Raw genomic sequence first — 144179 nt, 5'->3', positions numbered from 1 at the left:
AGGCAAGGATTGTAAACCTCAGAGAGGTCAAGTCACTCACCCAAGACACACAGCTGGTAAGTGATGGAATCAGATTTGCAGCCTGATGTGTTTGCCTCTAGGGTTCAAACTCTTCTATGCCCATAGTTCATCGTTTTGTTTTTTTGTTTTATTCTGGGTGTGAGGACACCTGACTTCATAGGGTCTTAAATGCCATATAGTAAGTTTTTGTCTGTTTGGTTTTTTAGGGCAAAAAAACAAAAACACCTTTATTTGGCATATTTGAATTCACCCATTTGTAGTGTACAATTCCCACATTTTTGGTAAATTTACCAAGTTGGGCATCCACCCCTCTAAAGCAGTTTTAGAATATCTTTATCATTGCAATATGATACTTCCCGTGCACGCACTTTTAAGCCCTCTCCTGTTGCTACTCCCTTTCCTAGCAACTGCTAATCTACTTTCTGTTTTCATGACTTTCCTGGACATTTCCTATAAATGGAATTATATAATATAATAATATGTAGTGTTTGTGTCAGACTTCTTTCACAGAACATGTTTTCAAGATTTACCGGTATTATGACATGCATTCATAGTTAATACCCTTTTTTTAATTGCTGAATATTATTTTACTATAAGGATACACCACATTTTGCACATCATTCACCAGCCAATGGACACATAGATTGTTTTCAATTTTTGGTTATTATAAATAATGCCAATAAGAACATTCCTGTCCAAGTCTTTGTGGGAACATATGTTTTCATTTCTCTTGGATATATACATAGTAGTGGAATTGCTAGGTTTTCGGGTTATGTTAGCATTTTGAGGAGCTTCTTCTAAACAGTTTTCCAAAGTGACTGTATCATTTTACATTGCTACTAGCAGTGTCTTAGGGTTCCAATTTCTCCACATCTTTGCAATACCTGTTATTGACTCTCTTTTTTATTATAGCTTTTCCAGTGAGTGTAAAATCACATCTACTTTTGGTTTCTATTTGTATTTTTCTTATGAGTCATGATGTTGAGCAACATTTCATGTGCTTTATTAGACCACCTTGTGTATCTTCTTTGGTGGGATGTCTCTATAAATCCTTGGCTCACTTTTATTTTATTTATTTATTTGAAGATTTTACTTATTTATTTGACAGACAGAGATCACAAGTAGGCAGAGAGGCAGGCAGAGAGAGAGAGAGAGGAGGAAGCAGGCTCCCCACCGAGCAGAGAGCCTGGTGTGGGGTTCGATCCCAGGACCCTGAGATCATGACCTGAGCCGAAGGCAGAGGCTTTAACCCACTGAGCCACCGAGGTACCCTCTTTGGCTCACTTTTAATTGGATTGTTTGTCTTATTGTTGAGATGTAGGAGTTCTTCGCATGTTCTGAATTCAAGTACTCTGTCAGATATGTGTTTTGCAAATATTTTATCCCAGTCTGTTGCTCATCTTTTGATGTTCTTAATGATGCTTCTAGAAGTATAAACATATTGAATTTTGATGAAGTCCAGTTTGTCAACTTTTTTGATACATCTTTGAAGGTCTTGAAGATTTTTCTGTTTTCTTTTAAAAGTTGTGTTTTTTACCTCTTCTTTTTAAGTCTGTGATATATTTTCAGTTAATTTTTGCATATGCTCTGAGGTAAGGGTCTATTTTCTTCTTCTTCTTTTTTTTTTTTTTTTTTTTGCATGTAGATCGTGTATTGTACCAGTATCATTTGTTTAAAAGGCTATTATTCCTTCAGTGAATTTCCTTCGGGTAGGTTTTGAATATCAATTGACCATAAATATAGGGATTTGTTTCTGATCCCAGCTGTGCTCTGCTGACCTCCATGTCTATATTTATGCCAATACCACATTGTCTTAATTCCTGTGGCTTTATAGTAAATTTTGAAATCGGGAAGAGAAAGTTCTCCAACTTTGTTCTTTTCCAAAATTGCTTTGGCTATTCTAGATGTTTTCCATTTCCAATAGGTTTTAGAATCAGCTTGTTGATTTTTGAAAAACAAGACCAAAAATAGTCTGATGGAAATTCGAGAGAGATTGCATTGAATCCATTGGTCAGTTTGAAGATAATTCCTATCTTAACAATATTGAGTATTCCGGTCCATGAACATGCAACATCTTTCCATTTATTTAGATCTTCTTCAGCAATGTTTTGTAATTTTCCATGTATGACTCTGGACATTTTTTAATCAAAGTTCTTCCTAAGGATTTTATGTGTTTATGTTTGACGTTACTGTGAAAGTATAATTCTGTTTTGGGTTGTTAAAGAAATAGAGTCGATGTTTTTATATTAATCTTAAATCCTTTGACCTTCCTATTACTTGTTAGTTTTAGTGTGTGTGTGTGTGTGTGTGTGTGTGTGTGTGTGTGTGTATTCCTTAAGATTCTTTACATACAGGACATGGCATCTGCAAATACAGAGTTTTTCTTCTTCTTCCTGATCTAGATGGCTTTTATTTCTTTTTCTTGACTGATTGTATGGGCAAGCACTTGCAGAACAACATTGAAAAGTGGCAAGAAGGCATTTGCACCTTGTTCCTAATCTTAGGGCACCTCCTTCAGTCAAGTAGGATATTCATTGTGGGTTTCTCATAGATGCCTTTTATCATGATAAGGAAATTCCCTTCTATTCTAAATTTTTCTGAATCAACTGGGGCAATTTAAGAAAAAGCAATTTTTCTTTTAGAATGTTCAACATTGAGGGGCGGCTGGGTGGCTCAGTCATTAAGTGTCTAACTTCAGCTCAGATCATGATCCCAGGGTCCTGGGATCAAGACCCCCATGGGGCTCCCTGCTCAGCGGGAAGCCTGTTTCTCCCTCTCTCACTCCCCCCTGCTTGTGTTCTCGCTCTCGCTGTGTCTTTCTCTGTTAAATAAATAAAATCTTAAAAAAAAAAAAAAAAGAATGTTCAACATTGAATACTTGCCTTGAAAAAAAAGTTTAGATAATTCTAAATCATTGTGATCCATAGTTTTATGCAATAAACATCTTAGATTTTCTCTTCTTTCACCTCCAGGGAAAGAGAATATTGGAAATGGGTATGGCTAGAAATGATTGCATTTCAGTGATACTATTTGCATTAGTTGACCTCTGAAACTAGCTTTCTCTTCTAAATGAGTTCTGTTCAACACAAACATAAGGCAAGCTTCAAACATGAACTATATACATAATCTAAAATTTTTTAGTAGTTACATTGAAGAGGTAAAAAAGGTAAAATTATTTTTAATAATATATTTTATTGGGGCGCCTGGGTGGCTCAGTGGGTTAAAGCCTCTGCCTTCGGCTCGGGTCATGATCCCAGGGTCCTGGGATCGAGCCCCGCATCGGGCTCTCTGCTTGGCAGAGAGCCTGCTTCCTCCTCTCTCTCTGCCTGCCTTTCTGCCTGCTTGTGATCTCTCTCTGTCAAATAAATAAATAAAATCTTTAAAAAAATATATTTTATTTAAAGTATATTTGTATATCTAAAATATCATTTCAACATGTAATCAAGATAAAATTCCCTTTTTAAAAATTTGTTTGTTTTTAGTTTTTGAAATCCAGTATGTATTTACCACGTATAGCCTATCTCTATTTGGAATAGCCACCTTCTAATTGCTCAGTAGTAATATGTGGCTAGGGGTTACCATACTGGACAGAGCAGTTCTATATACATGCATATTCAATTGTAGTTAGCTAACAAACATTAAATAAGCAGATCAAGGGAAACATACATGGCTTGTTATTTGCCTCATAGTAACAGGTATAGAATATATATAGTCAATGATTTTTGCATTTAAATAACACGAGCAGAATTCAAGCATCTTCTAATAGATGATCTTTTTGCAGAACGTTCTAAGTGAAAATAAAGACCATGCTTTAATGTTATATGTTTCAAATTACAACTGCGTCTATATTTTCGCCGCCTTTGGACATGGTCAGCAATATATTTTGGACAGTACAAATTTAGCAAGATGCTAGAGAGAACCATGAGAACATGGTGACCGAGAGACTGAACTGAGAAAAACATGGTCAGTGTACTTTCAAGCTTCCTCTTAGGAAACTCTGGAATTTCTCCTAGTGGGAGATCTCTATCTCTTGGATATTTGGTTAATGAAATGCATCAGCTTTCTTGCCAGCATAAAGCATGTTACCGGAGCAAATGGGCATCAGAGAGCCAGATGAACATCAGCACCGACTGCATTGTGAAACTCTAGCTGTTAAATCTTTCATGGTAATGGGCTTCCCTGGAGATGGCTACACTGATAGGCTTCGTGCTGGAAGGAGCCTGTGGTCACTGCAGGTGCTGCTAATGTCATCACTGCATTTGAAGGATCGTTTGAACAGCTTATAAGGAGAGTAGCTAAATCTATTGATTTTGGATTATATCCGAATGTGAAAAAGACGATGATTTTGAATCACAGAGAGCCACCCTCACAGGGAACCGCTGTCCCAGAAATAGGTTTTTGGTTTTTTTTTTTTGGAAAGATTTTATCTATTTATTTGACAGACAGAGATCACAAGCAGGCAGAGAGGCAGGCAGAGAGAGAGGGGGAAGCAGGCTTCCCGCTGAGCAGAGAGCCCAATTCGGGGCCCGATCCCAGGACCCTGAGATCACTACCTGAGCCGAAGGCAGAGGCTTAACCCACTGAGCCACCCAGGCGCCCCCCAGAAATAGTTTTAAGAATGAAAAACACAGCATTGTGTCTGTGCTCAAAATGCACTCAGCGAAAGGCTCATATATTCGGAATCCAAGGGCAAAGAATCATCTGCTCATGCTTTCCTAGTCCTCTCGGAGTATCTTGATTAGAGCATTGGTTACCAGGCTTGAAGGGTTCAAGGGCATAGGTTCAGTGATCATCCAGACTAGCGAACTTCAATATTTCTGGGTCACAGATCCCCTCCTTCCTCCAGCTGCTATCTTAAATGAGTGTGTGGTTGATCCCAAGGGAATTACGGGAAAGAGGGGTGGCCGATATGGACCATCCATAACCCCTATTGGCAAAACAAGTCATAACCTATGGAACGCGTGTCAGAGGTGGCACCTTTTAAAGAAAAACAGCGAAACAGCACACGGAGCTTGCACCATCAGTAAGAGTCCTATGCTTATAATAAATTGGATCACAGTGAGTTTTCAATGAAAGCCTGCCTTGGCGCTACAGCTGAGAATGGATGCAAAGCCGGTAAACAAAGCAGTGGAAGAGATTAGCTCTTTGAAATAGGGGCTATCAGCAGATCCTAAAAGAATGCAAAGCAAAACAAAACCAAACAAACAAACAAAAGCCCAGGCTGGTGAGATCAATGAGGGCAGATAAGAACTCTGTTAGACTTAGCATTGGTAGCCAACATCAGCACCAACGTTTCCATATCAATACTTACTTATGGCCCCTCTTTATGATGTTAGGTTTACTTAGGAGTGTTCTCAATAGACAGTAACATTTCTGCTTGTCCATCAACTTATTAGCATATTTCTTATTTATTCCGCTTACCCTGAGTTTTCATTTCCGGTTCTATTCTAAAGGGGGTTGTTGATTATATTTTACCAAGAAGCAATAGGTTACATGTGGGACTCACGCTAGTGTTCTTGCTGATGCTTGGTTCAAATTCTCCAGCTGTTGTCTGTGTTTGCTGGTTTCTATCCAGTTCAATAGCTGTGTATTTATCCCTAGCTGTGCTGGAACCACTTCTGCTCCAAAGAAATCTCACAGCAACAACGTGAAGGCGTCAAGGTCTCTGTCCTGAAAGAGCTCAGAATCTAGCTAGGGAGAAAGGCTCATTAAACAACTAAAATATGGGGGGCCTGGGTGTCTCAGTGGGTCAAAGCCTCTGCCTTCGGCTTGAGTCATGGTCTCGGGGTCCTGGGATCAAGCCCTGTATCGGGCTCTCTGCTCAGCAGGGAGCCTGCTTCCTCCTCTCTCACTGCCTGCCTCTCTGCATACTTGTGATCTCTGTCAAAAAAAAAAAATAATATCTTCAAAAAAATTATTAAAAAAACAACTAAAATATAAAAGGAAAATTGCTATCATGAAAAGTGGTTTTACACACATGTGTTTAATGTCACAGATCTAGGAGAGTAAAGAAGTTTGGATAAACTTTTGGTTTTGCTTATATTGCTACCTATGAATAATCTTTAAGGGCACAAATCCTTCTCCGTTTTTAAGATGGAAAACATCAGTCGAAGAAGCTTAAAATAAACATAAGTATCAAATACACTCTGAAGCCATCGAGTGAAGGCTATTCAGCCACAGCTCACAGGATATCAAAAAAGCATATGAGTTTTTATACAAGGAGAATTTGTGGCTTATACTTCAAAACTTCATGGATTTAGGAAAATGTTTGTATTTCATATTCGGTACGATTTAGGGAAATATTTCTTTAACATCTCTTTTTCATATTGTGCAATTCACGTGCGAGTCATGCCTATGAAATATTTACACATGACTTTTATGTGAAAAGGAGTAGCTGGTTGTTGCAGGAAGTCTTCACGGCGAAGATTCCTTGCTCTCAAAAGAAAATTGAAGCTAAATAAAAAGATTTCAAGGAGAGTTTAGAGAGGTCTTTTCTTTTTTTTCTTGCAAGAGGTAATTGATTTGCTCTCCGAAAGGGTCTTTCTAGAACTCTGCGTAGACAATGCTCTAACCTTGTCAGAAGAGGATAATAAATTTAAAGTTAGACTGGCTTGGAAGGAAAGACTTAGAATGAACTACATTTTATAGGAACAGAGCACCGAGGGTCTGTTGTTAGTTTATAGGGCCTTGATTAGATAGGTTATTGATTTTGGCTGCTGGTGATATGGTTCATGTTCAGAAGGTATCAAACTCATGCTGAATAAAATAGAAGCAAACGCTTAAAAAAAAAAAATCCCCAGAAAGTAGCAAGACACTGGCTAGTAGTCTAGTTGTAGTTCTTCAAATGGAATGGGCAGCTGTGCCTTATTGCCTCTAGCCCTCTGGAAGCAGTTATGTGTATTAAATACTGGAATAACTTGATATTTTAAAAGCTTATATGCTCATCCAAGTAAAATGGTTTTAGAAGACTACCGGGAGTTTCATGATTTTATAGTTAAATCAATACCCAGATTTATGCCTTTTGGACAGAGAAACTTGAATTTAATTGAGAAAATGGATCTAATGAGGATAGACATATTTTGTGCAGATGTAGGAGAGTTTTTTCCCCCTTATTATCTGAAAAGCGAAACAGGTACTTTTGGTATGAAGATGAATATAGCTTTACAGGAAAAATGACAAATGTTCAGAAACCTTAAAAGAAGATTTGTGATTTTATGTAGAGGTTCCTGAATGTCTGGAATCTGGCGGAATAATTTTTTGTCTCTTTTAAATTCTTCAACTCAAGATTCATTAATTATACAGAAAAGCACATAATATTTTACGTTATACTGCACAATTAATGGCCATATGGTATTAAATTGGCAACCAGACTTTCAAGAATAACAATTTTAAGCAGAATCACTTGCTGTGTAGATTTTCCTTTTCCTCATTTTACATTTATGGTGCTTTTCATAGACATTTGTATTTTAGTCACCAGCTAAACAGAGACAACATTTTTTTTTTTAAAGGAAATTGTAAAGGCCATTGTCAATTTTTTTCAGAGATAGCTACACATAATAATTCTCTTAACATTACGTTGTGTTCTCACAAGTCTTCTTGGAGTTTCCTAAGTGGATGGAGAAAACTTGTAGGAAAAATTAGCAAAGTAAAGAGACGTTTTGGTGATCTGCAGTTTATTTTCCACTAACCCTAATTCTCTACAGTCTTTGACCACATTTCGCTTCGGGAAATATTCAAATCACTGTCCTTACACAAACAAAAATTCAATTATATAGACATTCTGTCTGTGTAATAACAGCAAGATAGACCTTGAAATGCAATGAAACAAATTCAGCTTCTAGAAACATATGGACTCAAGTAACTTTAAGAAAAATCATTGGAGGGCAGAATTTGGCTCTGTGATATTTTGATGCAGTGCAAGAGTTCCAGAAATAACTACCTACTTTCTTGCTGTCCAGAAAATACACATTAAATTTTTTTTCCCCATATTATTTTTTCTCTATATTCTTTTTCTCACAAATTAAGCAGACTCTTCTCTCAGGAGACTCTCCGAACATCATCATTTTAAAAGTGAAATTTGTATATCAAAGTGTCAGAGATAGACAACTGTGGAGAACGATCACTAGTAAATCTGGGAGTACCTAAGAGTTATGTCTAGGTTAGCTAAAGCTTACCTCCATTGCCATGTTTCTCCTGGAAGATATTGTGAACATAAGTTTTAAGAAAAGTCTTCAGACATAGCAAACCCATAGTGTTTGAAGCATTTACAGGTTTTATGTAGAATGCTATAAATAAAAATATATTTTCAAAACGTGTGCTGCAGAAAATGGAAAATCTGAGTATTAGTTTTGGCTGAAATAATTTTGAAAAGGCACCAAATATCCAGACATTGGTGTAACTTTAAAGGCATAGTCTTTTGTGGGAGTTTTACTCCCAATATTTTTTTACCCCAATATGAATGATCTTCATTTAAAAAAAATTGAAAGTTGCTTATATTCCTCTACTGTAACTTTCCTGTGGTGTATTTAGGGATCCGTCTATTGTCCTTTAAAGCTTCTGTAACTCTTTTTAAGAAACAGAAAATCTAAGTAAGAATCACTGGATATTCAAAAATGAATGAACTACCCTAAAACCACCCCCCCCTCCATGAGTTTTAGGAAAACACCTGCTATGATAGAGAAGGATTAGAGAGCAGTAAGTTGAAGAAGCTTCAGGCTGCAGGTTTCCATATTTCAAGGTTAAATTGGAAGTGATTTGGTTTGTGCAGATAAGTGATTTGAAAAGTCAGCAGTGATGTGATCATTTTTCTCTGGAAAGTAAGCTAACAAGGAGATACTACTGCAACCGTGATGATTTCATCTGGACAGCTGATCTGATCCTTTAGAAATATGCTTCCCTTTAACAGAACTTTCCATTAAGCTTTGTTCAATTAAGTTTCATATTTTTCATCTTGTGCTTTCATTCAATGGGTAACCACAGGCCAGGTACAATATTTTTAAATTCCTTATAGGCTTGTTAGTTACTGGAACCCAAACAGATTTTCCTCCCCAAGGTGTGACTTTGTTTCACGAGTGGTCTTTTTCTTTTTAGGTGACAGTCTCCTGTTAGCCATGGGGAGTTCCCTGGGTCACGCTAGAAAGTTTATGGTCCCACCTGCATCCATGAGAAAGAGAAAACAAAGCTTCATTTTAAGTCCGTGGAAATTCAGTGCCGTTAAGAAACTGCTCCAGCCAGCTTTCGCATGTTGTTTAAAAGGGGTAAAAAGTTCATTACACTAGTTTGCTTAGGCGTGCTTGTTTATATTATTTGAGTTGAAGAGATTCTATCTAATAGCAGCAAGTTTTTTGTGAGATGTCAGTCCCATGTTTGGGTTAGGGGTGGCTTTGGCTATTTGGAAGCTCACGTAAGGGGGAACTTAAACACCAAGTGGGAGGAGCTAAGGACAGCGGGATGGGCAACGCCCTAGGATGAACCCTTTACAAAGATAACGATATTTTCCCTAAAAGCTAATCCAACATCACTATTTCTCGTAGCTGACCACAGCCGAATGAGAACCTGGGAATTTCAGAATTTTCAGCTGGGCTCGTTTTCAAGATCTGAATTCTTCTTTTTTTTTCTTTTCTTTTCTTTCCTTTCCTCTTCTCTTCTCTTTTCCCTTCCTTCCTTTCTCTCTCTCTCTCTTTCTTTGAATATTTAATTTAAGGAAGGGAACGATATCAGGAGATACATTTTCCGTAGGGGTTATTTATCAGTTTATCTTGAAAAGACATTGGTTTAGGGCAAATATTAGTTTTACACCTCAGTTATTTGCTTCTTTCTTGGAACTTTAGTTTTCCAAGAATTTTCTTCTCTTAGTTAAGTGTGCCTCATTGCATCCTCCAGAACTAATCTCATATTGGTTCTTTCCTACTGAAGACTTGAAGCCATCTACATAAGATGATCCAGTGCCACGCAGGGATTAGGAGGATATATAAATTATTGCTCGCATACTTAACCACTAACAGCCTATCGCATTTTTCTTCTTGGATAAATATAAGTGGCCTAAATTTAGACTAATGGAGATATTATTACCCTATTGTATTAATGCTTTGAGAGTTTAATAGATTGTAATACAAGCTACTGTTTCCTCAACCATTTATTTTTCAGCATGAATTCCCTTTAAAATAGTCTCTCTTCTCTTTGTCAGATGGCTGACGTGGTGCTACGTTGATCAATTCAGAATAATTCTTTAAAAAAGTATCAAATGCCGCCTCTTTGTCCTGCCTTATCTAAATCCATTTTTAATATTTTGAAAATTTCAAGAAATGGGGTAAAACTTGCCCAGGTTTTTCACAGTAGTAAAAAACAAAATCCACTTTCACTAAAAAAGCGAGTATATATGGTAACTGGTAAGTCACCTGTGCGGGCATCATATTATCCTTGACACCCCTCCCCCCACTACTACTGTTAACATGTGCTTTCAATAAATAGTAGAATTCATATATGCTCAAACTGGGTAGATCTTGCAAAATCTTTTTTAAACACTTCGAGTTGTTGATGGATTACAGTGATTGTGTGCTAAAATGACAAAACTTAATACTTCTTGAAATTCTGCCCCATTTGTTTCCACTGTCTTAATTACATTAGTTAGGTAAAAACTGTGTCCCTATTTGGTTTTGTTCTCTGAAGATGATTAAAAAAAAAAAAAAAGGGTTGCTTTCCCTTAAGTAGTCTTAACGTCTTCTCCTAAAGGTGCTATTTATTAACTTTTCAGCATGAGAAAAAATTTTATGCATTTAAAGTGATGGGGATATGATCTAGCTGTATCCTACCATGTTATCAGTGCCCCTATCTGTGCATCTGGGGACTCAGAATGACTGATTTAAAAAAAAAAAAAAAAAGATAAAAGAGACAAAACAAAAATGAGCTCCCCAGGAGAGGTACTCAGAGTGAGAACCTCTGGATAAAAGACTCCCTTGGATTAGCTGAACATTCTTTTCATGAAGCATCCTATTCAGTGTAATTTCTCGTATTTTTCCTAAGTGATGCGTGAGTTTCTGGTTTTTTGACTGAATGGCATATCTTTGGATATTATATGGATTTGTTATTTGTTCTTGGGCTTCAGTGAAGCACTCTTACCCCAGAGTATTTAGTAAGACAGTATGAAGCATGGTGACAAGAGAAACGTTTTACTCCGGGAGACCATTATTTCACCTTGTCTCAATGGTAAATTGAGTCATTTTTTGATATCTTTAAAAGAGCTCAAGTGGCTAAATAGGGAGGGGGAAAAAAGAGTGTTCTTAGCCTTCCAAAGCAATTGAAACTTAAGCTCAAAGTCCAGCCAAATTAGAATGCACATGAAGGCATGGGGAAGAAAGGTACTAAGTGAGATGTGGTGTGGAAATCAAGAATCCTGGAAGTGGGGACAACTGTTTAATTACCCTGGATTTAGGTAAATAGACATCAGTTATAAAAAAAAAAAATTATATGAGTTAGAGGTACTTCATGATACCTAAAAAGAATTTTTTCCCAAGTCTTCTCAACAGTCTATTTTTCTTAGAGGATCTAGTTTTATTGTATTCATATGCTTACAAATGAAAAATCGAGAAAAGGTTAATCTTCCATCCTTTCAATTATCTACTCAATTAATACCAGCGGGGCCAACGATTTTTTTAGGCAGCCCTCTATGAAAGAATAACCACTGAACTGGAACCACTTCTAATTATAGATCATAAATCCTAAGTGGACATTCTAATTTCAAAATCATGAACCAAGCCAATTCTAACTTATTTTTGTATTATAGCTTATTTCCCAAATTCTAATAAGTACCACCCCCCCACCTTCCCATATACATTTTAATGTTTTCAAATTGAACTACATCTTAAAATCAATATGGACACTTAGTGCAGTAGTTTTTCTTTTATATCACAAAAGCTGGCATTTAATTGACTTGAGTATAAAAATTATTTTAAAAAATTATCTCTCACTTAACAGTACATCTAGAGATGAATAGGTTTGCTTTTTAATTGACACAGTAGTTTAACAATATTAGAGATCTTGGTTCTTTTCTCTCTTCTCTGCCAATGATATGAACATGGGTATGGTACTGATTTAATCATGGACATCAGGTGCTATCAGTAGCAACCGGGACACCTCACTTCCTTACTCCTGCCACATGGAAGTGAAAACTGGAGACCTCTTCCTTTCAGTCTGATTGGCTCAGTTTAGGTCACCTGGCCACCCATGGACCAATCAGAGGTACGAGGACAATGCCTCACCGTGATTGGTTTATTCTCCTCAGACTCTGGCCCTAAAACTTCGCCTGAGTCCCACGAATCACGTGAGCTGTATGAGCGCATCAGAAGGAATCCTTTCCTTAGGGAAGTGAGTATTTGAAAGCTGACCCAGGTCCACAGATCTATGTCGCTAAAAAGTAATAATGTGGGCTGTGACTTCATAGATCTAATCCAAGGATTTGGACTGATTCTTTCTCTTACCCCGCTGCCTCTGCAGTCTCCTCCAGAAATTCTGCCAAATGACTGGATAATGAATTCCTGATGAGGTGTTAATGGCTTAGAGTGACTTCATATGGTAAGCTTCTCAGGACTATTGCATAAGGATATGACAAGGAAATCTTAGCATAAAAATCCCCTTTGATGGTGGTACTAAGTTGGGGCCAGGGTGCTCCTGGGAGAAAGGTAGTTTTTAAAATGGGGTGTCCTGACCTTTCCTAGTTGCTCTTTACTTTGGGCCACCAAAACACCTTTGTTCATGCTAATTAGGTTGCATTTTTAGTTTGCCATTCAAGAGCACATTTCATTTAGAGCTCTTTCTGTCTCTGTTCCAAGACTCAAATTCAGCATAGCCATAACAGCTCTGTGCATTAAGGATGCACATTTCAGGTAAGAATTTGGATTCACCAAATTCACCACAACACAAAATAGAATATCTAGAGAAATTCCTCACTCAGGTTTGGTTTTGTTTCGTTTTTTTGTTTTTTTGAAGGGTCTGTATGCTCTTTAAGAGCTAAGGCTGAACATTCCGATTATGTGTTAATGAGGTGGCATATGCAAGAAAAATGATGCTGGACTTTATCACATATCCTCTTGTCCTTCGGCATTATCCTAAAAGATTAGAAAGAATATGTACATCTATATAGTCTCAGTGAAAGAAAATGTCTGAAGAAAGTATGTGTCTTCTTTTGTACTTTTTTCTCCTTATGCGGACTTCTTTGTTTAGGAGATCAGCTTTTACTGTGATATTTCACATTCTTCTGTCTCCCTGAATGACCGCATATGACGCTTCCCATTTACAGATCTGTCTGCAAAGGGGATGTTATCTGTTAATAATAGTAGTTTGTTCCATCGGTATTTATTGAGTACCCACCATGATCCAATCTCTGACCCTGTAGCTGGAAAAACGGAGATGAAAAATACACTGTTAGTTCCTGACTTCAAGAAGGTCATGGACTCATGAAGGGAGAGACTTACAGTAGGGTAAGTAGAATGATAGGGGGGCATCTGGGGTACGGTGAGAAGGAGAGGAGGGGCAGTAAGTGGAAGGCTGTCAACAAGCCCTCTATAGTATCTTGCCTTTTTCTTTTCTTTTTTTTTTTTTTTTTTTTTTTTGGACTTCTTTTGGTTTAGAAAGATTTTGCTGGTCACAACCTGTTATGGCATCTACTATTGATAATGCTAACCTTTGCTGAGAATTTACCTTGTGCTAGACAACGTGCTTCATGCTTCACATATATAATTATATATAATCCCACGCAGTCCTCCCAGGTATCCAGTGAGGAGGATCCCAGTATTATTCCCATTTTATAGAAGAGGTCCCATAGCTGGAAGAGGTAAGGCTGGGATTCAAGCCCGCCTCTGTTCATTTTTAAAATACTCACACGAAAGTGCCCACTACAGTACCTTTAGGAACTTTTATTGTAAAAGAGATCCTTATTTGTTCATGATATAGCTTAAAAATTGTCTGAACATATGGACAATATATGTGCGTGTTTGTATGTCTGCAAAATATACAGTTGGATGGTCTCTATATGTACTTGCTGTGAAAAATGTATGGTGTATGTATATATCTATAAACACTCCCTCCCCATATGCTGAGCGTTATAGTTAGCAAGATGAACCAGTTGGCCGTTACACATGCTGGCAGGGCCATCTTAGGAGCAGTTGCTGGGGTTGTATAGCACCCCCATTCTCCAGAAGGGTTGTCCTATTGTCTCATGAGGGCTCTTCGCGACGGTTCCAGGCCCCTCGCCAGTGCCAGCATTTTAGTAGCCAATGGATATTTTCTGCTTTTCTCTTAGGCTGGGGATGTGTGGAGGGAGGAGGGGGCATTAAAATAATTTTCTGCTCTAGGCTCTGATACACTTAAGACAGCCCTCTTCCTGGAATACATAAATGCCAGCAAATCAGCATTTCTTAAGCTACAGCATCCTTCCTGGAAATCCTGTTAAAGGACGTACCCGGGCTACTTGTCTGGGTTGGAATGAGAATATAGCGAGCCTCATGATTTCCACTGCTGAGATATTAGCATAAATCTCCCACTAATGCACCTCTGCCTGTTAGTGGAAGAGTCTCTACAACCCAGGAAAATACGTTAAATTGAGAAGGGACTAATGTTTCGCAACTGGGGCATGGCACTGTGAAGGATGTCTTCGCTGGGAGTTTCTAGCTCTGCAAATACCGTTGGGTGGGCCTTTAGAATTTTTCCCTCATGGGTCCTGAGGAATGATTAGAGCCTCACTAGAAGAAAGGATTTTTTGGTTGCTCCTGGAGCAACAGTGAGAACTTTACAGCTAATTGAGCAGTTTCCGCTTAAGTTTTTTCCTTCTGGAATCACACATCCCCACGATCTCTTGATGACTGCACCCGGGGAGCCATCCCCCTTTTACAGATGGACAGATCCAGGTGTCCAGGGTTGAACAAGTCCACATTTGAGAACGTCAAAGCTGGAAGGGTTGTCAGAATTCTGGACCCACAGAGTTCTGTCTCTTCTCTTCCCTCCTTCTCCCTCTGCCTTCTGAAACCTCTGCTCCTCCTCTTTTTAGGAAGTGGAATTTTGAGTCACTTCGACATCCCCTGGAGTGCAGTGCTCAATGAACAACGTCTGGTGGGTGTTGAGTGAATATTAGATGTGTGGAAATGGAGACATTTGTGCGATCACGGTGCCTAAGACGGAGGAGCCGTGGAGGCTGCAGGGGAAGAGCAGGCCAGCCTCTTGTCCATTCCGCTGCCCTTGACCGCTATCTTGTCTCCACTCGGGCACCACATTCAATACTCCCTGAAGGGGGGATGTATGTATGAGACAATGGGATGCCCACAGACAGCTCTGCCAGTCTTGTGACCTTCGTTGTCCTGCTGCTTTTCTTTTTCTCTTATCAGAGAATAGATTTCTGCTGTTTTACTTAAGCTTGATGCGCGCGCGCGCGCGCGTGTGTGTGTGTGTGTGTAAGAAGTGGAAAGATGGATAAAGAGGAGGATTTTTTGTTGTTTAATTTTGGGGTTTTGTTTTGCTTTGGAATAATGAACTGGAAGTCAGTTGTCCTTGAAGATAAATAACTTTGAATAAACGTAGCTTTTAATCCTGGCTCTACGAGATCTCAGTCAGATATCTTCATCATGCCAAGTCTTAATTCTTCATCTGTAAAATGAAGGTAGTGGTAACTTTTTATTTTATTTATTTATTTACTATGAAACTTGAACTGAATAATACATATAAATTGCCCAGGCCAGTGTCTAGTATGTAGCAAGTTTTCAGGCCAGTGGGGACCACTCTAATAATAATAAATAATAAGCACTTTAATAATAACAGTAATAACGAAATAATAATCACATTGTTACCTATATATTACATAATACACATACTATATATAGGCAGTATATATAACACAAACATAAGTACTGATACGTATATATGTAGGTATTATATAGAGGTATAGAACACCTAGGCCTTAGAAAATAGATATCTAAGGGATGCCTGGGTAGCTTTGTCAGTTAAGCATCTGACTCTTGGATTTTGGCTCATGTCATGATCTCAGGGTCTTGGGATTTAGTCCTGGGTCAGGCTTTGCATTTAACTTGTAGCCTGTTTGCAATTCTCTCTCCTTCTCCCTCTGCCTCACCCCCTCATGCTCTCTTTCTCTCTCTCTCTAAAATAAATCAATAAATCTTTAAAAAAAATAGAATTGCTATCTAAGACCCTAGACCTTTTTACAAGGCAGAGTCTCTTTTATAGACCCACATAAGCAAGAATCTCCTTTAATTGTATTAGTGCCTAGGGTGTCTGAAGTGGTTCAGTGTGTTAAGCTGCTGCCCTCAGCTCGGGTCATGGTCTCAGGGTCCTGGGATCGAACCCCGCTTTGGGCTCTCTGCTCAGCAAGGAGCCTGCTTCCCCCTCTATTTCTCCCTACTTGTGATCTCTCTCTCTCTCTCCCCACAAAAAAGAAAAAGAAAAAAATTGTATTAGTGCCTAGTCAAGCAAACATTTAAGATCTTAGCTGAACTTCCAAGACGTACTTTTCCTCACTGAACAATCAGGGAATATGAGAGTGGATTGTGCTGCCCTGTATCCATTCATTCTTTCACACAATATGAAATCTATTCTGACTCTGGGCTAGGAACTATTTACCAGAGTCTACATACCAGGGACTATAAGACATATTGTTGCTGCCCCCAATGGAGTTACAAATTGAATTAAGTGGCATGAAGGGAAAGAAAGGTGCTAAGAAACAGAAGGAGAGGCCTCCTAATTTAATTGAGGTTTCAGGGGAAAGAGACCCATAATCTGTGATCTGAAGTGTGAATCACCAGAGTTAGCTGGTTGAACGAACAGCCAAAGCAAATGGCCTGTGGTAGAAAAGAGTTCCTTGCGTTGGGGGGAAATGGATTGCTAAGGCTAGAAGCTCTGTGCAAGAATCATGGCATGAGTCATGGTGAGGAACTTGGAATTTGTCAGGGAACAATGGGTGAACATTGACGATATTAATCAAAGACATGACAAGTTTTAGTTTACATTTTTAAGAGCCTTCTTTGGCACCATCTTCCCATCTGCAGCTGCCATCCTCTTGCTCTGTTGCCATCTGCAGCAGCCCAGGGATGCATCTGCCCTCTCTATCTGGTGAAACATGCCCAGGCAAAAGGATTTAATTTTCTCATTCCTGGTAAGAAAAGTGGTTTATGAAGCTGTATATTTTGTCTCGAGAGAACATTTATATCTTAACAGAGATCCAAGCTTAAGCCAAAGGAATGAATCTCTAAGTGTGATTTTTCTTCCATCAACAACTCTAAGAACTGAAGGGGCTTCTCATGGAGAGGAACATGGCCAGCCTATCAGTGTGTGAGAGCTCAGAGACAAGACCTGGGATCAAGTCCAAGCCCTGCTCCCTAGGTGTATGACTTCATGTACTTCATCTTCTTAACCCTCAGTTTACTTATCTGTAAATGGGGGAGGGGGGAAACTCAGAGTTGCTGAATTCACTGAAATGGTGCATAGGAATAAACACACCATTGTGGAACTCTTTATATTCAACGCTACTGTGCAGGGCCCGGAAAGGACCTCCCTTCCACTGAATTCTCCTTCTTTTGAAAACATTATCACAAGGTTCCAGGGTAATTTCAAATTGACTTTCTCATGATCTGTATCATGTCATCTATGTTTAGACATTTTCACACTTTCATCCGAAAACATTTTGGGTGTTCTTGCTTTAAGAAACATATACTTTCTTCCACACATATTTTTGCATGTTACAAACTGTCTCAACGTGCAAATTATTTCCTTGAAATAATTGGCAATTTAGTGTCTGTGATGGGCAGGGGTGATTCAACTCCGAGTTCGAGAAAGAGGTTTCAGACAGACTGCAGGGAGGGGGCGAGGGTTGAGAGGCCGGTGGGGGGGGAGGTGGTCTTCAGAATCCAGGGGGATATAGGATAGGATGAATGAATGTCAAGTAGGCACAAACACTCAGAATGTCAGTACCAAGATTGGCTGGAAGTCCTCATTTTGCCTTCAGAAAGGGGACCGGGCAGGAAATGAGTGTCTAATGGTGGTAACAAGTTTTTCAATTCCTATGGCATATGCCCTCGGAAAGCTTGCTTATCTCTCCACTCCTTGCTCCCCCCCCCCCTTCAAAAGAAAGGGGTAGGGGAACTGAAAAACACTTGGCACAGGTGCAAGAAAACTGAAAACGTCTGGCAGAGCTCACAGGCGTCTTTTTCCACTAGGCACCAAATGTTTTACAGTCTTCGTGAGCCCATATAGATCCTGGCTTCTGCCCAGTCGTTTGTTTGAAACTGTAGGCTCCGAGAAAAGGCTCCACACTGCAGCTGGCCTTTAAACCGTATTTTATGGGGGAGAGTGTTCAGGGTACAATTGGAATGAGGAGAGCTTGCCTTTGACGTTGGACGTAAAAGTAACAGATTGGAGTGGGGTGGAGCTAACACTCAGGAATTGTTGGTCTGTTCATTTTCCCAATGAAGACGAAGCTTTTGGAAATTTCACCTCAATCTCAATGATTTCACAGGCTAATTTATAGTGAGGCCCCCAAATGTGATTTTAGCCCAATTTAGCTCCATTTTACTCAAACATAAATCTAACAGGTTCTGCGTAATGGAAATGGCAGGACTGTTCTTAGTGATGCAAATTTCTTGCTAATTTAGGGCAACTGTGGCTTAGATCCTATCTACATGCAAGTTCATTATGAATGAACATTTAATAGCCAACTATTCGTCTTTCTTCCTCTCTGTAGCCTTCTTTGGTTCCTTATCATGCTATAGCTCATAATTTCAAAGGACTCATGACTAATTAGATTGGGGGGGGCAACTATATGTAAATGTTACAAAAGAAAGCCTCCACCAAGTTCATCGCAACTGAAATTTTCACCTAGAAAGTCTCTCTTACTCTGACAATGTGGGGAAAAGTAGCCACTGGAGTCCTCCTCATGCTTTTGGATTGAAATAATTATTCTTTATTGTATACTTGCTATGTGTCCGCCCCTCTCCTAAATGATTCCCGTGCACTTTTTCATTTCATTGTTATTGTAACTATGAGATCTGAGTGTGATCTGTATGAACCAGGCGAGGGAAGTGAAAGCTGGAGAATTTACACCACTCTTTAAGTGGATAAGATGATTATGAGTATGCATAATGGAGGGATTGGGGTGGTCCTTTTTGAAAAGTTTGCAGGAACCACAAAAACCAAAATATTCCATAATACCCAGAATTAATGTTGCACTCACTTCTCTATTCTCAGCAGCTTGGGTAAAATGAGTTATCCTAGAATGAAGATAATCTTGATACCCCAGGAGCAGGGGTTTCTGCCTCTCGGAGGTCAAGGCCATTCTTTTATGGAAAAATCCATGAATGTGCAACCGAATGTCAGACGTAACTAATTAATATGGAAGTTATGGTTTCTTTCTTTTTTTTTTTAAGATTTTATTTATTTATTTGACAGAGAACACAAGTAGGCAGAGGCAGGCAGAGAGAGAGGGGGAAGCAGGCTCCCTGCTGAGCAGAGAGCCTGATGCGGGCCTGGATCCCAGGACCCTGAGATCATGACCTGAGCCAAAGGCAGAGGCTTAACCCACTGAGCCACCCAGGCACACCAACAGTTTCTTTATTATTTTGGGAGCAGCTTTCTGTGAAAGCCAGCAGCTATCCCATGTCCCCTGGCTTGCCCGAATTGTGACAAAAAGGTAGAGTCCCCTTGGAAGTAGTGGAAGTGGCATCATGTGAATGAGGCAGCCCCAGAGCTGTGCCTCTTTTAGATTCTTAGCCACATCAGTCAATAAATGAGCACTTTTACAGTTCTCAGATTGAGAGCAGTTAACAGAAAAAAAAATAATAAGAGCATAGATATATATTTAGAGGGATGGGATACACGGAAGGAAAGAGCAAGTCGCATACCATGAAACAAAGAGAAAAATAAGAAGAGAGGGGGTGTCACTACTTCCCTGTGGCAGAATCAAAATCTTCTGTTGGATGTCATGTTGAAAAGATTTCCAAATCTTAGTTCTGTGAGCTAAAGCAGATGGATGCTCCATGTTGGTGCAGATTCCTATTTGAAGCAGTGTGGTTGCAAAGATGGGGTGGGTCATTTGATTTTCTCTGAAAAACTGTCTTGTGCAACTATCTAAAAGAATTATATTTCCCAAGGAAATGCATCATCTATGATGCTTTCGAAATGTTAAATAAATGCTTAAATCAGTGTTTCAGATATATTTCCCCTTATTAATAGGTGAGTTTCTTTAGTTAATATGTTTGGAAAATGCTGAGCTAAACCTATGTGCAGGATTTTTTTTACTGCAGGACTTCTCAGAGCCTTTAATATGCCCCATGAGTCTCCAAGAAGGAGTAATATTATACCACTGGTTCTTAGAATGCTTTCTCCACAAAATATCTGTGTGAAACTACTGTGCTGCCAAACAGCTTTAGGGAAGTGCTGAGATACCATCACTTAGCTAAAAAAAGGGTCTTATTTTTTAATTGTAGTTATGGTAATTGTAGCAAAGCCCCCACCTACATAGAAGTTCATTATGAATAAATTTTTCAGTTAAATCTTCTTCTTTCACCTTCCTTTAGTCTTCTTTGGTTTCTTATCATGCTTGTAGCACATAATTCCTAAGGATTAATAACTAATTAGATTTTCAGACAACCATAAATTAAAGATGTTGAAGAAGAAATGAAAACAGTAGGGTAAGTCAAAACTGAAATTTGGAGTCTTAGCTCCCACTGAATAATTTAGCTGTAAGCACTTGCTGGAATAACTATGTGCAATTATGTCACCTTTATGGGGAATCCTTGGGAAGAATCCTGCAGTGAAGTCTGAGATACCTCTTGGCATAGCATATTTTACTTCTTAAGTTGTCAGATGAGACTATGTGCTGTGTACTGTTCGAAAGCATGACGGCCAAGTTTGCTGTGCCCTTTTCCTGTAAGACAGGACTGTTGAGACCAAAGGAGAATGCTAGCATGTGCAAATGCCCTGCCAGGACCCCTTCTGATTAGCTGTAAAGTTCATTGTCTCTTTGATGTTTAGATCTCTACCAACAGAGTGCAGGAAAAATTTGTTCTATTGTATCCCAAACAGATACGATTTACCTTGAAGCTGATGAAACTTAGGCTTTTGGGGGTCCTTTCTTGTGCTGAGCCCCTTTCAACCTGTTAAAATGTTTTTTTGTATTTACAAAATTGCAAAATTAAGATGTTTTTGCATTTTTCATTCTTAAAAAGATTCTCCCAAGTTTTAAGCACCAAGCCTCACAAAATATGGCTCTACCCCCATTCCAAAGAAAGCCTTACTTGGATTTTGCCACAAAAAGAGGGGACATACTAAAATTTCATCCACAGTAGTCTAACCAACAACCACAGCTGTCTAACCAACAGCAGGCGATAATAAAAATGTTCGGAATACCCCTTTCATATGCTGGGGTAGTCACCTGAAGCTTTCATGTAGGTGCTAATCTATAGCCATGAGTGTGTGGTCTGTCTTTTCTCCCCTGTAATTAAGAGGCCTAGAAATTTCCAATGATTGAAGTTTCCCTCTAAAGCATATGTAGATATTATATAAGCTTCTGTCAGGGGAGGTCATCAAGAGACCGCCTGTCTATGTGTCAGCTGGACCCTGGGCAATCAGGTGCTTCTCACTCTGTCCCCTGTCCTTGGACTGTGCATTCTGCTTGCCTTCCCTGCTCCCAGAAGCTGCCCCAAAATACAGCCTGGAGATAGTAGTGTGATGTTGAGATATCTGGATGGAACATGTGACTGAACCCAGTTAACTTCTATAGAAACTAATCAGATTTGCTGGCTGGGTGAGGGAACCTGCTGGTCTGTGGTGGTCCAAGACAAGGGAAACATGGCTGTCATGTCACAGTGGGCTGACCGCTGATGCCTGAGTAGAGGCTCTAGGAAGAAAGCTGGAAGTAGAGCCAAGGTTCGAGAAGGACGGGTGAGTGTTCCCTACTCTGCTGGCTTCTGGGGGAGCAGATGGCATGGGGGAGTAGGATGAGGATTTGGAGACCTTAGTGTGTGGTTCTGCAAAGCTAGAAGGGTTCGAGCCGCCTGGGATGAAGGTCTGAGCGATTGTGACAAAGCCTGGTTAAGATGCTAAGAAGTAAAAAAAGAAAAAAAGAGGTAGAATCCATGGGAAAGTGATGAAAACAAACAGGAGGATATTGTGGTGACCCAGGAGGAAACAGATGGAATGTCCCATGCCTTCTGACCCCTGATACAAAGGACAATTTTAAAGAGCAATTATTCTAGACTTCTAGGAATAGGAGACTCTACCCCCCAAAACTCCTAGGAGAAGCCTTTCATTGTTTCTCTCTCTCTTGATGTTGTAAATCTTATCATGTCTTTGAAATGTAAACACCTCTGGAGATAGCCAAAAGACTGCCCACAAAGACTGGGAAAAAAGGGGGAGGAGAAGGGCAAAGAGGCTTTTCTTTTCTTTCCTTTCCTTTTTTTTTTTTTCCTGAAAAGTGGCTTTTTCCGCCCTAGATCCCTAGGGAAGATCTCTTGCGCAAATACTCCTTACAGCCTATGATTCCTCATCAAGGACTGCCATTTGGAATGAAAGTTACAGGGTCTCTGTGTCCCGTCTATGGTGATATGCTATGTGGATTTGGCTTTTCTACCTCCAGAGAAGATTGCCAAAATAAATTTGTAAAATAGCTCTATTTAACTGACTTAAAGAAAAAAGTAAGTTTTAAACATCAATAGTATACTCATGTAAAAGTAAAACAATTTTCTTTCATCTGCTCGGAGGACAAAGTTTTCTTGGACTACTGCTCTGTTCTTAATGGGATAGTAGAAGGTTTTTCTTTACCTTTTAAGTTGTCTGGCAAACATTCTGTGTTTCATCAAAATAATTTCCTACGCTTCATGTTGTCTTGATCATGCCTTTGATTACGAAAGAAAACAGAGCCTTCTATATTAAAAGAGCTAAGTTATTTTTTGCAACCATGTAACTTTCTGTATTTGCCTTTGAAATCTTTGTCATTTTGGTTAGATGGATAGCTAAACAGTGTTTCACAGTGACCTATAACCTGTAATCCTATTTATTCAAATATTTTAAAAACCTTTTCATATATGTTTTAAGGATTTTATTTACTTATTTTTGCAAGAGAGAGCGCAAGAAAGTACACGTGAGTGGGGGTGGGGGGTGGGGGGGTGGGAGGGAACAGAGGGAGAAGCCGCCTCCCTGCTGAGCAGGGGTTGATCTGGGACTCCATTCCAGGACCCTGGAGGACACTGGGATCATGACCTGAGCAAGGGCAGACACTTAACTGGCTGAACCACCCAGGTGCCCAAACCTTTTTATATTTTGACAAACTTCCCCCAAATCAAATTCTAAAGGAAGTCTTGTTGACTTTGAACTAACACTGGGATTTCCAGGGGTCTCTCTCCAGGAGCATCTGAAAAGATTTATTTTTTTCCCTTGTAAAACAGAAATATTAAACTCATCAGGACTTAATTGATATGTTACATTAAATGGGAACCATTGTCAAGTAAGCGATGCTAAGCTTTCCTTAGGAAATATTTATATGGAAATGGTTAATATGTGTTCTAGAAGTTATGTGAAATTCCTAAAAGATCTGACCTGTCCTGATATGTTATCAGCCATAATGAATGTATTGATTTCTTTTTAAATGTACATCCCTGAAATAACCAAATTCCCTGGTTGATTACATTATGAGAAACTCTCCTCAGACAGCTCTTGTCTCATTCTGATGCTTTCGCCAAAGTGCTCCTGTGGACGTGTTTCTTCTTCAAGGAGGTTCATGGAGAAAACTCTGAGAAGCAGAGTTTTCTGCTAACTCTGATTCTACCACTGCCCTGAAGAAGAATGGATTACATGGGATGGTAGCCTCCAGGCCTGGTGCCCGTTCTCTTTGGTCACATCAGTGAAATGAGCCCATGACATGGGAGATGTACTGTCCACACGGCAAGATTTGCTTCTGTTGCAGGATGTGCTGTAGTTTTGGCTGGAATGTCTTTGAAGGAAAGGACAAGCAGGAAACCCACAGAAAATTCCAGGCCCAGGCAGCCTCATAAAGTTTTTGGGAGTCTTTGGTCAGAAGACACATGTTGTCTCAGAAGCTACACTTAATGCAGTCCAAGCCCATCTAACCCTTAAGGATGTCAAAGAAATCCAAGTGTCTGTGGGGATTTTCGAGTTGTAGAGTATTTAATCCCCATTTGGCACAGTGCCTCCATCCCTTATACCACCCACCTCTCCCCAGCACCCCCCCACCGCTCCCCCCAGTAAAGAAGGAGCAAGTGCGGGGTTGCCTTGGTGGCTCAGTGGGTTAAAGCCTCTGCCTTCGGCTCCGGTCATGATCCCAGGGTCCTGGGATTGAGCCCCGCATCGGGCTCTTTGCTTAGCGGGAAGTCTGCTTTCCCCTCTTCTCTCTCTCTGCCTATCTCTCTGCCTACTTGTGATCTCTCTCTCTGTCAAATAAATAAATAAAATCTTTAAAAAAAAAAAAAAAAGAAGGAGGAAGTGCGGGACTGGGGGGTCAGATCAGCATACTACTTTTGAGAAGGCCGAAATACTAATGAACCAGATGAAAGCTCTGGGCCTCCCCCAAGCAGGGCTAATCTTTGAGTTAGATACACCTGTCTGTGACTCCGAGAAATACACATCAAGGCACTGTGGCAGAGACAACTGAAAAAAAAAAAAAAAAAAAAAAAAAGGACCCCCTAGGATTTTTGGTCCCAGCACTGGAAAAGGACAGAAACCTATATCCCTTAAGAGCCCTGGCTCCTAGCAGTATGCGTGGTGCTCCTCCAGGGAGAGTCTCTCAGGAAGGGATAAACCACAGTAGCCAGTGGGCTAACCTCAGAGCGGTTTTACTGGTGATCAGCCGTTAGCCCTGGCCAGTCCCCCTTGGCACAACTGGCCTGTTCTAGAAGGGTTGACCCTCTGGCTTAGACAGTGGGAAGCTGAGGGGTGGATGGTCATGCGTGGCCCTTGTGGGTATCAGGATGTCTGTCAGGACATTTGGGTCCACCTATAAGAGCTTGAGGCCATCCTCATAGCTTTCCACATCCTGGCTCATGTGGTATCTGTGTAGCTTAAGCAGTGCCCAAGGCAACTGCCAAAGGAGTCTGGGGCCATTCACCGGAGTGCCCAGCTGGTAAGGGATTGGCAAATTGATCACATTTGTTGGCTCCCTCTGGCTGAGGTAGCGTTCCAAATATGCTCTGGTTTTTGTGGACCCTGCGTCTGGCCCAACCTGTACCACTCCTTGCCCGGGTGCCCTCTGGAAAGCAGGGCTTTCTCTGGCTGAGGCCACTCTCCCTCACTCAGCTGCAAAGCAGCTCACCCCTCTGATTTCCTGGGTGGGAAACAATGCAGTCCAACTCTTCTGCATAAAACAAGGGCACGTGTCCAGCTCTCTGTGTGGTCACATTGAAGTCCCTCTCACCAGAGTAGGGAGGCGGGCCGGGCACTCCCACTGCCCTACCATTTTAAATCCTCGAAGTGTCAAATTGGCCAGCCTGGCCTTCAGCCACGGTTGCCGCACAGCTGAAGTGGTTAGGAACGTGGGTCTTGGAATCAGATAAACTCCTACGTTCAAATCTCTCCTCTACCGTCATGTTTCCTTGGCATTTGCAAAGTATTTAAATGCTGCAAGTCTGATTTTCCTCATCAGTACTCTGGGGATCATACCTCCTTTCTCGGGGGGCTGAGAAAGATTTAGTGATAGAATGCCTGGAGGTCATTCCTACAGTGAGTGGCACCCATGAAGCGTTATTAAGATTACCTGCTGTAATAAGTATTATCCTAATTTTGGAGACTAGGATATGGAATCATAAGAGAAAAGCAAAATAAAGAGATATGGGTAGTAGAGGTGCTCATTTCCTGGGACAGGAACCAGAGAATAATGAAAAGTTTGCCCTAAAAAGGGGGTAAGTCTCAAAAACTTGGTATGATGTGGGGGTAGGGCAGAGATAAAGATGTAGACATCTCCCCCGTGTTAGGAAAACAAATGAGCTGGGTAGTGATGTTAACAATAATTGTAGCTGAAATTCAGTAAGCGTACTTGATGTACTAAACCAGGACTGAAAGCTTTGCTGAATTATCTCTTTGATTCCTCACCATGACCCATGGGATGAGTGTTATTAACCACATTCTATTGATGAGGAACCTGAGGCTCAAATATGTTTAGTTACTAATTCAATGTATTTGGCTCATAAATGGCTGAGGCAGGATTTGACCTCAAGTCTGTTGGTAGACCTCAACCTCCTTCCCTTTACAGGCTTACATGAAGTGTTTTTGTGGAATACCCTTGCATTCTAATGGCGTGTTCTGGAAGAGGAGCCTCCTAATAGCCCCAAATCCTCAAAGACCAGAAGGGAGGGAGCTCGAAACTGTGAACCCTAGGATGCTCTTCTGACTTGGCTTGCTAAGGTGATACTGTCACACCCCCAGGGAAGCCTGACCCTTCTAAGATAGCTTTAAACCCAAGGATGTCCTCTGTTCTCCCGCTTCTCCCAACCCCTAAGAGGAATCTTGAGTTCTGGACAGTTGCTATATATACAACAGATAAAATCAGAAAAATTGGCGGGGAATTTTTCTGCTATAAATGGCATTAGTAATAAAATTTCTGCTCAATCTAGGGTTTCACGGGCATCGTGCTCATGGCCCAGCTACTTCCGTCACTCAGAAAGCCCCAGCAAGGGCAGAGAGAGGTACATTTCAGGCACGACCAATAATATATACGCCGAGTTCTAAGCCAATGCAAATGTGCTGAAAGTTCATCAGATGACTTTTCACTGATTATTCCTCCAGGACCAACCCAGCTATTGAGAAGTTAGTTTCCATAATTCTTCCCCATGCAGCAGAACTTGCCAAGGGCCTGGAATACAATTTAGGCTCGAGTCAGATGGGATTTGCACTTCGTCCAACCCTGCAAAGTCACTCCTTGGCTATTATTTTTCACTCTATTGTAAATAGCAAGAGGCAGATGAAAAGGTAAAAAATATGTTGGTTGGAAGATACTTATTCTCGCTTACCTAGGGTAATCAAGAGGAGACATCAGCTCCAGATTTGGTAAGCAATAACTCACATTTGACTTTAATACACTGTGATAAACTTTGAGGAATATATCTTTTAAAACATAAAATGCTTTACCTCTGATTTAAAGTTTGGGGGATTGGTCCTGTACCGTGGGCAGGTTAGATTTAGCATCTCTGGAAATTCCAGAGCAATTTAAAACTACTCATTTTGATCACTTGCTGCAGTTCCAGCTTTCAAAGAGAATGAGATGTTTTGGGAATGAATTGTGATGGACTTATATGAAAATTTATATGACCCAGAATTGGATTTGTTCCCCGGGAATATTATAGATTATGTTTTATGTTGGAATTACATCAGTGTGCAGAGCAGCAGAAGGCTGGCTTAATGTAGCTAAAAATATACCTTGACTTTCCACTTGGAATAGATCTCCCCCCTTCCCCAACCCGTTTCTTTCCTAATGAAAATAATGGCTTCATGACTCATATATGTGATAGACAGTAGGGAATATTCGAGTCTTAAAATAAGAAGAGTTTGAGAAAGGACTAATGGTCCTTTTCTAATTTCTTCCCCATCCATCTCTTCCCGCCTGTTTTCCCTGTCACCATCCTATTTCGGGCCTTCATCACCCCGTGCCTTCCTGCAAGAGCTCTCCTTTGGCAGTCTCCAGTCTCTCCTTGCTGTAATCTGTCCTGCACGCTGCTGCATGGCTGGGCTTCCTCACTCACCACTTTAATCATGGGATACCCTGCCATTCATCTGTGGTTCTCCGTGTGCTCCTACGGAAAACAAACTAGCCTTTGAGGCCCCTTCTAGACATGGCTCTGCTTTTTCCTTTCCTCCCCAACAATTGAGTTCATACCCACCTCCTTAGTCCAGGCGTGCAGACTAGGTCTTAACTGAAGTTGGGCAGTCACTGAATGGGTCCCACTCTTGGCTTTCGTTGAACCTCGTGTTCCAGCATATTCTACAAGTATCGTGGGTAGCATGTAGGATGATTTGGGTGCTACACAGATACTTCTGTTCTCAAAATTATTTCTAACACATTGTTAATACATTATTGTAAAAATGTCACTTCTAGATCAAAACTATGCATTTACGCATATTTTTGCTCAGAGTGGAGTCATCAAAAAAGCAAGCGAACTTCATGGGATCTGTGGATCTGTTGAAGCTCTTCTACAACACTTAGAATCCCCTTCCCACCTCACCTCGCAGGGGTAGTTCCACAAACTCACCTCCTGACCAAGGTGGTTTCCTGCTGTGCCCGCCTTGGCAGTGACCCGACTGTCACGATGGCAGAGTTACCACACTGGCACCATCCCACCTTCTTGTCTTCCTCCTCCCTTGGGGGGAACTGCCCTGGTATTGCAAAGCTATTCAGCAGTGATTTGAGATGTTAATGCAGCTTTCTGAAGAGCCTCAATTACAAATGATGAGTAGCTTAGCTACTGGGAAAATCTTGTTCAATAGTCTTGTTTTATTTTTTAAAAAAATTTACGGGAACTTGATATTAAATAAGGATCCAGAGGCAGAAAGCGCTGAAAGGGGACACAAAGTGAATGTTGGAGAGGGCTGAACCTAGTGAAAGCTCTGTATCCACACAATAAGTTGTGGCTTCGTAAATTCACTCTAAGTACATTTGAGGAACAATAAACCATAAAAGAGGTTACCGTGACCTTGGTTTCCGCATAGCTTTTGAGATAAAAGGTCTAAGTATCAGAGTGCATTTGGTTGACCGTAGTGTTGTTGACTGATTAAAAACCTTCATGCTCCTGGCATCCCTTGTGGAATGCTGATGAGGGCTGCACTGGGTGCTCTGTGCAGGGTGGATTTTTGAGGTCGAGATCAAAGTTGCTCGGCTAAAATGGAACACTAAAAGGTAAGCCTTCATAACTGTAGATGAATGGGGCAAAGCTACTGACATAAAGATTAAATTGCAATACATTGACTTTGCATTTATTACATATTGGGGACATATCTTAAAAGCATTTTGAAGATGTTCCAAATTCTAATCACTGCACAGGATAACAACTTTAAAAACATTTACATCGGCGAATGGTTTTCTTTGAATCTAGTCATTATATTTTTCTGATTGATTTTGCTTTAGAAGTGAATACTTGGACTCTATCTTGGTTTGATCATTCTTCATATGTACAACTTTTAGACACAGTGATTGAAAACAGGGCTTTGGAACGAAGAGACCTGAGTTCAAACCTCACGACTATTGCTTATTTGGTATGTGACCTCAGACACGTTATTTAATTTCCTTAAGTCTCTATTTCCCCTAGGAAAATGGGATTAATAATAGAATTTATTTTAAGAGCTGTTTAGAGAATTGTGGTAATGTATATAAAGCACTTAATCAAATATATTTCTATTGAATGTTTTTCTCATCTGTAAAATAAATAAGAATAATGTAGTAAAGGGAACATGTTCAGGTTCTCTGGTCAACCCTGAAATATACACTAGGAGTGCATGGTGAAATTCATGTGTTAATAGATGGTATTGCAATCCAGACCCAAGAAATTCTCACTCACCCCTTTCCCTCTCAGAGTTCTGACAGAGCAAGCAATACAGAAGGGAAAATAACTAGATAGGGAAAAAATATCCCCTTACAGGTGTGCGGACACCAGACAAGAAGGGTCTTTCTGGCCAAGACTGAACCAAAAAATGTGGGTTTAGTTTTCAAGGTGTAAATAAAGACTACTGCTTTCTACCCCTTGAATCCAGATAGCCCTTGGCTGAGGTCCCTTTCAAGAAATGTGAAGCAGAGAGAGTAAGATGAGGTCAGCTTAGCCGAAGGTCATAGAGTAAGCCTGGGACAGAAGGGTAAATGAGTGTTCTTCTTTGGAGCTGATCTTTAAGCCGAGCTCCCTGACCTAAATTATACCACATTATAAAATGGGGTCCAATGAATGTCCTGGCCTCTGACCGAAGAAATAAACAAGTCTTCTCTCTCGGAGACAGGGAGCGAGCTGGAAGATCATCCCTTCTAGAGAGCCCTCTCAAATGTGGGCTCTTTTGAACTAGGGCTGCTAGACTTAGCAAATAGAAATATAGGACAACCAGCTAAATTTGAATTTCAGATAAGCGAGGAATCGTTTCTGTAGTATAAGTGTGTCACATGCCATATTTGGGACATGCTTGTACTAAAGCATTATTTGTTGTTTATCTGAAATTTGAAGGGAAGTGGGCATCCTCCGGGTTAGCCGGCAATTCTATTTTCAGCCATGTTTTACAGTCAGTTTGGTGATAGTTCACTGAGACTGATAGGAAGGCTTTCAGAGCTCTTTCTTTGTTGCAGGAGGTATCCTGTGTGTTGTGGAATGTTTACTAGCATTTCTAGCTTCTACCCACGAGATGCTAGTAGAACTGCCCCCACTTCCATTGTGACATCTGAATATGTCTCCAGATATTGCCAAATGTCTGGGGGAGGGGGCAAAACTGCCCCTAATGGAGAACCCCTGCTTTAGAGATAGTGGCAGAAGCAGGTCTCTGAAGCATGTCAAAATGCCCCCATAACGTGGCACTTAACACAGGTTTGAACTGTGCGGGTCCACTCCTATGTGGATTTTTTTTCCCCCAACAAATACAGTGCCGTATTGTAAAAATGCAGCTCTGTACTGTAAATGTATTGTTCTTTTCCTTATGATTGTCTTAGTAACATTTTCTGTTCTCTAGCTTACTTTAAGAATACAGCGTGTCATCCATATACAAAATATGTATTAATCAACTGTTGATGTTATTGGTAAGGCTTCTTGTAAGCTATTAGTAATTAAGGTTTGGGGGAAATCAGAAGTTATATGAGGATTTTTGACTGGGCAGGGTCTCAGGGCCCCTAACCCTTGCATCATTCAAGAGTCAACTGTAGATCCAAAAACTGATGCAGGCCCTTCCTCTGTCTTCGTTCCTCCGCCCCTACCTCCACCCCACAGTTTGGGCTCCTTCCCAGTAATGTTAGGGGCTATGTAGACCTAGACAGAGGATCCCCACAACACAATTTGAGTCCCATGTTGATTATAAACACTAGACCCTCATGCTGTATTGACTTTGCCTGTCCACACAGATCACATGAGGCTACATATGGCAAATCTCAAGGTTTGGGCTCAGATCTCTTCTTTAGAAAACACCTAGCAAACTATTAAACCAAGTACTTAAACTTTGTCTCAGGTCATCAGTTTGTGTGGCTGGGTGACCTCGCCATGTCATGGGCAAAACTCTTAGTCAAACTATCTTACTTTTAAGTGTACCTATTCTCAGTTTCATTTGGTAGAGGGAGGGGAGGATTTGGAGGCATTGGATAATGAATTCTGTCCTTTAGACATTTCCACCTATACATTTATTTTTGAAAAACTTGCTGCTATGCCTTCATGCGATGTTTCCTGTTTGTAAAGTTCCCCTGCCTGAATGTTTTCTTAGTTCCTTGGGGAAAAAATGAAGTCACTTTTGCTTTATTAATTTTGTCCAGCATCGATAATTAATTTTGTAGGCCTACCAGTTTAGGTAATGAGAAGATTTCATTAGCAAGTTAAATGTAACTTTGTTTCTTCCTTGATTCCTGTATTTTGTTGGCTTTTAGAGAAGCAGGGGTTTTATAAAAATCCACTGAGCAAAGCAAAGACAATGTAACTATGTTGTTAGAGTGCTGCGGGAAAGGAAATCTCTGTTCTTCATTCCCTATACATGTGGTATGTTTTCAAATTTTTTTAATCTAATGTGCTTCCTTAAATAGGAATACTCTGTTCCCGAAAAAGCCCATCCTAAAGAATAATATTGTCTTTACTTGTAATCACAGGCCTTCATCATTACAGAAAAAAAATCCTAGCCTTTTCAGATTCTGATACCTGTATTTAATCAATAACCACATTCCTTTTTCATCTGTCTTACCTCTGCAAGTGCATTTTCCCAGCTGTGTATGTTTTATTGTAAGAATTCAATTGAAGGAGCCATTCATGTTTGCAAAAAGGATGATGTTTTATTATTGGTTATAAAGAAAAGAAATTTCATACTTTGTATAACCGACCCTTTCTGTTATAGCACAGTGAATTCTGAAAGTGAGGAACAAGTTAACTAACCGTGGAGAGACCACAGAAAAATCTTGTAGTATTCTGACCACATTATAAAATCAGACCTGGCAATTTTTAGGTCTCTAATTGACAAGCATTCGACTCACATTTGAAATGCATCCTCTTTGCGTCGTTTAAGGGCTCATAGACTGGAAGGAATAAGTGATGATGGTCAAAATATTTTACACGAATACGACATGGCCTAATCAGTGACACCAGGTACCATCATACTGGGACAGGAGCCCAGAGACCCTGGTGCTCCACGTGTTGTTTTAGTGGCTGGACCGTGGTACGGTGGGATGGGTGCTTGGAATGGGGCCAGGATGCCTGGGGGCTTAGAGGAAACACTAAGGAGGTACAAGGTAACAACTGTTTATGAGCCAGTCTGGTAGTATTTTAATATTTGAGCCATTGGAGCAGCTGTACCACTGTGTACCAGCTGGACTCAGAAGTATAGAACTAAGCGGTGAAGTGCAGTTAGAAAATTAGACCACCAGTTAGAGTTCTTAAGAGTTCCATTAACTCACTGTGTGGTCTTGGATAAGTTGGTTTTTGGGGCCTCCATTTTCTCTTATAGAGAATAAGACTATTGGCTCAGAACTGTCCTAGGTTCCCTTCCTGTTCTAAGAATCAATTTCTACCCCCTCACCCCCTCCACAAACGAGCTGCAGGTTCTATGCATAGAGTGTAGAGTTGTCCTTGAACTTCCGGAAAGCAGAGAGATCGAAGGGGTTCCTAGGCAGTGTAGGGCACTGTCATGCTCTGTGGTTTGTGGATAAGGCGATAGTTCAAGAGGAACGCAGCCGCATTAACCACACATGTGCTGTGTCATCAGGACAAGACAGGAGCAGTTAAATACCTTTCTACAGGCAGCTTAAAAAGATTTTTTAAAGATTAATAGTTTTCAGTGTTTGGAGGAATTTTTTTGGAGAGTAGAAAAATGTGCTAGTTTACTACAGAAACTAAACGAATGTTGCTTTTGCCTGAAATTACCTAAGTCGGGCAAAAACAGATATTTTGGAATTTTTTGTTTTTTTGACTAGATTGCAGAAAGTTCCCTCTACTCTTTACTTCACTTTTGTTTTCTTTGTTTGAATATATATATATAAGTATATACATATATATGTACATTCAGTGAATATATTGAGACATCTCCATGGGAATATATAAGCACAGATTAATGAGCAGTGCCATGCTTACTGAAAGAAAAGAAGATGCTAAAATAACTCCAACCTAGATGTGTTTCCCCCAAAATGGTTTGTTTTAATTTGTTTGAGTTGAAAATCACTTTCCAAGTTGATACCACATCTTTAAATTTTTTTTTTTTGGGTAAGTATGAGGAGGTGCTCGGCATAATTATGAATTACTGTAATTATCAGAAAAGAAAAAAATATGATCTCTGAAGCGCATGCTTTATTAGGAAACTAGGTGCTGAGTAAGTAGCTAAACATGTATTTCTTTCAGGTTCCTATATAAGTGATAGTTTAGTGAAATGACATGATTCTGTTTTAATATCCTGTTGCTTATTGTACCTGACAATCAGAAATGAGGAAAATGAAGAATTGACTATCTGGGGTCATTTTCTTGAAACTTGCATATAATTCCCATTTATGCTCATTGGAATAAAGAAGGGCATTTCTGTAACAAATTAAGAACATGCATAACCTGTTATGACATAGTCATAGACGTATAATAATGTGGTCTAGAATTACAGTACTCTCTTGAAGTACATCATATTCAAAATTCACTGGAGATGTCTTAGAGACATCTGTTGTAATTACAGGAACATGGTTTCTAATTCATTTAATTCCCTTTCCTACCTAAACTGTACATATAAGTGAATTTTAAGAGACTGTATAAATAAATTTTTAATTATAAAATCATGTTATACAATACATTATTAATAATAACCAACAATGCATAATGTTTATGCATGAGTCCATTACAAAGACGAGCTAATGTAAGTCAATTCGAAAAGAATGCACTAATTTGTCCTGAATTTGTGAATGAAGTTGAATCCATGATGCAAGCCAATGAATGCAGTAACACAGAGTGGGTTAGCATGCTCTTTTACAGTCAAGAAATACCTTGTACCTATGGCAGTTAAGAGGTATTTAGGATTTGTTCATCACATGTGATCAAGATCTTATTTTTCAGTGAGCCATGCGGTTATGAAATTTGGAATGAGACCATAGAGTTGACAGTATTAGATTTGTCAGGCAGGTGCAGAATAAAATGGTCTATAGCATCCAAGAAATGTGTACAGTCCTTACATTTCAGCACATAGAAATCACAGTCTTGTTGTCATGGAATTTCCCCTTGGGGCCAGAGGTCTGGAGGAATGTGGTTAATTTCATTGGGCTAGCGGTAACAGATTTCTGAAATCTCCATGGCCAGCTCCAGACATTCGCTGGTCTCATGGCAAGACTCAAACAGGCTGCAGTCCATGTCACAGTTGCAACTGCAATCGTTCCGAGAGTGGCTTTCATCCGAGGTGTGGTGATACCTGTGAGAGGGGCAGCACAGGTTGGTACACACCGTTTCGCACGTATCCGGGAGCATCAGGAGACAGTCCCAAAACTGGCAAAACAGACAGGTGAGGATAAGGGAGGCACACTCCTCTGTTTAAAGAAGAAGAAGAAGAAGAAGAAGAAGAAAATGAATAGTGGCCCATATGGGGGCATCACTGAAGGACAGGCATGTGCGGTGGTGTGCTTGATGACTTTATAGCCAACTCTTAATTGTCCATATTAGGGGTAATGTACATCATTATTCTCTCAAGCTTCCCCACCCCCCACGCAGGACTCCCTCTGCTTAAGTAATTGCTTTATTAACTTCCTGAGCATTTCTATTGATTCCACATAATCTGGTTGTTTAAAATGCTGTCACTTTTCTGAACTCCTTTATTTACTTTGCCTGCGGAGGTGCTGGGAAACCACACAATTCGCTACCTATCTGGAAACCTTGCAACTGTCTGAAAATTAACAGGTCCTCCCCAAGTGCAGAGAGTTTTCGGGAGCAATTAGGATTGGGGACAATGAGAGAGATCGTACAAACTTTCGGCTTCTTGTCTCAAGGATTGGTCATTTGTATGGTGTGGTTTCCCAGAAATCTGCCACACCCATATTTCACATGCAAGCAAAAAGCACATTGCAAAACCCAATACAAATGATTTTTAAATAGTTGTAGTTTTGATGTTAGTTGTATTTTATTTTTAATCCCTGCGTCCTTTGTGCTCCAGTTAATGTGAGGCCTTGATTTTATGTTCATGTTAAATGGAATGTGTCATCATATGCCTAAAAGAGTAGAAATCTTCTCAATCCTCTTTAAGAAAATTGGTTTAAAAATTTACTACGCAGACTTGTGAAAATCTGAAAAGTATCTCCAAGGTATTGAAGGTAATTGGTAATTCTAGCCAAACAGCTGTGATGGGTTATAGATTATTATAGTTTTTGTTTCCATAAAGGGAATTAGTTAGAAGATGCAGCAGTTCTCTTGTTAAAATTATAACTTTTTTTTTTTTTTTAGTCACAAAGGTCTCAAAAACATGTGAGCATTTTATAAATGGGTAGGTAAGCATTTCCATGAGACATCACGTAATTAATTGAAGTCAGTATCCTGAAGATTATTGACGGTTGAAAGTAACAATCTGGCATGAATTGGAGAAAAATTCCTCCTCCTGATGGGTTTATCAATCAATTAAAGTTAGATTTTCATCGGGATTCATAATTCTTTCACCAAGAATGTTAATGTTAATAACTTTTGGTTTTCAGACTTCAGTTGGCTGAGACTACACAAGCCTGCAGGAGTGATTTTGCTCCTGGAGTCCTCCGCTAAAGGGTTCTGAGTATTCTTAGAGCCCTGTTCATTTACTTCCAACAGTGTTTTCCAGAAAACCTTTTCACTTTTGTTATTCAGCTATTTGTTAATCTGTAAGAGGAGGGAGAACATGGAAACTTGCTCTAAAAGGGAAAAAATATTTTGAAGATTTCTTTTAAAATACTTATATAAAGGTCTAAACTGACCTTGCTTATAGGGAAACAAAAATCTTCCTGCCTCCATCCCACCCTCCACCCCACCCTCCATCCCTGCCTCACAGCCTCCTTTTTTTTCCTTCCCAATAAGAGGTGGTAAAGAACCTCACCGTGACTTTTATGATGTCTTTAATTGCCATATATTGTTGCAGGTGCTGTGGCCATTACTAAGTATTTCTGGGGTAGGCAGCATATCCCATAATACCCCTAGGGCGTATGTACTCATCTCTTTGCCAGACAGGGTGCATTTTTTATTCACTTAGAGCCAGTTTCTAGCATGTGGCTAACTCACCCATATAAGTCAGTGCAAACCACCCACAAAAATTCAGGAGTTACTTAGCACAGTACCTAGACTCCATTTCATGTATGCATTTCTGAAGAGGGCGTGTTGGTTGTCAAAGATATGGAGCAGAAAACCTCATCAAATTTTACTAATGCCAAGAAGGCTATGCTAGCAGCCCGTGGCGAAGAAGTTCTGAGTAGAAAATATTCTCCATATCCTTCAGGTTGGAGACTCAAGAGACTGACTCAGGCTATGATCATATAAAAACGATCCATTGGGATCACATCCTTTGTAGATGGAGATGTGAGGCTGAAAGTTTGGTTTGCAGGCAAGTTAGGGTGGGAGCTGGTGTTTCCTATCAAAGTGTAAAATACCTATTTGGTATTGGATTTATACTTTCCTGAGAGCATATAATCTTTTGGTTTAATTCCTCTTCCCAGTGTTTTCTCAAGCTGGCAGATTCTGGAGGTCTCCACTTCTGATGTACCCCCTAGATTTTATTTACACACACACACACACACACACACACACACACACACACGTTTGGCCTAATGTTTTGGCCAAACTGGCATTTGTTTTCTTCTACCTCTCTACTTTGCATTTGAGAATAGAAGAGCTCATTTTTTTTTTTTTTCTTTTCTGTGTATAAGTCAGTCCTTTTTATTTGGTTATAAAAGGCAGAACCTCTTGCCCAAAAAAACATGGCAACATTGGTGAATTGAAAACAGATTTTTCCAAACTTTCAAGAGCATTGAAAACTTTTCCTAAAAGGCATATTATGTAGTTCTACATGGCCAGGCAAAGCTGTTTTGCATATGGACAACTTTTGTTTGCACAAAAGTAGCCTAAGAAGTGGGGGGAAATTTGCAACTGTTTGAAAAGAGAGTTGGGCTTCCCCTATTCCCGCATGGGTGTGTTTTCCTTTGCACTCTTTCTTGGGGCTTTCATGTTTAATAAACATGATACCCAAAGTCATAGCCCATGATTAGCACCCCTGCTCTCAGCCCATTCAAGAGTACGTTATGTTTCCTCTGCCTACTTTGTGTCTCTTTGGCAATGTCTTCCTTCAATCATCTCCCATTGGCCGAGGCCAAATTGCATCTAGATCTCCCCTCTTGCCCCATTCCACACACCTGTCCTTCTGACTTCCTCCTGTGAATGACTCCTGCACACGCAGATGAATCAGCAGAAAGCTGGGACTCATTCTTGTCATTTCCCTTTTCCCCATCATACCACCATCCTCCCTCCGGCTCCTTGCTGAGTTCTGCTCGTCCTGTCTCAAGTTGGTGTGTGAAAATCAGAAGCCCCTACCCGCCTCTGGGCCACCCCCTTAGTTCTGGCCACTCTCAGCCATCGTCAGGTCAACAGCAACAAGATGGCTTTTACAGGAGCCCAGCTCAAATTCATCAGCTCCTGTGATGTTTTTCACTGTAGGTGGGAAGAGCTCACTCTCCCCTTAAGTCCCACATCCTTGCCATAGCCTGCGAGTCTCGTGATAGGTTCCTGCCTATTTTTCTGGCTTCCCATCCTTCCGTCCTCCTTGCTCACTGAACTGTAGCCACACTGATTCAGCATCAGGCCCTGACATGCCCCATCTGAGAGACTTTGACTATGCTCTCTCTTTGGCCTGTGTTATATACTTTCCCCTCACAGCTTGACCTGATTCTTACTCAGCCTCTGAGTCTTTATCTTGAAACATCTTCCTTCTGAAACTCTCATAGCACTGTTTTTTCTTCATGGTACAGACCATTGGGATGATATGAAACTAATTAGTTTATTAATACAGAGTTTCTCCCCTTACTAGAACCTGAGTTATAAGAAAGCTATGTCTGTTGTTGAGTGGATGAATGAATAAATGAATGATGGGAGATAAATAAAGTCATCCTCATTTAGTGGGTGAAAGGACTAAGGCTTAGGGATTGTCCCTGACTGTCCTGAATCTTTCAACTGTAGGGTGGTTGGGGGTGGGGGAGGAGAGGTTCAGATCTCGGTCCTTCCGGATCCAAAGTCTTTGCTCTCTTAGCCGGTATTACATTGGAAGCAAATGCACAGTCCTGGGCACTTTGTAGGTACCTCACATAGGTCCTGAAATAAACCTGAGTTGAGTACTATCATGTTCTTTTACAGACAAGGAAACTGTGGCTCAGGGAATTTAAGAAACACAGAAATGAAGGAGCCATGATTTGAGTCAAACTGTCCCCTCCAGAGCTCTGAACCCTGCAGCTGCCCTGCCCTTCAGAAGGCTCCCACTTCTCTGTCACAATCCAACATGGCGCAGGACATGGCTGGCTCATGGAAGGCCTGCCACCCTTTCTCTCCCTGCTCTGCTCTGTGTTCCCGAGAAGGCTGACATCTGTTCTCCAAGCCCTGTCAAGTGGCTTCCTGCTTGCTTCAGCCAGTGAGAAGCAGTGGCAGGAAATGGGAAGGTGGGAAGAAGGGAGTCCCAGGGTGTTTCTCCTCCTCGCTCTCTGCTTTGAACATGTCTCAGTCAGTACCTGTATCTTCCCCTTGATTTTACCTTTCTGGACATCCTTCTTTCTGTGGCTCTTGTTAATGCCACTTGCTAGTGGTCTGCCTATTAATGGTTAGTTCCTAGTGGCCCACGAGTGAAGTCCAGGACTAGTCCTCTACTAGTGGCCTGGAGGGGACAAGGGAAGAGGTGGCAGAGCCTTGTTGCTAACGTCTAGGTGGCCTCACAGTTCCCTTACTTGGCTTTTTACCTCTCCTAATATCTTTGTTAGGAGGTCTCTGCATGTTGAAGCCCCTTTAATGCTGCCCCTGGCATCCTGGCCTGCTCTCAGAGTGGTGCCCATCCCTCTTTCCCTCCTCTTGCCTTGTTAAACCTGGATCAGAGAAGGTTCCAGGACAAGCTAAGACCTGCAGGCCAAGCAGCCAAAAGTGGTACTTGACTGTGAGCAAGAAGCCATGACAACCCCCCCCCCCTTTAGGTTGTTTCATTTCCTTTGTACACCCCTAAGGTACATTTAGGACATGGAGGCTGTAATGTGCTAAGTGATACTCGAATGATACTGAAGGATGAATGCAGCCTCCAGCCGTGCTAAATATGCAGCTGGGGATTGGCTAATTAAGAGGGAGAATCTGTCTCATTAGAAGGGATCATGTTTAATTATAGTGGAAAAGGTAATGATGCAAAGACCTTCCACCAGTGTACCTGAGGTCAGCCTCACGGTCATGGTCCTGAACTCTCTGGGCTTGCCCTCCCAGCCTTTGATCCTGTCACCGTGATGCCTGGGATTAAGAGGAGGAGAGAGGGACAGAGGCAGATTTAGCTGTCCACTGGAGTTCTCATAGCTTTCCTCCAGAAACATAGCACCTGCTCGTTTGGGAATCACTCCCCAAAATAGCAAGAATGTGGTTCCTCCAGAAGTGGCTCCGGAGAAACAACAGTCTCCCTACCCCTCCAGACAAAAACCAACCAAACAAAAAAGGCCAATAAACCTGGCCCCAACCCAGTATCCTAATACGTTCGTGGTTAACGTGCTGTCCCAGCAGATTCAGCAGAATCATGAGATTTGTGACACAGTGACTCCAACGAAGTACTCCAAGTTTTTGGTCACAAAGTATAAAAATTGGTCCCCACTTCTCCAACACTACTGAGTTCTTTTTTTTTTTTTTTTTAAGTCTGTAATGTAGAATAGGAATAAATAAAGTGTGACTGAATGCCTTTCTCTAGCTGGGGTATCATCCCTGATGTTATCAATTTTAATAGCTACTTAAATATGTCAAGATCTATTTAAGTTCAGACAAGCACAACTAACGTTCAAGTCAGTTCTTTAGAACGAAGCTGACTAGATTTGGGTGATACTTAGTAAATTTGTGCTTATGTTTTTTTCTGAGCAAATGAACTGAAATAATTATAAAATTGAAACATTTTATAAGGTGACACTACTGCATTTAATTGTATGAAATTTACAGTGTAGAAAATGTAATCATTTTATTCAGTAGTCCATGGTGTAATTAAGACTATTCTTTTGAGGTATCTTGTATTTATGATTTTCCTCTTCCACCTGGATGAGACGTCTCAAATTCAAAATTATACATCAATTAGGTATATTCTCAGGCTTCTTTTTAAGGCTCCTGTTTTTGAGCATTGTGTGTATTCCTGATTTTATTACCCGCAGGGTTGCCTTTGTAATCAGAATGGAGCAACAGAAACAGAGACACAGAGAGTGCTCTGGACTTTTTCCATTTTATTCGGGAAAGGGACCACACAGGATGAGCCACAATTTACTAATAAAGTAATGTTGCAGCACATAGTGTGTGATGTGCAGTAAAGATCCTTTTAAATTCCCATCAGAGCACACACCATGAACTGTGCTAATGGATGTAACACATTTTACAAAATCTGCATGTGTGAGGCTTTTCCATTCTGTTTTAAGTGGGGCAATGTATATAAATAATAGATATTAGCAATTAAGCATCCATTCCTATGCACTCATTTATACATTTGAAAATAAATTAACCACAAACTACATGAAAGTGGATGCAATCTTCTCTTTTCCCTTCTGTTTCCCCTGCTGTTCCTGAAAGATATTTCTGTATTTATCTCAGTACGAACAATGACCCCAGCTCTCAATTTCTGCATCCTTAAATTAATTACTATAAAAATTCTCTGACTTAACTCTTGAGATCCTTGATGTTTGCTGTTTAAGATCATGAGAGCTTCTTAGACACACTCGTGGGCCTTCGTTTGGATGTTTTGCTCTCTTTTTGATCTAGGTATCCCAAACTCTTAACTCAATGGGGAGATTTTTTTCACCAGGTGGGAAGGGAATGATGGGTTTTTACCTGTGTTGTCAGCCTAAGATCATGATTTCCTGGGTTGTGACGTCCTCGCAGGCAAGGCTTAAGAAAAACAGACTAAGTCAACTGTCCTTTGAGTCTCCTTTGATCTTTTGAAAACAAAAAACCAAACAACCAAAAAAACCGCCCCCAAAAACCAGTAAGTCATGTATTTCCTGCAAGAGACTCTGAGTATCAGTTGCCATTTTAATGGAGTGGTTCTTTGGGCCTTCCCTGAGAATACAGGGGTTTGGGTGTCATGTTAGCTGCACCAGCCCTTCCCCTTCTCCCAGGATCCCTGCTAGGACAAATCAGAATGGTTCTGGAGGACACTGTGTTGTACTATGTGGATGTGTGTATAACGGCAATTCCTAATTCAGGGGTCATGACAACCAAGATCCATTACTTGCATCCCTGAGACAATCTAATGAAATGCTCTAGTGTCACAGTACTTTCTGGTATCTCAGAGAACTCTCCTGTATCGCCCGTTTTCTTGATTGGCATCAAACTCCAGCAAAGCCAGAAACGTGGGCATCATCTTGAATTTGAGGTTGTAACCTGACAGTCCACTGGCCAAAGTTATCCCCAAGCTGTGTGTTGTTGGGAGTGTCTGGGGCTTCATAAAAGAAATCAAAGTATTGCCAACACTCAAAAAATTTGGCGATTTCACATAACACTCTGTAGCTGGCAACTCTGAGCCTCTGTTTCCTTCTGGCAACAATTAGCTAGAGCTGAGTAGCTGCAGTGCGCTTCACTTTGCCCCAGTCCTCACCAATCCCTCTTGCTCACTGCCAGTCTAACTCATTCATATCATCTCCTGGCACCTGCAGGCAATTGTTTCTGTAGCCTCTGGTCTAAAGCAGCCATGACAATGTTTGTACAAGACCATAAGGAATACATGTTAGAAATTTCTCCCCTTGCTTTTTGAAACCATAACCATAACAAAAGCAAAAATCTAATATCTATTATGTGCCAGGTCCATTATTGGATCCTTTATACACGTTATTTCATTTGGTCTTCAAAACACCCTCGCTCCATCATATAGCTGAAAGACTGAGATTCAGAGATGGTAAAAAACTTATCCAGGTTTATATGGTTAATAAATTTCAGAGCCAGGAATTAAACTGATGTGATTCCACAGCTCCTGTTACACAAAGGCCATTTATTTATTTTTTCCTTATTTCCAAAAAGTAAATATTAATTTAAATATAGACTAGAAACTATACCCTCTTATATTTTCCTTCGAGAAACTGCAAGCTTTCTTTAAATGCAAATGAGGATATGGAACGCTACAAAATTCTTGAATGGTTTGTGTCTCCTGTAAAGGGCATTATAAAGTCAACCTGAGTTAAATTACATATATCTTGGTGTGGTGTGCATGACTTTGAACTTGACTGCGATGACCATTTAGCACCATATCAATTTGAAACTGGATTTGCAAAAGGAATGTGCCTTTTATAGTCAGATGCATGGATGGTTGGGTGTAGGTTGGCACTGACCAGAATGCCCAGGAAGTGATATCACCTAGAGGAATGAACACTGGTTGCTGATGTAAGCATCGTGATATCTTTTATAGTCCACATCTATACATTTCCAGCATTTTAATACCATTCTACTCTGCTTTCTACTCCTCTCAGCTCAGCGTCATGGACTGAAATGGTCTCAGATTTGAGAAAACTTTACCATTCTTCTTTATCCCCTTCCCAGCTCCACAGCAAGCATGATTATACCTCACTGCAGCTATTTAAAACACGTTGCCTCTGATTTCCAGCTTTGAGAGCAAACAATCTGCCAAGCACCTCATAATTGCAGAGTGACCTTGACATGTGTCATTCACCAGGGTTTTCAAATCGAAGTCTTCCTGTTTAATATTCATAAAGGCTCTTTTTTTTTTTTTTTTTTCCCTAACAGCATATGTGATGATTTTACAGGGGCTGGGGGTTGGGGAGCTTTATTTAGAGATGGGTTGATTTGGAGAAACATACCATCAGTGTCTCTCTGATGAACTGAAGTATCAGTTTGGAGGTAGGAAAATTTCGTTTGGCATTCTTCAAGGGAGGACAGTGATGTGCTGGATTCTGACAGTTTTTTCTCACTGGGGGTTTCCTTGGCTGGTCCATCTGTGATATTGAATTCAGATACTGAATTTATAATGATAGCATTAATGGGTTTCTCGTCTGCATGCTTTTCATTTGTGAGTTGCATATCTAGATGAAAAAAGAAAACACACATACACAAACCCACTATAGTTGACATGACCTAGTGATCTCAGAACGGACATTTGCAGAAAGTTTCACACTCAAGACTTTTGTGAGAATAAGGTCTTAAGAGATTGAAGCATCATTGAATGGAATCATTTTGAATAAATATTTAAGTTAAGAATAGAAAAGGGCAAGAATTATAAAATTTTACACACAGTACAAGTTTCCCTATCACAGACATTTGTAACACTTATTTCTACTGTGGTGGTTTTTTTTTTTTTTTTTTTTTTTTTAAGTGATGGGTGGAGAGAATCAAAGAATTCATTCACTTGGATCAACAAAAGTTCATAGTTTGTTGTCAGCTTTTGGTCCAAGTGTTTTCTGGATCCCAGAAGCAGTAAAAGGGTCTTAGATGCTGGATGGACAGTGCTGCTCAATAATGTATGTGATCGCGATCAAATGATTTTTATTTCTTTGGTTCTACAAACCTCAGTTTCCTCCTCTGTATAAGACAAGGGATTATAAATGAACCATCTATCAGCTCATACCTGTCTCTATCCTCCGAGACTCTCAGTTGCCATCCCTTCCCCTGCCTTAGCATTTGTTAGGTTCCTATTCAGGTGAGTGTTCATATGGCTTTTGAGGGTGTGCTTTTTGGAGTATATTTTATTTCCATATAACCACCTGGAAGGGAACATTTGGCAAAATCCTTGACCTTTGAGATTCTGGTTGGGAGAGGCATTAAAAAGACCAAGAAGGCCTAGGTGCTTCATGTATTTTAGAGTTCCCATATTCATTCATTCATTCATTCATTCATTCATTCATTCATTCATTCATCTATTCATTCATTCTTACATAATCATATATGGGTCTGTTATATAAGAAACAGTGGGCTGGGCATGGGGGATATAGTGGCACCTAGGACCAGCATGGTCCCCAACTTCCACAAGCATCAAAGGAGTTAGCAAAGAAATAGCTAAGTCACAATATTGAAGAGTGTATGACAGAGCAACGGAAGATGAAATCATGTTAGAGTCTGGGCCATAACCAGTCTGGGTCGTAACTTACCTATATACCCATTGCCCAGAATCCTAAGATCAAGAGAAGAGGTAATAGAAGATAATCTCAAACATGCAGACCAGCTGGTTCCTGGGGACACATTAAGCCCTAAAGCAACAGCAGTCTGGGTTATTTGGTGGCCCTCCTGGGAGATGGTGAAGATGCATTCCGGAGCCTTGCATTCTTGTGGCCAGCCCAATGCCTGTTTGATCCAATAATCCTCATGGAGTGACTGGAGTAAATAATACAACTCCCCAACCTGGCTTTTACCATGCTTACAACGGCTCAGTGCAAGGGTACATTCTTCCCAGCATCCATTCACCTTTTCCAAAGTTGCTTTGTTTCAGGCAGATGGAAATCTCTACTGGGTCCTGCCTGCTCAGTCAGTGGTTCCCAGAGACTTGTCAAAGGAGTAAAATAACCTGGGGAATCTTTTAAAACTTAAGAATTTTTTCAAGCTCAGGCAAGCCCTCCCACCCCTTGGCAGATTAGCTCACAGCCCCTGGGGGATTTCTGAAGCTCCCTACATGAACCTTCAAAGGCTCCTGCATGGCATGGGAGCTGTCATTGTCTTGTTTCTCTCTCAGCCTCCAAACAGCCTTGGCTTTCAACCAGGTTTGCTTTTTATTCCCTAGCCCTTATGTTGCTGGCTTTAAATCTCTTGGTTGTGGTTTGATTCATTTTAAACTGGACTGGTAGAAGTCACAGATCACGAAAACATTGGTCACTTATTAGTAGCAATTAACGTAACTGTGAATAGATGGGATTAGCTCAACCGATTGGGAAACTCTAGACTTCCTCTAACCCCAGAGAGATTCAGCAAATTAATGTTGTAATGATAATGATATCAAAGTAATAGTTTATTTTGGGGGGATATCAAAGTGCTGAGCAATGAGCTAATACTACAGATAGCTGTTCATTATGCTATATTGATGTTTGGAGACAGATCATTCTTTGTCACGGGGAGATTGTAGGATGTCTAACCTACTAGATGCCAGTAGTACCTGTTGTCTTAGGCTGTGGCAAACAAAACTGTGTGCAGATATTGCCAAATTTCCCCTCGAGGCAAAGTCACCTAGGTGGAAATCCAAACCACTTCTTTATACACATACCCACTTACTCTACGGCATGCCTTTCATATCAGCTCCCGAGATAGCTAGCGGCTTACAAATCTCATTTGCCCGAAGCATCACAAAGACTCCGGGAGGCAGATATTGTCAACTTCCCTGAACAGAGGGGAGTGGCTGGTGTCCCCAGTTCACAGATGAGGGAGTGTAACCAAAACTTAGATACTTTATTTAGATAAGTTGTCCCAGTAGTCCTCATTAGCAAATGACAGAACTAAGATTTGCATCCAGGCCCAGTGTATTCCCAAAGCTGAGCTCTCATCCTTGTCTCTGTGGTATGCAGCATCATCTCTGATTTGTTCTTAGCTTTTATCTCTGCTTCCTAGCTGCAGAGACGGCCCATCAGCAAACCCCTCTGAGCCCGAAATCCCATGCACCATGCGTCACCCACCCAAAATCTAGCCTCGCAGGTTACTTAGCGTTCCCGTTGCCTCTCTCCCCGAGCTCTGCAAAGCAAGACTACCTTCTTGCACGCTCAGGGAATTCTGCATCTTTGGTTACAGCTGCTGTATACTGTACATTAAAGAGCAGTTCGGAAAGAGCTGGTAGATAACGAAACCTTGATGAGTATAGAGATTGCGGCAGCTGTTTACTTATGGAATTAATTAACAATCAGTTCAAATTGTCACACGTAGTCAGGCTGCATGTAATTTAAATTGCTTTTGCACAAAGCAATTCAGTAACAAAAAAAATGTTGGATAGAGGTTACTGGAATGTAAGAACATGCGGAGAATACTGTATACAGCCAAGTGGTATATGATTCTCTTTTTAATTTTGCGACAATTTTAAGTATAGCATTTTGAATCTAAGTGGTGTGCTACATTAAGCAACCATTTGGAGCCACTGGGTTTGTACTGAGAGAATTTTGTGGCGAAGTTAAACTGCCATTCATAAAGTTATTTTAATTCTCTATCTCTGTTTATATTTTTATTTTTTTTTCATTCCCCAGCGGGAACTATCTGTTGCTCATTAGAAAATCATCTGACATACACACATTTCAGACCCCAGTCTGTTCAACCCAGAATTCTGACATCTGAAGTGAGTCACAATTTTTGGGTGAATGTTACTGACATCTTCCATCTTTTATAGATGGAAAGCTAACAATAAATTTCCCTGGTTTCCTCTCTTGCCGTGTTATTTGACATTGTATCCCAAGTATTATAAAGTAGCATAGGCTAAAAGGAGAAACATATAAAAAGTGGTATCACATCTCCTGCAGAAAAAAAAAACGATTTTGGAATTAAATAAGGAACTCGTGAAACTATATTTGGGATGTTATACATAGTTCTTGACATTAACTTAGAGAAAATAATTTTTTAACAGAAAAAAAAACACCCAAATTAGGACAAAAATTAGAAGCTCAACTCTATTTCTAAGGGAAAAAAATTAAAGTGTATCTTAAGTCAGTGAAATAGAAAATTCATGTTTGGGCTAGAAGTAATTGCAGAACCAATGGGCATAAACTTAAGTAACAGAAAAGACAGGCAGTTAATTAATTTTTTATTGCCACTGAGCAAATGTTATTAATTTAATTCAATTAACATTTATTGAGTGCCCACATGCAATAGATGAATCAATATGACAGGAGCTATTAATTTATTTACTTTATGTTATTAAGGAAACATTTTAATGATTTTCATTTTTGCTCACTAAATGTGACTTTATAATTTTTGCATCCATGCATTCTCTATTTGAGTGCATATATAAATATATATATTTATACATATGCATTCTAATTGTGAATAAGTAGCATCTCTTCTTCCCAGGCTCCTCTCCTCCCGTGCTATTCTTGCTTTTTTCTCTCCTCCCCCTTACCTCTCCCCTCCCCTCCCTGCCCCCTTCCCTTCCCTTCCCTTCCTCTCTCTCTGTTTAATTCACAGACCTGCACTGTTTCTGTTTTTGGTTTCTTTTTTTCCTTCCAGTTCCTTCAACATGTTTATTCCTTTATTCCTCTCTCTGTCCTCTTAGTTCCTCTCTTTGTGCCCTACCCTCCAAGGTCATATTTGTCCACACTCCCAATTTAATTATTTTTCTTTGCAAAGCTGGTCCCCGAAACTGTGCAGTTCATCAGCCAGCTGGGCCACATTTACTGAGGGTTAGACTATGTGTCTGGCCCCGTACTGGATTCTGGGAGATTCAAAGAATAGCAAAAAGTCTCTGTCTTCAAGACGCCCATAGTTAGCACAAACTATAGTCACACCCTTGTAACTGACTATTGGATATCTTACTGGCATTATCAGCTAATCTTTACAATTAGTATATCTCTTTCTACTAAGGCCTTATTCTTCTCCCCGAACTGGGTGACTCTGGATATCCCTGGAGAACTGACAATTCAATTTCTTTTCACTGTATTGTCATTTTTAACAAATTCCCAGTGCTTCAAAATATTCTTTGAATTGCCTCATCTTTCATCCCAATATTTACCAGTTCATTTTTTCTCTTAAATATCTTACAAATGCATCTCAGATTTCTCATTCCCATCACTACCACTCAAGGTGAATCCTCTTGGTTCTTCAATCTGTATTATTTCTGTCACCATTGGTCTCAGCTATGGTGACAACCCTCCCCAAGACATCGTGTATGCTATAATCGAAACGATGTTTTGAGTAATATTCTTCTCATCATATTACTCATTAAAAAATCAAAACAAAACACACACACACATATGCACACACCAAATGTTAATAGCTCATTATTACCAGACTATTTTCCCATTCTCTTGTTCTGAATTAATCTATGTATTCTATTGAATCCATGAGTTCAATAGAAATAGAAAAATAGAAAAAAAGAAATAAGAAAATAGAAAAAAAAAAGAATAGAAATAGAAAAAAGTGTTAAGTTTTTCTTTTAACTAGTAAACTCCAGAAGCCTACACAAACATTGTCAGATAAGTCTTTAAAACAGGGTTATTTGGGGGCACCCGGGTGGCTCAGTTGGTTAAGCATCTATCTTTGGCTCAGATCATGATCTCAGGGTCCTAGGTTTGAGACCCATATTGGGTTCTCTGCTCAGCGGAGAGTCTGTTTCTCCCACTCCCTCTCTCTCTGTGCTCTCTCCCTTTCTCAAATAAATTAAAATCTTAAAAAAAAAAAAAAGCAAAAAACAGGGTGATTTAAATTCTGGACCAAAATGTTTAAAGTCAGTGTGTATTTCAAAAGTATGGGCCATTTCTAAAGCTATCATGATAAATTATATTTTCCCTTGGATTTAAACTATCCTCTAGCTTAGAATTTCATATTGTAATTACCTGGGGTTGAAATCAGATTGAAGCGGACAAGTGACATTTCAAGGTATAAGCTAGCAAACCATCAACAAATAATTACGGTTAGTAATGTAGTTAATTGAAGTAACACTGAAGAAGAAAAAAAAGGTGTTTTTTTTTCCTTTGTATGTAGAGTTTATGAAGTTCATACAAATGTCGAGTAATTTTTGTTGTTAATACTAGAATATATGGGCTGTATTCTCCATAGCTTGGTAGATAAGAACACAAAATTGAAGAGCATTCGACATAACAGAACTTGCTGGAAATTATGAGAAAGAGCGAGAATCACAGTTTCTAGAGGTGTAGAGAACTATTATGCTTATATTGAGGACAGTTTTGGGAGCTGATACTTATGGCTAGAGACAGAACAAAATTAGGAAGATGAGGATTTCTCAGTACTGACAGATGCGTATTGAAAGGTGACCAGTACTCCAAGAAGCTGCATTAAAAAAAAACAAAAAAACCCACAAAACACATCATCTTTTTTGGAAACCAAGTGGGGGATAATTTGTTCAAACTAAGGGATGAAACTCTTCTCACCTTTTCAAAGGAATGGAAATAAGTTATTCATGGCATGTTTCATTGCTATATTCTATGAGATAGGACAAAATAAAATCTTGAGTTTATTAAACCTCTTTTTTGGAGGGGAGTGGAATCAATGAGGTACAGATATTAGACACCTTTTTCCTGTAATTTTCAAATGCCAGCCCTGGTGAGAAGATGTCCTTTAAAGACTTTCAAGTTAAAGCAGTAGTTTTATATATCATTGTTTTGTCTTCTGTGGTGCTTTAACTAAAACCCTGCCTCAAAAAGCATTAGATGAAATGTTTATTGAGGGCCATGACAAGGGGACATTAAGCCTTTTCAATCAGCATTAGTAAATCTTTTTTTTTTTTTTTTTTTTTTTTAAAGAGAGAAAAAGCAAAAGAATACTATTTGTTCCGATAAAATAGCAGTGAGCGTTCAAGGTGAAAAGGATTAAAGAGGGGGAAAGAACCGAGAGAGTAAGGTTGAACACAGTCCCCTTGCCAAGCTTCTTCCACGCCCTGCAAAGCATCTTCAACCTTCTGGGACCGAAGTGGGGTTTTTGGCCTAATGCTTCTAGATCATTATCTGTTTTCTATTCCCCTGTGGTACACTTGGCACCGGTAGACAGACGCAGGCTAAGTGATATACTTTTATAGCTAGATCCTAAGCTTGTAACAAGGAAAAATTCTGTCCTAGGAGGTGGCTGGATCTTCCGACACGGGAACAGTTTGCAATTATGGGTCTCCCATTCATTTGTATGCAGTTACCTTCAGTTTAATGTTTGTATAAAGTGTCTCAAGAAATAAAGATGATGATATCTCAGGAAAAAACAAATTGGTTAGCAGTTTTTATAGCTTGATGCACTTGGGTTAGTAATAAGTTTAGGGCTTTAAAAAACTCAGTGAAGCCAATCAGGCTATAAACTCATGCCTAATTGGTATTACATATACGGTTGCTTTTTTATTGTCAGTATTTAAATATAAATGTTAAAAATTAAGCTATAATTATTCAAAATAGTCTCTGTTATGTTAAAACCATCACAATTTATTCATCCCAATGAAGCGAATGCCACTTAAAGTCTCTTTCTTGCATTATCTCATTTGAGGCTCACAACAGTTTTGCAAAGTATTATTATCACTATTATATGAATGAGGAAATGGATGGAAGGTCAGAGATTTTAGTGGTTTGTCCAAGATTACCCTGCTGGTAAGGGGCAAAGCTGGTACTTGCACTTAGGTCTTCTAATTTCTGTGACTGTCAAACTTCACGTCCGCAAATCGCTTTCTGACACCAGGCACTCTGATAGGAGATCAAAATACTTTTCTGAAGTACAACTCCTGTATCCCTTCTGATGTTTCTCTCTCCAAGGGTAATTGACCTCACTAGTCATTGATTAAGGGAGGCACTGGGCACGTGTGCTCAAAACCAGAACTCCAACAAATGGCTGCATTTTCCATACCCCTCAGAGTCCAAAGCAAGTGTCATCCTCTATGTGAAGCTTTCTGCAATGACCCTGACTCCAACTGAAATTAATTGTTCACCTTGGGAGTCCCCAGAGGTCTGGGTTGAGATCCATTTTTTTTTTTTTTTTGTACTGTGGTTAATTGCGGATGTATTTCTCTTCCCCTTCCTGTTGTGAGCTCCTAGAGGAAATGCATGCTCCATTCATCTTTGATTTCCCGGCACCTAGCACAGTGTCTGGCAGAAAGCAAGTGTTAAATAAATTTCAGATGACTGATGAACTGACTGACAGATTGAATGTGGGGTGTCTCAGCTTTCAGTTGACAATTGACTCATTTTCCCTGGGACAGGTTTTCTGAGCACATCTACCATCGGTCTTCCTCCCCCATTCTCGATATGCCAGTTAATCCTGATGAAAGTCTAAAAATTCTCTTTTGTGCTAAAATACATATTAATTTTTATTTTGATTTGAAGGCAACATTTGCATTTATATCTGTAAAACTGTGAAGAGTGTAAAAAGGCACAAAGAAAATAAAATCCCCTATAATTCTACCATTATTAACACATTATTATATTTGTTTCACAAAAAGACAATGGAAATATTTGGTGTATATATATCTTTATATATGTCAGAGCTGGAATATGTCTATATTACAGATATTAGAATAGAATATATATGTTCTAATTTTAATAAATTATATATATCACATGTCTACTACTTGCAAGATGTGTCACTCAATTCGGTATATTATATATATTATATACAGTGCTTCCAAGATGTGCCACTCACTTTTTTAGGACTTTTGCGTAAATGAACTCATTTAATACTCCCAGCAGCTCTGTGGTAGTTACTACTGGTACCGTGCCCATTTTTTGGATGGGGACACTTAAGCACAGCGATGTGAAGTAACTTACTCAAGGTCACACAACTACTAAGGGATGAAACTGTGATTTTTAACTTAGCCATCTGGCTCCAAGTCCATGCTTCTAGCCATGATGCTATATTGTCTTCTAGAGATTTAACAAGAAAAACAGTATTGGGATTTTATCGAATATATTATATATGTTACCATTATATCAGGAGCATTTCTCTCTATCCTAAAGATTATTTAAAAACATCCTCAGGTCTCAATTCATGTGTCACTTCTTGGGTGAGGTCTTCTCTTACACTAAATCTAAAGCAATATTTCTCTGTGGGGGCAGATTTTGGCAATGGCTGGAGACATGTTTTATTGTCCTGACAGGAGTGAGTGCATTCAGGAGGGTGAGTAGCCCAGGTGATACGGCTAAACATCCTTCAAGGCACAAGAGCTCCTTCTCCCTGCCCCTGCCCAAATAAACTGTAAAGACTATGGTTTCAAATGTCAGTAGTGCTGAAGCTGAGAAATCCATATAGAAAGTAGTCCCAGGCTCTCACCACCAGCCAATTCCATGTCTCATTGTCCTCATAGTGCTTTCCACTATTCTGAAAATGTTTTGTTTAAGTGTTTGTTGGTTCACTTGTGGAGTTCAAGTATCTTCTATCCTTGACTGAAATAGGAGAGTTTTGTCTGTATTAATTAATTGCTATATCCTAGAAGACGACTTGGGACATAGTTGGTACTTAATGAATAAGGGGTCAAAGAATGCATAACATTTCTTGCATGGTGTATCATAAAGTACTTAACAATTTCCCCATTCAATTAAAAAAATAGACTGTTTCCTATTTTTGCTACTTGAATACCTTAATCATTACCTTCATGAATCTTTTTTGTGTATCTATTTGTTTATATAGGTTGAATTCATACGGAATGACTTATTGCATTAATGGCCAGATTTCTAAAGGTCTGAATATATTGTACTAATTATTGCCTTCCAGAAAGATCAATTACACCAACAGTAATTGGAAGAAGTTTGCCGTTCTCAGGCCAATTCTAGATTTTACCAATAAATAATTTATTTTTATCGGTTCAAAAAGAACATTGAGTCGAGTTTCCAAATTTTCTAAATCCAAAAAGAGTCTTTCGCTATCATGAGAGGTAGAAGGTTTTTTTGTTTGTTTGTTTGTTTTGTTTTGTTTTCATATTCACTGCCTTTCTGAGGAAACTTCTTTCCACAACTAAATTCATGGGTACTGCTGAGATCTCCTGCATTATTCAGAGTAGGTAGTAGATCAAGAACTCTTGTTGAACAAAATTTATTGGATGATTGACAATTGAATTTGGATTATTTAGCTGGTTCTTGCCTTTGTGTCACAAGGTCTCTGAGGTGACATATCAGGTGACAGACTTTGGAGGCTCCCTGTTTACTTCGAGACCTTGAGCAGTTAGTATCTATCAATGATACACGTGGATAAATGGAGAATAGAGACATGTTCTACACAGGGACCCTGGGGAGGCCAGAAATCAAGCCCCACTGGAAGGAAGGGCAAGAAATAACCAGGAGAAACAAATGACCTGTTTATTCGCAACCTCTTTTTGCCCACAGTGTTTGCCCAATGTATTATGGAATCTCTGAATCTAATTGAGGGGTTAAGATTCATTTTCCTGGTGGAACCACATGGTAGAAGTTGACCCTGTGGTCTCCAAAGTGGCATATATAGACCTAGCAGATTTACAAAACTATCCAATGGGGCTAGAACATCTATTTACATTAATTTTTTAAAAATCCCAGTATAGTAGCTATTTTTGCATATTTTATAATGTATATTGTATATGCCAGTTAATATGGCAGCATACATGTCCATTGTGTGTGCGTCTACATGCGTGTGTATCTACATGCATGTGCACAAGCAGGCATGCACACATGTGCACGTGTGTGTGTGTGTGTGTGTGTGTGTGTGTGTAATGGGCTTGCTATCCTCCTCCCTTTTTTTTACTAATAAAAGTTTACAATAAAAACTTTGGAGATCACTGGTCTAAGTAATAGACCAAGGTCAGCTCTCTCTCTGTCCCCCTGCACCTGAAGGAAAATCTATTTTCTTATTCTTCCTTTTGGTACCCAGGGTGTGGTTGCTGGAACATTTACAGCCACAGCAGCTGCAGTAGTGGCCTGAGTAGACTTTTCCTCTGAGTTTCTATAGTGGTAACAGGATTAACAGACTCTATTCTGGAAGTACTTGGGTGGCATAACACCTCCCAGCAGAACTATTCCTGACAAGGATGTGCAGATGGAAATGCATATTTATGTCACTTAAAGCCTACCAGAGACACAAGGATTTGAGCTATAACAATAAATAGAAAAAAAAAAAATCTCCAGCGTTTTTGGTAACCCATACTCAAGTGCATTGACTGTGCTTGGCGAAAGACCTGCAGTTTGCTCTTTGTCCAAGCATAAAATATTCAACATTCACGCATGTTAAGGTAGACTATTCTGAATATATTTGAGAGTGTTAAAACAAGCTAGCACAAAGTTAGGTTAAAATTTCAGGTCTTAAAAATAACAGGACAATTCTATGAAGTGTTTGGGCCATTTGAAGGGGAAAAAAAAATCTCCTTTAGAAAAAGTGTCCAATTATTCCATTTATTAATAATGATAGGTTTGAAAATCATTTCCAGAGGCCGAATAGTCATTGTAATCAAAGTTTACAGTTAAGATATCTTTTTAGCAAGGCTTGATATACCTTCTGCTAGCTTCCTTCTAAAATACTTAACGACAATAGAGATAAAGAAAAATGTTCTCATCCACAGAATACGTATTATATTGACCTGGAGATATTTACACTACATATCAACCCATTAGAATTGAGCGGAAGAATTCAATCAGTCTGGCACTTATGCTGAGAAGGAGATGAGCAGCCTTTATTTCCCTTTTCCTGGCTCAGGAACCCAAAAACTGGATTGCCATGGCTTTTGATGAGGTGTGTTTTGTGACCTGACCAGAGAGCGATAACTCTTTGTCACTCGAACCAGTCCAGGTAGGGTTTGTGACAAGTAACAGAAGACTTTCAAAAACTGTTCAAGGTTCTCATTAGGTTACACGAAGAGCTCTATGAAGAAAGGAGAAGATAATCTCAAGAAGCAAATTGAGACGAAAAGCATACAGGATGGATCCAAAGGGACATGGTGAAATTAAAGGTTCTGAGAAAGTCAAAATTGAACGTAGAGAATTAAAATCTGCCTTGGGAGTAGCAAAACACAGAATTGACACGGCAGAAAATATCAGTAGTAATGCGGAGCACAAATATGAACAATTTCCCCATGGTACAAAGGTAAAAAAGACAGGATTCGAGCTATGATAGCAAAAATGGCACTAGGTACATGGATCAAAGCATGCAGCTGTCACCTAATAAGTAAGTTTTCCGAAGAAGAAACCAAAGCAATCTAAACGTAAGCTTTGTTCAAAAGATAATCCTGAAGTATATGTTCTAAGTAGAGACAATTTTTGAATGTGTACCTCACTGCTTAAAATTTAGGAAAAAGAGACTCACAATCCTAGAAAATATTTTGAATGACAAAAATAAAGATCTTTTTTCAAACATGCAGACAAGCAAAACTGTAGGAAAAAACTGTCCTGAGTTTGTCGCCTAATCCTTCTTGCACAAAACTAAGTGCCAGAAAACAGCCACGCAACATTTTCTCAATTTTGAGGGAATAAAATTATGCCTCTATAATTTTATCCTCAATCCACTCGACTTTTCTGTGCAGAAGTCCAGTAAGTCATTCTCATCACGCACTCTCGGAGGAAAAATGTCCTACTCCAGATAAAAGCAATGAAAACTTCCTTGAAAAAACTATTTAGAATCCTATTTTCACTTTGTGAGACAGCAAAAACAAAATCAGGAACTTAAGTTTTGAGAAGCTGAGGTGAGAAAAGGTGACAGATCTTCCCTAGGAATTACAATGACACCGTTGGGGTGAGCTTCAGCATTCAAAACCAGCTTTCATTGGAGGATACAAAGCCAGAAACCAGGAAGTGTGTGGAAGTCTTTGGTCTCTTTTTTAGGATGGTATCTGTGTGTAAAGTAAGGAAACCTTTGCATGATTAATTTTTATTCTTGATTGTGGGAGTAACCTCGAAACTACATGTAAGAAAGATGCTCCAGTAAAACCTCCACTCACAGAAGAGTTTTCTGAATTTTCCAACTGAGCATGAATTTTCCAGTTTTCTCAATCTCAGGTTTTCTTAAATGAGCATTTCAGTGCAAAAGGCTGTCCTGGAGCTTAGAAGGATATATTGCTTTATGGAAGAAATAGTCCCTTTACAAATGACAAATTAAAAATGAGGATCTTTAAAATGAGTGCCAAAACGTGCTAACATCATGATGTGGATTAGGAACAAAGACAGTTGAAAGGAAATATTAGTGGCTAGACTGGTCAGTGTAGTAGACACTGGTAATTTTCTTTTTTTGGAAAGTGCTAGAGGTACTTCCTTTTTTAACAAAAGGAATGATGGAGGCAAGTATTGTATATTTTTATTCTTAAGTGAATTTCTAAAATATTGTCACAAAGAAAGGAGGAAGAGAGAATGAAGGAATGAACTCCGGATCATCACTCAAGACTCGGAGGAAACGGTACTTTATTTAACAACTATTTGTCAGTTGTTACTGTACCTGGAAATCCTTCCAGGTCCTGGGAATATAAGGATGAACGAAACCCATTTCTGCCCTTGCAGACGTCTCAACCTTCCCTAACCTGTGAATGAGAAGGTCATTTCTGTGCTTCCATAACATTCTGTGTTAAGTGCATCTTTCCCACCTTGGTGTCCCTGAGCCTAGCCCAGTGCTTGGCATAGAAGTGAAATGAGCGTAGGTGTGTGTCAGCTTACAAAGACGGCAGTTGATTGAATGCTTTAATATGGTTCTCTGGCTTCTTCTAGTCCTGTGCACTTCCGTATATTACACTGCATCCGAATCAGGCGCGATAATAACCAACGTGGGTACAATATTTTCAGATAAAAAGTTTTCAGAGACGGAGCTCTCTGGAAACTAAATAGAATTATAGAATTTTAGATGTGGAATCAACTGTAGATGTCAGTCAGTTTCATTTCCCGCACACCAATTCATCCATTCATTCATTCATTTAGCACCTGCTATAATAATAAAAGTAATGATAGTTAACATTTGCTTCACACTATGAGAAGCTTTGAATGGATTCTCATTTAATCCTCACAATAACCCAATGAAGAAGTTATTACAAGTTCAGCTTTCCTAGTGAGGAAGGGGGTTGTGCCTTATTCACTGTTGTATTCCTAAGCTAGCAAAGATCAGAGTAAGAATTTGAATTTAGGTTTTTGGCAACTACAGTTTTTCCTCTTAACCGCTGTGTATGCAGGGGATGCAAAAGTGAGTGAGACCTAATTGTGCCTTTGGGGACTCTGGTGTATTTAAAAGAGACTGCCCACAAGCAACCCTTGTCAACAGGTAGATTGCCCACAGGCAACACTTCTATGCCATCTGTAACCTGATTTTTGTGCCAGTGTAATTCTGCTTAATAGCTAAGGACTGGTCAGAATTCCCCAGTGAGGCCAAGGTTCAAATGAAGGGGGGAAAAGGAGATTGTGCATAAAGGGAAATAAAACAGTTTGGCTGTGGTCCTACTTTCTGGGGCATATGATTATGTCAAGCTATCATTGTTAAGGCCATCTTCCATGTTTACAGGTCATGGCTCAATTCGAAGATGAAGGTTGGTCCTCATCCTATCAGTTGGGTGGATTAATCACCTGATTGCCCCCTAAAGAGGCTCTAGCAATTAGGTTGTCATAAAAACAACAGCAACCACAACACTCTTGCGCCTGGCTGACACCCTGTAGATCTAGTAGGTGAGTGCTCTGGCTCTACCCAGTTTAGGAAATAACAATTAACCACGCCCACCCTTTATGCTTTAGGTTTCTCTAGGTGCTTTTATGTTCCACATGCTCCCCTTCAAGCTGACAGGACAAAGATGTTCTGCTGGTTCTTTTTGACTCTGGAAATTTAAGATCTAAGGTTGGAGTACAGTCATAGCAATAGAGTCTCAGAGGTTGGGTAAAATTGGAATTCTTGGCAACCGGAGTTGGGGACTCTGAAATTCCCAGGTCTTCAGTTTCTGAAATACTTTTATGTTGCCATAAAGGCAAAACTAGTCATTGTAGTTCATTGTTAAGAGCTCATTGGCATTTGTATTTTTGTCAAACGAGTTATATAAAACTGCATTTTAAATAATTTTAAATAATTGATATTTATGGATTTGTTTGTGTCTGTGTGCTTGTAATTTAGTACTTCGGATGGCCAGGCTTTCAACAAAGCAGCTCCCTACTACTGCTACATCTGCTTCGGATTAATCTCACTTTAATTGAATGCCAAATACATTTGCAGAAGCTCAAGAAGTTGAAAACAGTAACAGAAATTCTAAAGGAATAATACTTAAAATGGAACCATAGGGCCTCCTGGGTTACATGAACTTACTTACTACTTAGCTAATGGAATATTTAAACCTGAAATGAGCCAGCCATACTTTGTTTGAAGTTGTCCCTTGGTGATACAAACAAGTATAAATATACCAGGTGAGTCCAATTCAGTAATTGTGCCAGACTGAAAGAGTGTTTTTTTTTTTTTCCCTCTAAGAGAGCTCCGTAAGACAGAAGATACTGCTGATGTTTTAAAGAAAATATTTGCTATTGTCAAGGTTGCTTTGAGATGAACACTTTTACAGGTGATCAGCTTGTTGGGTCCAACTAGAATATGCAAACAGGTTATACAGTGTGTTGGCATGAGCCCACTGACACCTTGTTTTAGAATACCGGGGCAGTGATTCTTAAACTTTAACATTCATCGGAATCACCTGGAGTGCGTGTTAAACCACTGATGGCTGTTATACTCTCAGGATTTCTGATTCTGTAAGTCTGTGTTAGGGGTGGACTTTAATTTCAGGTAAATTCCCATCACAGAGAGTGATGGGAAACTTGGAGTGTCTTATGGTCATGTCTGCCACCTGCTGTGATCACCACCTAGGGATTCTCATGAGTCTCTATTAGTCTATTTGCCGCAGGACGTTAATATATGAAAGCAAGACTTTGGGCTCAGTTTTCATTTATTGTACACCTATTGGAGTCATGAAGCAACTGAAACTGACTTTGTGCCCAAGGTCACACAGCCAGGCCTCAAACCCAGTCCACTCAAGCTCTTGCTTTCATCTATCTCTGCACAGGTTCCTTAAAATCCACTGAGATAAGTCCAAACTGTGGATATAAACACTTCAGTCCAATAATTTGGCCCCACATATGATTAAAGAGTTTTAGTTAGAATCGAAATGAGTCCCTTTCCCTTTCTAAGCATTTTTTGTTGAGATTTCAAGGAAACTAAGTGTAGCACCTTGATTCAGAAGAATTGAAGTTCTCTTTCCCTAGAAACATGAGGGCTCTGTTGACAAGTTCTTGTACTCCAGACTTGTCATAATGAGTTGTGAAGGCTGGTGTCCTGCCCCAGGTTCATCTCCAAAACTTAATTCTAAGAAATTTCTTTTTCCAGTGTGTACTAGCCAAGTTTAAGAGCACCACAGAACAGAACCATGTCAACCACAAGCTTCCACGAATTCAGCTTAATTCACATACAAATCAATGCTGGGCTGCTTTGGGGCTCTTTTGGCATTTTTTCCCCGTCATGGGTGAATTCGTTTTTATGATCGCTCTTTAAGACTTAATCTTTGCTCCTCTTTTATTGTTCTCTTTCTCTGATGCACTTGGTCAGTCTGACTTTTGTGCCCTCCTTTTCTCCACCGACTTGTGGTTTTCTTTCATTCCTGAGTCTAAACTGATATGCTTTCTGCAGTGGGTATATACAAGAAGGTCATGTCTATGGTCTATATATTTCCTGCGTGTCTTAATCTTCATTACTGATCACAGCAGACATTGTTAAAAACACCAGGTTAATGTAGAAATCAAATCCCCGGGTCTATCTTTATCACTAATAGGCAGAGGGGAAATAATGGGATGTGGATAAAACTGGCTTAGTAAACTATAAACATATTTTCCTCTAAGTATGTAAGCAGGCCTTTTTGCAGATTGACTCCAAGGGCCAGCTAAGGACATTACCTGGACCAGACATACTGCATTCTTCCTGGGTCTTCCACGCACATGATAATGACAGGTGAATAACCCCAGTTCCCATGTAGCCACGACTCCATGGTGCAGCTGATGTGAAAACCTCAGTGGCTGAGCCATTTTGCTTCATTACGTTCTTCCACCCATTCTGGAAGCCCTTTGGATGAGCTCCAGACGTCCCATAAAAGGTGGCACTTCTTTATAAAGAAAAACGCTTCGTTTTCTTGTTGGCAGCCCTTAACGAGTGTGTTCCCTGAAGATAGGAAAGCACCCTGCAGAGGATACATTTAATGCCCCACTATAATTTCCGCCGTGCTCACTCTGTGTCTGACTTTACAACTGCCCCTTCGCCTTCCCGAGTGCCAGAGGCAAGTAATGGGGTCAGTTAGAGAGTTTCCTTCAACACTTGGGAGTCTACCCTCTGAGACTTCAGCGCAGTTAAACGTCAGGAGAAAATTCACCCTTCTTTTTTTTTTTCTTTTTCTTTTTCTTTTTCTATTTTTTTTTTTTAATTCATTTGGAAGTTCACTCAGCAAAATGCCATTTTCCATTCGGTTCTCTATTAACGGTTGATAACGTCCCTGTAATTTTTGCAGTTTTTTTTCCCCCCGTGAACCATCCAACAAAGAAAGGAGATGGATGAAAATGTATGTTAAGTGAAAACATAATATTATATCTTCTTTTACGTTTGCAAGGGGTGTTAAAACAGATTCATTAGTTTTGACTAAATACAAGGTTTCCGTGAGGATTTTCGGTAAGTGACATGACAATGTTGATATGTGAGCTCAAGACAATGGAGGTTAAAACTGTTTGAAAATATGTTTCTCTGATATAGCTTGCATGTTGAGAAAGTTACAGAATAAATATATGGTAGATATTTTCCAATGTAAGAAAAGGATTTTTAAGGCAGGGATGTCTTTTCATGAGACACCTTTTGTGCCATGATGAGCTAGCCAACAAAAGAATTTCTTGGGGGGGTTTAATAAGAGAAAGTAATTTATAATACTGATATGTCAATATGTTTTTCAATAAACTTTTCCCCAGATTTTCTCGAATTCTCGTCAGTATAAGAATTATAATTATATGTCTTCTTCCCACTTTGAAAGTGGCACAAGGTGCTCATTTGCAGTTCTGCTGTTCAATTGTCACTAGAATAGAAATGTCATGACTCAGTTAACAATGCTTTATTATTCACATTGATCTTTTTTTATAGTGTTCTTTATCTCAAAAACATTGTAAATCAGATATCTACCTCCCACTCTTTTGTTCACTTGCAAATTTTTATTATTCTAGTTTAAGAAAGCAATGGTGTGTCAAGAGTTAGTGTATACTGTTTATGTTCTCCCTGCTTCAGAATCTTTTCCTCTGTACGAAGGATGCCAGAAGCATCCCTAATTCTAACTTTATACACCCTCATAAGAAAATTTTGTATCGCATCTGGATCCAAAGAGGTTTGATGTTTTTTTTTTAAATCCACAAAGATGAAACAATGGAGGGAAACTATACTTTAGTGTTAAAAACAGAAGTACTTTAGAGTTATGTCTTTTAAATATCATTGCTTGCTTCTGACTCAGTTTCTCCCTCTCTAGCTATGCATGTGCCTTGTACTACACTATTTCTTTCTAACAATTCAGGATCTATGGCGGGGCTGTTGTCAGATAACATCACCATGAGCCCTGTTTTGACAGATGTTGCCACGGAGGGTAGTGGCCTCCGTGGACTTAAAAGTCATGGCATCAAATCATTGTTCCTTCACCAACTACCAAGCTGGTTATTGATGGATATTGATAGGACGTAAAACAATGTCGAAGTGGTTTGAAGCATAGCACTCTATTCCTGAATCCATCTCTAAGTGGAAGGATATGGTAACCATGTGAGTTAACCAACATTTATTTAAGTAAAGACTATACAGTACGTCACCCAACAGAAGATTTGGAAATAAGGCAGCAACTGGGAATTCACTCACTCATTTAGGAAACATTTATAGGCTCTTTATAAAGTACTTGGCAATAGGCTAAGTGCTGGTAGATAGACACAGATGAATAAGACCTGGGCCTGCCTTTAGAGTTCACTATTCTGTGGGGCGACGGGAATTCAGGCAATTTCCGGAGCATACGATAAGCGGATAATTGAGGTATGTACACAGTTCCGTGGGTGCAAAATTCAGGAATTTGCAGTTATGCTGGATGCCATGCAGGAATATATCTAAGAGGAGATGAAATTTCCATTGAGTCTTAAAAATTAGTATTCAGTTACCAGTTGGTAATTAAAAGCAGGGACATTCCATGAAGTAGAAAAAGTTTGTAAAACGTCGAATTGTGGAAACCAGTGTTAAGCAGAGCATGGTAAGATCATGATGGAGACAGGGGGAGGAGAGAGAGCCACTGGTCAGTGTTAAGGTGGAGATTTTTATCTTTTCTTATGGATTTTAGACTTTAGCCTCTGGGGTGGTGGCTCTTGATCTGGGAGGGATGGACCCCAAGGGAATATGCGGGTCCTCTCTTGGAAAAATGCACTGTATTCAGACATGTGGTACAGGTGATCCACCCCTACCCCCACGAACATACAAACTATATCCAAATTCCTTGAACTCCTCTTGAAGAGTCTGAAATAAAGGTTTTAAGGAGGAATAAAACAAGATCTTATCTTTGTCTCAGGCCAATATGAAGGATGGATTTTAGGGAAAGTAGACTGGAGTCCAGGATTCTAGTTATTGTTGTTCGACTGCTGTCTTTCAAATTAACATGTAAACCAGTTACTGCCTTCTCCTTACACTGTTTTTCTCAGAGCCACTGTGATATGAGTCTCTCTGAGTCTTTCCATACCTCTTCTCCTAGCCCAAGAGATGAGAACATTTTAAGAAAAAGAGTCTGGTTGAAGGGACTACATGCTACAAAGAAGGCAGTAATATTTCCAGATGAAAAACAAACCACTGAATTTGGCAATTTGATAATGTTTGGTAAAACAATTTCAATAGATGAGTAAGGAGAGCAGACAGATTAACTTTGGATGAGGGGAACACAAATAAGAACATAGGAAAGCTGAACATGTATTACTCTCTCAATAGGTACTGATAGCTAAATATTTCTAGAGTATTTTGATGAGCCGATATTCCATAAGGCTTTTGATGTATAAGCTGATCTAAATCTTTACCTTAACCCTATTTACTAAACATTGTTACTTTCCACATTTTACATGTGAGGAGGCTGGGGCACAGAAAGATAATATAAGTTGTGAATTAAAATGACAGATAATAAGAGGTACGGTTGGGATTTAAACAAGGAAGTTTGGTTTCAGAGAAGAAGGTGAGTTTTAACTATTACAGTGTACTTCCTTTGTAAAGTAGATGTCATAGGTAAATAGTAACACTCATAATACATGTATTGTAATGGGTAATATTGATAACATAGTAGCGTTATAGTAATTAGTGAGCAATATAAATTATATGCAAAAGAGAAACTTTAATCTCAATTTGAATAGGTTGCCACGATTAGAATAATGTGTGCTAAATATTTCACTATTTGGGACTGGATAAGGTGCTAGCCATAGTCTTCAGTTCCCTTAAGTTTTAGAAATTTTGATGTGAAGAAAGACGTTTTTCAAAGATGACTATCTATAACAAGATCTAAAATATTACAATAGTGTAAAAATACTGAAGAAACCTAATGTGGCATCATGTTGTGTTTCACTGTAAATGGAAAAAGACCTTGACAAAATCCATTGTTTCTGATGAAAGTTTAATTTGAAAACTAAACTATCTCCAGCTTAAGCATTCATTCCTATCCCTCAAAAGGAGCCGTTTGTCTTATGACTAATGTTAGGTTGCCAAAAAAATAATGTTTCACTAATAGAGATTCAGAGATAGTCTCGGTTTTTGAATGATAGCACAAAAGTTCTGGGAGAAGGATCCCTGGGACCCTTGATCTCCGTCGTTTGTCCTTGTCTTCTAGCTAAAATATGTGAATAAACATAGGAAGGAAAAATAGTTCCCAAGTCAGCGTACTGGATCCTGATGAAAGAGTCAAGATTTTTTACTTTTTAAAAGGATGATGCTAAATGTTAAAAATTGAAAACAGAAAAACAGAGTGTCATAGTTTAATAAAGAAAAATGTATCTTCCTCCCACTGATTTTTTTCATGAAACATTTATTCTTTGATAGACAGTATTCAGCTTTTATTTGTATTATGATTTTCCTTACTGACGAAAATGTACAACTGGGTTATTTCCTCAAATGCATCCATTCATTTGGTAAATGGTCTTGTCTACTATATGGCAGACACTGCAGCAGGTGAGGATAAACTCAGATAAAAACCCAAGTCAGGGGTGCCTGGATGGCTCAGTGGTTAAGTGTCTGCCTTCAGCACAGGTCATGATTCCAGGGTCCTGGGTTCGAGTTCCACATCAGGCTCCCTGCTGGGCAGGAAGCCTGCTTCTCCTTCTCCCACTTCCCCCTGCTTGTGTTCCCTCTCTCGCTGTGTCTCTCTATGTCAAATAATAAATAAAATCTTGAAAAAAAACCAAAAGCAAAAAACCCAAGTCAGTCTTCACTTATCTTCCAACAGCCAAGTTCAGTTAAGTGACACTGAGAAACCCATGTACCAAACACTACAACAGGGGTTATGGGGATACCAGTGAGGGATGCTCACAGCCTCCATGGTAAAAGGTCTTTCCAGAGAAGATAAGTCAAGAGATGACTCTTGAGGAAGGACAGGAAGAATGCACATTTTCTTTTGCAAAAAGCATAAAACTTTTGGTAAAAAAAAAAATTTTTTTCTGTTACCAGCATCCTGGCACATATTGTAGAAGAGGAAGCAGCAAAGGAGAAGAAAAAACCAGAGACCATCAAGTAAGTTGAGTGTGTAAGAGTATTTACTGGTCAACAGGGCTGGTATATATATATATATATATATATATATATATATATATATATCAATGGGGCTGATTATATATATATATATATATAATTGAGACAGTATATATATAATTGAGAGAGTGTACATATATATATATATATATATATATATAAACATTGCATATTCAGAGAATTCCTTCTTTACATATATTGGTATATCCTCTGCTTCAAGTGTGGCTAAGGAAAATACTCTCAAATATACCATCTTTAGCTCATAAAGATTTACGTTGGTGACTCATCCTGATTTGGTTGCCTACTGAGTTGAATGTACTTCTTCTTTCTGGGCACACAGTTACACAGCATTTTCCAGTGACCTTTTTGCATCTGGATGGTGTCATGCAAATGGTTCTGGCAGAAGGGATGTGGGGAAAAATGGATGTGTCACACTTACAAGTTTGTCTTCTAAACTATGTCACATGATTCTCCATGTTTTATTCTTTATTTAATGGACAGCTTAAAGCAAAGGATGCAGTAGTGGGTGGGGGGTGGGGTAATTTGGTGATGGGCTTTAAGGAGGGCACATGACGTGATGTTATAAGCAACTGATAAATTATTGAACACTACATCTGAAACTAATGATGTACTATATTTTGGCTAATTGAATTTAAAGGGAAAAAAAAGGAATGCAGTAGAAAACTGGAGAGCCCTCTGGTGATAGCAGAGCAAAAAGATAAAAAAACCTGGATCCCTGAGTGACCAGATGGGGGACAGCAACTTGAAATATCTACCTGTGTTGAGCTTTGAGTGGCTTGGGATGAATTTTTATTAAGTTAGGCCACTGAAATGTGGGTTTTTTTTTTTTTTTTTTTAAAAGCCACTACTCTTAATGAATCTGGCCAATAATATGCAATACAACTCATATGTTAATTAATTAATGAATATTTTCAGTATTTATTATAGAATAATAATTTTAAAAGTATTTAATATATATTGAATTCCAGGATTTGAACAGAGTATATTTATTATATAATTTTATCCTAAAGGAAATGCCATGAGGTAGGTAATATTACTACCATCCCCACTATAGTGAATGAGAAATTGGGGCCCAAAAGTTAGAGACATTTACTTAAGATCATAGAATTAACAAGAGTGTGGCCAAGATCTGAATCCATGCAACTGCCCACTTGACAGTATATTGTGTCCCACTGGCAGGTATGATAATATGTGTTGAACAACTCATGTCACATATTACTTCTTACAAGAAAGAAAACACAGTTGAATAACAAGCAGCATAGTTCCCTTTATTCTATAAAATAATGTAGAAGATCCATTTGACCCTGAGTATAACAACAGAAACTCTTTTCACCAGTATGTCCTTTCATAAAAATATGTATTTGGATATAGATTGGTGTCAAACCCTTATTTTTTTTTTTTTTTTTTTTTTAGAGAGAGAGAGAGAGATCACAAGTAGGCAGAGAGGCAGGCAGAGAGAGAGGAGGAAGCAGGCTCCCTGCTGAGCAGAGAGCCCGATGTGGGGCTCGATCCCAGGACCCTGAGATCATGACCTGAGCCGAAGGCAAAAGCTTTAACCCACTGAGCCACCCAGGTGCCCCTCAAACCCTTATTTTTGACCACTAGAACCTCATTTGGTTCTCAAAACCTCTACCAACTCATTTTAATTAGGCAAATAATAGGTGAATATACACACTTTAAAGTCTAGCCAAATGGATGTTTGAATAACAACAGAAATCTCTCTTGGAATGGGCTGATAGAAGTCATTTATTTATTATTTACTGGTAAATACATGATTTCATTTAACAAAAACAAAACTAAGCTGTGGTAATAGCAATCTGTAAATGATTAGTCAAGGAGTCTCATTTTTCGATGGCTACCTCCTCTCTGGTTTACTCTATGGAACAATTTATCCCGTCCCTTCATCCTCTTTGAGTTTTGAAGACAAGGTTCCATGATGAATGCAACGGCCAAGTATGCATTCAAATCTGAGGATTCTGCATGCCCACCACACCAGGCTGGCATGACCATCTTCCTCCCAGCTGGGAAAAGAGGGTCTCAACCAACAAAGCTCTTTATTAAAACGGCAAACTTGCGTTTGAATAAAGAGACCTGCAACTTGATTACTCGTGCTACCTTTCCCAGCTCACAGGAGCTGGATTGACCCTTATGAGGGACTAGCAGCTGCGCGGCACGTCAACACTGGCCATGGCTCTGCATTTGTAACAAATACATTTTTACCTTTCGTGACAAAACAGCCCTATTGTTATCAGCTGTAAATCTATTAAAAACACACAAGGGCGTTTTAGTATGTGTACCGTGCATGAAAAATATGACTGCCTGACAGGCTCCGTGTGGCAATGGAAAAGAGGTTTTATTGAAGGAAACAGCGGTAGCAAACAGTGAGCAGTGCACAGGAAGGTAATTGTGCCTTTAACATTGGCGGCACATGTTCACTTAAGACTAAGACTCCTGCCCCTGCCTCATCCACACCCAAAGGACCTGCTAGACGAGCAGCCAGTCATCTCTCTCTGGGATCAAGCTGTCAACGCAAACTTGAATTCTTTCCCTTTTTCTGAGCTAAGCTCTACCCCCAGAGCTCCCGACGCCTTCCTGAGTGAAGGCTCTGAAAGAGCTCCCTTCTAAATTGCATCACATGCGCAGCGCTCTTCAAACTGACAGAACAAAAGAGCCAAATTACAAAAGTATGGTCTGAGTGACTTGTTAGTTGCGCTGGATGATTACTTCTTAATGGGCTCTGAGAACAGGCTGTGGGTTTTGATGCTGCTTAACTAAACCTTGCAGAGTTCTTTCCTAGTTAGTTACTAATTAAGGTTGATTTGCTTAATCAGCTAAACACACACTAATGAGAGAGAGAGAGACAGAGGGAAGGAGATGGGGCAAAAGGTAGTCCCTTCTACTCTCTCTTACCTTCCCAATTAGTGGCAGTGAAATTACGTGGTCCACGAGTCACAAAGACAAATTCTCATCTGGAAGGACTAAACAGGCCTGCTGTGATTGTGTGTGTGTGTGTGTGTGTGTGTGTGTGTGTGTGTGTGTGTGTGTGTTTTCATGGCTTTTTCTCTTCCCAAACTGCTGTTTTGCCAAATAACAGTCCTGTTTTCTTGAAGGCTAGTTAGTGCTGGATGCCTCCGAAGCCTATTGTCTGCTTCTTCCGCCCCGCTTCCCCCTAACCATTAATGAGTATGTTCAACTGGCCAGGGTCACTTTATTATTCTGACATAATGAACTGGGGGATGTGATTTCCAAGTTCTGCGGCTGACACTGGCAGGGTGACGATTTCACCTCGAGGTGCCCCAACTGTATACTCGACACACTTGGAAGAATAAATATTGATCTGCTTTCTGAGGATGTGCGCCATGTGAAATGTTAATGCTTTTAAACGACTTTGGACATACAAAGTAGCTATTATTACCACTATTATTATAAGGTATAAAATCTCAGAGAGTATCTCATCTTTACCCTTTATCCTCATGATTAGTGCACATGTGTTGAGTGCCCACTGTATTCACACCACCACACAAGTGACTGGATATAGTTGATGGCATTTTAAGACAAAGACATTCATTTTGTGACTCCTTAGCAAGGAAGGGAAGGGTTACTCTCCACAGTCATTGAATACATATTGTTTTGTGAACTACCGATAATGAATATTTATTCCCTCATGGGTCCTCACTTGTTAATGGGTTGGAGATTTTCTACTTGTCTTCCCTAGGTGATTCATCCTTTTGAATAAAGAGAAGAAAAAAAATTCCATTTAAAATCATAGTTGGCTAAAAAATTTGAGGCCCTAAGAGAGATGGGGCTAAGAGCTGAGGTTTGGTTTGGCAGAATAATTTCTGAGAAAGTTGGATACTAAAGTGAGTTTCCCCCAAGCCCTGGTATAGGAGATGGTCCTAGTTAAATTGCCCTGTGTAAGAAGAAGCTGAAATTTGTGGTTTGGTTGGTACTGGTAAAGTTTGAGAGAAATAGGAGTGTAGTAATATGGCAAGAGGCAAGATCTCAGAATGGCATAACGGCCAATGAGAATGGTCAAGTGACATAGTTAACAACATGGCTATCTAAGATCATTTTAAAATTGCTTGCTAGCTAGTACTTTGATCACAAAGCCCTCATCCCTACGATTTTTTCACTTTTCTCCAACTGTAGTACAAATCTATTAGATATAATCTATTGTTGATGACATTAAGAACAAAGAGATTGAAATCATATCCAGTGAAGCTACCTGAGGACCCAGATAGGCGAGTGAGGTGTGGAAAAGTTTTGCAATGAGCAATTTGGGGTTGGGTAGGAGGCAATTCTCCTTTTCTCAAGGATTCTAGACAAGGATTCTAGACTTTGAAGAGATTCCTGGGATGACGTCTGAGTTATACATTTGTTTACTTATTAAATGTATTTATTCAAGTAATGGTTATTGAACACCTATTATATGCCAGGGATGTTGAGAGTGGTTTGGGAATACAAGAGTGACTAGTACCAAAAAGATCTCTGTTCTTAATATAGCTTATCATCGTAAGTAATGGGATGCACCTATATCTACCTTGTAGCAATTTAGAAATTTATAGTGATTATATGTGATCTGCCCACATACTACCATTTCTACTGTCTTCCATATGTCTTCCTTGCTTTCTTTGTTTTAAGTGAATTAATTTCTTCACTGGTTCCTGTGAAAATTTTCCTCAAGTCACTGTCATATGTAATGCCTGCCTTCTTCTCACCTAGTTAAATCCTGCCAGCTTCTCTTTAAAACCTGCCTTGGACATCCTCAGCCCAAAGAAACCTCAAGATTTTTCTGATTTAATTGGTCTGGAGGGCACTGTGGAGATCGAAATTTGTGACAGCTGCCAAGATGATTCTAATGTAAAGTCAGGGTTGAAAACCACAATCCAAAAGTGGACATTTAGAGAGAATTTAAGATGGCAGTGCAGGGAGATCTTGAACTCAGATCTTCCTGTGGACACAGCAAATCTATAGCCTCGCGTGGAATAATTCCCTCTGAAGAGGATGTAGGAGCAGGACAAACAGCCTGCACAACAAGGGGCAGCACTGAGATGGGTAGAAGAGGCAGAGACATGGTCTCAAGAAAAGAAAAGAAAAGATTTCTGTGGGTGGGAGGGATCTCAAGGATTTCCAGAGGAGCAAGAGATTTGAGCTCTACATCAGGCTCTCTAACTGTTAGATCCTACACAAGAGAGATGAATCCCAAAATACATGGCTTTGAAAACCAACAGGAAATACATCCAGGAAAACTACAGACTATAGGTAAAGGAAAACTGCTTTCAAAGTGTCTGTGAAGACTCACTCACCCTGGAAACCAGTACAAAACATCAGATTGAAAAGTGCATAGACGGGGCACCTGGGTGTCTCAGTGGGTTAAAGTCTCTGCCTTCAGCTCAGGTCATGGTCCCAGGGTCCTGGGACCGAGGCCTGCATCAGGCTCTCTGCTCACAGGGAGCCTGCTTCCTCCTCTCTCTCTGCCTGCCTCTCTGCCTACTTGTGATCTCTCTCTCTGTCAAATAAATAAATAAAATCTTTAATTTAAAAAAAAAGAAAAAGAAAAGTTCATAGACCATAGATGAAGGAGAACCACTTGCTAATCTTGGAGCACATACTGAAGAGGCAGGCAGTACCTGGGCCTCTCCTCAGGGACTGAAATATTGGAGGGAACCATTTTTGTTATCTTGTTCTGCTGTGCTGATCCTGGCACTAAAGGGTGCCATTTTGGAATCCTCTTTTTAAACTGTGAATGCAAGGGGCCATGCCCCTCTGAGAGCCCTGTACAAATTATACTTTAACTGGCCTCATAGCTAAAAGAATGATAATGTTGCCCACCACTGTGCCCCTAGCAGTTGTGGCCAGGCCTTGCAGATAGCCAGGCCAGGGGCCAACAATGCCCACCAATGTCCCTGCAATAGTCATAGACTTGCCACAACAGAAGGGCACATGCCACACCTGGCTCTAATGGCACAGGGATGGTGCTTCTGGGCTCCAGAGGACATCTCCTATATAAGATCACTCCTTTAAGACTAGGAGAGCTAGCTAAACTACCTAATACATGGAAACAAACACAGAGTTAGGCAAAATGAGAGAACAGAGGAATATGTCCCAGATGGAAAAACAAGACAAAACCTCAGAAAAAGAGTTAAACAAAATGAAGATAAAGAATCTACCCAATGAAGAGTTCAAAATATTGCTCCTAAAAACGCTTCCTGAATTGGGAGAAGAATAGATAAACACAGTGAGACCTTCAACAAAAAAATAGAAAATGCTTCCAACAGGAAATGCTTCCAAGCAGAGCTGTGAAATATAATAACAAAGAAATGAAAAAAATACACTAGAGGTAATAAACACCAAACTAGATAATTCAGAAGAATGGATCAATGACCTGGGAGGAACTGTAGTGGAAATCATCTAAACTGAACAGAAAATAGGAAAAAAGATTTTTTATAAATTTGAGAATGGTTTAAGGGACTTGTGGGACAACATTAAGCATACTAATGTTTGCATTATAATGGTCCCAGAAAGAGAAGAGAAAGATACAGGGGTAGAACAATTATTTGAAGGAATAATACCTGAAATTTTCTCTAACTTGAGGAAGGAAACAGACATCCAGGTCCAGAAAGAACAGAAAGTTCCAAATAAGATGAACCCAAAGAGTTCCATAAAAAGATATGTCATAATTAAAATGTCAAAAATTAAAGAGAGAATCTTAAAAGTGGCACGAGAAAAGCGATTAGTTACATTTGAGGGAACCCCCATAAGACTTCCAGCTGATTCTGCAGTGGAACTTTGCAGACCATGAGGGAGTGGCATATATATTCAAAGTGCTGAAAGGAAAAAATTTCCAACCAAGAATACCATATCTGGTAAATTTGAAATTTAGGGTAGATCAAGAGTTTCCTAGACAAGCAAGAACTAAAGGTGTTCTTCACCACTAAACTAGCTCTCTAAGAAATATTAAAGGCACTTCTTTAAGTGAAAAGAAAGAGCACTGATTATTATCAAGAACAGTCATGATGGAAAAAAAAATCACACTGGTAAAGACAACAGAGTAAACATAATGGATCAACCATGTTACAGCTAGTATAGCAGTTCAAAGACAAAAATGGTCTAAATCAATTATATCTAGAGTAATTAGTTAAGGGATACACAAAATAAAAAGATTTAACATATAACATCAAAAACATAAAATGTGGGAGGAGGCAGTAAAAATGTAGTGCTTTTAGAATGCATTCAAACTTAAGTGAACACTAAGTTAAAATAGACTGTTATATACATAGGTTGTTATATATAAATCTCATGGTAACCACACACACCAAAACCCACCTATAATAGATACATAAAAAATAAAGAGAAAGGAATCCAAACACAACACTAAGGAAAGTTATCAAATTGAAAGGAAAAAGAATAAGAGAAGAGCAAAGAAACAGAAATGAACTAGACAACCAGAAAACAATTGAGAAAAATGGCAATAAATACGTATCTATCAGTATTTACTTTAAATGTAAGTAGACTAAATGCTCTAGTCAAAGACCTAGAGTGACTGAATTGATAAAAAAACAAAAAACAAGACCCATCTGTATGCAGCCGACTAGAAACTCACTTCAGATGGAAAGACACACACAGACTGAAAGTGAAGGGATGAGAAAATATTCCATGCAAATGGAAGTGAAAAGAAAGCTGGGTAACAATACTTATATCAGATAAAATAGACTTTAAAATAAAGACTGTAACAAAAGACAAAAAAGAGGTCATCACATAATGAATACCCTTAAAGGGATCAATCCAACAAAAGGATATAACATTAATAAATACTTATACACCCAACATAGGAGCGCTCAAATATATAAAGCAAATATCAACAGACACAAGGAGAAGTACAAAATAACAAAATATTAGTAAAGGACTTTAATACCCCACTTACATGAAAGGGTGGGTGAGACAGAAAAGTAAAAGGAAATATTAGCCTTAAGTGACGTATTAGATCAGATGGACTTAATAGATATATAATTTTTGTTTCATCTGAAGTCATTGAAATGCACATTTTTTAAGTGTATATGAAAAATTCTTCAGGATAGATCATATGTAAGACCAAACAGTGGATCAACAAAGAAGTCAAAGAGGAAATTAAAAAAAAATACCTTGAGATGAATGAAAGTGACAACACAATATTCCAAAATCCATGGGATGTAGCAAAAGCAGTTCTTAGAGGGAAATTTCTAGCAATAAAAGCCCACTTCAAGAAACAAGAAAAATCTCAATCTCAGCTTATACCTAAAGGAACTAGAGAAGGAAGAAATACCAAAGTTAGTAGAAGGAGGAAAATAATAAAGATCAGAGCAGAAATAAATGAAATAGAAACTAAAAAAAAAAAGAAAGAAAATATCAATGAAGCTATGTCTGATTCTTTGAAAAGATAAAAAAATGATAAACCTTTAGCCATACTCATGGAGAAATAAAGAGGACTCAAGTAAATAAAATTGGAAATGAAAAAGAAGAAGTTACAACTGAACAGATTTCCGATACAACAGAAATACAAAGACTGATAAGAGACTACTACAATCATATGACCACTGGACAACTCCAATTGCATCAGTAATAATAACAGTTAAAAAACCTCCCAAAAAACAAAAATTCAGAACCAGAAGTTTTCACAGGTGAATTCTACCGAATATTTCAAGAAGGGGAGTAAATATTTATTCTCCTCAAACTATTCCAAAAAATTGAAGTGGAAAGAACACTTCCAAACTTATTCTAAAAAGGTCAAAATAACCCTGGTACCAAAATCAGACAAGGTACTATTAAAAAAGAAAACTATAGACCTGTATTCCTGGTGAGCATAGATGCAAAAATCCTCAATGAAATATTAGCATACCACATTGAACAATTTATTAAAAAGATTATACACCATGATCAGGTGGGATTTTTTTCAGGGATGCAAGAATGGTTGAGTATCTGTAAGTCAACCAACCTGATATACCACATTAACAAAAAAAAAAGGGTAAAAATCATATGAACATCTTAATAGATGCAAAAAAATCATTTGACAGAATTCAACATACATTTATGATAAAAGTTCTCAGCAAAGTGGTTATAGGAAGAATGTACGTCAACATAATAAAGGCCATATAAGACAAACCCACAGCTAGCATTACACATACTGGTGAAAAGCTGAAAGCTTTTCCTAAGTTTAGGAACAGGACAAAGAGGCTCACTCTCACCACTTCTATTCAGCATAGTATTGGAAGTCCTAACCATAGCAACTAGACAAGAAAAACAAATGAAAGGCGTCCAAATTGGAAAAGAATAAGTAAAGCTGTCATAATACCTGTAAGTCATCAAAACCTGAAAGACTCCACAAAAAACTATTAGAACTAATAAATTCAGTAATGTTACAGAATATAAAATCATTATACAGAAATCTATTGTGTTACTATCACTAATAACAAACTATCAGAAATTAAAATGCTCCCATTTATAATTGCATCAAAAAGAATTAAATACCTAGGAATAAATTTAAATGAGAAGGTAAAAGAACTATACTATGAAAATTATAAGACATTGATGAAAGAAATTAAGGATGACACAAATAAATGGAAATATATTTCATGTTCATGGATTGGAAGAATTAATATTGTAAAATGTCCATATGATCCAAAGTGGTCTACACATTCAGTGCAGTCCTTGTCAAGATATCAATCTCTGCTTCACAGAACTAGAACCAGTAATCCTAAACTTTGTATGGAGTCACAGAAGACCCCCAAATGGCCAAAGTAATCTTGAGAAACAGCAAAGCTGGAGGTATTTATTCTCCTTCATTTCACGCTATACTACAAAGCAATTATAATCAGAACAGTATGGTATGGGCATGAAAATGGACACTTCGATCAATGGAGCAGAAGAGATCCCAGAAATAAACCCACATTTATCTAATCAATTAATTTACAACAAAGGAGACAAAGATACATAATGGGGAAAAGATAATTTCCTCAGTACATGGTACTGGAAAAACTGGACAGCTATATGCAAACAAAGGAAACTGAACTGCTTTTTTACTGTATGTAAAAAATGCACTAAAAATTGATTAAATATTCAAATGTAAGTCCTGAAGCCTGGAAGTTTTCTAGAAGAAAAATAGGCAGTAAACTCTTTGACATCAATCTGGGGTGACATTTTTTGGATCTGTCTCCCAATGCAAGGGCAAGAAAAGCAAAAGTAAAGCAGTGGGTCTATGTCAAACTAAAAAGCTTTTGCACAGTAAAGAAAGCCATCAACTAAATGAAAAGTGACCTACTGAATGGAAGAGGACATTTGCAAATGATATATCCAATGAAGGGTTAACATTCAAAATATATAAAGAACTCCTGTAACTCAATATTGAAAGAACAAACAATCCAATTAAAAATGGACGGAGGACCTGAATAGACTTTTTTCCAAAGAAGACTTACAGATGGCCAACAAGCCCATGAAAAGATGCTCAACATCACTAACCATCAGGGAAATGCAAATCAAAACTGCAACGAGATACCACTTCATATCTCTCAGAATGGCTATTATCAAAAAGACACAAAAGAACAAATGTTGGCAAGGATGTGGAGGAAAGGGAACCCTCATGCACTGCTATTAAGAATATAAATTGGGGGGCACCTGGGTGGCTCAGTGGGTTAAGCCTCTTCCTTCAGCTCAGTTTGTGATCTCAGGGTCCTGGGATTGAACCCTGTATCAGGCTCTCTGCTCACTGGGGAGCCTGCTTCCCCCTCTCTCTCTGCCTGCCTCTGTGCCTCTTTGTCTGTCAAATAAATAATAAAATCTTAAAAAAAAAAAGAATATAAATTGGTACAGTCACAAAGGAAAGCAGTATTGAAGTTCCTCAAAAAATTAAAAGTAGAACTACTATACAATCTAGAACTTCTTTTGTACGTATTTATCCAAAGAAAATGAAAACACTAATTTGAAAAGATATATGCACCCCTATGTTCATCACAGCATTATTGACAATAGCTGAGATGTGGAAGCAACCTAAATATCCATAAGTAGATGAATGGATAAATAAGATGTCATGTGTATACCTATGTGCAGATATGCATACACACTGGAACATTACTTGGTCATAAAAAGATGAAATCTTGCCCTTGGCGACAACATGGATGGACCCAGCGGACATTATGCTATATGAAATAAGTCAGGCAGAGAAAGACAAGCGCCATATGATTTTACTTAAATGAGGAATTTACAAAACAGGAACAGTGCTCGGATGTCCAGAGAGCAAACTGATGCAAGAGAGGAGGGGGGGGGATCAGGATGGACAAAATAGATGAAAGGGGTTAAGAAGTAAGATCTTCCAGTGATAAAACAAGATGTGGAAATGAGATGTACAGCATAGGGAATATAGTAAAAAAAATATTGTAACAGTTTTGTATGCTGGCAGATGGTAACTAGACTTACTTGGTGACCCTTTTGTAATATGTATAAACACAGAATCACTGTGTTGTGCACCTAAAACTGATACAGTATTGTATGTCACTTATCTTTAAATAAAAAATAAAAATTAAAACCAACCACCCCCACAAGAGTGTACATATAAAATCTTACTGGTACAGTTTGTTATGATTGTATATAATTGTAGTATTTGTCTCTTCCTTTACATTTTCTATATCCTATCAGAGGAGAAGAGACCCTCTTCCTTCTAATGGTGAACGCATGTACCAGGGAATTGCATCTCTATGTCTTCACCATACACAAGACCTATCTTTGTCTACCATTGTCCCCTTCCCCTATATTTCGAGTATCACTCTACTGCTTCCTTCCTCCCTTGCATGTATGCTTACATGTAACAAAACCCCAAGTCCTTCTTGCATTAATTTTTCCATCCATTTCCTCAAAGAACTCCTTAACACCTAATGTAAGGGCCTATTTAGCCAGAGCGATTCCATCTGGTTAAACAGTGATTTTGTTGTTTATACAGTAAAACTTAAACTGTCCCTGTTCCCCTTCACCCCAGGGGACTTACTTAAAAAGAAGTCCCAGAAACCAGTCCCAGGTAACAAAGCCCAAATACAAGGGTGGGTCAGGCCAGGTGGAGACATCCGATCAGTGGGGGTGCATACTCTCTCCTAGCTACCAAGGAATATGAACCCTGCCCTTTGGGTGCCTTTTGGGCGCCAATTCTGACCAAGGTGATAGGCTAGTTCAAATATCTGCTATAGGGTAAATTGTAATTCAATTGATTCACTTGTTCACTTATGTGTGACCTAGCATGACTGTGCAGCTTTCTCTGTGTTACAATCTCATTGGTCACCTGTGCGTGGCCAGGCCCAACCACATGGCCTTTGCCCTTAAAAGCTAGTCTGTAAGACAGAGAGATGTCACCTCTTTGTAAGGGGTGGCCCCGGCTGGTCGGTTTGATTCTTGATGCTTGGCGCGAAATAGAGCTTTGCTTGACCTTCGCTTTGTATCAGTCTCGCTCCTTTGATCACGGACCCAACACTATTGCTTCATTATTCACTCATTCCTTAATCCCTCACAATTGACTTCCATCCCCATTTAGATGAAACTCATCTGTCAAAGCTCATGTGATACGGGATACTATATGCTTTATAAATCTTTGTTGAATGAATAAAGTGAATACGAGACTTTCTCATCACCAAATCAGTGATCTTTAATCAGTTTTTCTCTTCCTCAATACATGGTTAGTCAGGCCCATGACTCTGTCCCTGTTGTCTTTAACAGAATTCCGGTTCTTCTCTTATTCTGATGTTTCTCGTATGATGCTTGACTGGCCACTTTTTTGGAAGCAGTGTTCTACTTGTTTATGGGTTGTGGTGCAGGACAAACTTAGGGTTCAAAACAGGTCCCTGATATTTCAGAACTGTTAAAACTTAAGACAAAGTGCCCTTTCTTCATCCATAGAAAGGAGGTGATAATAGTGTTGTTCTAAAGGTTGGTGTGATGCATTAAGCCCTTGCAAAGACCTTTAATGTTAGTATTTGCATTCCAGAAGCTATAAGGTCCTTAAGGGCAGTCTCCCTGCCATTTTCCCCCCTCCTATTCTTTCTGTCCTCAAAACCAGCAGTGCTGAGCTTGGGGTCCTTGAAAACTATTAGTTGTGAATGAGTGAGCAAATGCATTGTTTCCCTTCTCATAATGGATGATCCTTCCCAAAGGCTTGGCTTCAGTTTCCCTCACACTTTCCCTTCCTGACCTCATTTAATCCCTGAGGACCTTTGGACCTCATTCATATTTTCCATCCATCTCCATGTAGATCACCACCAAGTCTAAACTGAAATCAGATTCAGCTCATTGTGACCTCAGATCCAGATTTCCTATCTTTAAGATAACTCCCACAATAAAAAACTTTAAGTTATCTTTAAGATAACTCCCAAAATAAAAAACTCAAGACATCTCTTTGATACCTTAAATACCTATGTTTAAAAGAGAACAAGTCTTCTTTCCTTCTCTTATTTTTCATTCATGTATATTCATTATATATTTACAGTTATATGTATTTGTTTATTATACATGTGCATACAATGGCCTCCTATATGAAAATATAGACCTAACCTGTATATTTAATTTATATATACACATAGAAAATATATGTATTATATATTTGTAATAACCTCCAAAGAATTCTACTTGCTTATTTGTTTATAGGCTCTAAGATAATGCCCTCTGCAAAATACTGTTCATCCTAGTTTGTACCTTTAGTTATTAGCTACCTGTTCCATTGAAACCAAAAGCAATAATATTGTTAATTTTTAAAAGACCAGATTCTTTAGCCTGCTAGTGATTTGACCCTTATTTTAACAGAAGACTTTATTTTTTGTGAACAATTATCTGTTGATTATGCAAGCAACATGTAGATACATTTTTATTGTAAAAAAAAAAAAAGTAACACAGAAGTGTAAAATTAAAAGCAAAATCCCCACTCCACCACTGACGTCTGCTTCATTCTTACTATTCTCTACAGAGATGATTTCTATTATCAGTTAAGGATAACTCTTTTATAGATGTTTTACCTACATTAATGAACACATGCATGTTTGATTTTTACTTTATGTGAGTGCACGTTACTTATTTATTAATGTGAAGCTGGACTTTTCCCCTTATTAATATGTCTTGGAGGAATGCCCATTTAGATCTGCCTCTTCCTTGAGATCTACTGCATAGTATTGCCTTCTCCAGAAGCACCATAACATATTTACACAGATTTTATTGATGAATCCTTAAAAGCTACCTTGCTATTTATTTCCCATCCCTCTTGGATGCATAATCTTTTAACTGAATGAGAAGACACATTTCACACTTTTCTCTGTTGGTCTCTTTGTGCATGACATTTTTTGCTATTCCTTCCAGTGAAACTTCTACTTGGGCTGCAAAACCCAGTTCACATGTCAACTTACACTTGGAGTCCTCTCTGCTAACTCAGTCTTAAAATGATATCTTTAAGAGAGTCCCCAATTTTGAGGACAGGGACTGAGAGTTTTATATTCCCACAAGACTAAACACAGCATCCTATGTGTGGTAGATTCTGAATGCTTGTATTGCATAAACAAATACATGATTTTTAACTTTTCTGATCTGACATGATATGCATTTATGTATGCATAGATAGGCTATAAGCACCTTCAAGGTAAAAGTATATCTCAGGTGCCTTGACTAATGCAGGTATTTGATGATTTGCATGCCAGGGCTATATCAGTGGTATTGTGGACGTGGACAAAGGTGGGATTCTTCCCGTATCATGGATCAACAGTACCCACCAGTCAGTATAGGAAGTTGTTATAAGAAATAGGGATGAACCTACCAGGATCTCCAAGAGGATTTTGAATTGAGCTGGATAAACCTACAGGAAAAGAAATTAAAAAGGATTATTCACATGGATATCCATTATTTTTGTTGTTGTTGTTTTGCTTTGTTTTTGCGTTTCCAAAATCCCTTCCCCCTTTTTTTCAGCAAAGAGAACCCCGCTTTGTGGTGGAGGACCTACAGCCTGTAGCTTGAGTGGAATGGCCTTGCCCACCCCTACTCTGTGCACAGTGACATGGGAACCCACTTTGGCTAGCCACCGCAGTTTGTTGTGGGATGGTTAGGAGTGTCAGGTTGTACCAATGAGGATGTCCCTTGTGACTTGAGATGAGCATGCTGGGAGTAGAGGGTTCTCTCCTCTTTTCTGAGGTGGGAAGATAATGTAGGCTTCTGACTGACAGAAGCCCGCTTTCCCGCCATGGATAAGTCAGAGTAAAGCCTAAATCAGGGCCAAACAGCTGAGAAAAGAAGGTATAGGCAGGACACTTAATCCATCATTTGGATCTCTTGATTTACTTACTCCTGAAGCTGGTCTACTCCTGGACATCCTAGATAAGTAAGTGAGTCTCCAAATTCCCTTTACCTAAGCTAGATGAATTTTATATCTATAATGGAGAAAGACTCAGAAAATGATATAGAAGGTTTAATTAATTTTAAATATTTCTTCTGACTCTATTTTCTTCCCATCTCTTTTTAGAGGATGTATGGTGATGAAATTCTCTAAATTTAATTGTTTAGTCTCTGCTTTCTAACTCCCAAAATGTTCACAGAATGGAAATGTTTAATTTTGTGAAGGTATGCCAAAAATGATCTACAAAAATGGCTTAAAATTGGAGGCTGGATCTTATGCTAAAATGACTGGTTAGAAATCAAGAAACTGAAGTGTGGTTTCTGCTGACCTGGTCTTTTATCCATTTTATTCAATTTTCAACAGTGAGAAGAGTAGACAGGAACTTACATATATTGACTACCTACTCAATTCCACTATTTGATGAAATTTACCCCTTTCATGTAAACATTGTTATCCTGACTTGAAAAATTGTTTAAAAATTGCTTTAAAAAATCCAAATGATTTTCAGAGTTCTGGTCTTGCCCGATGTTCCCTAACTGGTTAAGTTTAATCGATTTTTAAGATGAGAATCCAGTTGGGTCGGACTTCTAAACTGTCCTTCTTTGCCATCTGGAATGCCATGAAACTAGGATGGTTATTGACTCTGTTCTCTGTTCTTAAAGCACATTTCCAACTTTTAGTCAACTGTCTCGACATTCATGGCTTGGTATTATTGTTTTGTGGAAATAGCAGTCATTTTGGGGGGTGAAGTATATTGCTATAGGGAGAGTACAAAATTTGAATTTGGAGAAGTGAATTCAAGTCCTGTGATTTTTCCCACTACAGAGCACTGTGATTACATGGCTCAAGCTTTCCAAATCTTAGTTTCCTCTTCCATCAAAGAGAAGATAATGGCCAATCATCTGTCAGGTCTATGTCAGGACCTTTCTACTGGCAAATGCTTCCCTAGAATGCTGTACTTCTCCTATAAGAGATTGGACCAGCCAATGATTTGCTAGATGCAGTAATGTCTTGTTCAATTCAATATTTCCCAACAGTAAGCCCAGGGTATGGCAAGTAGTAGATGATCAATAAATATTTGTTGAATAAATAGATTAGGAAATGAAGTCTACTCACTTTTGTGTACAGAATATTAATTTTTATTTTGATTCCCCCCCACCCCAGTTGACCAAAAGAGTGATATTTGAAGTACTTCCAATTTTGCAGGTGAGAGGTAAAAATAGGTTAATGATAGACTTGAGTACTACAGTGTGCTATACATCAGCATAGATTTTAAAGAGGACTTTCTTTTAATTGAAAGCTCAGTATAAGCCAAGAACTAACTCAAATTTTTAAAATAAAAGATGTATTTTAAAGTGTAAAATGGTCATTTTAGGTGGCCATTATAATTCATCTTTTAAGGCTTGGTAACTTAGCCATCCTGGTGAACCTTCTGTGTGAATGAAGTCTTCCTTAATCGGCTTTTCCTATATTATTTCATCCTGGGAAAGAAAAGCAGTAGCTAAGCCAGAAGCAAGCAGGATAACAGAAAAAGGAGTCTGTGGCCAAAGCAACAGAATTACTTTTTTTTTTTTTAATTCTTTCACTTGTGTTTGTGAAGGAGAAGGAAGAAACATAATTTTTTTGTCTTTGTTTAGACATTGAACAATACAAATCACAAGAACATATATTTTTGACATACTATTTTTTTTGGTGTTCTTTGGAATTTGGACCCTAATTAAAAAATATGTGTTTCCTAGCCCTTCTTACTGTGAAAATCCTTGGCAATATAAACAGATGCACTGGTTGGCTTTTAATTCTGACACCAGACTGTCTGAAATAATAGCTCTAAGAAAGTGTGAATTCTTTCATTCCTCAAGCTTTAATTATAAGTACTTAATTTGTTTGTCTCTCTATTGCTGACTGTCATACCAATCTGGTTTATCTTTCATCTGGCTAAACATGGTACACCTCAGAAGCCCCTCACTTTGTCAAGTTTATTGTGCATGGGAAGATGGAAACAAGTTGAAAGTTTGAGTTATTTTCATCCTCCAGGGCAATTTAACAATTAAGATATTAAGTAGTATTCTGAATTTTCAGTCATAGAGGCCTGGAAGATGACAGAATTAGGATCTTGATAAGCAGTTTGGAAACACTAAATATTTCTCATAAAAGTTTGAAAAATGAGCCAAGTTAATAGCTTACTAACTCATCTTGACCTTTCACAGCCAAAGACGTTCTTCATTTTTTTTGTGTGTCCACCATTTTTTACATTTTGAAACCAATTCACTGTCATAACGGTTTTAGCCATGGGACTGTCCTGGTATTGACTGCTGTAATTAGATGATGTACCACAACAGGGCGCGCTAGAGGAAAAAGTCAGTAGTTGCTGGGAGTGGGGATATTTTGGAAATACTGCTTGGTCTGGTCTTCCTGAGTACTGTCATATTCCACTTTTATTTTTTTTTAAAGATTTTTATTTATTTATTTGACAGAGAGAGATCACAAGTAGAGGGGTAGACAGAGAGGCAGGCAGAGAGAGAGAGAGAGAGAAGCAGGCTCCCTGCTGAGCAGAGAGCCTGATGTGGGACTCGATCCCAGGACCCTGAGATCATGACCTGAGCCGAAGGCAGTGGCTTAACCCACTGAGCCACCCAGGAGCCCCATATTCCACTTTTAAAACTTGACTGTGGGGAGAGGTGTTTTTGTGTTTTAAGGGCAAAAATAAAATCCAAGAAAGGTAAATCCCTGCTGGAACTCATGATGAATATAATGAAGAAAGGCCCATGCTCTTCATCCAATCGGTGTCTTTCCAAGTCTTTCTCTGTATGTACATTTACATTTTGAGATACTTTCCACCACTATTGCAGAGCCTAATATGAAAGTTGTTTATATCCCCTTTGTAAATATGACTAAAATGTATTAGAGATCACAAAGCCCTTTATATTTATTATTCCGGTCCCCATAACAATCCTCTAAGTAGTTATTATTATTACCATCCTCATTTCAGAGATGAGGCATTTGAGATTCAGTGCAGCTAACTAACATACCAAAGTTCCCAGAAGCTGTGGAGGCTGGGATTTGAACCTGGAAGGGCCAGAATATTTAATCATGTCCCTGCTGCTGCTGGACATTAAGATACGAAATACTTTACCCACATGATCTCATTTAATCCTTCCTAAAAATTATCAACATGGGGAACACATACCCATTTTATAGATGGAGAAACTGAAATTTTGCCTAAGTCATTTGCCCCAGCTCACTCAGTTTGTAAGCAGCAGTGATGGGCTTAGAGCTGAGGTTTTTCTGATTCCAATAACCCGGTGCTCAAAACCTTCATTCTAAACTGCATGATAACATTTGTTTAGGCCTTTAGAGTTTTCTTACCTAAATCTAGTAGATAGAAAAAAAAAAATGCCTTCAGTGTGCAACGACTGAACAAAGTAAGATGCCAGTAAAACTTGAAATAAGGGTAAGAGCCAATGATGCATGTTCCGGTTTCTGCTATTTTTCTAACAGTGATGAAAAAGGGTGTTGGGGGATATGTTTCTCCTTTATACTCCTGAAGAGAGAGTAACGTGTCTTCAGGAACCATAGGAAAAATACCTGGGGACACTCTCTTGCTCTTTTTGCAGAAATGTCCACGTTTTACTTTTTTCCCCATAAACAGAAAATTTGTTTATGTGGAATTCGAGTTTTGAGGATGTGAAATTTCAGCATCCCTTGGGTTCCATGACCATGCTTTGGGGCAATAACTTGGACAGCAATGACAGCTTCGAAGTTGTTTCCTGTTTTTCTTGGTCTCATTGCAATCCTTGCCAGAGCTTCCCTCCTTCACTGCTGCTGCATTAGTAATGCAAAATGAAATTCATTGTGCCCATTATATCTGTTAAATGGTTTCCATTTTAACTTGAGAAAAATGTATTGACGTTCATGTGTTTGGCATGGAAAATGTGTATATCTATCGAAGATAGCAACTTGTCTGTTGGAATTACAGTGCATTATGTATAATGCTGCTTTTAGCTGTGCATGTACATTTCCTGGAATCTTATTGTGTCAGAGCTTGGAAAGTTTACACAAGCATTGGTAATCTAATTTTTGTCTGGTGGGTGGCTGTGGAAATATGGAGTATTTGAAAAAGCAAATGTCTTGGCCATCTGTGCCAGGGAGTGGATTGGTAGCAGGGGTGTCTGGTCAGGTGGGGTAAAAAACATCCGTCAAAAATAAAGGTTTTAAAAATATTGCCCCAGGCCTAACCTAAATATTAATTTGCCCAGGAGCTGAAGGATAGAACAGTTATCGTGACATGGTTTTTAGCACATGTGTGGTTATTATTTTTAGGAGTTCTCATTGTAAGGTTGAAGAATCTGTTTTATCCTTCTCCTGCGTCTTAATGATAATCCTTCTCTAGACGACATTGTTTCAGATGTCTTTTGTCTTCTGCAGACGTGAGTCTTTGGCTCATGAGCATCTTGTTAAGGTCTGTTGAGGATTAGGGTCTGTGACACAATTTTCTTGCTGAGTCTTTTTATTGGGGATTTTTCAGTTGGTTTGTCTTGGAGTTCTTTGAAATGTCTCCTATCAAGCAATGATTTTCATTTTTCTTTGTTCTCCTCAAAATTGGGGTTGTATTTTGCTCAACTGTTCCTGGGGTCTAGGTAATGAATTGTATTATTTAATAGGCAAGTGTGAAATTCTTTTGTGTGGCGGCTGTACTGAGCTCTGCCTCTCAGAGTTGCTAAATCCTACTCACTGCACTACTGCTGAACTGTGATGTAGTTTTGTTTTTTAGCTTTAAGTGCATTTCAGTCATCCATCTAAAGCAGGCTTTCTTAACTTCAGCGCTATTGTGACTTGATGCTGGATAATTCTTTGTTGTGGGGGGCTGCTCTGGGCGCTTGTGGGCTGTGTAGCAAGCAGCATCCCTGGCCTCTACCTACCAGAGGCCGGGAGCACCTTTCCCCAGTGTCTCCAGGTATTTCTAATGTCCCCTGGGTAGGGGAAGTGTGAAACCACCCCGTTTGAGAATCACTGATCTAAAGCAAGGTTGAAAGACAAGGCTGGCGTGATGTAAAGGAATTTCCATAAAAAGCACTGAATTCAAGCAATGCAATGACAATGCTGAGAGAGCTTTGTATCTTGGAGGATATGTGGAGGAACTGTATCACACATCCCTGGAGAAAATACTGTAATAATTGTCTATAGTTTCTTAGACTGAGTAACAGAGGAGGTAAGGGTCACCTTTTAACTGCTTTGCTTCTGATCTGCTAATTATCTCCTCACCCTGTGATGCCTTTTATCTCTCCTCTGTGCAACTTGACTCACATAAGGAAGATTCTAATTCTTCTCAGATTTTCCACCTTAGCTACTTTTCTACCCTAACCTCCCTGCTCTTCCGTTTCCCCCCCTGGTTTTCTTTGGCTCAAATGGGAACATGGTGCCCATTTATTTCTTTAATCCACTTCACCACCTAATAATACACCTCTTTGGAGGACGAATTTTAACAAGATGCTTTCTACTCTGTGATGCACTCTGGTAGAGAATTAACTTTTACTGTGATGAGTACCCCCTCTTCCTCCTGAAAAGCGGGGATGCCACTGACCACTGCAGTGTAGACTTAAACATTTAACTTTCGTTTAACTTTTTCTCAGTGCCTCCTTAATCATTACATCTGTTAAATTTAAGGGCAGTCTTATGGGCCTGCCGAAAGGGCATCTGTGTGCTACTCAAATAGCAATTAAGATAACATGCAAACGAATGAAGTGATCAGACTCATCTGATAATAATATTGAGATAATTCTTTATTTTTTTGAATGTTGAGAAAGCTGGGGAGGTATGCTAAAAAATCTATTTGATCAATATATGGGATGTAAAAAGACAGGATTGACTGATGAATAAAATGAAACTGACACAAACAGGCTGGCAGCCAGCTGTAAGTCTCTTCAGGGCAAATGCAATTAACTTAGAATAATAGACTCAAAGTTGATGGTTAGAAATGCATTTTTATTAACAATCACAGCCTGAATCATTATGCTCTTATGAATAAGATGCTACTTATATTTTGTGCATGTGTGTGCATGCATATATAAATACATATACATATGTCTCTGTACGTATATATCCATGCCGCTCACATTCCTATGTGCTCTGCTTACCATTTGGGTGGAAAAGTTGATTTTTAGAATAATGTACTTTAAAAAGGAAATTCATTCATAAATTGTCTCCAGGTCTATAAATTCCAAATATTCTCCCAAATTACATATATAAAAATCATGCTACTTATCTGGTGCTATTAGACATAAAGCCAGTGAGCCCTGGTCCCAGAACTGCTGGTCCTTTGGGGATTTGGAATTGCAATCAGGGATTTACAGATTTCATTTTGAAGAGGAGAAGTCATTACTAGAAACCTAAGCTCATTTCCTCTCCTTTAATAGCTATTTTAAATCATTCATTTAGAAAATACATTAACTATTTAGGGTACTTGCAATGCATTTCTTTTGGCATTAGGTCTGTATTTTTATAAGAATTTTTTTTCCTAAAATTATTTCAAAAGAAGAAGAGAATTAGGAAAAAAAAAAGACCAAATGACATTTTGGTGATATAAAATTACTTTTGCATAACATTTTCCTCTCACTGCTTGAGAGAAAGCAACTTAAAACTTTAGCAAAATATTACAATATTATTAGCAAACTCTTTTAATGCCATAGAGAAGAAGAAAGGTGAGTGACCCTTAGGAAATTACAAACTGGACCTCGACTATGATTAAGAAATACCATACGGTTGACAGCCTCTTTAAGTGGATTTGTTAATAACTGAAATAGAAAACAGTTTTCATTCTGTACTAATGCTCAGTATTGATTTCAACCTTAACTAACAATTGGGTAATAAAAGGACAAATGATTACAGTAAAGAGTAAGTAACTTTGATTTCTACAAAGAATTCTGAATATGGAGTCTTGCATAACCCTGCAAACTGCTTTATATATATATATATTTTTCAAATGCAAAATAAAGCTCCCTGAGTTATGTAATTGCTATTCTTCAAAAGGACATCATGAAGGTTGACAATTTAAAATGTACTCTTCCTGTCACCATCCAATTTTTTTAAATGTCTACTGCTGGTGTTAAAAACAATCTCCGCAGAAGAGGGCTGCCATTGCCAATTTAGGACACTGGCTTTGTTATTAGCGTAGGCATATTAGATCATCCTCTTGCTCTTCCTGCCTGCTTTGTTCTTTTGATATGGCAGGGAACTGAAATTGACAACAGCCTACATTTATATAACAATAACTTGCATTGTTAAATATATATGTGTAGATAGACAGAGAGTTCTTTTATTCCCCAAAGATATCAAAGTTCACTACACACCATGAAAAAACCCACAGAAATATGCAGATGCTTCTGGGGTGAACCATGGCAACTATTTAAAAGCATAAAGTATTGACAGCCTTAGGATTCTAGAATAGTTCATAGTCATTTTTAATTTTTGAAATTTTTCCCCCTTTAGAAAATTTCCGTTTTCTTCTGGAGGAAGAAAAGGATAAAGGTCACACTTTGTTACCTGTGTGATAAACCAGAAGCCGTTTAGGAAAGTAAGCTGGGAACATAGCTGTTTGCGTCTGCATACTTGAACAACGGCGCTGTTGTAAACACAAGGTCGAGTAGCCTGCTTTGTATCTCAGCCACTGTGGGATCCATTGTATTCATTAAAACCACACACAGTAAACTTAGAGTGAAGAGTCTGAAGATTGGACATGCACCCCCAAAAATAGGGTTGCCAGATTTAGCAAATAAAAATACAGGATGTTCGTTTAAATTTGAATTTCAGATAAACAATGCATAAGTTTTAGGAGAAGTATGTCCCATGCAGTATGTAGAACATACTTAATATTAAAAAATTAAGCATTATTTATCTGAAATTTAAATTCAATGAGGCATTCTCTATTTAATCTGGCAATCCTAACTATAAAAGCAAGGCTTTGTGTACTGTTTAGAAAGTAGTTTATAACTGGGGAAAGAAAGGTTTTAGAGAAAAATAAAAAGTAGCTTATCTTTTCGTTATTCTTAAACTTACCGACTTAAAATTTTATAAAACTCTTTTCTCCTTACAGAATAGTAATTCATATTAGACTCAGCATGACTCTGCTAAAAAATTTGTGAGTATGGGTCCTGGGCAGAATATTCTTGAACAATATGAGGCTCAAGTGATATCATAACAATTGGTGAATACCTGTCTCCCTGACTGCCCATGAAAGATAAAGAATTTTTTAAAATTTATTTTCCTGAGAACCAGGAAATGGTGCCAGGCAGATGGTAGGAACTCTATCTGTATTGCTTTAGTAATTTATTCTCTGACCATTGAATTTATTTTCTCTCCTTTCTTCCAACCTTTTCTACTTTTCCTCCTTTTCCACACAGAATGATGATCTTCTCTCTACATTAGAATTTCTACTTTGAGATATTCTTCGGCATACATGGGGTGAAATGTCATACAATTTTAGTGGTAAGGTAGAGGCAGTATTTCTCTGGCAGTATTTCTTACAACTGTTTCTTAGATTAAGTCTGAATGGTTAAGGGTCATTCTCCTGGAGATGGAGAGAATTAGTTAAGTATTTTTAGAACCCCACCAGGAAAGGTATATTATAGAAACATGAAACCTGAGAAATTGATCTATACTCTTGAGCACTTCATATATATTCTTTATTACGTAATGTATATCATCTACAATATAAAGGAACTAAGAATTTTCTTAAAGGACTCTAAATATATGGAATTTTGATCTTAGGTACTGTGCTAATGTTTGAAGCACAGACCCAAGTTGTAGCTCCATTGTATTAAAGTTGTGATATATAAAATTACATCTCTTTTGAAACTTGGAATTTTATGATGCTTTAATAGCAAACAGTAAGTCTTTTCATCCTCCTCCTCATTATTATTGATTTTGTTTTTATTGCATAATGCTATGGACATTTCCCAAGCAAATATAAAGTGAGAGAGGTGTGGAGTGAGTGTAACAAGAAGCAGAGTGAGATAGAGCCTTAAAGAAGACTCAAGGTTACAAACACATATGATTTTGGTTATTAAGAAGGCAGAAAACAGAAGTACTCATCAAGCACAAAAATAACATCAAACTTGTGTTTTTTTAAAGTGTAACTATTTGTGTGTGTGTGTGTGTGTCTGTGTGTGTATGTGTTGGAAGGAAGCTCCTTTTTTTTTTTTAGACTAGACATTATATTAATAAAGTAGAGTTTTCAGTAAATATGATCAAAATAAAAGTCCAAACAAGCCAATTTAATCTATCTTTTTATTACTTAAAAAGTAGGGAGGAGGCTGATAGAAGAGAGAGACTAACAGTTATCAAGTATCTCCTAATTTAGGAGGCAATGGAAGCACGAAGCCATATCTCTGACTTCAGAACCCTTTGTTGTTTTTTGTTTGTTTTCTTAATTTTTAATTTCTATTTTTTTTAAGTAATCTCTATACCTAATGTTGAGCTCAAACTCACAACTCCAAGACCAAGAGTCACATGCTCTACCAACTGAGTCAGCCAGGTGCACGAAGACCTCAGGACTTTTTGACTCATGGTCTAGTGGGAGAGACACACAAGGAAGTAAATGACTGCAATGCATTGTAGGAAAGTGCCATAAAGACATAGGATATTATGAAGACATAGTCTCAAGTAGAATGTCATCAACCTTATAATGCAATTGCAGGAGTGTCTTCACTGGGGAGGTAATGTTGAGTTTGCTTCAGAAAGAATTTATCAACTGGCCAAACAAAGTAAAAAAGAAAGAAAACACACACACACACACACACACAACAAAAAAACAAAAAACAAATCATATTTTATGTAGCAGGCACAACAATTACGAGTGTTGATTCATGAAGCTGCATCAGAAGCAAAGTCACTTGACTAGAGGGTCAGGTTCAGGGTAGAAAGAGTTCCAGGAAACAAGACTTGAGAAATATGGATAACTCAGAACTTGGAGACCTTAAACATCATAAAAAGGAGAATTTAAAGTAGGAAAATACAGGGTCAAATTTAAAAGGAGAATGCTGGCAGCAGATTGGAAGGGACAAGATTAGGTTAGAAGAGCAATGTTTGGACTCTTATAATCAATAATCCAGGCAAGAGGTAATGACAGCTTAAACAAAGTGTCAATTTGTAATTAGAGATGGACAGGATATAACAAATTCCAAAAGTTAATGAACCAAAGAATTCAACAGCTGAACATTCTGGAGAGTGGTGATAAACCTGGTTAACATAAAACAGGATTGTACTGAGTGGCTGCCATATGTGATAAGTTTGTTGATGGTGGCCTGTATGACTTGGATGAAAGGAAATCAAGAGAAGGAAAGTGAATTAGCTTTTTTGATGATAAACCAGCTTATAAGGAAATGGACTAGGTAACTTTGCATACATTGTTAAAGTAGACAACTTTATAGCCATCTTTTTTTCCTATGGAGTTTTATTCCGTTTGGCTGAAAAGGAAATTGGATCTCTGAAATATTAAACGTACTGCTGTAAGTTCACAAAGCTAGGAAATCATAGTGTGGAGTTCTCTCTTCAAGCTCATCAAAGCACAGAGTTCCTGTTCTTCCCTTTAAAAAGCGTAGCATCAGGTTGACTTCAGATTCATGTGTGTGTTTGGACCAAGTCAACAAGAATTTAATTTTATACCAGGCACACTTTGAGTGATCTATCCAGGAGTAGGAAGTAGTTTCAAGAGCTTCGTGTCTTTGCTATTTCCTAACCAGCTTGGAAGGACAGAACTGGATTCATTCATTCATTCATCTGCTCAAGACTTATTGAATGCCTTCCTTCTTAATTTCATCATGAGTTGTTGCTACCTCAGGCTTTAGCGTCTAAGGGAAGGAACTTATCATGCTGTCCAAGTATGAGCACTGTTTTAGATGTGTTGTAGGAGACAACTACCAGATACTATCATTGTGGTGACAGCCACGTCCCAGAAGAAAAGGGAGAAGAAATGAAATTTGAATTTCCATTTTTTCCCTCTCATCTTTCTTTTTTGATAAACCGTCCTTTTCTCTACCTCTTTCATGCTTGCCCCTGTAAGTCTAAGTAAATTTTTTCCTAAAATATATCATTGCAGGTGCCCCTGCTGTGAAAATGGAAAGAAATGTAATGTTTTTGGCCATAGGGAAAGCTGCCAAGCCCAGAGTACCAGCACGATGAGAGTCATCCTCCGTTTATTTCCCCCTTTCCCTTATTTGGATGTTGATGAGACACTAGTGTGGCATGGAGCCTGTTTGCTCCTTGCTGTATTTATTTTGTTAAGATTAGAGTTGCTAAGATACGGTAGTTATTTAAATTGTAACCACTGATGCCAGTGGTCATAAAATAAAGAACTAAAATTTCTTTATTTGCTAACTCTAATGAAAAACATTCTTGAGGGGACTGGGGAGTTTTTGGCCAACAACAAAAAAAAAAAAAAAAAGAAAGAAAAAAAAGAGGAACTGTACACCAAGTAGCCTATGTTATAGCACGTAATTAGATCTACTAGTCCAGCTGATGTTGAGCTATTTCAGTTGAAAATCAAGAAAGAACTGGCTTCAAGGTTTTTTTTTTTTTAATTACTGTTTTTAAACAAAGAGGATGGTAAGGTTCTGTAAATTTTATGTCCCCTCTTCTATTTAGTGGTTTAAGCCAAGGGATATTTTTTTTTTTTCAATTTGTTGCTAGTAAATCTCTTCTGTTCAATACATATTTTGAGGGATTTGAAGTTTTAGGACATTTTTGCAACTTCTTGAATTGCGTCTCTTAATTCTCCCATCTTCATCATCTTCTTCTTCTTCTTTTCTGTTTAAAGCTTTTTTTTTTTTTTTTTTAAAGATTTTATTTATTTATTTGAAGAGAGAGAGAGAGCAAGGGAGGGAGTACACTCAGGGGGAGTGAGAAAGGGAGAAGCAGACTTTCCACTGATGCAGGAAGCATCAACGCGGGGCCTGATCCCAGGACCCTGGGATCATGACCTGAGCCAAAGGCAGACGCTTAACAATTGAGCCACCCAGGCACCCCAATTCTTCTCATCCTCTATAGCTAAAGCCTTAAATCTCTCTGATTTATTAATTCTTCTTAGTCCATAATCTCTAAATTATTTATAATTTTCTTGAGGTCAATAACATTTTTTTTAGGTAATTGTAAAGAAGCCACAGCCTATTTCAGATTTTGTTATTGACAAGAAAACATTGTTTTTTCTTTAATGAATCATCTTTTTTAAAAAAAACTCAGAATGTTTTCCAGCCAAATTTAATCAATTCTGGGACATTTCTTGAACTTGGTGGTAAATATTTTCAACTAATACTTAAAAGCCATTAAACTATTTGGGTGGAAAAATAGTCTCTGAGCAGCCAGTTTGGCAAAGGTTTGTTCTGTGAATGTGTGTAATTTTAAATTACTGTATGTTTTTATTTCGCAAAAATTTCCAGCTTCCTCACAACACTTCAATTACCAATATCCAGAGTTTCCACTGGCAATTCTTTGTTTGTCCTGGAAGCATCATGCAATTTGGGACCAAGAAAATAGTATGTTCCTTTTGGATTTATCGACATAAACATATGCATTTCTTCTTCAGCACACAGCTCTTTGCGGAGGAAGCTAGGTTTAATGGGCAGATTGTCAAATAATAAGAAGGCTTTATCAAAACTATATAGTACATTTGGCTGAAAAAGTGATCTTCAATAAATTTTAATCTATTTAGAGAAAGCTAAACTATAAAATAATGACATGCCCCAATGTGATTTGATCAAAAGTAGTATTTTGTGAAATCACCATTTAAATGTCTTGCCAGAGAGATGTAGAGAATATGCTGTACACTCTTGAACTGTTTTCATTAAGCCAACTTGTAATACCCAGTGGAGCCTTAGTCCACAACAAGTTTGTGGTTAATTGTAATTCCATTAGAGAATTGCAAAAAGGTGGTTTCTGCCCACATCTTTGGAGACAAAGTGACTCCTCAGGTTCTGTGGTTATTGCTGTCTCAGGATTTTGAGATGCCTGTGCTTTGTAGAGTTTCAGTTCTACCATCTGAGTTCTTAGAACTTAATGTCCAGAAGGTAAAGCGATTCGCCACTATCTTCTGTCTTCGTATCCAATATTGATAGCTCATATTTGCCATGTTAAGGGCACCACCAGCATTTCATTTTCTCGGACTAAGCATACTGAGGTCTAAGAATATAGATATATCAGGTCTCGGTCTACTTTTATATAATAGTTGGTATATTACATTGATTTATTGGTCTAAAGTTTTCACTCCCTCAAACACCATTTTATCTGCAAGCACTTGCTCTGGCTCGTGTTAGGTGGAATATACATCCCTGCTTCTTTTTGGAGAATTTAGTGTTGTCTAGTGACTTGGCCAAGATAAAGACTATACTAAGAGCAGTATACTTGCAAATAGGAACGACTACCTTTTCCTCTGAGAATATCATGCCCAAATAGTTGTGGTCCAAGAAAGATGAGAGATGTGTGGGGCAGACCTGGACCCATTCTGTAGCTTTGACATGAACCCCAACTGCCCCTAGCCTAGATTAGCCAAACTGCAGGAGACTCAATGGTATGCAAGAAAGAAATAAATGCTCTTTGTCATTTGCCATTGAAATTTGGGGTGATTTGTAATGCAATATTTTATGGTATCTACCCAAATGATACAGTGTGCCGCATTCTGGTTCCTCATCCTGTGCCTTCAAAACAACAACATTCTGCATAGGTGAGAAGGTGCTGATCGAGAGGAAGACATTTCCACTGTTCTTGATGAAGCCTTTTGGCTCTATGCTAGCTTTGAAGATACAGTTTGACTTTAGCTCATACAGATTTTAAAAGCTTAATAAAGTTATGAGTCATGTGCAATTGATCAATGCCCAGAACTGTTTGGTGGAAATAGAACAAAATAGAAGACTTTTGCAAACTTGAAATAATTTATGAAGTAGAGATACACACAGTCTGGGTGTAATTCTTACCCAATATATCACCTAGGTTTAACATATGTGTATCACATGGCATGGTTTACCACTGGGGTATGTGGGACATACCAGTGTTCCATAAACCTTCCATGGATCGATACATGACATTTTTTTTAATGGGTGATAGAGGAGGAGGTGAGTCTCGACTGATAATATAAGCTATTACAATAATACCTTTCGAATGGATTATTAAGCTAAGGAGCTCATTTATAATAGGTTGGAGAGTAGTAAGTTACAAGAATGGTTCAAAAGTTACAATCTCAAAAGTTAAGCAAATCCAAGCGAAGAACATAAATCAATAATAAAGTGGGCTAGGTAATAAGAATGTGACATCCATGATAAACTGAAGAACATATACCCCATTTATAAGAGGTAGCTATTTGGCTTTGACTGGTTTTTTGTCATACAGGTCCTGTAGAGCCTTTTGTTTATTCAAACAAACAAACAAACAAACAAAACCTTTTTTGGAACACCTGCTATCTGCCAGAAATTGCTACAGATTCTGTGGATACAACAATAAACAAACAGAAATCTTCATGGAATTAACATTCTAGTTCATGAAACAGACCATTTAAAAAAAAAACCAACTAAGTAAGTAAAATAAAGAGTATTTCAGATTGTTGTAAGTGCTAAGGAGAAAAAAACACAAAAGAAGAGAAAAATAACAAACCATCCGACAAGACTATGCCATAACCCACTTAGAGAAGTCTGAAACTCTTGCAAAAAATAAACCTAAAGGAAAAAATTCTGCTCCAGGATGTAACAGTATTTAAATAAATTAAAAATGCACAATCATGTCCAAAAAGAAAACAAAACAAAATCCAGAAGAATTTCTATTCTGGTCATTGGTAAAATAGAACTATTTCATCGAACTAAAATAAGAGGTTAGCAAATGCAGAGATAAGACTGATCTGTATAGTCTGATTCAAATAATAGGTATTTAGTAGGCATATTTATATTTTTAATAATCTTTTCAGAATATTTAATTTTTGGTGCAATTTTACACAACAAAACCTAGTTTTGGTTATAAAAAGTGTATGCTAAATAATAATGATAAAACATTAGTGTCAAAAGGATGATTTTAACAGTTATAAATTCTTTATTTGAATTCTGTTGAATTTAATGGATATATTAAAGTCATATTTTAAGACTACTTAAAAGAATCTTAAAAAAGGTCAATCCCAAACATTCAAAAATTGCTTATTTTTATGCAATCTATGTATTTATTCTAAATTATTATGTTTTATACAAGTTTTACATTACTTTAAACGGATGTGAGTATGAACAGAAATAACATAACCCATCTTATATACAAAAGATGTAAAAGTACAAAGAGACATTCTTAGACTTCCCTTCCACCAAACATTGGGGAAAATTTATTTCCACTTAGAAGTCTTTGGAACAATAAATACAACTGCATTTTCCCTAATGGTGAGGTGGCAGAGGTAGTGCACTGAAAAACCAAAAAGTGAAAAGCAATTTTCTTCTGTGAAATCAGGCATCAAGAATCTTGAGATTCTAAAGTGAAATTAAAAGTCCTGTCATCACTCAACTACTCCACCTCAATGGCATGTCCAATCACCTCCCCATAGTAGTTAAATTATGCAGAAATTCTTATGCTTTCTTCTATACATGATTTATGCATATACAACATCCTCCATTTTTATTTAAAACACGAGAGGTTATTATATGCAATGGTTTCTCTTTTGTTGTTAAGTGGTATTTAAAGGATTAGGTTTAGGACTGCCAGTGGTCATTATTTCCTTTGGAGACAACCTGTTTGTGGCAGAAGTCAAAGTCAATATGGCCAAGAAGGGGGGAAAAAAAAAAAAAAAGAATCATAGACAAGCAGAGATGAAAGATGGAAAGAAGAAGGGGACTGAGAGAGGAGAGGGAAGGAGGGGAATTGGAAAATAAATTTGAAGAAAATACCACTTAATAGCAGCATCAAAAACCATGAAGTAGTGAGAAATAAATTTAAGGATGTATGTGTAAGACCTTTACACTAAAGCCTAGGAAATGGCTGATTTTTGACAAAGATACCAGGGTAATTCAGTGAAGGAGATGGTTAGTCTTTTCAACAATTGGTACTAGAATATCTGGATATTCATATGGACAGATGAACTAAATCCCAACTTTCACCTCACATTATACACAAAAAATTAACCTCAAATTTGTCATAGGTATACGTGTAAACATTTTCTAGAATAAATCATAGGTGAACGGCTTTGCAACTTGAATATTAGAGTAGGTAAAGGACTACCAAAAGCATGAACTATAAAAAAAATGAATAAACTGGACTTATCAAATTTAAAACTCTGCTCTTTGAATCTTTAAAAATCTGCTCTTTGAAAGACTGTTAATAAAATAAAAAAGCAAGTCATATATAAAAAATATTTAAAAAAAAGAAAAACTATTTATGGTATATTCACTTGACAGAGAACTTTCTTTGAGAAAAGGAGCACAAACACATAGATAGATACATAGACAAACGGGTACATATTCTCATAAACTCTAGATGCATCCATAACTGTAGACCAATCCCTAGACTGTCCAGTCATAGGAGCCAGTAGAGTCTCATTTAAAAGTTAGTAATTCTGAATTTCTGTCATTTGCTGATGGAGATTACTGATTGGGACAATCTTTTAAAATATTCATATACTCCAACCCAACTCAACTACTGGAAATTTATAGAAAGTGAAAAGAAACTTGTATGAGTGTGCATTGAAGCACTGTTTAAATAATGAAAACTTAAATTATATAAATAACCATTAATAGGAAAACAGAAACTTAAAATACAGTGTTGTTTATCTAATAAAATATAAAATTAGAAGAAATCACACAGAAATGCTGATAGTGGTTAGCTGTAGTTGATATTTTTCTTTTCTTGAAAAAGTTTTAGACATAGCCTTACAATGAACTTGTTATTTTTATAATTAAAATTTAAATGTAAAATTGAGAAACAAAGTATAAAAAAAAAGGTGAAGAGATAAAAGAGAAAGTCCTGAAGTTAGTGCTAACAAACTAGATCATGATCATGTAGGTATCAAGTCAACCCATGATTAAAATTATCTAGTGGCTCCCAGTAGCTCTCAGTTTATATTCCAACTTCCTCAGGATGGCAGACAGGGCCTTTTATCAAGTGGCTCTTTGATCTACAGCCCCAACGTTAGCCGTTTGACAGGATGCACTCTATTCATAGTCAAGGCTAGAAACCTTAAAGAAAGAGTAAGGGCTAGAATTTTGCATTAGCTTTCGAGAAAACTGACCTTTATCAGTTGAAATTAATGACTCAAGTCTTGTACTCAGGTCCAGATTATGTTAGAAGTAGTACAGCAGCTCTTGAATGGCAAGGACTTATCTGCTTTATTCATCTCTGTGTCAGAAGTTAGAGCTGAGTAGGGCTTTCTAGATGATCCCTCTGCTGAATACTTTTTATTTTTTCCTCCAGATTTACTTTTTACTCTTTTCTAACCATCTTGAACCCTGAAAGTCTCATGTGTATGGGCTGTATCTGTGAGCTTCCATATCAGTTTCCTGTGGCTGCCCTTAAAAAAATACCACAAACTAGGTTGCATAAAATAAAAGAAATTGATTATCTCACAGTTCTGGTAGCTGGAAGTCCAAAATAACGGTGCTTGGTAGAGCACTGCTTCCTCTGAAACCTGTCGGAGAATCCTTGCTCTTTCTACCTTCTAGTATTTTGCAGTTTTCCATATTCCTTGGATTACAGCTCCATAGTTCCAATCTCTGTCTTTGTCATCATATGGCATTCTCCTTCTGTGTCTCTGTATCTTCACATGGCAGTCTTCTTTCAAAGACACTACTCGTATTGGAATTAGGGACCCATGTTACTCCAGCATTACTTTTTCTTAACTAATCACACCTGCCTGTTTGTAGTCCAAATAGCATCACATTCTGAAGTACTGGGGACTAACACCTCAACATCTTTTTAGGTGGGGACAAGATTCTCAAGGGCATAAAATTTACAGAACTTGTAGACTCCAGATCTCTTGAGAAATTGCCTTCAGCACCAAACAAAAGCTGCAGAAAGATCTTACTCAAAAAGTAAGAATATAAGCACTTGAGTTATATTTAATGTTCAATTCCATTAATTTTGGATAAAAGCATGAATTCAAATGTCCATGAGCAGAAAATATTATATTTCAGCTTAGTCTTCTTTTCCATTGTTTGAAATTTACCTAAAGACTTTGGTTGGTCAAAGCTTTAAATGATTTACTTGAGTCAATCCCAGATTCTTAAAATCAAAAGCATGACTCTTCCTTTTAAATGAAGGGAGTCAGTACGGTGTAGCTTTTTCCTGACCACTCTGCTGGCTTCTCCCTTCTTCATCATATTCTCACATCTCTCTTCAAAAAAGTGCATGTGAATATATATATGCTAAATCTAGAACCTCAGCCATTTCACTTGCTCTATTATCTGTGGTCTTTTAGCATCTTAGATGCAACTTCCCTTGACTATCTCTGCCTCCTGCCCATTAATGTAATTTGAATTTTCTTCTCTTGGTAGTGATGATACTATTATCCCTAATGTTTTGTGATTATTACACTCAAGCAACCAGCATGTACAGAGACTGGATAAGATAGTGGTTAAAAACATGACTACTGGAGTCAGACAAAATAAGTTTGAGCCCTGTGACCTTGAAAAGTTCCTAACCTCTCAAAGGCCTGTTTTTCTTCATCTGGATGACGGAATAATACCACTGACACTGTTGCTATGAGGATTAATGAGAGATTGCATGTAAATAAAGTCCTCAGTACAGTCTTTAGGGTGTAGAGGAGTTCAGTGAATGAAAGCTGTTTACATAAGATCATACTGAATGAGGTTTCTTCACCACTTTTAACAATTTCTACTTTCAACAGAACCATCAAATAAAGATGAAAAGACCATATAAAGAAAGAGTCGGAATGGATAAATAGTTGTACCAAGAACTTTGGCGTCAAAATAGGTACTAGGACTTAGAATAAAATGTAACACTGAGATTCCTGGGGGCCAAAGCAAAATGGAAAATGATGCATTGTTCAGATTCATCATCTGATAAAATAAGCTGTGATGAGGAAAAAAAATCTAAGTGGAATCTAAGTAGCTACTTATGTTTAGGTTGTTGAAAAGCATAATGGACAGTGACTTCAATAAAAGCTTTTTAAGAGATGTAGAAACATTCTTAGGTAGTCTCTCTGTAAAATGAAATAAGAGCGTTTTTAGGAAATGCAGAGGAGTTTATCATGATGGCTTAGGGGAATCTGGAAGGTCATTTCATGTACACCTTATTTACTGTTAAATAAAATAGTTTAAAAGTTTTTTCTACTTAAGATTATATGTGACACATATATAGAAAATGTACCACTAGGTTCAAAATAAGTAGTCATTGACTCTGTAGTTTATGCTGTGTCACATAACTGGACTTTATTTATTTTATTTTATTTTATTTATTTATTTGTCACAGAGAGAGAGAGAGAGAGCGCACAAGCAGGGAGAGCAGCAGGCAAAGGGAGAAGCAGGCTCCCTGCTGAGCAAGGAGCCCATTGCGGGGCTCAGTCCCAGGTCCCTGAGATCATGACCTGAGCTGAAGGCAGATGCTTAACCAACTGCGCCACTCAGGTATCCTGCATAATGGACTTTAGCTTAGTACATGCATTATGTCTATCCTGCTTGGGGTTATTTGAGATTCTTAGATTTGTAGCTTTATATACATATTTTTAAATCAAATTGGAAGATCTTTAGTTATTATTTTTTAAGTATTTTCTTCTGTCTCTCATCTCTCTCCTCTCCTTTGTAACTCCAGTTGCACTTAATGTTAGACTGCTCGATATTGTCCTATTGGTCAATAAGCCTGTTTCGTTTTTCAGCATTTTTTCTTTGTTCTTTGCTTTGGGTAATTTTATTGCTATATTTTCAAGTTCATTACTTTTTTAAATCTCCAGTGTCTAATCTACTGTTAATTATATCAATGAAATTTTTATTTTAGATACTGTACATTTCACCTCCAGATATTTCATTTGGTTTATTTCTTTGCAATTCATTTCTCTCCTAATTCCATTTATGTTTTCCTTTAAATCTTTGAGCATGTGAAGCAGCTTTATTATAATTGTTTTAACTCCCTTGACTGTAAAATCCATTATATTTGTCATTTATGATTGTTTTTAATCAATTGATTTTTCTTTGTGGTTATGGATTACCTGCTTCCTCATCTGCCTAGTAATTTTTATTTTATGCTAGACATTTTATGTAAATAAAATAAATAAAAATAAATAAATTTACATAAAAATAAATAAATAAATAAAATTACATAAACACAAGTTTTTATGTAAATTTTATGTCATCAAGGGTTGGATATTTTTATATACTCTAAGTGTGTTAGACTTGTTCTAGTGACAATTAAATTAATTATGATCAACATAATTCTTCTAAGTTTTTTTTTAGGTTATTTTAGGGTGGGCCTATAGAAATATTTACTCTTAAGTTAATTTTAGCCTTTCTTCTGAAATGTGACTCTCGTGGAGTCTCTCCTGATTATTCATGTGTTCATGAGGTTTTTTTACTTTGGCTGGTGGAAACTCAAATAATTCTCAGCTTGGAAGTAATTTCTGGAAAATATTTGGTTCTCATATCTGCAGTAATTTTTGTCTTTCAGAAAAGTTGTCATGCCTAGCTTCATGGGGTTTTCATCCTAATGCATATAGATGGTATGTCTCCAGGGACTCCTGTGTAAATTTCTCAAGTATGTCTCTGCATATGTCCTGTCTTTTGGGATCTCTGACCTGCAAATTCTATCCTTTTAGGCCTTGCCAGTCTTCAGTCTCTAGTTCTTCAACTTATTGACATTACCTGGCTCCCTTTGGGTTCCTCTTTCTATAGCTGCAGAAATTACCCCCAAGCAGAAGGTCTGCATCATGGTTGGGTGTACTTTGTTTCTTTTCTCCCAGGGATCAAAATCATGAAATTCCTGTTATTCAATATCTAAAATAGTCACTGCCTATATTTTTTCCAGTTTTCTAGTTGTTAGTATTAGGCAGAAGGATGATTCAGATCCTCTTATTTCCTCAAGTCTAGAAGCATTGAGTTCACTATGAATTATTGCTACTTTTAAAATTCTGTAATTATCTTGTAGCTAGCACCATCATTTTGCATTTTATCTCTTTGCATAAAGCATTACTTTGAAAGTGATTAAAAATATAAATATTTAATACATAGCATAGATTTTTTCCAAAAGGTCTTGGTATTTCTTCATAGTTTAAAAAAATATAGTTTGCCTTAGGAGGAAAAATGGCAATGACTTAAGGCACTCCTGACGTCCCTTAACCTCTAAAAGGCCTTAGTTTTGTCAGAGGGATACTAGTTTTCTCCTTAGTTGAGTTTATTTTGTAATTTTTCATACTGCAGTATTTTATCATCTTTACATTCTTAGAAATGTGATTTTGTTTAATGTTCTAAGAGTGGATTTATTTTTCAGGGACCTACTCACAGCAATAGGCTTGTCAGATGAATGTCTAAGAATTGAAGTTCAGTTTGTTAATTTACAGACCAACCATGAGCATCGAAGTGCCTTAGTCTACATGAGCAGTGCATTCTCTCCCTGTAGGAAACACAACCTAAAGACTCATTTATGAGCATGGGATTTGAGCAAAGTGAATTAGGTCAATCAAAGAGTTGCTGACATCAGGCCATACATTGTGTCGCTCATCTGTACAACAAATATTTACTCAGTGCCTACAATATGCCATTACTTTGCTAAGTGCAGTAAACAGGTCAAATGCAGTATCATGCTGTCAGAATTCTTGGACAAACATTAGAGAAGGGGTAAAAGCAGTGTATAAATCTTATGATAGGTCATGTATAAGGATCTATGGGCATCCTTGGGGGCTGTCTATCAAGGGAGAAACTAAACTAAGCTAGAATAGGTAAAGCTCTCTGGGAATGTCATATTTAAGTTGAGATCTAAAGGTTAAACAAGAAATATGTGGATAAAGAAAGCAGAAAAACTGACCTAGTTAAGTATTCTTAATACGTGATATTTTTCTCACTGACAGTAGGCAAGACCAGAGTAGGGTATAGGTTTTGGAGTAGATGTGAAGGAAGAAAGAACTAACAGAGAAATCAGTCATCTCTTTTGACTGTGGAACTTTGATGAGCACCACCCCACCTTTCCTCAGCCCCACTTCATGCCATCTCCCCTCAACACCCTCCATGCACCCACTAACACTTAGTTCCTAAATGAAACTTCCCATCCATCTGTGACTTTTGGGGTGAAGTTGAACCATCAAGAGTAGGGATAGTTAGAAATAGTAGTTCTGGTATCCCTCTATGTTAAAGGGCCCCAACCATATCCATTTGTTTAGAGGGCTTGGGAAGAAACAGGACGAAATGTAGCCTCGAAGTGTGATTCAGCAGAAGGCAATAGTTAAGAGCATAGCTCTGGAGTCGAAATAATCATTACGTGTTGTATGGCCTTAGGTGAATCTTGGGCCCAGCATATTTGGGTATATAGTGGGGATAATAATAGTACCTATCTCTTATAATTATTGTAATATTTAGATTAGCTGATTAAATGAGATTGAAATGAGGTATGTTTAAACACAGTGCCTTTTTTCTTATTTTTAAAATATTTATTTATTTATTTAAGAGAGAGAGAGAGAGATAGAGCATGAGCAGGGGGAGGGGCAGAGGGAGAAGGGGAGAGAGAGAGAGAGAGAGAATATCAGGCTGACTCCCCACTGAGCAGGGAGCTGGGTGTGGATTCGGGGCTTGATCCCATGACTCTAAGATAATGACCTGAGCCAGAATCAAGAGTCAGTTGCTTAATCTACTGAGCCACCCAGGTGCCCCCATAGTGCTTTATTTCTAATTAGTAGCTAATAAATGATAGCATTATTATTTTATACTGCATCAGAGACAATATCCCAAGAGACTTGATAGAAAATACTTTAAAGTTATTCATTTGTTAAGCAGTACACAAATAAGAAAAGCTTTTCCCCTCCTCTGAACTACTTTACCATAAACATATCTAGAGAGCTATGTAAAGATACCTGGCACCTTATGTGGAGACACTGGAAAAACACGGTCAAGGTGCTTCACTGATATGGAAAAAAACCAACATTAAGTGGATAAGGGACATTTCCATAGTGTCCTTTGGACCTTTCAAGATGAGTAGGCATTTTTAAAAGAAAAAGAGAATGTGAGATCTGTTTGCCTTTTTTTTTTTTTTTAATATTTTTAATTTATTTGACAGAGATCACAAGTAGGCAGAGAGGCTGGCAGAGAGAGAGGGGGAAGCAGGCTCTCTGCTGAGCAGAGAGCCTGATGCGGGGCTCGATCCCAGGACCCAGAGGCCATGACCTAAGCTGAAGGCAGAGGCTTAACCCACTGAGCCACCCAGGCACCCCGAGATCTGTTTGCCTTTTGACCCAAAATTTATTGAGCAGAAAAGGCTCTTACATTTATTTAGTTTTTATGTCTTTGACTTCAATTAAGTAGCCTTAAACAGAATGTCCTTTTATTACAAAGTATTTGTAAATACTCCTGTTTTTTTCACTGAAGAACTTATTTTTAGCTATGCATTTTTATAAGTTGATTACATCCTTTGTCATATTTAATTATTTATACATGTCAAATTTTTCATTTATAAAGTTGAATGACATTTTGTTTCAACTGTAGTTGCTTTTTATGTAAACATTTTACAGCAATTGTAACTGCTTTGCTGTTTTGATTATCACAGAGATATATAGTTTCTTTAAAATACATTCATTTAATTTTTGAAACAGGAATCAGTTTTAAAGCAAATTAGTAAATATCAGTCCAGATGTTACATGAATATATCAAAAAAAAGCAAGTAGAAGTTTGGGAACATTGATCTTACACATCTATCCTCATAAGAGGCATGGTCTGGCAGTGGGATAAGATATTGGAGTTTTGTTGGCTGAGAAGCCTTCACATATGGACATGCTTGGATGAACACTGCCAACATTTGCCTCTGATAGTTTTTCTTATTCAAGCTTTCATGAATGACCAAGTCTATCCTTCTTCTGAGTGATGTGTCAGTTCATTTGGGTCACTCCCCAAAATTTCTGGCTTGAGGTGGGGGGGGTGGGTAAAGAAGGGAGTGTCAATTATAAACCAGTTTATACATTTTCTCTGATCAATTATACAATGACTGTATACTTTATTACCCCCATATTTCTCATATAGTGAGGGAAGTTTCATTTTTTATCGAGGGCAAAATGTTGGATGTATCTTAGTATTGTGGACATATTTCTATTCTATCATGTTCTAAAATAATATAGTCTAACTTTGTAGGATTGTGGACTCTAATCTCTAATACAGATTTTTTTTTTTAATAGCATTTTCATGGCAGCTTCTTGGCACACAATTTAAGATAAAGACCCTCACCAGGTGAGCTAAGTTGTTTTTTAGGAAACAAATTCTGTTAAGTAAAAATGGGAATCTGATATGAGTACTAATCCATTCAAGGGATTAGTTCACCTTCTGAAAAGTGGACTTGGAAATTTGAGCATTGGTTCTAATTTCTGAGCATTTTCTTTCAAACGATTAAATTCTTAGTATTTCTCCTTCCCCCACCCCACTTTTTTTTTTTTAGGCTGGTTAGAAAAAGAGCTGTTGATTCTGACAACTCCTTTAGAGAACTACCTCAGAAGTGTCCACTTTATCTGCAATTATTTGCTTCAGAAGTATTTTCCTTTCATTTATTAAAAAAACCCTTAAATTATTATTATAAAATATTTAGTACCAATAGATTTATAAACTCTCAATTTATGAGAATTATTTTTACAGAAGCACGCACAGAAAATGCCTGCTATTGCTAATTAACAATGGAAGCAGTTAGAATATAGTGCTCTCCATTGAACCAGAAAAAAGTTTCAGCTCCCTGTATATTACCGAGGTCAAATATGAAGAGAAATTAGGAAAATACTGTTGTCATACGAAATCTTAATATCCCTTATTGATCTGTCAAAAGTTAAAATACACAAGTATTTATACATAAATAAAATAAGGATTGGGAGAATAAAACTTACAGGATGGAATTACGTCAGAAAATACATATTCTTTTAAAATATCTGTGAAATATTTATTTGGAATATCCACATTCACTATTTACAAAAATTAAAAGTCAATTATGTATCACATACTACATTATAAGAAAATACTGATAAATCTCTCAAAGCAGAAAACATACAGGCTGTATTTTACTACAGTGACATAAAATCAGAAATTAATGGCAACAGTTTAAAAAAGAAATGCCCATCCAATTGAAAGTTTAGATACTGTTCTCCAAATTGTTGCTAGGACAAAGAAAAATTACACTGTTTTTAGGGGAAAAAAAGCAGTGATACTAAATACCCAACCTTAAGACATGAGTTAAACATTAATTTAGGAAAATTACTATTCTCAAGTGATAACTACTCACTTCAAGGAAATTGAAAAAGAAAATGATCCAAAGGAAAAGAGAAGGGAGGAAGACAGATAGATGGAAGCAAAAACTTGAATTGAGTAAGACTACAAAGAAAAGTGAATTCAAGAGTTTATTTTTCCTGCAGGGAAGGAAAGATACTGAGAATACAAAATTCTGAGAAATATAGTAATATGAACCACAGAGTTATGTAAATAAATTAGAAATTCCAGATTATTTTAAAATTTGGAATATGTGGACAAGAAGGATAGATGAATAACTTTGAGGAAACAGTTGAGGTCTCAGTTCCCAGCTGATTTCACAGATGAGTCCTTTCAAATTTCCAAGGTACAGCTAATATGCCAGCTCTTTATAAAGTATTTCAAAGTAGAGAAAATAAAAAGGAACAGTTTCCAAAATTATTTTATAAAGAATATTAAATTCTGAAACCCAAGTGATGAGCTAAACAAATCAAGAAAAAGAGCCATCACATAAAAAACAGGATCTGTTCAGGGCTGAATTTTGTGTTTCATTCACTTGTTGATCAGTGGCTGATGATCATAGTGTAATTCCTGGGCTATTTTAATTACTGAAACTTTCTCTAGTACACATGTGGCTATGCGTCGTCCTTTTCCAGGGCTTGCTAAGTTGGCTGGAACTTCATAGCTTGGAGTGCTTTCTCTGTGTATACACAGGAGTGAGTGACTTTGCAGGACTGATGTTTAATACATTAAAATTTCATCCCTAAAATTGGATCCTAGGTCATTTATCAAAGCTTGGAAGTTGTATTTACACCTTAAGGATCTGTTATTTATCATTGTTCTGATTTAGGGTTTCCAAATGACCAGGGACTAGGCAGGTATGTAGACAATGATAAGGGCCATGTAGGAGCAGGCAAACTGGAGAATATTACACATGGGTAAACAGACTTGTGGTTAATCAGTTCTAGCTAGCTGGTGCCATTTGGGATGCAGATTAAGTCAAATCAGAGATTTGCTTTTCAACAGAAGCCAGAAGTCTGGAATTTAACGAAATTTTTCTGATTTTTAAGAATTCGTAATTAATTCAAATATTTAAAAATTACACTGTAAGAATCACACTGCACTGGACTGGCAAATGTTAACCCAATGTGTGAACCACAAGGTCACCAGTTTGTAAATTTGGCCTGGTCCATTACCTTCATCTTACATCTGAGAAAACTGAGACCCTGGTATGTTAACTGACCCATCGAAGGAGGTCCCACAGACAGCTAGGGGCAGGAATAAGCCTTGAATCACAGTCGCCAAGACTGTTTACACTAAAAACCTATGAGAACACACAGCCAAGTGACCTGCCAGCCCTCATTCATAAGGGTTAAAACTGTGATGAGTCAAACATTTTTTTTTTAAAGCCATAATGATAATCCCCATCACAAGCCAAGAGTTGTGATTTATTTTTGTCAAGTTTATTGAAGTGTAATTTATATACAATACAGTGTACCTATTCTAAATGTATGGTGGAGTTTTGGCAAATGAAACACCATCATGATCAAGGTGCAGGCCATTTCCATTTCCCCAAAAAGCTTCCTCCTGCCCCATTGAGGTCACCATGCCTCCCGCCAGGCAGCCCCAGGAAACCAGCAATTTGCTTTCTGTCACTATAGATTAAATTTGCCTTTCTTCGATTTCATGTAAGTAGAGCCATACAGTGTGTACCCTTTTGTGTCTGTCTTATTTCACTTGACATAACATTTCTGAGATTCATCCATGTTACTGAGTTCATTCCTTTGTAATGCTGAGGCATAGTCCATTATACGAATAAACCACAATTTGTTTATCTGATCTCCTGTGATGAAAATTTGGTTGTTCCCTGTTTTGGGTTCATATGAAGAAAGCTACTATGAACATTCTTGTGCAGTATTTCTGTGAACATATGTCTTCATTCCTCTTGGGTAGATAACCTAAGGGTGAAATTGCTGTGTTGTACAGTAAGAGCATGTTTAACATTATAAAAAAGATATTTTTAGTATATTTTATAAAATATAAAAATATATCATATATTATTTCTATATATTTTTATATATATCACATTCGAATTGTGAGTTTAGATAGAATCTGTAGCATGGCTGGAATGCAGAAACCCTCTTATCCTTTCTCTGAATTCTCCCAGGCTTTCCTCTAAGTTCTCATTGACAAGTATAAATGAATACTTACTAAGCCACTGAGTTAGAATTTTCTTTCAGCAAGGTTTCGGGGGCGGGGGGAGAAGAAATGGCAAAGAGATCTGAGATCACTCCAATAAAGAGATAGCGAGCAAGGGCCATGGCACAACCTGTCAGAAAAGCCTTTCCTAGGCTTGTGCCTTCTGACTGGGGCCTTCTGACTAGGTCCGGGTCAAATCGTGTCCTCCGTCCTCGTTTTACCTCCAACTAATCTTCTCCACAGTCCTGCCTACCTGTCGCCAAAGCAAGTCCAGCCAGACACCCGAGTCTTGTCTGAGAAAGGCTGTCTTAAGATGCATAAGATCCTGAGGACTGCCAAAGCTGAGATTTACCCCAGTGATCAGTGAGACATGAAAGGTATGCATGAGTTTTCAGGCAGACGTGAATGCTGGTCCCAGAGGTGGAATAACAAGTGTGCTAAGCGCAGCAAGTTCATTAAAACTTTCTTGACTCAACAATTTCTCTGAAGATGACTCTAAAGAAAATATGTGTTTATATAGTACTTATCACCTTTTTTTTCTTCTTAAAAATGAGATGCTAAAACCTTTAATCCAAAGGGAAGTCTTAAAAGCTTCAGGATGAGATCACAGAATTGTTTCTCTCCGGCAGTATTTTAGGATGATTGCCATCACCCGGGAGATGCTCCAGAAAAATCCTCCCTAAAACAGTAAACTCCAGATAATACAATAATGTCATCTAATTGGGAAAAAGTCAATACTTGAGTAAAGTCTGAGTTATAAAGATACTTTTTAAAAAAAGAAGTGCAGGGTCTTGTTTTTGGTTTATAAAAGCATTTTGATCCTGTCTGGGTGGGGAGAAAGGCAAAGCATAGGTCTTTGCAGCACGGAGACGTTGCCATTCTCAATGTATGGTGCCAATGGCAGGCATTACTAATTGATCACAGTTTTTAAAGGACAGTCTTTTTTTTTTTTTTTTTTTTTTCCTGGAGTTGTTTAGTAGTGAAGTGTATAATGTGGTTCAGAATTTGCTTTTGATACCAAAATTTATTGGTCTTTTAGAAGCAAGAGATTGCTATAAATATTATAAATATTATAAATACAATGAATAGTGGCCTCTATGTGTGTGTGCATGCAGCACATCCATGTCTTGGAAAGAGAGTAGAGTTCTTTTGAATCTCACAGAATTTGATGAGGTAATTCAGATTATAACATTTTGGTGCTTTTGACTGCAAATAAATTATGACTGTTGAAAATAAAACAAGGTTCAGAGTCCTCATAAAATATAGAATAAATATCTGGCAGAAACGAGCCCTGATATATAATTTTTAGTAACATTGTTCATAGTTGATGAACAGTTGGTGAACAACATAGTTGATGAATAGTTAACACCAGTTGGGTGTTACAGGATATGTTTGGGAGTATTTTCTGCAGACAATTAGTGTTAAAGTGACTAACTTAGAAGCACTATGGAATGTTGTAAAACGTATTAGATACTGCTAGTGATTTGATTTTTAAATATAAAGCTCTTACTACTCCTTCTCTGAACTCTGGGTTAGTTCCATTAGAGATTTTTACCAGTTTTGCAAAATGAGTTATATAAAAAGGGAGAAGAAAATCTATTACCATGTGGAACTACTTTTCTATGATAACAGTGATTTTTGTCTTCCAAAGCTCACTGCAGAAATAAGCTGCCCTTTCTGGGTGATTTAAGTCTGCAGCTGCCATTGATCACTTCCCAACCAAATTCCTATAGTTGTCAGAGGGATTACCTCATTATTCTCACGGATCTTATAATTTTAAAAATGTTAGAATTTTAACTTACAAAAATGTTGAATTAACAAGTTATTTTCTGCTTTGTATTTTGTGTTTCCAAATAGGATTCATGATGATTGCCCTAGAACTGTTTAGCTTGGGTCTAAATTCTAGCCTTGCTATTGGTTAGTTTTGTGACTTTAGGAAAGTTACTTACCCAGGCCCTCATGCCTGAGTCTCCTCCTCTGTAAATTAGGGATAATAATAATACTTACCTCATAGGGTTGGTGCAAGGATTAGGGAAGTTTCTGTTTGTGAAGTACTTAGAGCAGTGTGGTGTATGTGTGTGTGTGTGTGTGTGTGTGTGTAAGTGCTATATAAGGACCTGGTAAATAAGATAAATTACATTTGAAATAAGGAGTTTTATAAAAAAAAATTCCAAAATTTGTGTCTTATCCTATGAGTGTTTAATTAGATAATTACTTAAAACCAGATTATTTATTTATTTATTTTTAAAGATTTTATTTATTTATTTGACAGAGAGAGATCACAAGTAGGCAGAGAGGCATTCAGAGAGAGGGGAAGGCAGGCTCCCCGCTGAGCAGAGAGCCTGATGTGGGGCTGGATCCCAGGACCATGGGATGGTGACCTGAACTGAAGGCAGAGGCTTAACCACTGAGCCACCCAAGCACCCTCAGATTATTTATTACTGAGACAATATGTATTACCTAATCAGTTTTGATCAATATTTTTATTTTTTTATTTATTTTTTATTAATATTTTTAGTCAAAGTGTATAGATAAAATTACCCATGATCTCATTTGCCCACAATTAATTTTAAAAAATATTCTGATGAAGAACATTTCAAACTCTACAAAAACATTTATACGTATATGCTCTTTTTAACAAAAACACAATTATACTTATTTAAGATAGTGTGACATAGGCTGTATGTGGACAGGATTTTTGCCAGTTTAATTACTGTTGTATTTCAGTGTGTAGAATAGTGCTTAGTATAGAGTAAGTGTTCAATAAATATTTGTCTAATGGAAAAAAGTTTTTTATTGTAATTATAATTGTACTTCATGTATTTGAAGAAATTTTAATGGTGTTAAATATTATTCTTCCAATATTCCACATCATTTTTAATGAGTGATTAACATCCCATCTAATTAATATAAATATTTCTTCATCTACTCTCCCAGTGTTGGACATTATCATTACTTCTTCTGTCTTGCTATTATAAACAAGTAATGTGACAAAAACTCATAGCAAAATTTGCCTTCGCTTATGATTATTTTCTTAGAATAACACCTAGAGGTGGTTGACCAATGAATTAGATGAAATTTTAAGGCTCATGATTTATTCAGTATTTATTTAGGAAATATTTACCAAATATTTAAGCTGTGCCCTGTACTAGACACCTATTTGGGAATAACATGGTGAATTCAGCAGGTATAGTCCCATCACATTGTATAGTCTAGTGCAGAGTTTGGTAAACTATCATCTGCAAGCTGAACACACCTATTACCTTCCACCCCCCCCCCCCCATACACGAAGTTTTATTGGAACACAGCCACATTTACAAGTTTATGTACTATCTGTGCTCTCACATTGCAATGGTGGAGTTGCATAGCTGGGACAGAGACTACAGGGCCTGCAAAGCTGAAATATCTGGCCAGTTACAGAAAAAGTTTGCCAACCACTGATCCAGTCAATTTTAACGTTGGCATGTTACCCTCCAGAAAGTTTATGTTCTCAACTATAATCCAAGAAAAGTCCTCACATTAACAAGGCAAACATGTCTTCATTTTTGCTGGATTTATTTATTTTTTCTCAAGGAACTCCTTACAGCACAAGTCATCTTCAGTATTTGACATGCCTGAGTCATTACCAAATCTGAAATTAGTCCAATCAGAATTATTGAGATTTACTTTAAATGAGAAATATTGGCTGAGCCAGTGTGATTGACTGAGCCCTCAGAAGTTTTATTGGACTTTCCTTATATGCTCATAGGGACCAAGAAGACTTGAATAACTAAAGCCATCCATATCTCACTGCCTAGAAATAAGAGTTTAAAAAACGCTGGGATTGTTGAAAGCGATAGTATGTCATTTTACATGTGAAATCCATTTTGTTTATTCTGAAACTAACCTACATTACCTTAATGACTTATGTAAACGGAAATATCAGTTATTTGATTTTTTTCCCCCTGCACTGGCCTCACACAGGCATGCTAATGATTATTTGTCAAAGTCACACTGTTTGCTTACAAGGTATGAAGGCTTTTTAGACACTATAATGACGGCTCTTGATTCACTTGATAATATTTAGAATAAGCCATAAAAGCCGATCTCTGAACGAACAGACCGCTTTTATTGGCTTTTAGTGCTATTACTGCTGTCATAAGTGGAAAATTGGCCTAATGCAAGCAATACTGCTGTGTCATACTGCAAAACTGCTGCTTGGTTTTATAGTTTATTTCTTCTAATGAAAGTACGGCCAGGTATGGGAATGGTTCTATCACCTCCTGGGCTGCAGGGTCTGCTACCACCAGGGTCTATGGTTCATATGAGGAAAAAGGATGGATGCACTTGAAGATGGGTGGGAACTTGGGTAATGTCACAGGCGTGTGCTCATTTGTTATGTAAATTCTTGCCGAGTCCCAGTATGTGCCAGTTACAAGGGATGTAAGGGATTAAGATGGAACTCAGTTTTAGTAAGAAGATGACTATTGATAGCCTGCTGGTCAGATTTTATTGGCTCCTCAGTGTCATAAATTAAAATTTTATTGAGATACTACTTATGTATAATACAGTTCACAAATCTTAAGCATACAGATTGATTTAATTTTTTGTGTAGTCCCAGGTAACCACTACCCTTCAAAATGTAGAACACCTTCAGCACCTTAGACAGCTCCTGTCACCCTCACAACGCCCCACTCCCAGTCAGCACCTTTGCCCCAAAAGTACTACAGTACTGTTCTGACTTCTATCACTCTAGATGACTTTTGCCTCTTCTTCATATGAATGGGACCATATAATGTGTATTCTTTTATCTTTCACTTCATTTGCTGAGTATCATATCAGTAAGATTCACCCATGTTTTTACAGGTACCAGTAGTTCATTCTTTTTATTGCTGTGTAGCATTTTCATTGCAGGACTATCCCACAATTTATTTATGTCCTTTATTGTTAGGAGACATTGAGGCTGTTCCCAGTGAGTGGCCATTTTAAATAAAGCTTCTTTGAACGTTCTTGCACATGTTTTTGTGCAAGGCGCACAACATTCATTTCTGTTGGGTATAAACTTGGGAATTAGAATGGCTAGTTGTACAATGGGATTTTGTTTTTTTTAAAGACTTGGGTGGATACTGTTAAGCAGTTTTCCAAAATGTACATTCATCAATAACATATGAGAATTCTAGTTGCTTTGTGCTGTTGCCAGTGTCTGGTGTTGTCAGCACTGTTGTTTTAATAGATTTAAATGCTTTTATATGTCGCATGTATGGAAAATGAAGAAAAATACACTTGGTTTTGGCATATGTTTTCCATGTACACTTGAGCATGTGTGGATAATATAATATAAGGAATGTAATGAGAATACAAATTTTGGAATCACAAGGATTTAGGTTGACATCTCTATCTCTACCAGTTGATAAATGTGGGCCTTGGCAAAGTAACTTACGGTACCTTATGCCTCAGATCCCTCTTCCATAAAGCACAGCAAAACACCCCAAGTCAAAGGGCTGTTATGAAGACAAATGAAATGACACAAGTGGCAAATTAGTGTCTTGGCTTATAGGTAGCCATTCAGGACCTCCTGATCTGTTCTCTTACCTCTCAGATTTCATTATTTGACTCTTCTCAATCTAATAATTAAGATCCCATGCTTCAGAGTTAAACCACATTTACTTCAATTCTGCCTTTACCACTTAGTAGCTAAGTAGTCTTGGATAGTCCACTTAGTTTCACTGACCCTCACTTGCCTTAAAGCCCCTTTCGTGCTGATTGGGGTGATAAAATGAGACAACGTATCTGTCTGGCACAGGGTAAAAGTTAAAAAAAAAAAAAAAGGGTCACCCCAGTGGTGTCAAATCGAATGTAGGAATCTAACTATCAGATGATATTTTATGTCTCGAAGTGTTTATCCATGATGGTTCCTCCCCTTGAGGGATCCTCCTCATCATTACTTCCTGCTTCCCCCCCACAGCTGGGCTCTTTCTTGTATTTGAAACTCAGCTCAATAATTCTCTTCTCTGCTAAGCTTTCCTTGACTTCGCAGTTGTCCAACATTTTTATACTCATAAGTCACCAGGGCACCTTGTTTGAAATGGAAATTCTTGAGCGCCAGCTGCAGAAATTCTGGTTCATCCGATCTTGGGCGGGTCTCGTGAAGTCTTCAGGCCTAAAAAGCTCTTTGAGTGATTGCAGAGTAGGAGGCTCCTTGACCGGCTTGAACACCCTGTGTACCCTACATGGCAAGTCCTGGCTTGAAATTGAAGCCCTTCTGGCCAGACACATGACTCAGGAAGATACGTCTATCCGTTTAGAATCTGGTGTGTTCTCCTACAAAATTCCCAAATGACCACATGTATCATTCCTACCACCTAAATTTTATGAATCAGATCATGTTACTCACATGTGCTAATGATTTCTCATTCCTTCTTGACTAAAATCTAAAATAATCTCTCACACAGCTTCTGAACCTCTCTGGCCTTCCCTTTTACCGCTCAATCTGGCTCATCCTTCATCTTTGGCCTTGAACATGGCAAGCAGTCTCCTGACTCAGGGACATTGCACTTGGCTATTCCTCATGCTAGAAATTCTCTCCCTGTGGGTATAAACATGACTCTTGCCTCATTTCATTCTGGTCTCTGCTAGTGTGTGAGCTAATCAGAGAAGCCTTCCTTGACTACCCAATTTGTAACCTACCTACTTCTACTCCTTAACACTTCTTAGCACCAGGCATTCTTTTTACTTGTTTGTTGATTGCCTACTGTTCTCTAAACATATGACTGTTTTTTATTCCTTCCATAGAACCTAGAACCGTGGCTGGAAAAATGAGGTGTTAAGTAAGTATTTGTAGAGTGAACAAATCTGCCAAAATTTTCTCACCAGTACAAAACAGGAAATGGGGAAATAAAAGAGAAGTCTTATAACCTTTTGGCATCCAAGATATGCCTGTCACCAAGACTAACTCTGGTAACAAGACAAATGGAGCAGGAGACTAAAGAAGCAGTTGAATATCCCAATCATCAAGGATTTGGGAGCTAGTGCTTAGAAACCTCAGTAGGATTCTCTCCAGCAATGGCTTTGGGGTGATTAATAATCAAATAATTGGATCTACTTATCTTGGCACTGATACCAGCACTAGGTGGTCAGGAACACAAGCAGTCCTGTGGCAGGAGATGCCTGTGAATCTCAGCTTTATTAGAAGGGAAGACACTGGACCAGATTTGTAGAAACCTTGCAAAATGATGCAGTACTCTGAGTGATTGCTTTTTGGTTGGTCTGTGTTTTTAATGCACTGTGCCTGGCAGATAGTAAATGCTCAATAATAGTGGAATAAATGGGACCTGGATTTGGCAGTAGCTGAGTCTGAATAGTTACTATTGAGACTGATGGATATCATTATTCTTCCTGGGTACTATAGACATATGCAAAGAACAAGGACTTTGAGGACTAGTCTCAGCCTCTCTTTGTTCCTGTTACCTAATCTATATAAGGGATGTAATTGGGTCACCCCCTTCCCTCTGTGGGCCTTGCACAGATTAAATGGATTGATGTTTGGGTCAGGTTCTTTGTAGCTATTATCATGATAAGGGTCAGGGTTTGGATGTCTGAATTTTAAGGGGGTTGTTGGTTAGAGTCCTGATTTCATACGGAGTAAGACAGAGTAAAGAGTATGAGATACTTATTTCTTAAAAAGAAAGAGAAAGGAAGAAGAAGAAAAAAAAGAAGGATCTGAGGAAAATATGGCCAAATGTTAACATCTGTTAAATCTGGGTGGTGAATAAATAATGTATTTTTAAAAGAATGTGTAAAATGTCAAAAATCAAGTAGTTAATATATGTGCTGTTAATAATCTTACAAGATTATTAATCTTAGCTCTGCTCTGATCCCTGAATATTAGTAAGCCCCCCCCCTTAAACAGAAGGCCTTTACATAGTCTTTGGGTGGCAGAAATACTGGCTAATGGCTTTTTAACGTCCTGAATAGAACTTGATTTTAAAGCCCAATTAGACTGGTTTTCATGAGTACAACTCTTAAAACTGTCACCTTGTTCTAGTTAAAGTTCCATGAAAGCAGGGGTCATATTGTGTTTCATTTATAGTTTTTATCTCGTTAGACAGACATAATGAACATTAATGAGCAGGAAAAGTGACAAGGCCAAGATATTTGTACTTGTTCATTCTTATGATTTTTTTTCTGTAATTTTGCCCTAAATTTTCTAGGGAGGTTAATTCAATTCCAAATTATAAACTATCAAAATTTGTATTTGACTCTTTATTTATGTTAACCTTTCTGGAAATGAAAACAAAAGCAAAAAAAGCAGTCTTTGAAGAATGACAAACAACAGGAACAAATGGCATTGGTATAGCTGATCCACATTTTTGAAGTTTTACTGACAGTGTTAATGTGGGTTAAACTTTAATCACTATAGTTCTAAACTACTTGTTTCTTACCAAGGAAAATAATATTCTTGAAATAGTCTTACCTTTCTCTGTAGGAAACATACCCTGTGCAAAAAAAAAAAAAAAAAAGAAGGAAAAAAATGTATTTTTCACCTATTTTAATGATTAACAACTAGGGTTCTGGACCATAAGGGGTCGGCACCTGACTTTCCCACTTACCACATATTGATCTTGGGCAAATTACTTCTATTTTTCTAGAGCTCAGTTGCCTCATTTATAAAATGGGGGAAATTCTAATAGCCATCTCATGTGGTTTTTGAGAGAATTCAATGAATTCAAATGTGTCTGTGCTTAGGACAATGGCAGACAAATTGTAAGCATGTGATATGTGTGCACTAATATTTTTGTTAGGACTGATAAATCAAGTTACTAATTTTCCCATGTAGAACTCTTATCTCTCTTCCCTGGACTGGCCCACAATCTTGAATTGGCTGTGTTCTGGTACATGTAACAGTATATAATGCTTTTTCTGTTTCTTTGCCCTTATCTGCCAGTATACTCGGAAATTCTCCTAAGAAGGGACACTATTCTTAGCCCAGGGCGAGGGGCATCAGTGGACCAAAAGGGCAATTCTTTGGCAAATGTGCTGACATTCTTCCCTCTGGTGCTCAAGACAGTGTTGCTCTGCTTGTCCTACTCAGAAGCTTCTTCAACACAGCATTCTAGGACTCACTGACAGTAGATTAGGACCAAAGAGTTCAAGATGCAAAAGTATTTGTTACCCACAGAATACTTGCCCATCAAATGAGCAACATAAATTTCCTTTGTCTGTTTGTTTATTATTTTTTAAATTTAAAAGCAATTTTTAGAGTAGTTTTAGGCTTATAAAACAATTGAGAGGGAGGTTCAGAGATTTCCTAAACCCCCAGCCTCCACACATGCATGGCCTCTTCCGTTATAAACATCACATCCATTATAAACCAGATGGTGCTTTTTTTTTTTAAACTAAAGATGAACCTAACTTCATTCCAAGATGTGTTGTTTGCATCTGCAGATTTTGTCGTTGACTTTCTGGCAAAATGTAGGGGTATAATACTTTCTGTTTTCCCATTCTCCATCTCTTACTTAAATTTGTCCAATGGTTTATTTTTAATTATGAGTCATTCCTTTGTTGAGTTCTGTCTATTAAATATGAGACATGATGTTTTCAAGATGAATAAATGATCTCTTTCCTCAAGAAGGTAAACATTAATATTATTAATTATAAATGTATTTATAATTAATATTGTTAAGTACTAAGCTATTACTGTATGACTAATTTTGTGTGTATTAATCTCCCTGTTATATTGGCAGCTCTGTGGCCCCCTTAGGACATGGGACAAATTGCCCCATCTCTCTAAATCCAAGCTTTTTTTTACAAAATGAAGATAGTAGTACCTATCTCACAGAGTTGTTGTAAGAATTAAGTGAGAATATACACCCAGTGATTTTCTCTTATAATATCGGTATCAATTGTGTTTAATCAATTATTTGTAATATGTAATATCTGCTTAACTCAACTGGGGCCTCTGAGTGTTGTTATTATGCCTGCCTTGTTCCCCTTGATAGCTGTTTTCAGCCACTGTATTTGATACATAGTGAACTCGATTACTGTTAATCACTATTAAGTGAATCTGGAAGTAATTGCAAAGATGGGATTCAAGCTATGTGTATGTCTGGCTCCTTTAGTTTGAGAGACACTGTGAAAAGAAAGTTTATAAACTTGTTTTGTAAATTTTATTATGTAGGTGTACTTTGTATCTGTTATACATTTTCATGTATTTTTTATATAGGAGTGTCTTGTATTTGGATCAATTTTTCTTTTTTTGAGCAAGAGCCTTTATACACCACCTAATAACTTGACAAAAAATAAAATTCATTTCTGATTATGACATCTATGAAATATTCTCTTTAAGGATACACAGATGTTTAAAACTATATATTTGAAGATATATATCCATATAGATCTAGGTCTTACCTGGCTATCTATTATCTATCTATCTATCTATCTATCTGCCATTTGTTGATAAAAGGAATGATTCCCTTCCTTTTCATGATTACACAATGGAATTGTACAAAAATTATAAAAAAAATAGCAGTTTTGTTCAGATTTATTTTAGGGTGAGGATGGCAGAGGGAGAGGGAGAGAGAGAATCTTAAGTAGGCTCCACAGAGCCTGATCTTACAACCCTGAGATGATGACCTGAGCCAAAGTCAAGAGTCCATGATGTTTAACCTACTGAGCCACCCAGGTGCCTCTCAGATTTTTCCTTAAATGGCTGAATTACCCTCATGGTTATATTTCCTACGTAAGCAACTTTTTCAAAATGAGCTTGGTATATTTATGACTTAAAAGTTTTTAATAAGAGAAACCTATGTATCATCAATTACTAAAAACCGAAGTGATTATCTCAGAAGATGGAAGACTGTGTTGGTCATGTAATCTTGGGCCTTTGATTTGTGTTGTTTGACAGGAAATCAGTAGCATATTATATAATGGAAGGGGCAAAAGTTTAGTGTTACCCAACCCAGCTCCCCGCCCCTGCTTTTCAGATTCCGGGAAGAGTTCTGCTTGTTTGCTCTGCTTTAGTACAGGTGTCCTTAATGAATTTTTTACACCATGGAAGCCTGATGAAGCCTATGGACCCCTTCTTAGAATAATGTCTTAAATGCATGAAATAAAATACATAGAAAACCAATTACATACAGTTATCAAAATATTTGAAATTTTTTGCTAGAGCAATCTATGTGCATATTTATCAATAAGTTAAATAAGACCTAGAAATTGAATACGAATAATAGGGTAAGAGTAAACAGTATTGACACTAATACAACATTGTATGTTAACTCTACTGGAATTAAAATAAAATTAAAATAAAAAAGAAGAAATAATATTTTGAGACATCAGTGACAATTATAGTGTGATATGAAAACACCCGTGATTTCTGGTCTTCACAAAATCACAGTTGTTGCCAGTACCAGTATTGTGATATTGCCTATATTTATGATTGAAGGGAATTCTAAATTTTAGTTAGAGATCAGTGAAATCAAAGTAATTCTGCTTTAGTTAGATGCTAGAGGGAGATAAAATGGTGTTAGCTTGGTTTTTGTCCCTACATAAGACTTTTGAATAGGTCTGTTCCTTTCCTTCCCATGTGCCCATTCGGCAGAACACTTCACTTGAAGTAACAGGATTTTTTTTTTTTTTTAAGATTTTATTTATCTATTTGACAGAGAGATCACAAGTAGGCAGAGAGGCAGGCAGAGAGAGAGGAAGGGAAGCAGGCTCCCTGCTGAGCAGAGAGCCCGATGCAGGGCTCAATCCCATGACCCTGGGATCATTAGCTGAGCTGAAGGCAGAGGCTTAACCCATTGAGCCACCCAGGCGCCCAGTAACAGGATTTTTTTAATGACATTAATATTCACCCAGATAGTGTTAAGGAAAAAAAAAAACAAGATGAATGAGTATCTGAACCTTACTAAAAAGAAAGAAAAAAAAGCTCTTATGAGCCTGGTTGTTTGCTAATTGTAAATGAACTGTACCAAGTTCTAGTTCATTACCGCATTTATTTTTGTGTTATTCACTGAGACCTAAAGAAGCTTTTGGAGCCAGAGAAAGAGCAAAGTTATCTGATGAAGGAGGAAGCATACACACAGCCCAAGCTATCACTCAGCAATATGAATGTAAGATCAAGGATGGTACTTTGGCAAGAGTTGAAGGAATTTTTAATATTTATCAATTTTTATTAAGGATGCAGCTTGGTTTTGCAAAGACATTGTCATGTTTCAAGGATTTTCATCTCTGTTTCTTTTTCTCAGGGCTCTAGAAATGTCAGTTGTTCAAAAATAATACTGCCCCACCATTTACAACTCAGTTCATGGGAATTTATATTTTTCTTTAAAATGAAAAATGTATCATTCTTAAGAATGAAAAATACATTGATTAATCTCATACTATTCTTTAAAAGACATGTTCTCCTTTTGCCAATGAAGTCTTATCATACAATGCGAGGATGCTTAGATTCCATTTCATTTCAATTTGACAATATTTATGACCACTTACTGTTGCCAGACACTGTGTGGATAAGTAGGGAAACAGAAAAAAGAATAAGAAACCACACATTCTCTGGTGGTTTCAAAAGGGTCAAGTAAAAGGAGGAAGAGACCTAAAAAGCCATAAGAAAAAAAAATAAATTAGTAATAATAATAGTGGTTATTATCGGGTGCTTGGTACTTTTCATTCTTTTTTGGCCATTCAGGAAAGTAGCCTTCACCTGGAAATAACAGAAAATTCCAACTCAAGCTGGCTTTAAAAATAAGGTAATGTATTTCTCATGTGCCAGTTCATAAGTAGGGCGGTTCAACGATGATCAAATCCATGTCCCAACATCTCTTATAACAGATTTTTTCTCCTTTTTTTGGAGAGCTAGGTGTATAGCTCTGTTATCTGTCTGGTAATAAACTTTATGGTGACAAGATGGCTTCCCCACTTTCAGGCATCACATGAAACTTGACAGCATCTGGAGGAGAATTTAGTGGCCAAAGAACAAAACCAAAAACAAAACAAAACAAAATAAAGCAACTAGCCATCTACCTTCTCCCAAATGAAATGAAACAAAATAAAGATCTTTACCGGAATGATGTAGATGACACCCACCCTGTGTCTTGTTGTCCTCACAGCCTCTTTGTACACCATTTAAGTGAGTGTCTAAGCTGGGGGGCAGCTTGTTGAGGACACCAGCAGAATTCTAAAACCGTTTTACATCTGACAGTTCATCCGAAGCAGAAGCATTTTTACTGATGGGGAAAGGGAGAAAGCCACGTTTATCAAAATATTTTCCTCACTTTTCATAAGGCAAAGATAAAATGAAGGAGTTGTTTGCATCTCTTACAAACCTTAGATTTCCTTTTCCCATAAGCCCCTAAATAAGTTGTAGTTTAACACATGAGATGCGGAGAAATTTAATTTAAACCCTATGCTGCTTTTCCTTTTCTAAATGGTCAGCTGATTATCTCCCTAAGAGATGGAAACAAACTACACATGACAATTTCTCCCTAGCAACTACTGCTTCCAGAACCTACTAGAGAATACGATAGACCTCGTTTTAGTTCATCAAAGTCCGAAAAATACTCAGCCCCAATTCCTTGACCTATCACTTCTAATACTTTGACGTTAACATACTTCCCCAGATAAAGTCATTTAGATTTTTTCTAAAGGTAAATTTAAAAAATTAAAATAAGTTATTTAATTCATGCCAGTGGTGTGTACACGGTTCCTGTGTTTCCAGCTGAGCAAAGAGCTTGATTGTTTCCCCAGCAACCTGGGTGCTATCCTTGAGGTCTCTGTCTCCTTCGTCCCCAGCACCAATTTACCAGGAAGTCCTGACAGTTCTAATACTCATTGTATTCTCCAATTTCTCTTCCCATTTACATTGTCATTCTTTTAATTCTTACTTTGGCTGCCATAAGCCCTTCTCCTACCTGCCGTCTATCAATCAGCTTTACCTCCTTTCTAATCCACATTGCTCCCAGGATGGTCTTTTTATTTATTTAAATATTTTATTTATTTATTTGACAGAGAAAGATCACAAGTAGGCAGAGAGGCAGAGAGGCAGGGGGGGGGGATGCAGGCTCCCCGCTGAGCAGAGAGCCGAATGCGGGGCTCGATCCCAGGACCTTGAGATCACGACCTGAGCCAAAGGCAGAGGCTCAACCCACTGAGCCACCCAGGCGCCCCAGGATGGTCTTTTTCAAAGGAAATCCAATCATGGCCCCTCTGTGGTTATTGCCATTTAGCATTTTCTCATCACCCGTAGCATAGCTACTTTCACATGCTGTTTAGTACCATGTTCTGCCAATCTGGTTTAGTGTGTTGCCAGGCTCTGGTCAATGTCCCCCAGTGTATCTTTGCTTTACCAATGTTTGTTGATCACGTCTTATCAGACATTTCTTCAGAAATGATGTAAACCTATTTTTCTCTGAGCCCTCCTTTATTTTTTTTTTAATTTTTTTAAAGCTTTTTTTTTTTTTAAGATTTATTTATTTATTTAACAGACAGAGATCACAAGGAGGCAGAGAGGCAGGCAGAGAGAGAGGAAGGGAAGCAGCTCCCCGCCAAGCAGAGAGCCCCGATGTGGGGCTCCATCCCAGGACCCTGAGATCATGACCTGTGCTGAAGGCAGAGGCTTTAACCCACTGAGCCACCCAGGCGCCCCTGAGCCCTCCTTTAAAAAATAGAACAAGGGTTGCCTGGGTGGCTTAGTTGGTTGAGGTTGAACATCTGACTCTTGATTTTGGCTCAGGTCATGATCTCAGGGTGGTGAGATTGAGCCCCACATCAGGCTCTGTGCTCAGTGCGGAGTCTGCTTGAAGAATCTCTCCCTCCACTTTTCCCCCTACTGGGGCTCACTCTCTTCTCTCTGTGTCTCTTTAAAATAAATACATCTTTTTAAAAAAGGAACAAACCAAACTTATATTGAAGCACACTTCTCTTATTGAATTAAACGTTGGACAATTTTAATAACTGTACAAATTCTTTTGCCTGGCTCTGGATCATTAGTTACTGTAAAATGAGTCCTTATGAAAACAAAGTGAAAGAACCAGAGATCCTACCTGTTTACTTAAATATGCTAGGGAAAGTTGAGATAGAGGTTGTAAGGTAAATGCTACAAACCACAAAAAGACCGAATGTCTTGGTGGAAATTAACAGTTCAGATATTTGAGCCACTAAAGGGCTGTCATTAGACTCTACCTTTGTTTAACCCCCAAGTTATTCATTTAGTTTCTCTGCTTGGTTGTGCCAAATTCATGTAATGTTTATAGTTTCAATTGGACAGAAATACAGATGCTTATTATTACATATGTCTGGGTACCGTGAGGAACAATAAGCGTATTTGGGTAATCACAATTCTTTGAGCTTCATTACATTTCTTTTTGGATACTGGGGAAGTATTTGACTTTGTTTTCTCCTTATGTAAAGACTTAAAATTCTTCCTTATGCACTTTGTTACTGCTGTTCACCTTCTGTGAGGTAGATGTTAAACATTCAGGTAATTTGTAAAGTATCATTTGACTACCTAGCTTTTCTGAACTCCAAGATTTATAATTTTAGCTAAAACATATTATTATTGTAAACTCACAGGCTTCTGATCACTGATGTATAACTGAGATTAATTCATAATTGAAAAATACAATGGATGCGGTACCCGGAATGGCTATCTGAAGTATATTTGTTTCTGGCTTAAAGCTTTTACAGAGTGATGTCTTTTAGTCTTTGCTAAATCCTACTATTTAAAGATTTAAGGGGACAAATTTTTTAACATTTTAAATATAACAAGGAAAATCAAGGTCATGTCTAGGGTTGACGGTGGGGATCTACTTGCTGAATATGAGAAACAGGGCTGTGTGTAATGTAATTTTCTTGCTGAAGAGATGGTATGACCAGATAGGGATATTTGAAAATTAAAGTTAAATTTGACATATAAATACCCTTTAGTTTGCAGATTTTTGATCTGTTTATTGGCCATGCAAAAATATGTTGCTGTTTCATAATTTGATTATAGTTGATTCTGCCATTAGAGTTATCCCCCACCCCATGCTTTGGTGTGATATGTTTTATTTTCAAGTGCTCGTTTCACGAAGATCAAAAAAAAAAATAAGATATCTACTTCCTCCCTCCATGGTCCATGTTTTTTGTTAGCCAACTTTAACAGGACGATATTAAAATGATTAATCCTTATAACTCGCTTGTGTCTTAAGTGACTGGAAATTATAGGAGCTGGACTCCAACTGCTATCTCTTAAATACGAATGCAGTATATTACAGACTTGTAATTCATCCTGAACTATTTAATCACTACGATCTGTAGATAAGTTGGCTTCTGAATTTTTGCCTGATGTCATAATTAAGTCCTCCTTCCTATTCGAGTCACCATGACCGGCTGAAGATAGGTGTTGAGAGAAACTAGGTAAATGAATAATAGTTTTAAATATGCATCATCTGCATGCCTTCCCCAAACTTTCCCCAGCTCCTTCAATTTCAGTTGTCAAAATGAGTGCCAGTGAGGGGTTATTGGCTATCTACCTTCAAGTGTATTTCAGAGCAGAGTCCCTAATGGGAAAGCACTGGATTTGGAATCACAACACCTGGAATGAGACCTAGTCCTGGTATTCATTACCCATAAGACTTAAGACCGATTATCTAAACATCTCTGACTTAATGTTCTTCATCTATAGAAAAAAAGCATGCTAAGGCCTTCTGCACACAGCTGTCATGTAAGTAAATTGATGTACAAAACGTTAGAAAAACTGTCACCTGTAAGCCAGAGGTAAGGTGTAAGGACTCTGTAAGATGCTTGTCCTTGGTTCACTCATAAGGAACTTCTAGTAGATGTTGTAGTGTGAAACTTAAAAGCACAAAATTGGAAAAAACCTGAATATCCAAAAATGGAAATTGGTTGTGTATATCTTATTACTTTGCTAGTGGAATACTATGTGTATCATCATCAAAGTGATGCTATACATCTATATTCATCTGGAAAGGAATGCATATTCATTTATAAGTAAGAAAAACACAGTATTAAATATAGTGCATAATCAGATTTTATTAAAATTACTAATTTATTACTAATTGCTAATTTTATATGTGTCCATACAAACACACACAAACGTTGACTCATGAATATAGAAGAAAGATGGAAAGTGGCTATCTCTTGATGTTGGGATTTGGAATGATTTTGGCTATTCACATCTTCTAAGTTTTCTGAAATAAACATAGAATATTTACATAAAGACACATACACACACACACACACACACACACACACACACACACACTTCCAGGTTCAATCCAGAGGCTTTCTGTAAGATCTGATAACTCCTTTCTCCTACCCCTTAATATCCAGTTTATGGTCAAGGAATGGGGGCCAGCCCTCTCTTGGATGCTAGTACCTTTGTTTCCATTGCCCTGGCAACCAGTGTCCCAATTCAGAAGTCATTCTTCCTCATCTGTGGACACAACAAGCTTCTAACTAGTCCCTCTGTTTCCACCCTTCCCCTCAATTTGTTCCAATCCGTCTTCATAAAGATCCTCAAATCACAAATGTTTTCTAGAGCGGAGAGTTGATTCTGTTACCCTTAGGTCCTGCCTGCTCTCCCGACATCAGCCTCTGACATCTGATCATTTCTCTCTGTCTTAGGATATTTGGTTTATGCTCTTCAGCCTGGGATTCACAGCCTTTTTAAATATAGCCAAGGTTTATTTCCTGCTCTCCCATACATACCCTTCACCCAGCCAAACATAACTACTGTTCACTGAATGCCCTGGACTTTTCTGTTTCTACTTTAGATCATTGTATTCATCAAGTCTGTAATACTACTGCCTATTAAAACCCTACAAATGATTTATATAGCTCGGCTCAACTTTCACTTTTTCAGAATTCTAGGTGTACTTTTTCTACCCCTGAATCTCTTAGGATTTTTGAAATTTATTCGTATATTCATTCATTTATTCATATTTTTTTTTAGCAGCTACTGTGTTTTGGGGGCTATCCAGATGCTCAAATACAGAGGTAAACAAGCCAGATATACTCTTGCCCTTGAGCAATTAACAATCTAATACTTAAACATTTCTGCTTTATTTAAATCTTTTGCCTTATGGTGAACTTGCCTTAACTACCACCTTCCCCTGCAATCACACATACACTGATTGTAGGCACCTTGAGAGTGATATATGTTTGCTTCTCCTAGAAACACTGTGTTGTCTGACAAATAGAAGACAGTCAGCAAATGTATCGTTGAAAGGGCAGAGAAAAGAATGGAATAAAGTATTTTATTCAAGGAACATTGTTTTATATATATATGTAATGCATAGTTATGTATATTACATATAGTTATACATTATACATAATTTTATATGTATTTATATGTAATTTTTAAAATATGTAACTTTTTTCTGTTCAGTGTTTTTAAATTTAAGTTTAGAAAAAAATTAAAATTAAAAAATAAATAAGTAAACAAAATGTAAATTTGGTTCCTAGGGAACGTTATTGATCTCTCAATGATGAGAACGGGTTCTTTCTGCTAGTTGGTTCCAGGGGAATCCAAGAGGAGACTAATTTCCTTAAATTAAAACTGAGGCAGAGCACATTCTTCTGTTAGCAAGTTATGTTACAGATCTCACACTTGATCATTTAGCCTGAAAGACCAAGACTAGAGCGTGCCTGTCTTTTAATAAGTAGATGTTCACCTACAAGAATTTAGAGGCTTAACAGAATACTGAATTTGGACACTCGATATATTTATGACCTATAAATACACTATGCCTCTCGGTTGTGTTGTTACTTTAATTTTTTTAAAAAGTCCTTAGCGTAATTTTCCCTCTTCATGGAATAAGTTATTCCCTTAAAAACTTCCCTTGGAAACATGAACTCCCTTACTATCTCTTTAATATCTCTATCTCTTTATGTTACAGTTTTTCCTCATTTTAAAATGAGACTATCAGTTGTTCTCTCTCTCTCTTTGAAAGGAAAAGGGCCGGTAATACATTAGAGGATATTTACACAAAAGGTCTGTTCTTTTAATAGACTATGTAAGGAATCTAAGTTAATATTTTTAGATGAATTTGACTGTTTTCAAATGATTCCTTAGTATAATTGTTTTAAGTCAAATCTGCTAAATCCATTAAAGACGAGACAAACCAAAAAGCACTGCTAAAATCCTAAGAGAAATCTGTATCTACCTAAGGAATTGGGTAGACCCATATGGTTTGGTACGTGAGAAACTTGGTATTGAAAGATTCCATCCAAATGGTTTGCGTACATTCCACTATGATTCAAATACTGCTTACTTACGAGCTCGCTCCTGTCTGAATCATATGGCAAACAGGATGTACTGTTGATGCTTTGTTTTCCCCAACTGAATTATAAGGTCCTTGGGCATGGGAGGCACAGTATATTATTTGTTTAAGTCTGTGCCTTGCAGGAAATAAAAACATTTGTTGTTTTTGGTTTACTTAATTTCATATTATATTGTACTAGTTTTATGGTATGAATGGCTTATCTTATCAATCTGATTTCTCATGTATTATAAGAAATTAGTTCTAAGACACATGCGTAGAGTGGCGTTTTTTTCCTTTTTATTAACCGTGGCCAGAATATAACTTTTGATATTTTTTTTTCATCCGGGAGAGGTTGTTTATATGTACTTTGTATGTGATTTTGCAATTTATATTTAAGATCTTTAGTATTAGCACCTATCTTTTGGTAACTCCCAAAGAAATTTGTTTTCCTATTTGTCATGTTGACTATTCTAAATATTAAAAAGAACATACAGTTGGTAAGTGAAGAGAGCTAAAATGCAGACTTTCCCTTTCCTATTGTCTGTGGCTTGAGATTGGACAACACAAAGCACCTTTCTTACCTTCTCCAATGTAATTATTTCTTTCCAAATCCCTATTGGTGTGGAAATTCAGCTCAAGAGAAGAATTTCCTGATGTCTTATTTAATACTACGCCTCTATGAGTTGTCCTCTCTATTTTTTCTTGAAGTTAGACACTGGCAAAACTACTGTTATCGCCCTTGCTTTTCGTCTTTGCTGCACATTTACTTTTCGACAGGCTGAAATAATGGCTAAAATGGTTGAAGTGATTTATGTCTGTAGAGTGATGTCTTCATTTGCTGTATTCACATTTCTTTTTTTACTAATGGTCTGGTGAACACCTAGTGTAGGTGCGTTTTATTAGAGAGTATATTCCCTCTAAATGCTGTTCCTAAGCTGAAAGAAATGGGCCATAATCATATAAAAATAAAGTATCTCTTTGTAGAATTTACAAGAAATGGAATGTCCTTATTCCTGAGGTATAGAACATAAGGGACTTTTTTCTCTCACTCGAAGATTGCTCTTTCTGCTAATGTTGATTAAGTGGACCACGTCAACAGCTGCTGTGACGTATAGACAATGAATGTGTCTATTGAACATCTCAACTGAAAGGAGTAAATCTCTTGAAGTTTCGAGTTATCTACAGTTTTCTTCTTCCTGCTAAGATAGGGGAGATGGCTTCCAGTCTGTACAGATTGCTTCACTCCTAGTTCATAAAATTGCAATTAATAATGGTGAGCTAAGATCATTCTGGACTTGATGTACTGCCCTATCATGGTTGAAAGAGAGTCCTTAAATCTGCTGTTTAACAACTTATAGAGACTTTGCTCTGATTAATTCATCTGGTCATAGTCTCAAGGCTGACACGGCATCTTGTAGGCCTTCCATTCCATTGGGATCAACATCATCATTTTATAAGAAATGAGCTTACTGCTTTATAGGCTTAGTTGGAGAGAAATTTCAAACGTCAGCTGTAGGACGTGCCACTGGAATTTAATTTGTTGACCTATGAGAACACAGAATATCTCATCTTTTACTGAACTTTCTAAACATAAAATAAGGTTATCAGAGAATCAAAATGATTCTGACCCTTGAACTTCAGTAGAAGGCCAATACATTTAAAGTAAGTACTCTCCTTCCTGAAATGCTCAGCGCTCCATCAATAGTACATGTCAGGTTCTTAAGAAAATACGCTCCCTTATGGAGAAGAGCACTGGAAGTCAGATCATGAGTACTGGCTCGTGGAGTAAACATCATTTGGGGGCCACACAGCATCTGTTCTCCCTCTATTCTGGTGCTGAATTACCTGGAATTCCCTTTGAAGAAGCATCTCCTTCCCTTTAGGTGCAGTCTTGTGGAATTGGCAGTTAGGGTTTCCTACCTTGCCTAACCACAAGGGGGACTCGTGGCCAAAGCTACTGAGCTTTCTTCCTTGGGATTTGGAGTCTTGAGTGTAAGAGGACAGAAGAGTATGTAGAGCCAGTTTGTTCTAGGAGTGGTGACCCAAGTATGTTGTTCAGTCTTGCTATCTGGATCATGAGAGCTAGATTGGTTTCTATCCATTCTGGACCTGGATTTTCCCTCTAGACTATAAACTACTCCAAGCCTTCCAGTAAGTTCCTCATTTTATTAGTTTAGCTAGAATCACTGTCTGTTGCTTTTTTCTCAAGAACTATGTGATGGATAATTTTATGTGTCAGTTGGCTAGGCTAAGGGATACCCAGGTAGCTGGTAAAATATTATTTTGGGAGTGTCCATGACGGTGTTTCAGGAATAGATTAACATTTGAATTTGTAGTCTGATTTTTTTTTTTTTAATAAGCTTTCACCAGGGTGGGTAGGCATCATCCAACCTGTTAGATGAAACACCAGAAGAAAGACAAATTTGCTCTCTTCATTTGAACTAGAATATCCATCTCTTGTGCCCTTGGACCCTTGCACTCCTGTTTCTTGGAACTTGTTACTTGGACCAGGATTTGCATCATTGGCACACAGAAATTGGGACTTGGTTGAGCACTATACTCAGGAAAGGTTGGCTGTATACAGAAATTGGGACTTGGTTGAGCACTATACTCAGGAAAGGTTGGCTGTATACAGAAATTGGGACTCGGTTGAGCACTATACTCAGGAAAGGTTGGCTGTATACAGAAATTGGGACTCGGTTGAGCACTATACTCAGGAAAGGTTGGCTGTATACAGAAATTGGGACTCGGTTGAGCACTATACTCAGGAAAGGTCGGCTTTCCTAAGCCTCCAGTTTGTAGACAATTGAACATAAGACTTCTCAGCCTCCATAATTGTGTGAGCCAGTACCTTGTCATAATAAATCTATCTATCTCTATCATCTATCTGTCTATCTATCCATCCATCCATTCTATTTGCTTTGTTTCCCTGGAGAACCCTGACTAATAAAAACTATTAAAGCTTTTTTGTAATTATTTTGAAATTATTATATTTTAGAAGTAATTGTGTTGTCCTTTGTTAGTCTCTTACCTTACATTCTTTTGAGAATAAAATGTAGTGGGATATTTTTACTACAATATAAAATATATCTTTTGCAGGCATTTCCAGGGTAATGATTGCATTGGAATCCAAAATGCTGACCAAGGTCTATGAAAGGTTTGAAGCTCTGTTCCTGAGCAAACTCTCCAGAGTCATTTAATGCCATCCTTCCTTTGGGTCAAGATGTTCCAGACACTTTTGTTTTCATTCACTTAATTCACCGAGAACATGACATGTTCTTTCCTGCCTTAGTCCTTTACCTGCAATTTTATTTCATTTCTTTCACTCTCCCCGTCCACAAATGCCTTTTCATTCTTAGGTCTAAGCAAAATCTCTAGCAGACTTCCCCCATCAGCGTTAGTCAGAGTGAACAACTGATCTCTTATGTCCTCTTGCTCAGTTGATAGTCTTCATGGGGTTGCCTCATAGACATTTCACACTTAATCTGACCCACCCAGATCTTCTGATTCTTTCACTTTCAGCCAGTTTTTCTCTCATTCTTCTCCATTCAGCATTATTGCCATGCAGTGTCTCAAACCAGAAGTCAGCCTTGACTCCTCTCTTTGTATTGCCCCACACGAACACACCGCTGAGTTCAGTTGGCCCCGATCTCCCAAATAGATCCCCATCCCTATTCTCCCACTTTCACCTTCAAAGTTTTATCCTATCCCAGTTACCATCTTTTGCTTGGTCAACTGCAATGTCTTCTAATTTATTTCTGCCTACACTCTTGGCTTCATACAATATAAGTGACTGTATGTTCCCCTGCTTGGAATCAACATGGCTTCTAATTCCAATTAGGAAAAAAATATCCAAATTCCTGACTGTGGCCAACAAGGTCCTACATTATTTCCAACTGAAGTACCTTCCTTTGCCTCCTTCCCTCCCTCTGTCCTTTCCTTCCCTCCAGCCATGCTTAGCCATACTATTTAGACAGACTCTTGTCCCTACTGGAATGTTTTTTCCAGATTCGGCACCACTGGCTCCCTCTGGTCTTTTAGGTCTTGACTGAAATATTTCTCCCTCAGAACTTGTTCTGATTATAAAGAATAATTCCCATGCCAATCTCTATCACATCATCTTGCTTCAAAACTTCCAAATAGTTACCCTTGTAAAATTAATCATGTTCTTGTACTTGTTTTCTTATTTATACAACTTGTGAGGACATAATTTCACATCTGATTTTCCCTTTCAGCTGTGTTTAAAAACAAAACAACATTCTAGTTGGCTGTTACTTTTTACTCACCTGTGTTTTGGTTATTAGGGAACACATTTTTATAAGCTAATGAAGAGTACAGGAATAAGAGCTAACGATTCCATTTTGTGGGTATACATAGTACAAGGCATTTCAAGATATGTTATTTGTGGCAGTTAATATTGAAAATGGATATCTGCGTGTCTTAATTTTTAAGGTAGACACAAGCCCCTTTAGAAATGAGAATTATCCGAGAGAAAAAATTAGCGTCAGTTAACATCAGTCATTATAGTAAAGCACCTAAATACATGAGCTCCTGCGGGGGCAGAGACTGTGGCTTCTTCTGTATTTGGCATCTTTATTTCTTTGCTTCACATACTGACTGTGAGTTCAGGAAGAGCTTCATCAAATGGGTTACCGAGTTGAATAAAATATGCATTTTGGAACTGTTTTAATGCCCATGATCTGAAATTATTTTTTGAGCAAATGAAGTAAACTGTGTTCACTTAGAATCAAGGGAAGGGCAGTGAATGTGTGAATGTCAATAAACATAAGAGTCTCACTTGTTTGCTGTCTCATTTGCAAACAAACATTGATCAGGAGTGAGATGGGATTCTTGGATTATGGATTTGAGCTTTAGCATTTTATTGAAAAGGGAATTTAGGGAACATGGCTTTTGGGACCTCTAGGCTGTTTTCAGTATCTTGGATTACTAGCTTCTAATATTCATGAATTCTGATTAAATGATAACCAGTGCTGTCAAGTTGCCAAGTCATTGGTGACCTAACCCCTCTATTTCAATGCTAAATAAGTTTAGGGAAGCTTACTTTAAAATTTATTTAGTAATGATTTTGAAATCACCAAAGAGCATAGTCACCATGTAATGATCTCTAGGAAAGGAGTGACACTTAATTCAAAATAACTGTAGAATTCTTATTTTTCATGCTCTTTTCTTCCTGGCATTTATGGAAGATGAGATCAAAGCTTGTACACTGCCTTCCTCCCTCCTTTTATTTGACCACACCCGATTTTGAAGTGTGTATTTTCTCATTGGAGCTTGTCCTAATTTAACAACTGTTGGATGGAGACTGTGCCTTGTTACGCTGAGAGCACACTTAGGCAACTTGGGTTGATTTTGTTCTTCCCTCTTCTTACCACAGCCATAAAAAGAATGTTTCACTAAAACAATTACAGACAGCTATTCTTTCGAAGGACAAAGTTTTATTTCAAGGTTCTTAATTTTACCTTTTTTAGGTCACACACTTGTCTTTGTTCATACCTATAAATCTGTGTGTTTATTTATATAGATCTGTGCCAATGCAGCCATTTTTACAGGAATGTGCCTTTTAGGAAATGATAATAGATTTTGTTTAGAGATACAAGTTCTTGGGTCAGAAGTTCCAAACGGGTAGCCTCTGGACTACAGCAGACTCACAGCACCTGCCTTCACTTGTCCTGCCTGGTGCTTCATTGTTGTTGTTGTTGTTGTTATTTTTACAGCATCTTGGGAAATCTGGAGATTCCACATAGAAATCCAGATTTCTATCTTCTCCTGAAAAATCCGGAGACGCTGTAAAAAATTGTGTCATTCAAACACTGGTGATGCTATGATTTTAAACTGCAAATGGCAACAATTTAAAGGCTTCCATCCCTTCATTTGGATGTTTCTCTTCCGTATCAAATGGTGTAAGGTACAAGCACTAAAATGCTTACCCAGAATGCTCCCTGGCCTAATGGGGTATTACATGCCATCTTATTCCACCTGTAATTTTCCCCCCAATTTCTATGTTCTATCAATTTTTCCTTCATAAAGTTTTTCACATTTGGGCCTATTTTCTTCCTCTCCTTGTTATGACTTTTATCCAGGTTGTTTTCCTCACTTCCGGGCTACTGATTGAATACATTGCTGGCTTAGCCATCACCATCCCTCCTGCTTTATTTTAACCTTGCCTCTGCCTGTGCCTTCCTGCTCTGCACAGCAGTGACAGATTATATCCCCAAATTCCCCTTCAGTATATTCGTCCCTGCCCTGAGGCCTGTTGTGACAACCCAGAACTGGCGTCCAGCGACTTAGTCTGTATTGGGAACTCAGTCTGTCCGTTCCCCACAATTTGCGTTAATCCGTACACAGATGACTAACCAACAGGACCATTTCCCTTGCACCAAAGCACACGTCTTCCAGCCCCGAAGCCCGTGCTCCCAGGAGTCTGTCTCCTCCTCCCCACCTGTGCAAATAGGCCCTGAGCTCCTTTAAGACCTCCTTTCTCACCGATTTTGGTCCACACTTGTGTATCATGGTTCATCATGCCTTGTACATATTTCAAAATTATATTGTGCTTCTCTGATGGTCTTAAAACCGAGTGTCTCCACGTAAGTTCTGTGCACACCTTACTTCAGAGTCACCCGTCTTGCTCTTCAGCATTTTTTCTGGGCTTCCTATATACTCCTGAATTCTTTAAGTGGGGGCCAGGGAATCTGATAAATCTCAGATTTGGAAAGTCTGGCGTTTAAAGGCAAGATGACAAATAGTGGTACACAAGACTGCCTGATGGTTTGATAGGAAATCAAATAAGATTCAATTAATTTTACAGAGAGTGCATTTTCAGGCCTGCCAGCCTGTTTCTCAAAACCTTTTTACTCTGTTGATAGCAGCTCTGGGTGTGGCTTTCGCCAGCTCTTTGACCCCATGGCTGAGGCCTTCAGGCACACGAGATCCATCCCCATCCGAAAGCAAGTGGAAGGTAAATAAGAGCCTCTTCATCTTTCAGGCAAAAGCAAGACAATAAGACAAGTAGATAACTCCCACTTTTTTTTTTTTTAATGGTTCTCTACCATGCTTATGCCTTGTCTCTAGTAATGCCATGAATAAGAAATGTGAATCACAGGGCATCTGGGTGGCTCAGTGGGTTAAAGCCTCTGCCTTCGGCTCAGGTCATGGTCCCAGGGTCATGGGATCGAGTCCTGCATCGGGCTCTCTGCTCAGCAGGGAGCCTGCTTTCCTCCTCTCTCTCTGCCTGCCTCTCTGCCTAATTGTGATCTCTGTCTGTCAAATAAATAAATAAAATCTGAAAAAAAAAAAAAAAAAAAGAAATGTGAATCATATAGGATGAACTAAATTAATGTTTGAAGTTGAGAAGTTAGAAGGACTGTCAGTTCTCAGGTTGGCAATGACTGTGGTAACTCCTGTGGGTTACATGCTCACTCTTGATGCCAGACACTCAGGTCATTGTTTTCTGCAGGTGACCCCAGGGCAGGCTTGTCCCCAACCCAAATTAGGCATTGCCAGGATTCCCTACATTGTAACAACAGGGAGCGGTCAGCGGGAGTTGCAGGGGAAGACAAGAGACACAGTGATGTGAGAAGCAAGTACTTTTATCATTTGTGAAAAAAAATTTTTTTGAACAACCTTAAAGCATCAGATTTCATTTCTTTGAAAGTGGGGGTTGATAAATTTAAAATAAGGATTGATAACCACTGGAGGAGTCACTGTGACAAAGTGGATGAAGGCCAAGGACAGAGTTTAGAACAGGTTTCAAGATTCAGGTTGCCACGGGCGCCTGGCTGGCTCGGTCGGTTAAGCATCTGCCTTCGACTAGGTCCTGGGATCGAGTCCTGCATCTGGCTTCCTACTCTGCAGGGAATCTGCTTCTCCCTCTTTCTCTGCTCCTCCTCCCTGCTCGTGCACTCTCTCACTCTCTCTCAAATAAATAAATCTTTAGAAAAAAAAAGAAAGAAAGAAAGAGAGATTCAGGCTCCCACGTATCTATTCTGAAAGTTTGAACAGATCAATGTCTCTCTGAACTTCAGTCTTTTAATCTGTAAAGTGGGGACAATGCTGCCGCACCACCAATTATTGTAGGGACCAAATGAAGGAATTTATGTGAAATACTATAAAAACATACAGTACTGGTACTCTTGCACATTGTTCAAAGTGTGAACCAAGATCTCAAAAAACATAGTTACATTATTTTGAATCATGCTTTAAAAAGGGAAAGAAACCACACAGTAATAATGAACTGTTATGCCCATCATCTCACCAAATAGGTATCATGGTCCCTGGCTAAGTAAGGAGTCTGAGGCTCGGGAAGTTAGATAAACTGCCACAGTCACACAAACTAATAAACAGCTGAGCTGAGATTTAAAAACCACACCTGCCTGCTTTAAATGCTCTGTTCTTCCTACTGCACCAGTTTGCCTTAAAAAAAAAAAAAAAAAAAAGCCAGCACATATACTTTTTCTTAACATTAAAAAAAAAAAAAGACATTTATGTTCGAAAACTAACTCATCCTGATAATTCCCAATTAAGATGTTGTCATCTGGCATCTGGCTCAATTTCCTTTTATGAAATATAGTAAACATAATTTGAGTATAGCTTAAATGAAGTGTCCAAATGGGATAAAACAGGTCACCTGGGAAATTAGATTTTATAGATTACAAGAATTCAATGCCTAAATCTTACTTAATGGATGCACTTTAAAAAAAAAATATTCTTCAGTACACAACTGACTGTTCTATCAATTTTACCGTTACTTCTATATGAGACAGGTATAGCCTGGGGCAACGAAAGCAAAAATAAGTAATATAAACTTCACTCTAAGTAGTAGTGAAGAACACCTGTGTCTTCATGGGTGTGGGGTTCACAAGAAAAACCAAGGGGGATCTCGGACTCAAATTTAATTTTTTTATTTCCCCATTGTATTTTAAAACATCCTATTTAAAAATATTTAGTAAAAAGAAGTTAGAGAATTTTCTTGCCCCGTGGCTTTTTGGAATAGTTCTGAGTCTGTACTGGCCCTTATTCAGAGACAGAGTCTGCAGGAGAGATGAGCTCCAGCCATTAATTTCCATCACTGGGTCAGCCGGGGGTGGGGGGTGGGGGGGGAATCATTTTTTACGAAGTCAACACTTTCTGAATGGGAGTGGGATTAAGAATAAGAGCAGATGTGAGGGTGTGAAGGTGAAGGTGTTGATTTAAACACTGTAGGGAAAAAAAACAGCTGAGCTCTACTACGCCCTGATGAGTAACTTAAGTGTCTTTCCTTTGAAACACTGCACAAGGCGGTGGTAAAATTCATATACTATGGAGTCCCCACATTCTGGGATCAAATCCCAGCTCTGTCGCTTGCTGATTGTGTGATCTGAGGCAACTGTTCTTGAACTCTCTGAAATTCTCTTCCCTCATCTGAAAATTAGGAACAGCTACTGCTTCCTCAGGTGGGTATGATGACTCAGCATAATCCTGGATACGCATTGTCAGTGCGGTTGATGTCATTATTATTGTTTGGGTATCCTAGAGCTTCCTCGACATAAACATTCAAGTCCCCCATGACCTTATAAAACACTCTTGAGGAATGGCAGCTACTTAAGAGTCTTTTTACAGTTGGATAGATTCATGCAATAGTCTACAAGGCCCATATCTATAGAGATAAAATGTTAATTCAGTTTCCTTTAAGAGGCATTAAAGAGTCATAAATGGAAAAGATTCTAAAACCATACCTTCTAGTAAACAATCACGAGTTTCTTCATATTTTCAAAAGTGGACAAATTTGTACTCATCTTAGGAGAACATATCGATTTGTGTGTGTATTTCAAGCAACGATCCTACCCATGCTAGGCCCGTGGCGGACAACATTCTCCCCTGGGAAGGTGGCTTCTCTAATTGCAGTGAATGGTGATTCTATTTGTAGACATTACTTCCTATAGCATGCATTTCTTTCTGTGATTATTATTTAAAAAATACTTCTCCTCAAATTATTTAGTCTTCTTGGCTGTAAAGGAGAGCATTCTCCAGCATAAGAAACTCACAGATTATACATATCTAGGTTGAAAATGTATATTCTCTCATCAACAAAATAATCAGTGTTTACTGCAGCATAGGGAATACAGAAAGCATCCCAATACTAAAGACACTCAAACTACCACTTAGGCCAAAAAAAAAAAAAAAGGAAGAAACAAAAGAAAACCCAAAGTACTAACATTATTTGAACTTCTGGGACATTTTCCTCCTTCTGTCCCACACTACCTCTTACTAATAAACAAAAGCACAATTTTTTCCACATTGATAGAAAATCAACATCGAGGACTTACCTTCCTTTAACCAAGAAATGTTATTTTTATCATTTTTGAAATGCTCAGCTGTTCTTACTTTTATCTTTTCCAGCTCAGTTTCTGACATCTAAGTGGAAACAGAATTTGTGATATAAAAAATTCATTAAGAACCCGAATTTATAACATTGAGCTTTATATTTAGAGACTACTGCAATATTATAGGAAAATTTTATCTCTATATTTTTTCAGCTCGCTGTCTAATGTTAAGTCTTACATTTTATCCATTTGTAGTATTTTAAAACATTGACAGTGAGAACTAAACTTTATATGATGGTTCATTTTCCAGCAATAAAGATGGCTATAAGATCTAATAATTTCCACATACGAAAGAATAGTAGATTAACAACTGTCACAGATTTGTTAAAAAAAAAATCAGTTGCTGTTTTAATGTCTTTTTTATAGTCTATAAAAAAGCACGCTGCAAAGTGATATACAAAGATACAACCAATAATAAAACTCAAAAGGACCTTTTCAGCAATTTACTGAATCCAGTGAGAGAATCTTACCACCTAAGTCAGGCCAAGTGGAGCTCCCTGAAGGTGCCGAGACCATAATGCCCTTTCAGTGCATTTGCACTTGATTTGAATGGCTTGCTTGCGGTGAGCTAGGACACTCCACTTGAATTAGCACCTCAGTGTAACTTACCTGGTGTTCCCAAAGGAGGAGGCCCAAGGCGCGGGACGGGGGAGCAGCCTGGAGATGCTCTGGGCAGTCTTCCTTGTTGTTTCTGGATGTCCAGCATTCCTCCACCCTGCCAGAAGTGAGCGGAGAAGCAAATATGCTCCCTCCCTGGGTGGTGCTAGATTTGTCTTGCTGCCAGAAGCATCTAACTTGCCGCTGAGAGGGTTTTTTTGTTTTTTTTTTTTTTAAGGTAATATAAAGCCTGTGGTTCAAAACAATAAAAATCTTTTCCAGGCTAGCACTTATTTAAAATGACACTTTGCAAGATAGGGTACAAATAATGAACTCTTTTTAAATTGACTGTTTCTCCAGTCACTGTCCTTCCATACCCACCATTCATCACTTAGGGGGTTAATTGTAAAGGATGTGGGGAAAAAACATACTGAAAATTAGACATGGACTATGTGGGTTAAAAGAAAAGGAAGGGAAATCTCTACAAAGTTTTATTCTCTAGAAGTCCATCCTGCAGCTGACATTTTGAAAGGCAAGTTTTTCTAACATTTTTTAGGCAACAAGAAACATTTCGAGGTTTTTTTTTGTTTGTTTTTTTGGTTTTTTTTCCCTTCTGAGAGTCTGCACATAATCCAAAAAGGATTTGGAGAATCATTCTACAAGAGGATTTGTCATTAAATTCTTAGTCAAAGATCATACAGTTTTCAACCCCAAGTTAACAACACAATGTATAATCCTTAGTTATGCGTGATGATAAATGGTCCATCATTCCTAAGTGTTGTCTTTTTTATATATTTTTTTTCTTTTCCATCATGGAAAATAATCTTTATTTTTTGGCCCAAAGTGGTGTTCCTCCTCCAGTGTCCCCGGACAACTGTCTGCTTTCTGATCACCTTGTACCCATTTCATCACCTCCATCAACTACATTTCTTATACTTTGCTTCCAGTTTCATCATCTTTAAAAACTCCCTTGATGGGGCACCTGGGTGGCTCAGTGGGTTAAGCCTCTGCCTTCAGCTCAGGTCATGATCCCAGTGGTCCTGGGATCGAGCCCCACATCAGGCTCTCTGCTCGGCAGGGAACCTGCTTCGCCCTCTCTCTCTGCCTATCTCTCTCCCTACTTGTGATCTATCTCTCTCTCTCTCTCTCTGTTAAATAAATAAATAAAATCTTAAAAAAAAAAAAAAGCTCCCTTGATGATCCGATTTTCATACTGGGACAACTTTCACTTCCTCCCATTAGCAATGAGATAAAATTCTTCAGGCAGCTAAGGAAGACCTCGAATGGTCAGATTCTATATAGCATCACGTTTAAACTGTGGCTTCGAGTTTTAATAGTTCTCCAGGTGCCTAACCTTTTACTACAAACTAATTGCAATGCTCTTATCCCTTAAACTTGCCCACTTCTGTTATTAACATTCCAGAAATATATCCTTAAAATTCCATTTCCACTCCCACCCTCTCCCCTGGAAATGACTGCTCCCTATTCTGATCCCACTTGGGAATCCTGGTATAATCAATTCCATTTTGGTCTCACGTAAACCCGTCTTCTCTTCCTCTCAAGACTGAACCTCGTGAGGACTCAGCCTAGGTCTCAGCATTTTCTGTATCTTGTTCAGTGTGTGGCTTCTCTAATTACAGTGAATGGTGATTCTATTTGTAGACATTACTTCCTACAGCATGCATTTCTTTTTATGATTATTGTTTAAAAAGTACCTCTCCTCGAATTATTTAGTCTTCTTGCCTATAAAGGAGAGCATTCTATAGCATAAGAGCCTCACAGATAATATGTATCTGGGTTGAAAATGTATATTCTACAGATTAATAATGAAATAAAACCAGCACATACAATTGATGGTGTTTTCCTTTGTCCCAAATTCTTAGGATACACCAATTACAAAATGCCTTTAGGTTGTCTCTTTCCTATAATTAGGTTACTTTTTTTTTTCCAATGAAGTTGGATTTATTGGCCTGTGACCATGAAGAAGAGGGCCCATCACTGGAAAAGTGGGCTTCTCAGTGAAAGAAAATTAAAATGGACTCATTAAATTGTTCAGGAAAGTGTTAGGTTAGGGGAGGGATGAAGAAAGAAGATTTTTCACTGTTAAATGAGTGTGTTCTGTTGGAGCATTTTATGTCCCTTACTCATTCACTGATGACCTCGTCTAATTTCCTTAATATTTTAGGCATTGTCCTTTGCTTCTTGAGATAGGCCTGTATCATAATATATCTAAATTTATCTAAAAGCTTATATATTAGTGGGCCTGAAAGAAATTTGGTAGATAATAGTTATGGTGCTCTTTAAACAGTGAACAGAGACAACATGCAAAGTAAGAGAAAGTAAGGTACAAACAGCTAGTGGAGAAGAGAGAGTCAAGCAACCAGAAGGGAATAATGAAAGAGCAGGAACTCTGTTTGAATGTATTATTCCTCCCTGCTGATTTTTAGTTATATTTTTATATCAGACTATATGGTTAATAAAACTTTTTTTTTTCCCTTAAGATTCAAAATGGAGTTTGGATCTTTCTAGGGTTATAAGTCATCTAACCTCTTTTTCCAAGTAGTTCTAAGGCAGGGAACCCATTTTAACCTGTGAGCCTGTGATGCTTCCAGGGTCAGATTCTGCGGTCATCTTTATGTATTTTATTTAATTTCATCTAAACTACTTTCTAGTTATCTCTCCCAAGGGCAGACTATAACTCAAACTCCTGTCTACGTTTCTTACTTTGGAGATTACAGATTACTCTTGCTTCTGGTTTATTCTCTGATTATCCTTGCTATCTACATCCTTTCTACTCATTTCACTTTTGCAGTTACTGTGATACAATTATTTGAGAGCCAGTGTTACGTAAATTGCAAACTTCAAAATCCCTTTGCAAGAGTTGTCCTGAGGAGGGAATTTTTATGAAGATAAAATCCATTTCTAATTTGGAATTACCTAATTTTTGGCCAATATTATTTTCAACATGTTCTAATACTTGGAATATGTACTATTTTGTTTTTTTCCATTTTCTTTGTGAGCCTCTCACTGCCCTCTGATTTTGCCTTTGCCTTTTCAATTGGCTTTGATCTTTAAGAGTGTTTGACATTACTTGAATTTTCTGTGTGGAATTTTGTTTTATTTGGAGGAGCACCATTTTTTTGAAATCAGACAACTCATTTCAAATTCTACTCTTGTCTTTGTTTCAGCCATCATCATGAGACCTGCAGATGTTAATAAGTATCATATTCAATTTCCTTCATCTACTTTATCAGTAAAGATGGTAAGAATAAGCAGTTCTTTTTCCTGTGTCAAATTGTGTATCCCTAGTGTCCTTGAGAGGAAGACGTTGCATTAGGGGTAGTGCGTACTCGTGCCAACCTTCAAACCATTTATTCATTCATTCACCTAGAGATGTCCTTGGGCCACAACACAGTCTCTTGAGCTGGACTGAGCCTTGGGATGAATGAGATAAATCATAATTGATGGTAGGAAGTGAAGAGAGACAAAGTCTAATGAATCTCAGTCCTAGCATGGAAACGATAGGTGGTCCAAAATGAAGGTAGAAGTGACAAACCAGCCTCAGAAGTGGAGCTGATTTGACTAGAATTCAAAGAGAACGTATTTAAAAAAGAACCCCCTCCCAGATTGTGTTCATTGTGTCCACTTAAAATAACGAGCTAAACAATTCAAACCCAAGGATGTGATTTTGAGGCTCAAGTTGTCTTGTTAAATTCTGTTTGGGTTTTCTTTTCTAAATAAGGATAGTGTGAATGTGCTCTTCTTACATTTCTTTTATTTTGATCGTGCATCAGTATTTCTAGTTCCTGGTCAAAATCTGATTAAAGGTAGAAACTTAAAGGACAAACTATCCAGCAGAAGGCAATCTTTGCCAAGAGAAAATCCTGTAATCACTGTAAGTTTCATGTTCTTGTTTCTGTAAAAATAAAACAGTAAAATTGAATGCATGAAGCTAGAGACTTCCTTAACAGACGAATAATTATGTGCTATCAGCAGCAAAGGCAGTCCTAAGAGGGAAGTATATTACCACACAGGCCTATCTCAAGAAACAAGAAAAGTCTCAAATACACAACCTAACTTTACACCTTAAGGAACAACAAATAAAGCCTAAAGCCAGCAGAAATAAATAATATAAAAACAAACAAACAAGCAAAAACCAGTAGAATGGATTAACAAAACTAGGAGTTGGTTCTTCAAAAGAATTAATAAAATTGATAACACCCTAGCCAGGCTTACCAAAAAGAAAAGAGAAAGGACCCTAATTGATGAAATCATGAATGAAGGAAGAGAGATTACAACCAATACCACAGAAATACAAATAATTATAAGAGAATACTTTGAAAAATTATATGCCAACAAACTGCCCAACCTGGAAAAAATGGACAAATTCCTAGAAACTTACAAACTACCAAATAATTATGTGCTGTCAGGTTAGTCTTTTTTGTTGTCTCTAAGATCACTATATTGTTACTTACTGTTTTTTCTAAAACAATGAAATTGTATGTGTAATGGGTCACTATGATATTAATCAATGTGGAGAGAAGTCACCAATGCAGATTTTTGGATTTAAGGTATGTAATTTGTAGAGCAGAGTTTTACTGAAGGATTAGTGGATTGGATCCAAATAGAAATGTGATAGGAAGTTGTGCTATTCTTTGGCAGTATGTTTTCTGCTATAGAATGGAATCTCTATATTATTTAGAGAATCTAAATACTCTAATTTATAATTAATAATCTAATTTAGAATCTCTATATTATTTATACAGTTACTTAAAATGTTTTCAATAACTATTATAATGATCAATATATGCCATCAAATATTTTGTGTTTTTAACATTCTCTTTGGGATTTTTTGGCCTCAGTACAAAAATGCACATGGAGTAAATAAACACCGGTTCAAAACATCAGAGGCAAAGGTAAATAAAACAAGAAGAAAGTTCCATATTTGAAACACAGGCTTTCCCAGGGAAAGGTTATAGCTAACACCACAGGCATAGCAATTCATGGATTTATTAGATGTTACATCTCTTCAAACGTTAAGGTTTAAGAAATAACACTCAGGGATATAAAATACATTAAGTTTTATCCTTGTTTCATGCCAGATCATTAAGAAGAGCTGTTTACCTTTACCAAATTATTTTTATACCTTATAGCATTCTTTTTACTGACCTAGATGTTGTCTGGCATTGAGAAAAGATTCAAACATGTCAATGACACTCACTAGTGGGTTTATTATGAAGATTTTTGGTTCCTCAGAATTATGATATGCATCCTTAACTTAATGCAGCCCACTTAGTGTAAATATTGTTCCACTTCATGTTAAATGTAATAAATTTATAACCGCATAATTCTGCTTACACACTCCTTTAAACTATTATTTTCATATATTGTACTCTACAAATGTCACGAACTGACAGGCAGTGTGTGTGTGTGTGTGTGTGTGTGTGTGTGTGCACGTGTGTGTGTTTAAATGGTCAGTTGTCTTTTAAAGAAATTAGGAAAAGAAAAAAAAGATGATTCTTTTAATGTTAACCCATGCAGTTGCCATTTCTGTCCTTCAGCCTAAAGAGCTATTGTTGTAGTTTTGGTTTTGGTTTGCCTATTTTTTTTTTTTTTTTTTTTTTAGTTTCAGTTTGTTTTTGTCATTGTTGTTGTTCTTGTTTTTTAGCCATTCCTTGAAGTTCAGGTCAACTGGTGACAGACTCAACTTTATATAGAAACCTTTTAGTTTACTCCCATTTGTGAAGGATATTTATCCTAGATATAGAATTCTTGACTGTCAGTTTTTTTCCTCCCCGACTCCCTATCTCCTTTCCTTCTTTCCTTCCTTCCCTCCTTCCTACATCTAACATGCCTTTTCCCCTCTCTGATCACTTTAATTTTCTTTTATTTTTCTTTGGTTTTCAGCAGACTGACTATGATGGATATTTGGGGCCATTATTTCTTCAGATATTTTTCTGCCCTCTGCCCTCTCTTCTCTCCCTCTAACATTCCCACAAGTCTAACTTATGTTAGACTTCTTAATATTTTCACACAGGTCACAGAGGCTTTGCTCATGTTTTCCCAGTTTTTGCTCCCTATTCTTCTGATTGAATAATTTCTGTAGATTCGCCTTCAAGGTCAGTAACACTTTCTTCTATAGTCCTTAATCTACTCTTAAGGCAATTTGATATATTTTTAATTATAGGTATATCTTCATTTTAGGTATACTAGAATTTACATTCTATTTGGTCATTTCTAACAGCTTCCACTTCTTTGCTGATAACACCTATCTGTCA

The 144179-nt window shown here is 38.0% G+C and overlaps 1 protein-coding gene across 2 annotated transcripts; it reads right to left on the bottom strand.

Moving 5' to 3' along the window:
• Positions 1 to 34457: 34457 nt before the first annotated feature.
• MDFIC2 (MyoD family inhibitor domain containing 2) lies at positions 34458 to 137335 on the bottom strand (the record flags this gene model as incomplete). 2 transcript variants are annotated; one of them, XM_080811266.1, is made up of 4 exons in its annotated part: positions 34458 to 34717; positions 43202 to 43423; positions 79543 to 79581; positions 137248 to 137335. In XM_080811266.1, 4 exons carry the CDS (start codon positions 137333 to 137335, stop codon positions 34458 to 34460), a joined length of 609 nt encoding a protein of 202 aa, XP_080667392.1. The 2 variants fall into 2 exon arrangements, with proteins under 2 accessions (XP_080667392.1, XP_080667393.1); XM_080811267.1 differs by lacking the exon at positions 79543 to 79581.
• Positions 137336 to 144179: the final 6844 nt, after the last annotated feature.

The sequence above is a fragment of the Martes martes genome, assembly GCF_963455335.1.
Source record: "Martes martes genome assembly, chromosome: 1".
In the NCBI taxonomy this organism is placed as follows: Eukaryota; Metazoa; Chordata; class Mammalia; order Carnivora; family Mustelidae; genus Martes; species Martes martes.
This window is presented reverse-complemented; position numbering and strand designations above follow the sequence as displayed.